At 41.6% G+C, this 144179-nt stretch overlaps 5 protein-coding genes across 7 annotated transcripts; all 5 read right to left on the reverse strand.

The window, feature by feature from the left end:
- Positions 1 to 2460: 2460 nt before the first annotated feature.
- Positions 2461 to 35030, reverse strand: sema3h (sema domain, immunoglobulin domain (Ig), short basic domain, secreted, (semaphorin) 3H). Of its 2 annotated transcripts, none has more exons than XM_028410756.1 (18): positions 34756 to 34855; positions 22309 to 22463; positions 21575 to 21637; positions 21084 to 21203; positions 19885 to 19978; positions 18364 to 18483; positions 16726 to 16871; positions 16300 to 16414; positions 12318 to 12387; positions 10181 to 10325; positions 9953 to 10042; positions 9682 to 9811; positions 9060 to 9148; positions 8491 to 8532; positions 8138 to 8295; positions 7843 to 7904; positions 4084 to 4226; positions 2461 to 3984 (listed from the first exon to the last, which is right to left on the reverse strand). In XM_028410756.1, exons 1-18 carry the CDS (start codon positions 34853 to 34855, stop codon positions 3547 to 3549), a joined length of 2280 nt encoding a protein of 759 aa, XP_028266557.1. In that variant the 3' UTR covers positions 2461 to 3546. The 2 variants fall into 2 exon arrangements, with proteins under 2 accessions (XP_028266557.1, XP_028266559.1); XM_028410758.1 differs by having other exon boundaries at positions 3547 to 3984; positions 8138 to 8292; positions 34756 to 35030.
- Positions 35031 to 44021: 8991 nt separating this feature from the next.
- On the reverse strand, positions 44022 to 51317 carry rhoab (ras homolog gene family, member Ab). Its single transcript, XM_028408909.1, has 5 exons — positions 51190 to 51317; positions 48738 to 48895; positions 48375 to 48495; positions 47717 to 47847; positions 44022 to 45900 (listed from the first exon to the last, which is right to left on the reverse strand). Exons 2-5 carry the CDS (start codon positions 48891 to 48893, stop codon positions 45727 to 45729), a joined length of 582 nt encoding a protein of 193 aa, XP_028264710.1. The 5' UTR covers positions 48894 to 48895; positions 51190 to 51317; the 3' UTR covers positions 44022 to 45726.
- Positions 51318 to 54532: 3215 nt separating this feature from the next.
- tmem115 (transmembrane protein 115) lies at positions 54533 to 61463 on the reverse strand. The gene is made up of 3 exons (XM_028410675.1): positions 60003 to 61463; positions 57815 to 58179; positions 54533 to 56983 (listed from the first exon to the last, which is right to left on the reverse strand). Exons 1-3 carry the CDS (start codon positions 60492 to 60494, stop codon positions 56692 to 56694), a joined length of 1149 nt encoding a protein of 382 aa, XP_028266476.1. The 5' UTR covers positions 60495 to 61463; the 3' UTR covers positions 54533 to 56691.
- Positions 61464 to 65076: 3613 nt separating this feature from the next.
- LOC114438292 (helicase ARIP4-like) lies at positions 65077 to 87892 on the reverse strand. 2 transcript variants are annotated; one of them, XM_028409514.1, is made up of 22 exons: positions 87646 to 87892; positions 80893 to 81136; positions 80089 to 80222; positions 79803 to 79955; positions 76919 to 77124; positions 76643 to 76825; positions 76292 to 76425; positions 75914 to 76110; positions 73781 to 73984; positions 73541 to 73679; positions 73260 to 73437; positions 72354 to 72572; positions 71326 to 71444; positions 71078 to 71202; positions 70204 to 70303; positions 69903 to 70108; positions 69481 to 69656; positions 69204 to 69400; positions 68916 to 69115; positions 68747 to 68836; positions 68565 to 68660; positions 65077 to 68448 (listed from the first exon to the last, which is right to left on the reverse strand). In XM_028409514.1, the coding sequence occupies exons 1-22, from the start codon at positions 87647 to 87649 to the stop codon at positions 67364 to 67366; spliced, it is 4389 nt and encodes a 1462-aa protein (XP_028265315.1). In that variant the 5' UTR covers positions 87650 to 87892; the 3' UTR covers positions 65077 to 67363. The 2 variants fall into 2 exon arrangements, with proteins under 2 accessions (XP_028265315.1, XP_028265314.1); XM_028409513.1 differs by lacking the exon at positions 87646 to 87892 and adding an exon at positions 86253 to 86516.
- A 4324-nt stretch (positions 87893 to 92216) lies between these two features.
- On the reverse strand, positions 92217 to 103680 carry dalrd3 (DALR anticodon binding domain containing 3). Its single transcript, XM_028410830.1, has 13 exons — positions 103243 to 103680; positions 100989 to 101296; positions 100577 to 100896; positions 100082 to 100140; positions 99883 to 99984; positions 99743 to 99807; positions 99475 to 99533; positions 99323 to 99405; positions 99044 to 99170; positions 98392 to 98450; positions 98164 to 98280; positions 98008 to 98076; positions 92217 to 94279 (listed from the first exon to the last, which is right to left on the reverse strand). Exons 1-13 carry the CDS (start codon positions 103468 to 103470, stop codon positions 94160 to 94162), a joined length of 1716 nt encoding a protein of 571 aa, XP_028266631.1. The 5' UTR covers positions 103471 to 103680; the 3' UTR covers positions 92217 to 94159.
- Between the last annotated feature and the right edge of the window lie 40499 nt (positions 103681 to 144179).

Below are 144179 nucleotides of genomic sequence, written 5' to 3' on the forward strand. Positions count from 1 at the left end.
ACCAGTGTGCAGGCAAATGGAGGAGGAGTTGTGAGGTGATTACTGCGCATGCGTGTAAAGGGCATTGAACTGAGCCAAAAGTTATCATGTCAGCCTGAACTTCAAGTGAACCCACTGACAGCATCTAGAAGAAAGGAGGAGGGGCTGCTTTGGGGTAGCAGGGCAGCAAACAGGTGGGTCCTGGTAAGAGAAAGGGGGGCTGCCCAGCTGTAGCAATGCTATACAACACCTACAGCAAGAAGGGCGGCTTGTGTAGAGGGGTTTGTGCAGGCAGCCAGTGGAGGATTGAAAAGCAGGATGACTGCCAGGTTGACCTGTAAACTTTTAAGGTGCATAAATAAATAAATAATGATATGTGGTAAGGATGCTGGACTAAAGGGAAAACAGCCAAAGTACGGGCATCTTTGGGCACCAGGTGTTTAGTAGACCACCCCAAGATAAGAGATGGGTTATGGTCAAGGAGGAGCTTAGAAAGCTTTATAAAAGGGGAGGTTTTCCTTTGTTCCTCAGTTTTGCGACCGGTCGCTGACTCTGGCCTTGTTTGCTGTGTCATTTCTGCAAATAAAGACTCTATGCATCAGAGTGCCTGTCTACAGTTGTCTTTTTGACTTAGTAATTTTGAGGATTTTTTTCAGGGAAGAACCAAAGTCAAGTTAAGAGCCATGCCTAAAACATTTACCACAACACAGATTTGACCTAACCTCAGTCCCACAGGACTGTACACTCCAGCTGTCAATGGACGAGGGTTGGGATACACCCTGGACAAACCAAAAACCTTCTTGCTTTGAGGTGACAGTTCTCACCACTTCACCACCATGGACAAAAAAGTTGTGTTTAGCTTTCTCCTCTCTCTGAATCTCATCTTCACCCTCTCAGTTTCTAATCTGGTAAATAAAAAATAGGTTTCTGCTTGTACATTTGGTGTTCAACCTACTCATTGGACTCAAAGGTGCTGACTTGTTGGCTGTGCTGTAGATGTCAGACAGAGTCAAGTTGTGCTCCTTCTGGACAAGCAGAAAAATGGCTCAGTGGCCTGTGCAACAAAAATGGCTGCAGGGTTCCCATGAGTCCTGGAAACTAGGACTAGTTATCTATTCCTCCACACAGTAGGAACTTTTAATATGTCCTGGACAAACAGTGTATTAAAAAATTAGAGCAGTTGGATAATCTGATATATATGACACTACCGGAACAGCTTTTTTTGCCTGTCAGGCAGAGTAACACCCAACTCACCTTACAGTACAAAACAACACAAATCACTGTTATGCATTGATATTATATAGTCTATGCTTTAAGTCTATGTGAGTGACCCTATAAGCACTATCTTGCAGCAAAACACACAGTATACAAATAATATTTTGCCTTAACACTTATGAAAGCATAATGACAAAAGTGAAATAGGTTAAGACTTAAGAAAAAAGATTATAATTGTCTGCAAAGAAGAAGAAGGATATAGTTCCAGAGTTATAGAGTCAAATAGAACAAGACTGGCAGAGAGAAACTTGAAAACACAGTTTCCACAGTCAAACATGGTGGTGGCAGTATGATGCTGTAGGGATGATTCAGTGTGTCTGAAACTGGGAATCTCATCATGGTGGAATACATCATGAAGAAAGAAGACTGTCTGAATATCTTGAAAGAAAACGCAGTCTGCAGAAAGATTGTACCCTGTACAGGGTAAGCAGGTTAAGAAAATGGAAGAATGGCTAAAAATCTGTGGAACACCAAGACCAAGGTCCATGCCAGACTCAAAATTACAATAATAGACACAATGTGTAATATTACACTTATCATTTTGACATCAACAACAGAACACACTTTATTGCATTTTGCAAAGTCACATAACTTCCACAGGCCAGAGTCCATTTGACACAGTCAACACATTATAACAAGTTGGGACCTGTTTCACAATTCACATTCAGAATCACCAACAGCCCAAAAACATGCATGTTCTGTACAGTTCTCTTTATGATCCAGTCTTTTTCTAGAGGACAATGCAATTCTTCCACAGCTCCTTGCAGCATGGCATAGATTTGCCTGTGAATCTTATTAGCATACACTGCAAAGCAAGTCAACAACATAATGGACTTGAAAGAAATAACACCTGCAGTGACTCTGTGTCCTAAATGTTTGGAAAGGCTCCTCTGTCACCTTACCAACACCGCTAACACAGCATTTTAACATCCATTTAGACACCAAAACACTATTGTGATGTGTAAATATGATGCAGAAGACTATTTTAGTTATTGCATACATAGTATATATATTTTCATGTTGTCAGAAAATTGCATCTTCCATTTTATTTGTGACACCAACAGAGTGGCAATGTAATACCACACTAACAGGTAAAATATCATATTTGATGTTACATTTTAATACAGGTTACATAAATGTATTTTAAATTGTCAAATGTATAAATAACACTTGAATACTACGTGCAGCAGAGCTTTTTCATTTTCATTTTGATATAAAAAGATTGTAAAAATAAAAACTAATTTATATTTTTCTCCAATTAGACAAATACGGAGGTTAGGATGTTATCATGAATTTTCAACTTTGTAATAGCAGTATAATCCCCTTTTGGCTTCCATTGTCACCGTAGTTGCAGTCATCTGTCTAAATAAACAACACAGTCTCACCATGTTATCTTATAGTCACATAGTTTGATCTACAGTTTTGTGCACCTCATCACAAATCATCCAATTTTTCATGGAATTGTGTTGTTGAGATACTTCATTTGTGCATTCATTTGAAAATGTGTGCTGCCTATTTAAGAAAAAAATAAATAAAAATTGATGACAGAAAATTGTCCTTTAGACAAACTATCTTTAGAGGGACTATATGTTACATACCAATCAGGTGGGCCAAATACTCCACTTCCACTGCTTAATATAAATAATTCTCTTATTCTATTATTGAGCTAATAACTTGCTGCACTCTTTAGTCAAACACAACTTCCTAATTTGTGGCATTTATTGTTTTTATTGGCCTCCTCGTTGCTATGCCAACCAAATCCTTTACAGCACATACACTTATGCATTTGTTCTCCACTCACTTTTCAGATGACTTAGGTTAGAATGCCCGAGATATAAACTAACTGGCCATTCATCCTTTGTTCATCATGATATGAAGCCTTCGCTTTGTTAATCACAAAGCCTCTTGTCCAGTTAGAGCAGTCTTGGCTGTCCAAAGTGTCCTATAAATACCTCTATATGTATAGCTAGGCTTGATGGTTGGTATTGTAATGAAGAATTCCTTTTTTTGTAAAATAAGCATAACCTTTACAAAGATGGGTGAGCCCTCCATGATGTCACCCTTGGCTTCCTGAATGACACTGTTGAGGCTCAGTGTGGTGTGTCTCCACTTAACCCCAGGCTCAAAAAGTTGGCAAAGAGGTGGAGTGTAAGTGGAGTCGGCCTCATGTAGCCATTCAAATAAGTGCAGCCCAGGATCTTTGTAGTAGTCTCTGGACATGCTGCATGTGTCTCATTGTATAAGTTAAGTGTGTGCATGTGTATAAACTAGCTTTCGCGATTTGCGACACAGTCAAGCACTTCTCGGTGCCCTTTGCTGCGGCTTACTCCTGCTCTTCCTCCCTGCTGCTCGCACTCTTCCTCCTCCACCACCACCTTCTCCTCCCCCATGCTTGTGCCTCTCCCTCTTCTCTTTCTCCTGTTTTGGCTCCATATTGAAGTTACCATGGCGGCGGTGATTACGTGGAGGTCGATATCCCAGAGCCTTGCATTGCTGGCCAAGGGTTCCTGGATGAATAAGTGTCATCACATCCTCATACCAGGGCTGGGTTCCTGCATTCTGATAAACAAGGTGGTGACTGGCTCTCCAAACAGCAAGGCGGATAGTGACGACCGTCCAGTGGTAGCCATGCTCCTTCACCTGGCAGTGGTAGACGCCACCATGAGACAGATCAGCTCGACGTATCAGGATACCTTGCTCTATCACAACAAGCTGATCACCTGTTACCACCTGGGGAGAGATGGGGAATAAGATGAATTTACAACTTGGATATTATCCATATATTGATGGTGGAAGGTTTTGAAATAGAAACATAAAACATGTGTGTACCTGACTGAGTTCAGGACTGTTCTCTCCAGCCTGTTTGTACCAGATAACTGCAGCGTGTCTGGATCGAGGCAGACACTCCAGGTATGTGCTGTTGCCCTCTGCAACCATCATCACCCTCTGCTCTGCCTCCACCGGCACCCCATCTAGAATACATAGGGACCAGATGGGTTAGGTTAAGCTTGGCATACACTGTATGAATTAAGGATTCTAAGAAATCGACAAATCAGAAGACGCTAGCTCTGTGGTACAACTCAAATAGGCTATCTGATCATTGAAACAGGCTGCAAGAAAAATGGAGAGGAAGTGGCATTCGTCTAAATCAGATGAATCCCAGAGGGCCTGGAGAGACGGTTTACTGACGTATAAGAAGGCCCTTCATAAAGCTAGGACAGCTTACTACTCATCATTAATAGAACAGAACAACCCACCCTTTCTCTTTAACACTGTAGCCAGGCTGACAAAGAGCCACAGCTCTGTTGAGCCTCGTATTCCTGCAGCTCTTAGTAGACTTCATGAACTTCTTCACCAATAAAATCACTAATATTATTATTATTAATCTATCTCTTCGGACACCACTACTTCTAGAAACAGATCCTAATCTAACTCTGGACTGCTTTGTGCCCATAGACCTCTCCGAGCTGACCACCAGCATCAGTAAATCTAAAGCATCTACATGTCTTTTAGACCCCATCCCCTTTCGGCTCCTCAAGGATGTTGATCTCTGATAGGAGACTCCAAATCAACATGTCTCTGGCAACAGGATATGTACCACAGGCTTTTTAAATTGCTGTGATCATTCCTATACCTAAAACACCTTCACTGGACCCAGACATTTAGGAAACTACAGACGAATCTCCAACCTCACCTTTATTTCTAAAATACTTGAAGGAGTGGTTGTAAGTCAGCTAAATGACCATCTGCATAGGAACAGTCTGTTTGATGTGTTCCGGTCTGGATTCAGAGCCCATCACAGCACAGAAACAGCACTGGTGCTAATGCCCTCTTCATGGCATCACACCATGGACTTGTCTCTGTACTCATTCTACTGGATCTCAGTGCTTCCTTTGACACTGTAGATCATAGCATCATACTTAACAGATTAGAACATGAGATTAGGATTACAGGGACGGCATTAGGCTGGTTTAAATCATATCTCTGACAGATTCCACTTCGTTCATGTTAATGATGTCTCCTCCTCACGTACATGGGTTAATCATGGTGTTCCACAGGGTTTGGTGCTCAGACCAATCCTATGCACCCTCTACATGCTCCCTCTAGGAAATACCATTCAGAAGCACGGCATAAGTGAGCTCAAGAATACACTTCAAGATCCTTCTCCTAACCTACAAGGCTCTACATGGACTAGCTCCATTATATCTGAAGGACATGATAGTACCGTGTGCAGGTTTAGTTATAGTTCCTATAGTTCCTAGGATTTATAAAAGCAGAATGGGAGGAAGAGCCTTTAGCTGGTTTATCAGGTTACAAGTTACCAATCTGGGTCCGAGAGGCAGACACTGCCTCCACCTTTAAGACCAGACTTAAACCCTTTCTGATAGGTAAATCATACAGTTAGCCATGGTATGAAGGGCTGATAGGTATAGATACAGTCACTTGTTGAGATGGCCTTGGCCACAGGTATAATAGGCATCATAGGGCCGATAAACTCTTTCAGCTTTTAAACTTTTAGCACAGCCATGCTGCTATAGGCCTACACTGTCGAGGGACACAAACATGATCCTCTGAGCAGTTCCTCAAATCCCCCTCTCACCCTCTGACCTTAGTCATTAGTCTACTAGTGATTTATATCATAAACTGTGTTTGCTGTCTTCCACGTAGTTTTGTGCCTCTCTCTTTCTCTCTCTCTCTCTGCAGGTCTCTCTGCCTCCAAACCTGCATGCTGTCCTGCAGTCCGGCCCCTGATCATTCCAATGCTTATTGACTACACCCATCTCTGTTGTTCATCCTTGTTTTAATTACTATTAAATTACTATTACTATTTATTAACTGATGCCATAAATACTATAATATAATCATTTGTAACCTGTCATGTTATGTCATGTTTCTCCTCAACACACAGGACGTAGTGAACCAAAAACTGAATGACCCTCGGCCCATAGGCCCTTATATTATTAGTGATAAAAGCCATGGAGAAGATCATTAATCATTAGAGCGACAGACTCCATGATTGACCCATTTCAGTTTGCATATCGTGCAGGGAGAGGCGTGGATGATGCAAAAACATTCATCATGGACAGCATCCACAAACACCTGGAGCATCCTGACTCCTCTGCCAGACTACTGTTTGCTGATTTCTCCTCAGCATTCAACACCCTGCATCCCCATATCCTGGCCACTAAACTCTCCTCCCGCTTCCACCTAGATGACCAGTTAATTCTGTGGATACTGGACTTTCTCACCAGAGAGTACTGGTTAACAACACCTTTCAGACCTCCATTCTACCTCAACCGGCTCCCCCCAGGGCTGTGTGCTATCACCCTTACTCTTCATCCTATACACAGATGACTGTAGATCCACACAGCCCAACTGTCATCTGGTCAAGTATGCTGATGACACTGTTTTCCTGTCTCTGCTGTCAGGACCCTCACAACACCATTGACCAGCTCTTCAGAAGGTCATTGAATGGTGCGACAGCTCACACTTGGAACTGAACGGAGAGCCAGTGGCACTGGAGGAGGTCAGATATCTGGGCACCATCTTTGATAACCTCCTGAAATTCTCCTCCAACACCGAAGAGACTCTCAGAAGTTGTCAGCAACGTCTCTACCTCCTGAGGAAACTCAGCTCCTTTGGAGTCAGTAAAGACATTCTACGGACTTTCTACTTCAGCTTTGAGAGCATCATCACCTTCTCAATAACCTGCTGGTTCCACTCCATCAGCCTCCACAACAGAAACCGACTGCAGAGCACTGTTTCAGCCTGCTCTAAGATCATTGGCCTGCCTGTAAGAACTCTTGCTCACACTCATAACCAACAGACACTCAAGCTGGCAGAAAAAATCATCTGAGACCTCTCACGTCCTCCACTCAGCATTTTAGTGGCTCCCCTCTAGACAACGGCTCCGCTGCCCCGCCTGCAGAACCCAAAGAAAGGCCACCTTCGTCCCCAAAGCCATCCTTCTGACTCCTCTCCAGTCAACACACAACCATAGTACAGTCAACCTTCCCCCTGCCCCCCACCCCCTAACTCACATACCTGTAGTTCTTAGTCGCTGCCATTACCTTTTTTACCTTAGCTTTAACCTGCACATAGGCCTACATATTCCCTGATACTACTGTTTACTGCTTACATTTGCACTTCAGCCACTTTATTTATACAATCTGTTTACATTGTTCAGGACACTTTAGATAGTCATAACATTCATGTACATAATTAATTTTTAGATTTTATTTTGTATCTATTTTTGTATTTTTATTGTATTTTATATGTCAAGCTGCTCACTTAAATTGCCCCTCATGGACAAATAAAATTTTCTGAATCTGAATGTTTGTTCTCTGTAATGTATGATGTCTGTGCATGTTTGTTCCTCTCTCTCTCTAAAAGGGAGTTTTTCCTTGGCACTGTTGTTCTTAAGGGGGTTCAGGCTCTGAGTCTCTATAAATAAAACTGAATTGAATTTAATTTTCTCAGTTGTTACGATGCATTTTCTGTTATTCAAGGCTCGAAGAGTTGTCAAATAAATAAATCTGACTTTGATGTTGCATAGGCAAATATTTGCATATAACCCATGGTGCCCACCTCCTTGTCTAATACACTCTGTGAGTGGATCTTCGTCCTCTCCTAAATGACGAGCATTCCTCCTGTGGGGAAACAGAATTTCACAAATTATTGCAAGTGAACTGTCCAAAGGGTGGCAGTAGAGGAAAGGACATAAACTAATCCAAATTAAAAGGGTTGAACCATATTGAAGGGCCTGATTATGCTCAGTAATATTTCAACAGAGGCCATATATATCTTTATCATCCTATTTAACACTAGTTAAAAAATATCTATATGCCACCGATTTTTTTATTTATTTATTTTTCGTCCCTACCTGCGCACGGTGGGCATGTAGGGACTGCATGCATGTCCATCCCAGGTACAGTAGGGATCTCTGGCCAGGCAGCACTCTGCACAGGCCTGACCATACAGCTCACACCTGTACAGTGCCAGCTGGGACACGCCCTCCCTGGAGCCCACAAACAACCACTGCTGGAAGAGGGAGGGTGAAGGTCAAACAGAGATGTTGAGAAGGAATGAGGTAAATGATGTTTGGGGAACAGGAGGGGAGGGATGATGAAAGAAAGTCAAGAGTGAAGAGAGGCATTAAATTGGTTCTTAGACAACAAAGACACAGAGAATTCATTCTGACACTGTAACAATGTCAGCAAGTGACTCTCATCTTACCTCTTTTTTAGAGAGTGTCATGGCTGTCACTGGAGAATTGTTCTGTTATGAGACGAAGAAAGCATAATAATTAATTTTGCACAGTTGAAAATGATGTGATTACATCTCCTGCCAATATCAGCACAGAACAAAGAGGACTCATGCCTGTGCATTCTTGATTATATTCTGACAATACATTTGTCAGAGTCTTTTTTCTTCAAGTTTATTGTTTTGGTTTTTTTTGCTTGACATCAAATAGTTGTATATGTATGTGCAGCTGTAGTTTATAAATGTGTACACACTACTACACATCTGAAAAGCACTAAAGACACACAAGGCTTTATCATCAGTGCATCATTCTGGATGGTTGTCAAGTATCCTGCATACTTGCTGCTTACAGTTTATGGTACATTTACTGAACAGAAATGGAACACATCACATCTTTGTACCAAGCTATATTTTCACAATCATTTACAGTAGAGATGGCAGGAAAGTGAATTGACAATAAAGGATCAGAAAAACAACGAAACCTTGAAAACACAACAGTTTGATTTGCAGAATGATGAGCAATACAACAAAGTTTGCTGTACCTGGAAGACCTGCAGCTGCTCCAAAGCAACCTCCTGACTCTGAACATGTTCTTTGGGCAGATGCACAGCCTTAAGCACAAGGCCAGAGTCTGGAGAAACAAATGGACCAAATAAATAAGTAATTATTTAATAAGTAATTAATAAGTAATTATAAAAAGTAGATTTAGGTTTAAAGGTAGGGTAGGAGATTTCATTCTGATGCACGTTTTGTTAAATTGGTGTAACTTCTCTTTACAATCCTATATTAACCAATTAGTTATGCAGTTAAGAATTAAAAATAAGAATATGAATCATCTGTGGAAGCTATAAAACGCTAAAAACATCAGCCAATCCTCCGGGATGACCCTGCGCGGATTATTGGCTGGTTGTCGCTCTCTTCCTGCTCTGCGTGCACCAGAGAGGTACGCGCACGATGGCCGAAGTCACAGACCGCAGCTTGTCTTCAGGTAATGCGCGTACATGTGATTGGGAGGCGTGGCTTCGGGTTGAGCTCCGAGAGAAAGGGGCATGTGTTTACTTTCGAAATCTGGCTGACTCTCACTGAGTTTTCAAAATCTCCTACCCTACCTTTAAAATTCCAATCTCTGAACTTCACATCCACAAACAGAGAGAAAATGCGCACCTGTTCCGATAAACAGGACATCGTAGGCTCCATCCACAGCCTCCACTCGGTCCACCAGCAGTTTGCTGAACTTGTACTTAACACCTACTCTGACCAGGAGGGGGCGATCTCCTAGTGGCAGCACATGTTCCTAAAACAATATAAATTATATTTAGAAGTGTGGAGTATCAGCTAATTTCATTTCCTAGTTTCACATAAGAATTTAGACAAAAATAGAAACAGGCTAGAATTTAATTTGATTAAATCTAAATCTAGGAAATACGAGCTAAACCTGCAGCAGTGGGTGCGTCCTGCTGAAGAAAATGACATCATCACGATACTCTCTGGTTGAGCTGTAGCTGCCATATGTGCTGCTGGGACACTGGGAGAAGACAGATTGCAAAAATCAGGAGATTTCCTATTTCAGGAGATTTCCTATTTCCATCACAGAACACCTTTTGATGTGTTCTGTGATGGATTAAGAAATTGCTTTTAAAGAGAATAAAAAGAGTTGACTTACAGTTCCTGGTCGTGGATAGGGCACTTTGCCTGTAAACTCTGTCCATTTATACTGAGGTCCCTCCTTGTGCAAAAAGTTCCCTTTAAAAGCTCGCATCACATCCTCCATTCGGTACACACACACTGCTGAACCATTCAGGATGTCACTAAGGAGGAACAATGGGGAGAGGATTCTCAGCAAGGATATGACAACATCAACAAATTGTCAGGTCCTGTCATGTATTCACTGAGCAGTTCCCTGACTTCTTCAACCCCTCTCACCCTCTTACCTCTCCTCTAATCTCATTAATCTGGTTCATACTAGTGATTCATGTCATAAACTGTGTTTGATGTCTTCCTCATAGTTTTCTCTCTCTCCCTCTCTCCCTCTCTTTGCAGGTTTCTCTGCATACTGACCTGCAGTCCAGCCCCTGATCATTCCAATGCTTATTGCCTACACCCATCTCTGTTTGTTCATCTTTGTTTGAATTATTTATTAACTGACGATAGGCAGGCAAACATAACATGAACTTGATACTTCAGTCAATGAAAACAGATCTTTTTTTTTTTCTCAGGCCAACCCTATAAAATATTTAAGGGCAAAACTAGGTAGAAGTCACATCACTATTGTGACTGTGTATTGAGCTCCACCAACAAATGTTACAGTTTTAAACACACTTTCTTTGAATGTAAGCATTCCCAAGCTTAGCTGCTTAGGCAGCATGAATTTGTGAGGACAAGGGGGATGTAAGATGTTAGACAGTTTTATGCTGTCAGTTCCAACACTTAACTGTGTGTGTATGCATTCGTTTGTCATTCGTGTTTCTAGGCCTGTTCATTTGTCACATGTGGAGATGTATCACATACAAACCAAACAATTTTTTTTTTTAAAAAGTTCAAATGTAACATGTTGAAATGTAACATACCCATAACCAGTTATGGGCAACTAGTTCAGTCTGTGTCTATTAAGTGAAGAGAGAGGCTGATTAATGGGTGATCAGAAATGGTGATAAAAAGTAGGCATTTCCCATGTTTACCATGTATTTTAACTAATAAAACTAGCTTACAGTAAGGAAGATTTTCCTTCTTTAGTTTAATGTTAATCAGCCCGTCATTGATGGGTGGACTTAGCAGCAGACAGAAGCCCGGCATCATTATTGAGGGACATGATAAAAACACAGCACGGAATGACATCATCACTCTTCATCCACATTCTGAGTCCAGCAGTACAGTCCTGTTTCTCTCGGCCCACAGCATTCAGCTGTCTATCCAGGTTGTTGTCATGGCCTGTTATTATGTGTGTTATTCAAAGATCTTAGTATTAATGGTATTAACGGTAAAAGTTCTCACTTTTTCGATCATTCACGCTACTACATACATACACAAACATGCAACGATGCAAGTGATCAGGAGAGAGTGGGACATTGTCTTATAAAATATCTTTGGAGCACCGTGAGGATAGATGGTAGACGAACATGAAAACATGTTCTAAATGGCAAGCGATCGACCCGCATCTGGGTAACAAGACTGTTTTCAAAATATAATTAGTAGAAAGTACAGATATTTGTGTGAAAATTTAAGGAATGGAAGTAAAAAGTAGGCAAAAAATCAATAGTGGAGTGAAGTAGAAATACCAAAAAATTCTACTTAGGTGAGGTAACAAAGTTTTTGTATTTCAACTCATTGTGATTGTAGCTGCAAATGGCGACTGCGCCAGGGAGGTGTTTTTCCTTGTAAAAATGTTATTAATTAGTGGGTTTAAGGACAAACTATGATCTTTCGCAGCTGTATTAGTCCCAGGCACAATACATTCATATAATGCCTTACCTTTACCAGCAGCTTTTAATGCCTAACCTCAACTACAAGTGAAAATTAAGCAGCTCACAGTGTCTAGGGGAGTTGAACCCTGGATTGCTTTGGTGCCTCTACCTCTATTATCCCTACCTCCTGACACTGACCTCTGTGGCTGTATCCATCTCTTATGATGTCAGGCAATATAAGCATGTTGCATTAGCATAAACATAAACATGTGTTGTATCTAGGGGATACATTATTATCCAAATGTGGTGTTTTTTTTCATGGGGACATGGTTTTAATACTAAGGATCATCTGAAAAGTGTGCAAGTTAGTAGAAAGAGCTCTTGTGCAGAGTCACATACCTTGAAGTGGTAAACAGGCCATAGATAAGTGGGTTCTTCTTGTCCTTGCCATGTAGAATGAAGATGTCCTCTAGACGCAGAAAAATGAGATAAAGAGGGATTAGAAGCATGAAAATGAAACACAGAAAGGGTGAATTAGTAAAACATTAATTAGAATACAGCCAAAAATTATACCAGCGTCAGAAGAGTTGCATTAATGTCATAGTTTTGTGTACATTTATGAATCTGTCTGTTCATTTGTTAGAGATTATGGTTTTGGGTTAGATGCTTAGTGTTCTTTAAATTATGTTTTTTGCATGTGCACCTATGAGTCGGAGTGTGTGACTAATAACATGAGGAGTACTGGCAGCATGGCTGACTGGCTGCTTGTAATGAATCTGTCGCCATTAATAACAAGTCGCAGTGGGAGAGCAGAGCGCTGACTCCACCACAGGCAAGCAACACCTGCTGTCACACACACACACACATGCACACACACATGCACACACACCTCAGCAGACAGCAACATTTGACACGTTTTTCTCACTTTGGTCCTGCTCCAACTGCGGCCGCTCATGCAGCGCAATCAGGTGGAGTGTGGATTTATGCTTGTTCCATCTGTCTGTCACCAAAATCACAAGATAGTTCATCACATTCAACAGACTACTCAAGCATCATTTACTGCTACCCGTTTTATCTTTTGAGAGTGGTTTGGGGCCAGAGCCTGTCCCAGCTCATACCAAACAAGTCATGCTTACATTCACACCTACAGGCATGCATACATATCTTCTAACTATGGAAGAAGGCAGGAACACCTCGAGAGAAACCCGGCAAGTAGGTGCTACCACAGCCGGCTGGCAGGTTCTAGTACTGTATGTGAATATGCAGTTCAGAAATGAGAGCAAAACCTGATGGACTGATTCTGCAGTTAAGGGTTTTCTAAAGTTGTTGTTAGAGTTTTATTTGCAAGTTATACTAGTAGTTTAACCAGTAACAAATTCAAGTTAATACTAACAGAAATAAATGTTAAAAATGTTATCTTGGATGTGTTTAATGCATTTTGTCCCTGCTGTTTCAAGTAGACCCCAGCGATCTACAGTGCTGCAGGAAGGCTAATCTCATTTCATTACAACTACACACAGACATATTAACACACACCATGACAGATTGTGCACATTGGAGTGCACACACAGGCATGCACACGTCAACGTGTTAAAGTACAAAGAAGCAAAGCACATCTAGACACTCATGTGCTGCACACACAGACACACACAATCAAAGTAAAGCACAGATGACTATGAGTATTCTGCAGCCTGCAGCTAACACATCGCTTGTCTTTGTAGTGTAAAGCTACATTTGTAGCAGAAACAGCTGTTAACCATGGACTCTTCGTGGTACACCTAGCACACTAGCGAAGTGGCACACTTTGAAGCTTCTTTTTGAAGCACAGGTGCCACCGTGGGGTGCACACATAGCATTTAATAGCTGAGACCCTTTCTTCAGTTGTGTTGTGTCACGTGCTGTTTGTCTGGTAAGATGGCTGCCTGCTTGTACCTGTTGTGTCAGCCTATCTTGGCAGTGTTCCCTGAAGCCCTCTGCCATACTCAATTTTACCATCCGTTCTTTCTGTCTTCAGACACTAATTTATTTTGTTTCTGTGTGAAATGCATATTGAGCTGAAGCGTGAACTTCCACAACACTGATGAGGGTGTCATCCACAGATTTTAGGAGCTTCACAGGCTGCTGAGCGGAGGTGCAGGTGTTGAGGTGTTGGTGAAAGAAAAGGGGGAAAGAGCACTGATAGTACAGATCAGTGTGCAGATCATCATATCAAGGAACAGATAAATAAACGTTATGAACTGATTATAAACATTTATAAGCAGTCGTGTAGTAACTACATCTGTAACTGCATTTGAATTTTTAGTTAATAATATAGAGCACTAACTCTCACTCAAAGTTAAGATGCTATTCCTTGTTTTTAAGGTATTAAGCGGGCTGTCCCCACTGTATTTATGTAAGCTTTTACATCATCAGACACCAGCTAGAGCAACTACATCAGCTATTCAGATGCTCTTAGAGGTACCTAAAACAAGATGTAAAAAGTGAGGCTCCCTCCAGCTTTGGAACCGGCTTCTGGTCCACATTAGAACAGCTCAAGCCCTTGATCCATTTAAAACTCTCCTAACGACTCATTTCTTCTCTTTAGCTCTCTTTCACACACCTCCCTTGTTTATAGTGTACAAATCCTGTGTATAGTTTTTGTAATAGTATATATGTTGTGTGTTTGTTTGGTACTTGTTTACCTTGATGATGTTTTGCATGTTGTTTTTGTATTTACATACAGCAGATTGATCAACTCCAGTTTACTGGAGATTTTGTTGGACCAATAAAATGCTTGCTTTTATTCCTGCAGCTGTTTATTCCTGCAATATTAAAGGCATGTCATTGTGTTTGTTTGTTCTTCTACTACAGACTGAAATAAGCACAAAAGCCTGCCATACATTCCAGTCAGAATAATTTTTCATGTCATAGTCATCACAGATAGTACATCAAAGCAAAGTCAGCAACGTTTTGACAGATGTCCTTCATAGATTTGACAGCTGCATCTGTGCAGCTTGAATAATGTGTTCTTTGTATTTGTCTGTTTTTAAAGTTTCTTCTGACAAAGTGAGGCAGTTGATGTGAGCATGTTTGTTTAATGACACAGATAAAGCAAAGATTTCCTGCGGAAGTTAAAATTGCTTCGTAGTACCAGCTTCTGACGAGTTAATCTCCTTTATCTGTCTGGAGGACTGTGGCTTTGTGAGTGTGTGTGTCTGTGTGTGTGTGCTCACAAACAAACATGCATGCACCCTTATCAGATGGATGTGTAAAAGTGGACCTGGGCATGCTGGGTAGAAATGTTTATGCTTCTGACAAGTTTAAACTGTTTTGTGTACACAGACAGGCAGAGGCCGGGAATGTGTGTATGCTTTCGAGTGTTTGTCATTGTAGCATGTGTGTCAGTGTTAATATAATGTATGTGTTCACACATACTTTGTATACTTGTGTATGTGTTAAGCCACAGCAGAGATAACAACAGTTAACACTTTTGCCTTGCACACTAACAGAAACTGCTTTAAAACCAGAACCGTGTGTTGTAAGACCTCAGGGTGAGAGCCCTGTCTGGTAAAAACATTCTGTGTTGTGTGTCAGATAAGCAACATATAACTCCTTTGTCATTACCATTATTTATTTACAAAAAATAAAGCTAAAACAAAAGGTATGTGTTCAATACTGCATCCCCTCTTATTGCTTCCATTGGATTTAATAGTGTGAGCTGCAGCAGGTGCTGCTGATCATCAGTCCTTGATGAATTGATCATCAGCAGGTGTACAGACCTCTATGAAAACAGATAGTTTGCTGCTCTGGAACATTCAGGTGTGTGTTAACACAATGCCAAGAGAGAAAGACATAAACAATGGTGTTGCCTTGTCATCCCTAAAGTCAGACCGTGCAATGCTCAGAGAAACACATGTATGTTTTGCAGCTAAAGGATCTGGACACCTTGCAGTCATTAAGTGGATCATAAACTCCTCTGTATACCAGAGTGTTCTAGGAACAAAAGTGTTTTTTTTTGATAAATACATATGACATGGTGAAAAAAATATATGTTACTGTCTGAAGATGTATTTGCCAAATAATAAGAACCACTATGATCTTAGGATTTTGTGTTATGTTACTACACATAAGACAGTGGTTGCTGACTTTTGAACATGACTGTATAAACCAAAAGCAAAAGTATGTAACTATGGTAACCACAGCATGAATACAAACTCAAGGTCACCGACATGGGCTGTTGGTCACCGTGGCAACAGAGGAGTGCTTACCACAGCCCGTGGACCCTTCTTCAACTATTAAGACTCAGAACACACACACACACACACTGTCTGTGTGTCACAACTCCATACAGTGCTCCAGCTGCGGATGTGTCAGTGATGTGTGGTGTGTGTACGGTACTCACGCAGTTGGTCAAAGTGCGTCTGTAGGCCGTCTGGTCCTGGGACTGAACACACCATACGAGCCTTCTGGAAAGTGCTCCACTTATTGACTAAACTTCTCTGGCCTCCTATGTCATTCTAAATAAATATTGAAAGAACACAATCAAGCATTATTTTCTGTTTTTGCAGTTCTACAAAGTTCTACAAAGTACTGGATTGGCCATGCATGTCTATGGTCATATAAAGCAGCAGAAAGTGTATTACTATAGAGCAGATGCTACCAAAAAACAGAAGCGGAATGTATACAGTTCAGTGACATTCAGTGTCTTACTGAGTAGCACACACTGCATGCATGCAGGCAAACAAACACACGTTTATATAAGCTTCAGTGTGCAGGTTTACACACCACGACATACCTACATTCCCATTGTATAACACACATCCCATACCTTGCACACACGTGCCACTCTGGAGTAGACAACCTTCCCAGCAGCCCCCTCTGCCTCCTGAGCACGCTCAGTGAAGAACACGTAGACCTTATCATCTTCTGGATTATCAGTTTCAGACAGCGGCGCAACCCGCACAAACTGAGCATCTGGGAAGGCAGATCACACACACATAACGCAGGTAAAATCAGCTGTAACGCAGGTCAACTATGCTCATAAGCACGTTTTATGACAGTAACAGAAATGGAGAAATGTAGAGCTCAGTTTACAAACAGCAGAGATCCATGTTTATCTTGCTATCAGCAGCAGACGCCAGCGTCCTGATAGAACACCAACTGGGCATGCAGGAGATGAGTTTAGAGATGCTGATTTGGAGTGAAAGATACTGAGTTTACCTCAGAATGTTCAGTTTACAAAGTAAGGCGGAAGAGTGAGATTAGAAATGGATGCAGACATTTGAGAAACATAGAAACAAATTAAAGCAAACGAGTTTTGCCGTGACATGGTAGAACCAGGGGTGGCCACATAATTATTAATGCAAAAAAAACAGTCATGCCTATTAGTGTTGTTCTTCTAAGGCCTACATTATTAGAATGTGAAAGGTCATTTTAAGTTTCGGAGGAGCAGCATTATTCTTCCTTGGACACATAGGGACAGTAGATGCTCTCCCTCTCTCATCCCCACATTTTCTTTCTTTTCCATTGCCAAAACTGCTTGTTGTTGAAAACAGATGTTATCATTTTTGTCCATCAGTGAAGAAACAGCAGCGTCAGCTATAAGTATTTTGCTGACACAGGGGTCCCCCCAGTTTGCATGCACATGCATTTCAACCCTGAAATCAAGCTGACTTTAGAGGCAGCACTATCAGTCTGCCAACATTCACATTAGTCTGCTCTGCTGCATTCTATTCTCTCTCTTGCCCCAGTGCATTCAAACACCTGCACAGTCATCAAAGATATGATATTAGCAAAAGGAGTATTTACTCCTCCTTCCCATCTACACACAGACATTAGCAATCTGGAGACAAGTAGAACATCTTGGCATTGTACAACATCTTTGTAGCACCAAGTATTAGATTCATTTACTGTATATGCACATGCTATTGAGGTCTGGACTCCAGGATGTTTTAAACAACACATCCTCATGAAATAAAACATCCCCCAGATACAGTACATGGTTGCATTGTTTCTGGACTGGCAGCTGAAAACGCCCAGATGCCTCGCTTCAAGCTCTTGACTCCTGACACCACAATCTGTTTTGTTTTCACTTGCTGTTAAGTTTCACCTATGGTTAAGTTTCTTTTTTACTCAGGGTTGTAGTTGCGCTTTCAAAACTACTGGTTAAGGTTAGGCATTAAAAAACAGGGTAAGGACTTCAGTAAAGATCAATTGTCAACAACAACAGACAGGAAAGGTAGCAGAGTCAGACAAGCAGAGGTTGAGACAGAAGGCTGGGAAAGGCCAGGAACGCTGGACCCATCATATAATGACATAGTCAAGCTCTACGAGCTTTTATTGATTTATATTTTCTGGTTCAGTTTTCTTTGAAGGCTGCAGTCTGCAGGCCGGGCAGAATAATACCCATGTGTGAGTTGGAGGAGTTTTTGTACTTTATATTGCTTCTGCAATGTTTTGTACTCACCCTGCAGCCAGGTGGAATCATATTGCTCAGTGCGGATGACATGCCGGTTGCCAAGACTACGGAAGAAGGCAGAGTCCTGACTCATAAAGTCTGAGGTGATGCCGGCATACAGCTCCCCATCTAGTCAGAATGACAATAGGATTCACATTTCTATATTCTCTCAGTGCTTCCTGTATACACATTTGATGCATACACACTACTATAAGTGATTTTCAACACCATCGACAAAGTAAACAGAACATTTCTTCAGTCAGTGAAAAAACTAAAATACTGTGAAGGAAAGAAAAACTGGTGGATAAACACATCAGCCTGCAATAAACAAAGTCACGCATGTTTCAACAACAAGCCAGATTCTGTTTGTTTGTCTGATTCAGTGGCTGATACACATTCAGAGGATTCTTTACCAGCTACACTTTCTCACTCATGAGAAACTGGAGGGCCCAAACCTCACACAGATATTCGGCAGCTCTGCTGCTGCGCACAGTTTTTTAGCCTATGTATATATTTTTCTGGCACAGGCTGAGATTGCACATCGATGTACGGTGATAATAAAGATTGTGTTCAGTATCTACTGCACGTTGTGTGTCAGCTATAGGGCCTTCATTACAGCTGATGAACTCTTCAGTACAATGGAACATTGAGTAACAGTTAAACATCCTGAGTATTATCCATAAAAGGTTCGATCTGTATTAAACTTGATTAAATAATCTCAGAACTGACTGTTGAGAACTGTCTGAATGGAAATGGTTGTAATATCCTATATGTAAGCATGATGATGTGACAATTGGTTTACTGAAAAGTGCTGATGATATTTGCACACAGCTGTGGCTCAATGTGCGGATAAGAAAGTTTAGAGACATTAGGCATATGGCAGTGTGTTAGGTACTTCATCATGGAGAGATGGTTAACAGTAAAACAGCATTGTGACCAGTTTCAAACAGCTGTCAGTGCAGTGTACTCTGCAGTGTACAATATTTTGCATGGACCACCTGACCTGCAGATTACTCACAGGGCTCGATATAACTACATTACTACTGTTAATGTTAATGAACCCACCATCAGGAGAACACTGAACAACCATGGTGTGCAATGATAAAGCTGCAACGAGAAAGTCACTGCTCTCCATAAAAGAACACTGCTGCCTGTCTGCAGGGCACTGAAGCGCATGTAGACAAACCAGAGGACTGCTGGGAAAATATTTGTGGACAGATGAGACCAGAATAAAATTATTTGTCTAAAATGAGAAGCCTGGGTGATGGAATGGCACTGCATTCCAGTATATGAACCTTTCCCATTAAACATGGTGGTGGCAGTATAATGGTTTACGAGTGTTTGCTGAAACTGAACCAGTCTGACTTACCAGCATTGGAACAGTGAATTCTAATTTATACAAGTTTATTTTACAAAAATACGTTAGACATCTGTGATACTTTGATACTCAAAGCAAAGGTTCAGATACTTTTGCAAGGGTTTACAAACTTTCACGCAGCACTGTATATGCAGTAAATTGAATTCACTTACCAACGATTGAAGAGGCTGTTTTTTGGAAAGGGTCATATGGGCATTTCCCCTTCCCACACTCAGTCTGGCTGTAGGAGAGAGTCTGTCCCCCTGACTGAACACACAGAGGTTAGAATGAGAGGGATGTTTGTTCATTCTAAATACATTAAATAAGTATAATTTGGTTAAGGAGGGCCCAGTCTAAATGCACTTAGCACCTTCACCTTCACTAAGAACTGTGTGGTCTCACTGATTTTTCAGAGGATGATGTCTGACTCACAGGAGACGCATTCATATAATGCTTTCTTTAACTACTAAAAGCCTGCCTCCGACACTAACCCAAGCTTAACTGTGAACCTCACACATGCACCATACTTAAGAGGGAAATTAGAACAGTAACCTATTTCTGACAAAATGATAACCCACATGTGTCCATGCTGAGAATTTATGGACTAATCAGAGTGAAAATAGGAGGCGCCCTTGTTCTCTAGGATAACATTTATATAGTCTTTGACATAAAAATGTCAGAGACTATGTAAATCTGTGCGGTCTGCTCTCCCTCACAGTGCAGCTTTATGACAAAAGGAAATTGTATAGAGATTGTATAGAGATACAAAGGGTGAACCCTGGTGGATACAGCATATGGGCATAGGGGCAGACAACACACATGAAATTTCAGCTGGACTGGGAGGTCTGAACACTCACACAGGGGTAGGTACAGCACTTCTTCACTGTCCTTTTGTCAAATTTGTATTTTTTGCACTAAAGACAACACATAATTATTGTATTTGTTAGTCACTATTACAGGTATACATTTAAATAAATACATTTATTATTAAAATGTCTTTCAGAAACCCAGAGTCTGACCCCTGAGCAAGCACTTAAGGCAATAGTGTCAAGGAAAAACTCCCCTCTAAGGAAGAAACCTTGAACAGGACCCGACTCAAGAAGGGATCCTCCTGCTGATGGCTGTGTGTGCAAGAGGTACAGTGGAGGACTTTGTTCTACCTGTATTGTACCTTTGAGAAAACAAACCAACCACCGTGTGAATAGGCACAAAGGAAACTTCAACATGGCACATTTAATGGCTCTGTTTATTTCACTGTTAAGACCACCTTGATGTGAAAGTCCAACAGTAACATTAGTTACAGCTTTGACCATGACTACCAAGCTAAAACAAAACAATTTGTCATTGTGCATTTGTGTGTATGTGGACTTACCAGATGGAAGCTGCTTGTACTTATGAAAGCACAGTGTGGGTTGAAGGCCCCAGTTCCACACACATAAAGGTGAGTCTGATTGAAGTGATGCAGAACTCGCAGGAAGTTTGCACATTCCAGCTGCACAAAGAGAGACAGCTGTGAGGAGCAATGGATACATCCATTGTTTTTATAATAATAACCACAAAGGAGGCCAAGCTGGATTTTATTGCAATTATGTGCAGCAACAAAACATAAATGTCTCTTACTGGGTTCTTTTGTTAAAAAGGTAGAATGAACTTTGCCTAAAGTGCCAGTGTTTTACAGCAACAACTACACTGACCATATAGTGTTACAGAAACGACATACTGCAAAATGTTGAAATAACATTCACTAAATCTTTGGTGATTTTGATCCTCTTTCAGTTTGTTTATAGTCAATCAGCATTTGTTCTGTTCAATATTTAGTTTAATGTTGCAGTTCTTATATTGTGTTAGTGTGTGTTGGATCACCTGTGGATCCTTCCCAGCCATGAGACATTGTTGGACCCGCTCTGGACTGGCTGGCCAGTACAGCTACAATAAAGAGGAACAAGGTTTTTAGTGCTCACTTGAAAAAAAAACACTAAATAAAAAATTAGAGATGCAGAGAAGAGATGAAAACATAAAAACCATCTGGCCACTGACACATGCTGTGTGGTGCATTATCATGCTCCTGTCCTGGAAGACGTGTGTCAAATCAAATTAGGAAACATCAGTAGTTATGTTCAGCGGCAAAAGTAAGAGCATATCCATAAATGCAATTTGAAAGCTTTGGTGAATTTAAAAAAAAAAACTTATCAGACAGTCTAATCAGAAAAAAAGGCATCAATTTGCTAGGGAGCATAAAGATCCCACTCTGGGTCATGTGGTCTGATAAGTCCAGATTTATACTGTTTCAAGAAAATGAGCAGCAGCATGTGTGAATTCTCTTTTGCAGTGTATGTGCATTATCGAGAATAAACAATAGGGTGACTTTTCTTCAAATTTCTTAATAAACCATCAGTGATTTATCCCTTTAAGCCATCATCATCCGAACCATTGACTATCTTCTGTATCTGTATCTGTATCTGTATCTTATGTGCATCTCCTTGCAGGCATCAATAATCAACATTTCAGATAAATGCTTGCACAGTATCTTTCCTCAGATGCTGTGTGTGTGTGTGTGCATACGTGCATGTGTGCATGTGCATGCTTTTCGTTCTAACCTTCTGTGGGTTCTGTGTTATGTCATCCAGACTGGTAGATAAAAGGTTATCTTTCATGGCCACGTACAGACGCCTCCTGTCCTCATCAGGCAGCAGGGAATGCAGGTCTCCAGCAGCCAGGGGCAGCGTCAGCAGCCGGCCGTTGTGGATAAGCTCTAAGAAGAAAAAACGAGCCAAAATGAAGATGACTCCAATCAGTCACTTTTGGTGGCACGTTTGGTTTCCCAGATTTGCAACCAACCAGCTTAATCCATCTGTGATAAATCATGTCCCTTGTTACTAATCCATTTATCAGTCTGGAGGAATCAGACCATTAAACATTAAATGACTAGTAAAGCATAGAAGATGTTAGCATTAACCATAGGCCCCTTAAATCTGGTGGTGCATATAGAGGAGGACATTTTCAACACTGTCTTCACTGCAATCAAAGCCTGGTGAAATTCATGTCTTGCTGTGAAGACTGAAGCATTCATTGCTCAACATTACAGTGTCTACACCATGATATCAGCATGACCCTGATTAATTCATTATCGGGGGAAAAACTCAGCTTAAACTCAGCCACAGTGAAAACACTTCATTCATCTGCTACTGTCACAAGATCCTGCTAGGTCACACAGGCTGAAATGCAGCTCACAATTTGGACTTCATTAAATCAGCATTAAACCAGGGAGGATGACATCCAGATCTGCAAGAGGGAACTGAGAGTGGCTTTGTGAACACCACCACTCCACATCTCCTTCACCTCACACATACACATAGATTTACATTTCCAGAGACAGACAGTGGATAATTGTTGAATCATCAGCTCATGTTCATGTTTAAAAAACAGACCCAGATTTTGTCTCCACACATGTTTCTACCAGTTTCTCTAATGTGGTTACAGCTCTGTCTGCTTTCTTTCTCCTGTACACACATCACATCTACATGCACACATGTGAGGAAATGTCTCCCATCTTGACCTCACAATGATGAATGACTTTTAATACAAAAACACATTATTTTTCTCCCCCAAGCACACACACACACACACACTCAGGAAACACCAGCTACACTACCCCACCCTTACTCTTGGGACAGTTGCCTTGGTAACGTTAAGAAGGGGGGCATCGAGGTGTGTCGCTCCTTGCCTACTAACCTTCCAATCCCTACCAATCATGTCTGAAACAAACATGTGCACACATGGTTAATTGGGTAACAATTCAGTCTGGTCAAACCTCTAGTGGTCTTTATGCACCACCAGTAGAGGGTTGGATACGTATAACTGAAAATACATTTTACCGAGTGACTGATGTGTATCTAACAGCTATGCACATGCACACACATACAAGTACACAAATGCTACAAGAAAGTAAGTCCCCTGCTGGGACTGAAAACTAAGTGTTCCTCTTATGGTGGCATCAACATTTAGAAGGAGCATGTTTACAGTGGAGTCTACACTCTATAGAAAGAGGGTGACTCCCAGTCTGGACACAGGATCCCCACCAGCTGGAAGCCCAAGTGCCTCTGGCTGACAGCCACAATTTCAAAATGGCCCTATATATAAGTAGTGCCAGGCATTGCCAAGATGGCAGACACCAGTGCCACCATACTGAGCTTGATAAGGGACAAAAGGGAAAAAATGGTTTTGATTGCTAATCTAGGACTGACTTTGGTAAAAGTGCCACAATAGCACTCCTATTTGAAGTGCTTATATAAAACCAGCCCAAGAATCATTATTAAAGGGGTTCGGTGCTCGGGGCCTAATGACTGCATCAGTGCAAGTATCTGCCTGTCCAAGCTCTATGAGCGTAGGGAAGTATAGTTTATTTACTGTTTGTGTGTGTGTGTGTGTGTGTGCATCCATGTGTGGGTAGATATTTTTATCATAGCAAACATTAGATTAAAGGCTGCTGGTCATGGGAGCTCCGGTGGGTCTCAATGTGATTAGAGCAAATGTGTGGCATATGATACAGCTAAGATTATTCCTGCATTGCTCCACATTCACACACACACACACACACCATAGTTGCAACCACACCTGCACCTTAGAGAAATACTCCTAGATATTATTCTTTTTTGTACACATCAGACTTCTATGATATGAACTTTGGGCTGATGTTTTAAAAACCTACATCACAGTAGTGGGCAAGTTATTAGTTATAAGTATAATTGTAAAATACATTTTTACTCTGTTAGATCTTGTTTAACAGTTTCATTTCACTACTTTTTGTTTTTAACATTGTGTGTTTACATATGCTTTAATTGTGTCTTCTTTCCTTCTATTGCATTGCATGCTTGATGATAAGCACTTTAAGTTGCACTGATGCTGAAATGTGCTTTATAAATAATTTTGCTACAGGCCTACACTGCTGGGGGACACAAACATGATCCACTGAGCAGTCCCCTGTCCCCTCAAATCCCCCTCTCACCCTCTTACCTCTCCTCTATTCTCATTAGTCTGATTCATAATAGTGATTTATGTCATAAACTGTGTTTGCTGTCCTCCTTGTTTTGTGCCTCTCTCTCTCTCTCCCTCTCTCTTTGCAGGTCTCTCTGCCTCCAGACCTGCATGCTGACCTGCAGTCAGGCCCCTGAATATTCCAATGCTTATTGACTACACCACTATCTGCTGCCCATCTTTGTCTTAATTACTATTAAATTACCATTACTATTTATTAACTGATATATCCACTATAATATAATCACTGTTTCATCTTGCTTGTCAACATCAACAACCTGTCATGTTTGTTCTCTGTAATGTTTGATGTTTGCTGCATGTTTGTCTCTGTCTCCTTCATCCTCTCTGTCCTGTCTCCCTCTTCTTCTGTCAGCAGGAAGGTTCTCCTTATGAGTCGGGTCCTGTTCAAGGTTTCTTCCTGTAAAAAGGGAGTTTTTCTTGCCACTTTTGCTCTTAAAGGTAGGGTAGGAGATTTTGAAAACTCAGTGAGAGTCAGCCAGATTTTGAAAGTAAACACACGTCCCTTTTCTCTCGGAGTTCACCCCGAAGCCACGCCTCCCAGCCAGCCTGTGACTTCGGCCATCATGCACGTACACCTCTGGTGCGCGCAGAGCAGGAAGAGAGTGACAACCAGCCAACTAAACGCGCAGGGCCGCCTCGGAAGATTGGCTGATGTTTTTAGCATTTTATAGCTTCCACAGATGATTAATATTGGATTGTAAAGAGAAGTTACACTAATTTAACAGAAAGTGCTCCTACCCTACCTTTAAGTGGGTTCAGGCTCTGGGTCTCTGTGAAGCAGTTTGAGACAATTCTGACTGTAAAATGCGCTATATAAATAAAACTGAATTGAATTGAACTGAATTTTTTCACAAGGGTGTGTTGAATTAAGCAGCAGCCTACTGTGCATAGATGTTGACAGACAGACAAATCACAGCAGGACATAGCAAGCACATGTTTTGTCTTCAAACAAACAGCCAGAGGGCATAAACAAAACAGTTTACAACAATTGCTGAAAAAGTAAATTATATTTAATGTTTTTTTAGGTTCTATCACCTCCTAATGTCATGATCCTGAGTTTTTCCTTGTTTTTGTCTGTGAATTAATCCTGTGTTTTCGGGTTTCTGGGTTTTTCATGGTGTTTTTTTTAATGCTTCTGGCTGTCTTTAGTAGTGTGTCATGGTTCCTGTGGTCTAGTTGTGTTTCCTGTTTTATTGTGATAGTCTCGTCTTCTTGTGTTTACCATGTGTTTTACATCCCCTTTGTTTCTCGCCTGTTTTGATTGACCTGCCCCGCCCTGTTTGTGTTCACCTGTGTGTTGTTATCTTGTCTATTTAAGTCCTGTGCTTCCCTTTGTTTGTGCCAAATTGTATTTGCCTGCTAGTTTAGTGAGTTCCTGTGTTCATTAGACAGTTTGTTAGTTGGTTAGTTTGTTTCTTTGTGCGCTTCTCTTTGTGTTTTTTTCATGCCACCATTTTTATTGGAAATAAAGCTTGTCTTTTGCACCTGCCGAGACGTCTGCATTTGGGTCCTTTCCTCCACACAAACCCCAACACTTGAGGGTTGTTGGCACCCAACTAATATATAATGAATATTACAATGATAGGTAATGATAATTTGATTTTAATACCTAATAATATATATATATAACTAGCATTGCTTCATGTCTTGTATTTGTCACAGAGGCATTCACTCTCTTTAATCGTCCATCAACCACTCACCTAACGAGCAATAATACCAGCGATCAGAAAAATGTGAGACATTGTAGTGTTATACAAACTCTGCAGCAGCAAGTAATTACATTGCATGATTTTTATTATAGGAACCTCAGAAAAAAATTCCAAGGTCCAGACCAATGGTAACTATGGCCTTGGACACAAAGTGTGTACTAATCTAATCTACATCATTCATTCATTTGGTAAAGTTCAGATCACATGGAAGCAAAGACACCCAGGCCTCCCTATCTCTATCAACTTCCCTTTAACTCCTCCTGGGGGTTATTCAGCCACTCCCAAGGCAGCTGGGAGATACAATCCCTCTAGTGAGACTTGACAAAATCTTGCCACTACACTGAACTGGTCTGACTCAATGTCAAGCATGTAAACACAGCTCTGACTCACTAACGCTAAACTAAAGCCAATGTGGCCCTGGTACCCTGTGAGCACCACCCCACAGATTGAACACAATGGTGCAGAGCTGGGCTGCTGAAGGGTCCCTACACAAGAACCAATCTGGTACTTATAGTTAAGCACCACCAATAACACACTGTAAATATTGTATATCTTGTATTTTCTTCCCCCCCATTTGGCATGCTACTCCTCCTACAGTTTTAAAGCTAAACATGCTTTCAAAACCAAAGTGTGTCTAAATGTGACGACACCCTTTTAGTGCTGATAACTGTAAAAAATGATTTTATATGATTTATATTGTAATTTTTTTTTTTGAATGGTCTATGGGACAATCTGATAACATAGTAATTAAAAATGTGCAACTCAAAAATGAGCCATGCTGAAACTTTGTAAAATGTGAAACTGTGAATATATTTTTCAGGTTTTTATACTTAAATATTATCAAAACTGTTGTCATAACGCCACCATGTGGTGAGATATAAAGACTGATAAAAACGTTTTTAGTAATAACTCAGCAACCCTGAGTGCTACAGCAATGTGCCTGGTGTCCATGGATTCACTAGATGATGAGGGAAAATGTGTTGTCCGCCATTTTGGATTTTATGCTGAACACACTTTTATTTTTCTATTCACATAATTCATTTAATCCTTACCAAACTTTGGAAAAACATTAGTGGACAACTGTAAATAGTATAGTTTTATTATTTTGAAATATCTAATAGCGTTTCATTGCAATTGGCTAAAACACTTTTGTGGGCGTGGCCATGTGTATTTTAATGTACTATAACTCATGCATACTGTAACATATTGCTGCCAAATTTGGGTCACCTATGTAGGCTAGTACTAGAATTTAGTGTACTAAGTTTCATGTGGTTTGGCCACTGGTGGGCGCTATAGTGAAAACGTATGTATTACTCAACATACATCCGTCCTGTTTTTCAAATGCTTTAGTGAAATACCTGATATGACTTTAACTGCACAGCTTCAGGTGTGAAATGGTTGTATTTAATAGGTCATATCTGTTACACTGTACAGGCTTCAGAGGTGAGACCTGGCAGCCAGTTCAGCCTTGGTGACATGCTTATCATAGAAAGTGACAATATTGTAAAGCTTTACAGCCTCTGTACTGCCTGGTGCTTCGTGATGTGCTCGTGCTTCTGGTTCTCAGTTACTTAGCATGCTGCAGCTCTATTAAAGCTTCATCTGCAGCATGTTGTATGTGCTGCTAGCTGCAGCAAACAGCTCTGCAATCACACTTGCAGTTTCTCCAGGAACTGCCATTCTAGTTTATCTATCAATTAACTTATATATAATTGTACTGCAGACCCATTCACTTATTTTCTCCTTGCCTAAACCATCTTGTTGTCGTGTGAAAGTTTTTTTTAAAACCACACATCTACTTTGTGTGTCTGTGCACGTCTGTCTCCGTCCATCTGTTCGTCTACTCATTGAGCCCCAGGAAAATAGCTGTCTGCTGCAATGTTCCCAGGGGGATGACTTTGTTGGCTGCACCACCAGAAGGGAGTAATGTTGGGGGGGTGAGGAAACTGGGGCACATTTCCTGTGAAATGGGGTTATCACTTTACCAATTACCGGTGCAATTACAGTAGGAGCCCTGCAGACGTCTGGGAACAAAGCCCACAGGCACACAGAAGGGTACACACAAAATCATTTCTTTACAGTCCACATGCAAATGTCAAATCTTACTGTCTTGGCAGTGCATGTTCTAAAGGTGTCGGAAATAGTTTCCTGAAAACTCATATTGGTTCCTTAACTGACAGAGGTAATTTACCCAGTAGAATGAACTTCAGCCAGCCTATACACTATATTTGTAAGAGGACTGCTGCAAAACCTTCAAAAAAGTTGCACTTCAGGCTGAACTATAGTTACATTAAAGTTACAGTTAAATTTCAGTGGGAAATCATCCAGGGCTGCCAGATGACCCAATATCACAACGAGATCATTATAATATAGATGAATACATTATGTTGCAGTTATTGTTGCATCATGGCAAATCTCTGGATATCAGGTTGTGCTATTGGGAGTAAATGGATCAAATATTCATGGAATTTACTTTGTGTTTGTGCATTTTCTTCTTTCTTGCTATATTTTGATTAATATATATGAGTCTGGGTTATATTGACTATCAACAATACATAACTTAATGTACATCAATGAATGAAAAAAATATCTGAGGGGGTCATCTGGCTGATGTGCCTGAAGCTGGATGTTTTCACACTGAATGCCCCTACACTACATGTAGCATCATGGTATAGGACTCAACTCTGCAACACTTTAATACACTTTGCAGCAAACGACTTGAAACAGAAAGCATAATCTCAGCAGTATTTAAATTGGCTGTGGATTCTCCTTCTTGGCCCAACTTCAAAACAGGTTAAAGTTAAGAAGATCCTGTCACTCTACACCCTTTTTTTAAACAGGAAAAGGAAGCCAATCTTTTTTTTCACATGTCTGATCTACTCATTACTGACATACAATACGTCCTCAAAAAAAATGCCACATTTCATCCCCCAGATATGGCACATGGTTACGTTCATGCTAATAGAATATATATACGGTGCATATTGCCAAATGTCATCCATTCATGGGATCTATACAGTCACAAAAGTCTGCATAGGGAGGCAGGGTAGCAAGGGAGACCTTCCCTTCAGAGAACTAGAGAACTGGGTTTGAGTCCCCTGACACTATGATGTTTAGTTTTTTTTTTTTTTTTTTTTTTTTTTTAACCTTACTGCTAATTTTCTTTTTTCACCAGCAATTTTGTTTCCATTTACACTCAGGGTTAGACATTTAAAACTACAAGTTAAGTTTAAACAGTAAAAACAGTGTTAGGCTTTACTTAAAGATTGTGGTTTGTCATGACATTAAACACATTTTACAAGGAAAACCATTCCTCCCTGCAGTAATTTTCCCAATGAGTCCCTGCCCCATGAACACATAATAGAAAGAAATATGCACATATTTCTATTTTATAGCACTGAAATACCCATTTTATTTGACATTTTCACACTGTCAATGTCTTCTGTTGTTTTATTTGATGTGCGGTATACATTAGATACATGTTGCAGACAAACAACACCCCCAGGGTCTAAAACCTGCAATTCCTTAAATGAGTGGCAGGTGAGGTGACAGGTGCTGACTCAAAACACAGGCTTTCTACATGTGTGAGCACCTGCCATGCTCTACCTCTTAGCCCATTTTGAGTAAAAATCTTTGCTGAAGCTGAAGGACATAAACTAACTTTTAGTGAAAAGAAGCCGCTCTTCCAATGAAGAACAATGATTCCCATGTAACGAGAACAATTAGCATATCTGACAAGCCTTGTAGCAAGACTGACACATGCCTGCATGCACATAAATGTCTCAGAGATCTTATATAAGAGGGAGAGAGATGACTTCTTCTATGGCACAAATAAGTCCAGTATCCACTATATTTACACACACTCATTATCCCTACCCCGAAAGTCCTAATCTAAAGCTAATGAGGTAAAGTAATGGTTAGATTTTGAAAAAAGTAAAAGTAAAAACCTAGTTAGGAGCAGTCCAAATATTGTGTCACTTAGTTACTAACTACAAATAAGTCAACAACATTGACAGTCCAGTCTGCGGAGGGACACAACTGTCAACTCAGCTCGGCTCCGTGGTGTGGAGTCAGTCAAGGCCCTCTTAGTTGCGTCTTGAAGTGTGGGATAAGTAGATCACAGCCAGTGATAGCACCGTTGTCAGAGACTGCATCCATTAAAATGAATAATAGAGAACATCCTGATTCTGTGCCACATTATGTCCCATGAAATCCACATTTCTCCTACACACCCAGCTCTGGCCTAGATAGAAACAGATCTGAAAGAATGAATGAATAATGAAATATCTCTTGATTTTTAATATGGCTCTGTAGCCATTTGCGCCTTGTTAGTATACATAGAGAAGAGGATGGTGACACTAGAGAAAGAAGAGGAAGATGTGTAGCCACAACAACCACTTACATTTACTATGTGTAAAGAGGTGATCCTGGATACTGACCAAACACTTTTCCAGACATTGTCCAGAGTTCAATATGACAATGAGCAATGATAAATATGAAATCCAAAGTAATATTATTGAGATCACATGCACACTATAGTCATGTTTAAAGGTCAGTGCGCTATATAAAAAGCATGTGATTGTGTAGCGAGTTGATGGTGAGTCTTACTATTAGGTAAGCACAACTTCAGATGAATAACAAGCTACATTTTTTCACCATGCCATTATTTATTTATACATTATATAATATTATAATACATTATATATTATTATAGCAGAACCTAGTTAAAACGTTATTAACATTATTTATTTGTCATTGTCATTGCTGGTTTGTTTCTTTTGTTTTGGGACTGGCTGGTTATTCTTTGTATTTTTGTGTCCTGGTTTTTTATTTATTTATTTATTTATTCTTTTTATGGCTTACAGGTCTTTTTTGAGTTTGTCTGTGTTTGGGTCCAACTTCTAATGAACTAACCCTAAAACTCATTACTCTAAGAAACCAAACCAGCACAAACATCTTAACAACGGTATTTTTGCAATGCATGCTTTATGCAAGAAGTTAATTTTAACAAGCAATAAGCAAATGAACTGCTGTGAACATGCATTAGCCAGCAATATGCATGTTAATGGCATCCAGTTATAAAAAGAAAAACAAATCCCACTTCCATTAACTCAATGGCTGGGATAATAGACTCATTGCACACTGATGTTCTGTTTTCAAAAACACAGTTACAAAATGCTTCACATGGAGGAAAAAAAACTCACAAAAACATGAATGGGTGAAAAATTAAATGAATGAACAATTATGGCAACAGTTTTAGAAGACTATAGAGGTGGGTTTTTAAAATTGGCCTTTGATTTGACAAATTTATGGAGGTTGTTCCAGTGTGTGTGTGTGTGTGTGTGTGTGTGTGTGTATACCTTTATGTGAGAACAATTTCTAGTGATCTTTGAAATGAGGACATTTTGTAAAGTGAGGATATTTTGGCCACTTTTTTTGATTTGTTTTGAGGGTAATGGTTTGGATTAAGTTTAGGTTAGTGTTAGTTAAAGGACTTGGTGGTCAGGGTTAGAGTAAGGGGAATGCATTATATCATCAATGGTCCTCACAAAGATACAAGCCTTTGTTTGTGTGTGTGTGTGTGTCTGAGTGAATAACCCAGATAATTTGGTCATTAAGAGATGTGGAGTTAAGGAGGTAATCAGGCATGTATTAATCACTTAAATCTGTTTGGAGACACATGAAGCTTTCTGGTCAGTCAGTCTGATTACACTTCATCCAATCAGAACAGTGAAAGGACCTCCCACTGTGTCCTGTTGGGTATTTTAGAAATGTAACTCATAGACCTCAGAATCATTACTACTAATAACCCCTGTTCAGATCAACAGTCTGCTAGTACAGTACTCATTTTGAAATGAGCAAATTAAAAATTATTAATGTTTGTCACGTCATTCTCTCGTGGTGTTTTCAGTGCTTTGCCATGCTAACTCCCTGCTGCTGTAGAAACTCTCATCTGGGACTGCATGTCCTGCAGCAGCCCTCTGATGACGTCTTTCAGCCTGGGCACCCCCATCCCCTTAGCAAATCTAATGTCTGGTCTCCTGGACCGTGCTTTTTTTTACTTAGTTTTACCACTTCAAGAAGTGAGGCAGCAGACTTGGCAATGAGGTATGGTGACATATGATTAAGGTGTGGCGAAATTGCTTTGATAGTAATTTCATGTGCGTCAGGAGCCTCTGTGGTTCTTTTTTTGTGGCAGTGTGGCACAGTTTGGTGGGTTCGCCTCTCCTCACATGTCAGTGGTTTTTGAGCTTTTTCATCTTTGTTCATTTGGTTTCCTTTTCAGTATTTTATTTTAGTTACTGTGACTGAGAAAGCATTTAGTGTATCAAAAAAGCAAAGCCACGTGAGTTAACTCGTCTTACCCAATTTTCCTCATAGTGTCCCTACACCAGCATTTCTTTTCCTTTTCATGAGGAAATTGTCTGCACATAGATTGCACTAGAGGGGGACAGAAACCTTGGGACCAACAAATACCATATTGTTTTGAATATGAAGAAAATCATCTAAAAAAAGGTGGGGTTGTCTTGAACAACTCTCTCATAGTTCAGAAAAACAGCGTGTCAGAGTGGGTGTTAAAACTGTCAAATGTTTTTGGCATCCTAAAAGGAGCCACGTCGAAAAAACTCATAAGTGTGTGAGTATGTAGCTGAAAAAAAGAAATAAGGGGCCTATAACCAGGACTGGAGAGTACCAGCTGGGTGTACACCTGGGTGTGACATTACGTCCAACTTAGTTACGGCATTATGACTGGTGCAGCACTCAGACTCAAGCCATGTATGCGATGTACCTGGGTGTAACTCTTACGCCTAGTATAGAGCAGGAGAGATGGAAAATCGTGCAGTATGCTTGGGAACTCCTCGGCCTCTGCTCTGCATACAGCTCTTAGTGCTTCTTTTCTCTCTTGGTAACATTTATTCTTCTGTTCTTTCGGTTTGTGTTATCCACATCTGAACAGATGCACTTTGGATTTAAGCTTGTTGCTTGGCAACAGTCCAAGCTTTGCATCTATCTATGTGGATGTGCATCATAAGACCAAGCCCAGCTATGACTGTTAGTCAGGCTTGGGGCGCATGGTATGAATTCTAATTTCAAAGTTGGACCTGGCTACGACCAGCGTAAGAGTGAAGACTCACCACCCACCCACTTTATTCTGCACTCCACTCCTGAGCCATCATCCAGCTAAAGGGCCATGAATATCACCAAAGAGTTAAAGATACTCACCAACTAATTCAAATCCAGTCTTGACTGGTGCAGAGAAATGATCTGGTATAATACATTAGCATTACCATTGTTTTTAAGCACATCACCCAGTGCCTGCAGGAAATATTACTTTTCTCTTATCATTTTTTTAATTCTAATGTCTAATCTGATTCACTTCACATTGTTAGGCTTGAGCCTAAGCACGTGTAATTCTGCCAGCATTATACCCCCCTGGACCTGTTCTCTACACCCAACAAAGGTCCACAATTTAAAACTGACTTAAGTATCAGATCAGCTTCAAAGTCTTTAAATTCACAGACAATGTTTTAAGACATTGAAGATGATGATTTTAGATTTGTCTTCTCCAAACATAATATTATGCAACTGCATTCTAATATTTTATGGTTACCTAGCAAGAAGTCAGTTTCATCTGACCATTGTTATTTGATTTACATGAATTTAATGACTATCATTTCAGGGTGCATGCCCTGATCATCACTGTTTGTAGCTTTTTACATCCAGCCTACTGCAGTTGCACTGACACATTAAAATTTAAATGCTAACCGATTTCATTGTTTATTAATGTTATTATGAATGTTCCTTTATTAGAATACATTACAATAATCATTTTTTAAGTTTACCAACTGTGGGAATAAAAAAGGATTATGTTGTCTTGCATTTACTGAGATAATCACAAAAACGTTCATTTCTAGCTGGTTCTACTGACCTGTTTGTTTTTCAGTAAGGGATTATTGGAAACATTTAACAGTTATACTACATAAATGAATTTCCCCATCTGTGAAGTAAAATATGAAATAAATAAAACATGAAATTCTTGAGGTGAGAGTGTCCTGTATCACAGTGTGCTTATTCATTCAGTACAGGTGTTAACAGAGATGGTGGTTGTGTGGGAAAGGAACAAAGACAAGGGAGACAGGTAGAGGGGTAGTGCATAACCATGTGGGAACATTTAAAGAAGACAGAAAAGTGAAAAACGAGGGGGAGTCCTGCCACCTGCATGTGTGCGGGCTGCGAGAACATTATGAGAAAGACAAGAAAAGACACGCCGCCTCTTACCAGAAAATGTAAACTGAAGTCTCGGTTGAGATTCTCTCCATGCCTCTGTGAAGTGGGCCCCAAGGTGGGCTAGGAGGACTGCTGTAAGTGGCCAGTGCATCCTGAGTCTGAATTCCAATCTGCTCACAGACGATTCGGGCAAAGCTTTCAGTTACAGTGTGTAAACTTCGTAGATCCAAGCCACACAGATGCTGAATCCAGACCAAACGTGTCCAGTCCGGATCACTAAAATAATTCAGCACCCTTCTCACATGCACACATCTGAGTTTATATGTGAGTGTGTGTATGATTCAAAAGGAAATGTCCTCCAAGAAATAAGTCTTCTCTCTGCTGCTTGCTGGCAGCTTGACAGCTCTGTTCTGTTCTGTCTCTCCTCCCAGCTCCTCTCTGCATGTGCTCTCTCTCTCTCTGTCTCTCCCTGTCTGAAAGGCGGAGCGAGTACGATCACAGATCTTTGTGGCCACACCGCAAACACCCAAATGGCAATGTGTCTAGTCACTCCTCTGGGAAAACCTAGTTAAAGTGGAAATGAGTCAGACACATCAGCTTTCATTAGTGTTCACATCTCCCTGTGACTTTTTTTTTACATCACTTTGTCTCATCTTTCCCTTTCTGCACTGTTGTGTTGTGTTTTTTTAACATTCGGTTTACTAAATATGTACAGTGTTTACAGTAAAGCAGTCGTATGCACTTACAAGCCCAACATTGAGAAAAGGAAATGTGATGCAGCATAGATGTTTCGTGTACTTAGCTCAGCAGTCATAAACATACACTTTTAAAAGTCAGTGTTTTGGACCTCCATAAGGCAGTCCAAGGATAACTTCATCAATGGCATACAATCATGTTCAACAGTAAGTACTTCCTCTTAAAAAAATCATCTGATCATAGTTGGTCTTGGTATTAGGTGAATAAAAATTTTATAACATTACAACAACATGTATGTTTTTCAGTTATTTATTTAGCAAAAATGAAAAAAACATGTATCCCCCCCCCCCCCCCCCAAGTCTTCCTGCTTCTGGGATGTAAGAGTGTGAGCTGCAGCAGGTGCTGCTGATCATCAGTCCTTGGTGAATTGATCATCAGCAGGTGTACAGACCTCTATAAAAAACATTCAGGTGTGTGTTAACACAATGACAAGAGAGAAAGACATGAACAATGGTGTTAGAGACGTCAATTTGAAAGACCTATAAAACAATTTCAAACTATTTGGAGTTCAGTGTTCTACAGTGAGGAAGATTATTCACAAGTAGAAACATTCAAGACAGCTGTCAGTCTTCACAGGAGTGGACGTCCCAGCAAGTTCAGCCCAAGATCAGAGAAATACAACAAAAAACAGGAGCGGTCAGTCCTGTGAGTTGCCCCTAGCTTCTCTTCTTCTTCTCTTCAGCAGTTACAGTTAGGGATTACTATTGTAGCTATATTAAAAAGATGTGTCAATATTTGTAAAATCCAGAGTACAGGCTAAATTATTCCCAGAGTCAGAGGATTTTAAAGTGTGAGGCAGGCTGCCACATGGAGGACAAACAGTTTCAGGTGAACAATAAAAAGTATTTTACTTTATTTTATTTGACTCGGTTTCTTAAATAGTTTAATGATGTGGTTTTCTACTGGGACCATAAATTGTACAAGAGCCAGCTAACAGCAGATCATGGCACGTGACCTCAATATGGTCATTCAGTCAGGAAACATGTAAGACATGAACTAGAGAAACACTCATACTAAAATTGTTTGTGACTAAAGGAGAAAGACTGATTAACGCCTGAATAAAAAGGGCATTGCTTTATTCTCTCCAGATGCCAATACAACAAGCTAAGAACAACATAATGACATGTGGACAGTATTAGAAAAACTCCACTTTTCCTGAAAAGTAAAAGGCCTTTATCCATGTGAGCAGCTGGCACCCACCCTGACAGGAGGAGGAAAAAACAGGATGAAGACCCTGAGAAAAGGCACCTGAAGGACGTGGAGAAGGCGTGAAAAGAAAAAATGTTGGAAGGAGTGAACCAGGCGTGCATGAGGAGCCTGCAGCATCGTCTGGTCTGGTCTACTAATTAAAAATAAAGAGATGATGAGGTCAGATTTAAATGATAAAGGAACCAAATGAAAATGAAACAGGATAATGAATTTATTATACATTTAATTGAAAGTTTGAGCCACAAAAGCTTTGGTTGACAATGACAGTCATGCATCAGCATAGTAAGCAGCCAGACAAATGAGTGAAAAACCAAGAGTGACGCTGCAGCTAAGGAGCCCGCGCAAATACCATGTTACAGGCTTCAGAGCTTTGGTAGAAACCTACAACAAACATCTAAAGTTTCAATCGCTAGGTCAAAGAAAGAGAGTGACACACATTTATGGATACAGCGAAATGTATCCATAATGATCATTTATCAGTATAAATGATATTAAAAGGTGTTTGCATTTTGCCCAAACGGTGTGTTTATTCGCCTGCATTTGCATTTACACATTCAGTCAATTTGATCTTATGCATGATGGTTAAAAAACGGAAGATTAAACTGGAGATAAAGAAAGTGAGTGAGAACATGCACAGTAACCACTGACAGCAGGGGGCGTGGTGGCTTTAGAAGAAGGATGGTGGAGCTGACTCTCCTGTGCTCTGCCATGTCTGTGGAGTGTTTGTGTTTCTCTCATTCCTCCCTGCACTGGATGGTGTACACAACATTGTTCTATTTTGTCCCGAGGCTGGGCTAGTTCGCCTCAGTGGTGGTTTTGAAATAACCCAGAATGTGATATTTACTGCATTGTTTTTTCTGACTATGTCGTATGACTCCATGTTCTCTTTCTGTGGGTTGCTATCTTCTCTTCTGTCCTTTGTGTCACTTCTTTTTGTGGCTTTGACCAACACAGAGCTGGGATACTTAGCCACATGTTTTGACCGACGTTCAGATGTGCTGTTGATGTCTCTTTTTGTTCTGTAGAGTTCGGATGACTCCTAGCTCATGTTCTGATGATGGGAATCAAGGAGTGAATACAGTTCTGTGTGAGGGGGGCACCTCCATAGTGAGGCATCTGTCCTCTTCAAGGCATCCTTCTTCACTCTGTGGACTATTCTCTGTGTAAAAATTCCCTGGCTTTATTTACATAATTTCCAAACATGTTATGCTGTAATAGCTGTAGCTTTCATGGCAGTAACCACATACTACAGTGTCATGGGGTGCTGGAGCATATACCAGCTGTCAATGGGCGAGAGGCAGGGTACGCTCACCCCAGTTAACCTAACATGCACCACTTTGCCATGTGGGAGGAAACTGGAGTAGCCGCAGAAAACCCACACAGGCATGGGGAGTATGTGCAAGCTCACAGAGAAAGGCCTCAGCCAAAATCAGTGTTTCAAAAGTAGGCATCATATGTATTTATATATTTCTTTAATTGTTTGCAAAAGTCAGCTTTGAACTTGGGCCCTGCATTGCTCCCGTTCTCTGCATGTCCCTACTTTCAGGTCAAAGTAATGAACCCTACAATTTTACAATCCAGAGCCTGAACCCCCTTAAGAGCCACAGTGGCAGGAAAAACTTGCACAGGACCCAGTTCATAGGTCGGCCAGGTAAAGGAGGAGAAGATGAGGTAGACATTTAAATTACAGTGGATGTATACATAATCAGTTATTTAGCCTTCACTGAAACCAGACAAGCATTTCAATCATGAGACATCTGATAACTTTAACACAATGTCCTTCAAATTCTGCTAATCACCCAAATTGTAGAATACTGTACTGACATGTGTATCAGCTGGTTTATGCTGTGGGCTACTGCCTTGAAAAAAGATATCTCAATCATTTATGTTCATGTTGTTCATGTTTAGAATAGATAGATAGATAGATAGATAGATAGATAGATAGATAGATAGATAGATAGATAGATAGATAGATAGATAGATAAACACATACAATACTCAAAACATACATTGTTATTTCACATGAATATAGTGAAATAACATTCCTTGTCATGTTATGCTTGTTTTGGCCAGAAGAGGGAGCTGGCTTCTTCTTATAAAAGCATGGCACCACTCTTCTTTCACCTTCTGCATACTAGTTCAGCTTGTGTACGTTTTTAAAGTGGAAATGTCAACAGTTGTAATCCAGTTGATGACAAAAAGTAACTGATCTGCATGGAAACCTATTCAAATAAAATATAACAAAATATAGGCTAGAATAAAAAATGAAAAATGAATAGCTATAATTTAGACAGCAAGATTGGATATTTTATTGCTGTATTGTGTGTTTTTATTTCAGAAATCTGATCAGAAACACCTGTTAGAGGACTCTATGTGTCTTTATGGAGGCTGAGGACTTCCCCTTTAACTCTGTCTCTCCTTCCCAGCACACTGCGTGGTTTCCCCGCCCCCCACTCGTTGCGCTCGCTCCCCCTTTCCATTCCTTGTTTCTGATTGGACAGCTGCTTTCTTCTTCCTTTAATCGCATTGGATAAGTCAGGCGGGCAATGAGCACATATTGGTTAAAAATAGTTGGGCTAGCGAGTGCTAAAAATAGAACAGGATATAAAGCCGGTGGTGGAGGCGCGCGGCGCGCTGGTCCTTCCGGTTTGATAGACAGGAGGAGCAGAGAGAGAACAGCAGCTCAGGCTGTAGGCGCTGCACCAGAGACTGTGTGTGTGTGTGAGAGAGAGAGAGAGAGAGAGAGAGAGAGAGAGAGAGAGGGAGAGAGAGAGAGAGAGAGAGAGAGAGAGAGAGAGAGAGAGAGAGAGAGAGAGAGAGAGAGAGAGAGAACAGCAGCTCAGACTGTAGGCGCTGCACCAGAGACTGTGTGTGTGTGTGTGTGTGTGTGAGAGAGAGAGAGAGAGAGAGAGGGAGAGAGAGAGAGAGAGAGAGAGAGAGAGAGAGAGGGAGAGAGAGAGAGAGAGAACAGCAGCTCAGACTGTAGGCGCTGCACCAGAGACTGTGTGTGTGTGTGTGTGTGTGTGTGTGTGTGTGTGTGTGTGTGTGTGAGAGAGAGAGAGAGAGAGAGAGAGAGAGAACAGCAGCTCAGACTGTAGGCGCTGCACCAGAGACTGTGTGTGTGTGTGTGAGAGAGAGAGAGAGAGAGAGAGAGAGAGAGGGAGAGAGAGAGAGAGAGAGAGAGAGAGAGAGAGAGAGGGAGAACAGCAGCTCAGACTGTAGGCGCTGCACCAGAGACTGTGTGTGTGTGTGTGAGAGAGAGAGAGAGAGAGAGAGAGAGAGAGAGAGAGAGAACAGCAGCTCAGACTGTAGGCGCTGCACCAGAGACTGTGTGTGTGTGTGTGTGAGAGAGAGAGAGAGAGAGAGAGAGAGAGAGAGGGGGGGGGGGGGGGTTGCATGATGGCCGCTGCAGTTTTGTTCTGAGTGTCTGTCATTTCCCCAGACACATCTAAATCTTTACCACTGCTTAGGTTCCTTACTGAGCCTGACGTTGTCATGTGTCAAACTCTTTCAGACTGAAATTGAATTCATTTTGATTTGTAGTGTCGTACAATAGAATGATCTGTAGGGTGCCTTACAGAAACTAGCACTTAGGTAAGAAACATGTGTTCCCTGTTCTCAGCTGAATATTATAGCACACACGGCTGTACACTAAACAATGTTGTCCCATTTTTTCAATTCCCTGGAGTGAAGTAGTGTTTTTTTCATTTGAGCCATGCATCCAAGGCTTTCTGTCTTTTAGGTTTACTAATTTTAGTGTCTTGATGTTGGATTGGTTTTTATTCAGTTGTCTTGTTTTACATATGTTATTTTTATTTTTCCACAGTGTTTACTTATTCTACAAAACTAGGTGACATACTGGATGTGAACCCTTGGTCTCTGAGTTTATCCCATGTTTTTAACATTCTCTTGAACTGGAAGAAACTTTGAGCAGGTCTTATAAGGGGGACCCTCCTGCTGTTGGCCAGGTAGAGGAGGAGAAGAAGAGGTAGACAGGACAGAGAGGATGAAGGAGACAGAGAGGAACAAACAGAGAACAAACATGACAGGTTGTTGATGTCAAGCAAGCTGAAAGACTAACTATTGTATTTATATCATGAGTTAATTCTGCTAGGAAAACAAAGATGAACCACAGAGATCGGTGTAGTCAATAAGCATTGGAATATTCAGGGGCCGGACTGCAGGTCAGCATGCAGGTCTGGAGGCAGAGAGACCTGCAGAGAGAGAGAGAGAGGTACTACGAGGAACACAGCAAATGATGGTGATTCAGGTTTATGACTGCTCTAGGCGTAGGCCTGTAGCAGCATAGCTGTGCTAAAAGTTAAGATTTTATCAGCCCTATGACACCTGTTCTACCTGTGGCTGAGGCCATGTCAACAAGTGACTGTAACTATACCTATCAGCCCTACACACTATGTTTAAGGCTAACTGTACGCCTTTCTGAACAGAAAGGTTTTAAGTCTGGTCTTAAAGATAGAGGCGGTGTCTGCCTCTCGGACCCTGATTGGTAACTGGTTCCATAGTAGCGGTGCCTGATAGCTAAAGGCTCGTCCTCCCATTCTACTTTTATGAATTCGAGGTACTACAAGTAAACCTGCACTCTGAGATCTGAGTGTTCTATTAGGAACATATGGTACTATCAGGTCCTGCAGATATAATGGAGCAAGTCCATGAAGAGCCTTGTAGGTTAGAAGAAGGATCTTGAAGTGTATTCTTGAGTCCACTGGGAGCCAGTGAAGAGACGCTAGAACAGGAGAGATATGATCCCTTTGGCTGCTTCCTGTCAGAACTCTAGCTGCTGCATAATAATGTGGACATGCGTAATGTGGACATCCTGACAATAAAGAGTTGCAGTAGTCCAGTCTAGAAGTAACAAAAGCATGGAGGAGTTTTTCAGCTCTAAGAGAGGATGCTCCTGATCTTAGCAATATTACAGAGGCGAAAGAAGAAGGTCTTAGAGACCAGTTTAATATGAGAGACAAACGACATGTCTTGGTCAAAGATAAGGTTCCTCACAGTCATCCTGGAGGCCAAAGTTATTCCATCCAGAGAGAGAATGTTATCAGATATTCTAGTTCTGAGATGTTTGGGGCCAAAAACAATGACCTTAGTTTTGTCTTAATTCATGTGCACACTGCACATGCCTGTGAAAAGTGCTATATAAATATATATAGCCTCCTCGAAACCTGTTTGCCCACCCTGCTTTTAGGGTAAAACCCATTTTGCTGAAAGGACTGTAGAATAGTGTGGAGAGGTATTTTGTGTGCAGTACCCAGTGATGACAGAAAATAGAGCAGAAGGACAGAAAATAGAGCAGAAGTTATATTATATGATATGAGTTTATATGCTGGTGTTGGTGAAGCCACGTTTAGCTGATAGACATGAAAACAGCCTGAAAAACAGAATGATGAGCTGTAACAAGATTTAAAGTGATAAGAGCATAGAGAAGGGTGGCAACAAGATCATTGGCTGAGAGAAGTGACATCAGTTTAAAATGAAGGTCCAACAGCGTGGGGAAACTATTAATTATTGAAGCATGATTTGCAGTACAGAAATGTGCAACTTCTGAAACATCTTTTTATTGAGACACTCAGATCGGGCTGCTTCCCCAGCAATGACCGCATCAATGGAGTTTGGCATGAGGGCCATCAGTCTGCAGCACTGCTGAGGTGTTAGTGAAGCCCTGGTTTTTCTGTGTGGAGCAGCTGTTTCTCATCTTCCTCTTGACAATACAACATAGATTATCAGCATTCTTTATGGGGTTCAGATCAACTGGCCAATCAGGCACTGACGTCTCCAGGACTCTGAGCCGTGCAGGTCGGATCACAGCCAAACCTTCTCACCCTGGACACAGACTCTTTGAACCACTCCCCTCAGGCAGGAGGTTACGGTCCATTCGGACCAGAACCTCACGCCACAAGAACAGCTTCTTCCCCTCTGCTGTTGGACTGTTAAACTGTAATTAATGCACTGCTCTGCACTGTCACTTCACAAGGTCACTTTAGTATAGTCACTGCACAATGATGACTTTTTGCACTGTTTACACCATCTTGCACTACTTGCACACGAGTACCACCTCACCGACCCATGTGGTACCTGTTACATTACTACATCATTACACTGTTCCATTTGTTCATATAAGAGTCTATGTTTACCATTTCATCCGCCATTCATTTTGTGTTCTGTTCATTGTATGTCTGTTATGTCATGTAAATTTAGCCTTACCTTGGTTTATTTACTTAATTTTATCTTAGTTTTATCTTATTTCATGTTAATTATTACCTATATGTTCTTTGTATGCACCAATCACTAAGGCAAATTCCTAGTAATGTGAACCCCCTTCACTTACATGGCAATAAACACGATTCTGATTCTGATATGTCACTGGCAGCAAAGCTTTATTAGATTTTTATTATTATTAGATATTAGATTAGAGTCTGTTTTCCAAATGAAATGCAAAATGTACTCTTTACTGCTTAAACTGCCTTATTCCATTCATATTATGTGTGATCCCAGCTCTTCCCAGCCCAAGAGCACAATGAACAGGAGATGTGTGTTACAGAAAGTAATTTATTACACAAACCAAAGCTAGTTTACAAATAGTTTCCAGTCATGTGCGTGTGTGTATAGTTTACACAGTCTGTTCCTTTATTTACATCACTGCTTCAGCATCGGGAACCAGAATCTAAAAAAAAACAATAAAACTACAACTAAAACTGATTTATACATAAGGGGATGGAAGTCTTTTTCCTGTTTTGTGTCAAAAGCCAGCGCTTGTGGTCCTTATAATGGTTGATAGGCCAGCCTTTCTCCTGACTGCAAGGATGACAAAATCACTAAACTGTAAATCGTCAGAAACAGTCAGAAAAAGCACAGAAGAAGAGAAAAGAAACAAAAGCAACAGCATGTATGCATTTTCCCTGGTCTTACACCGGTTTTTAAATACTGACAGACAACATGTTTGACTTGAGCTGTATAAAACGTAAATAAAATCAATATTGTGGTGGCCTATAATTAATTAAAATTATGAAAAATGATCAAAGGTTGAAAGTGAAATCATATGCTATTATCCAGGTGACCTTCTACATGAATTTTAACAGCATGGCTCCACACAGTCTGGGTGTTAAACTGGCCTGCCTGCAGCCCAGACCTGTCACCCACAGGGTCCACAGACCACAAAGGACATCATGAACTGTTGAGCTGCTCAGGACTGAGTTCAGAGTGAACTACAGTGTGTCCTTAAACACACAGTGATGCAGCGCACTGGTAAACATGACCCTGTTCTAACTCAGTGCTGGCATCAAATTCATATACTATTAGGAAAAAACACAAAAAAATCCCATTATTCAACATTTGATATGTTTTCATCTTTTTTAATTAAGTATAGTTAACTTAAATGCAAACCACTGCATTCTGTTTTTAAGACACTTTACTCTGTCTCCCAGCTAGCTGGACTCAGGACTGTGTAAAAACAGAAGACTTGACTCTGGCACAGACTCCTCCCTGTAGGCCAGGAAGAACAGGAGGAGGGCACAACACTGTCAAGACAACCCAAACCTGTCAGTAAACAAGAGTCAGCAGAGGCCTTGGAAAATAGAAAGTAAAAAAAGTACAAATTAACAGAAGATTTTTCAATCCTCACTCTGCAGGTCACCGACATGTTGCTAAACACTAGTCTATCCAGATCCAGAACCATTTTCTGTTTAAAAACATGTCATGTGTCTAACTGTTTAAGGAGATGACGGGTAACAACAGTGGCTGTAGACGTATGTCTCTGCACTTTTTGTTCTCAAAAATGAACCGGTTCTTGTCACTGACAAAATGATCATAGACGTTCATTCTAAATAAGGAGAAAGTGATGTGTATGCAAACACTCCTCTCCTTTGTCCTGACCTAAAAAAAACAAGGGGCACCAGCAGTCAGCTCTGTGAAGCTGAGCCAGAATTCTGCTCACTTAGGTTGTACTTTGCAGGATAGGAAGCTACCTTTGTCATTCAGTGGGACTGTTTCACGGCCACCTCCACTAAATCAGACCAAAGATCAAAGACCACCTGCATCTGTTAAGAATAACCACAGCAGGAGCCCACAGGAGCTGATCTGCAACTAATCTTTACATTACCCTCTATATAAGGTTTATGAACTGAAGAGGAAACAGATGCTAATGAGACCGTTTTCAATGAGGATTTAATTTAAAAACAGCAGCACGGTTCTCTTTAAATCCAAACTGCACACTGTCTACAAACAAAGCATTCTATATCAAGTGATTGTAATCACCATCTAATGTGATCACCTCAGCAGGCCACAGAAACACACTACATGGCAGTGAGATTGACATGTTGCTCTGCACCTCTAATAACACATGACTTTTAATACTGAACGATCTTTGTTGTTGAATTCAACTACAAACCGAATGTGTTAAACGCAGCATGCTGAGGGGGTTACTGGGTATGCCAAGTTCACTGGTTCATTGTCAAATTAACTACTGCATAAACAATCATAAAATTGCAGAAGTCTCGCCCTGCTACCATGTCTGATCCTGGTCACACACACTGGTAGTGTGATTCACTCTTTCCAGCTCCACACTACCATAGGACCACCTTCAGTCCTTTTGAATAATCCATCAATCACCCCAGCAGGAAAACTGTTTTTGTGCACAACATCAAATTGACCATTTAGGAGGTTTTATAAAAACAACCAGGATCTCTGGTCATGATCTTTGTCAGTTTAAGTGGCTTGTTCAAAACACAGATGTATCAACGTTTGCATGGTGGCAGGTGTACGTTTCCCACTCTGATTAAACTTGTATGAAAGACCCTAATGGTTTGCAGTGGTAGTCATTTACTGTGCTCCGTCTTCCCCACCCACCCGCCTGTTCCACCCATCAAAATGTCCCAAATCCAAGTTTGAGAATATATTCAGTCCAAACTGCCAGTTTACAGCGGTACTCGTATACTGCACTTATTCCTTCCCATCCCTCTCCAATCTAGTAATCCCTCCCAAGCCCCATCCCCAGGTACAGTAGTCCAGGGTGAAAACAGTCCAAATATGTCGGCCATTTTACAGCAGCACACATTTACTGCTTTTCTTCCCACGGCGGGCCTGCAGTGCCGCCCGGGTGGCCATCTCAAACACCTCCCGCACACCATCTTTGGTCTTAGCGGAGCACTCCATGTAACCAAAAGCTGCAATACGGCCAGCCATGTCCCGCCCCTCCTCTGACTTCACTGGCTCCTATTGGGCGAGGAGGAAAACACAAATTATGTAACATTTAAATGCTGTTGACAAGTTAGTTAATTGCAACATGGGCTCATTTACTGAACACCTAAGGCCGCATCCACATGGAGACAAAGCCATTTCCGTTTCCAAAATGTTTTTGACAGCATCGTTTCAATAAATGCGTGCGTGCCATTGACAGTAAAAACTATGGACAGAGCTTCCGTGACGTCACCCGTTTGTTTCTGAAGAGCCGTTTTAAGGCTCGGTGGGAGGTTCCGGGACGTGATGACCGCCGCCATGTTGGCAGCGCCACGTCCTGCAAAACTCTCAAATATGAACAAAGAGGGGGAGCACGAGCGGGGTTTAGGGGGGCGGGCGATCGTGGAAGCAGGAAACTCACGCTGTGATAGGTCAACTGTCTGTCACTCAAGCGGCAACGCCCATAATTAGGCGTAATTTTAAGTCTGAATACAATTGAAACAAGTGGGTTGTAGAAAAATTCACCCCCCGTACAATTGACACTAGAAGAGAACCTATCATCTGAGACCAGAGTGGGTTTTGTACCAGGCTGTGAACATTAGGGATGTCCCGATCAGGTTTTTTTGCCCTCGAGTCCGAGTCATTTGATTCTGAGTATCTGCTGATACCGAGTCCCGATCCGATACTTTCAAGATTCTCTATAAAGGCGGCAAATAGCAAGTCACTCGTTGCAGCAAAACCTGTGTGTGTGTGTCCAGAGCGCCACACTAGGTGATTTCAGACAAGCAGCTCATCGAGACCTCGAACCCTGGACCTCTCGCACCAAAAGAAAACTGTCAAACCCTACACTACAGGACACAGAGCCACCCTGCACAGAAGGCGTTAACTTTGAGAGCCCTCATAAATATATATCCGAGTCCTGATCGGGAGGCAAAATCCAATTCCAATCGAGTCTGAAATCACGTAATTAAACATGTTCATTTCTGCATGGGAGTCTATGGGAAATGACTCGCTTCTGGAGCCAGCCCCCAGCAGTTGCAGCGTGAATTACAAGTTTTGACACTTCCGCATGGGCTTCAACTTTGAGCCCCGAAGGTTGTCGCTTGGTGCATGCACACAATTGACAGTAAAAGCTATGGACAGAGCTTCTGTGATGTCACACTCCAAATACAGACAAAGAGGGGGAGCACAAGCGGAGTTTAGGGTGGGGGGTGGGGGCGATCGTATTAGCAACTTATCATATGAGACCAGACTGGTTTTTTGGATGTAAATATGTCCATTTCTGCTGTGAAGTCAGCCATTTTAACATGGGAGTCTATGGGAAATGACTTCTGGAGCTAGCCCCCAGTGGTTGCGGCATGAACTACAGCTTTTGACACTTCCGCATGGGCTTCAAGTCTGAGCCCCGAAGGTTGCTACTTGGTGCACATGTATCCACACATAACCACTGAAAGCGCTGTAGTACATGTGCCAGGCCAATAGGTGGCGCTGTAACATTACAACAGAAGCACGCAAAAAAGCAGAAAAGACGTGGGGCACACAGAAAACTCGTGCAATGTAAACAGAATAACATTGCTCGCTGTAGAAGTTATCAGAGGAGAGGAGCACAAGATTGTGCTGTAAATATAACAGCGCGTGCGGTTTAAGGGGGTGGTAGGGCTTTGCCGTCAGAAAAGTTGCGTATTGGGCATGCACACGGGAAAAATGGAAACAGCGCTTTCAAGCGGTGTTTTCGGAGCACGAAAACACCGCTTGAAAGCGCTGTTTCCATTTTTCCATACAATACAAAATTTTTACGGACTGGGCCCAAATCAGATCTAGGTAGACATAACAGTTAATATGATTTAGGTACCTGCTTCATCTTGGCCAGCTCTCGGCGTGTGTGCTCGTCGTTCCGTAGATCTTTCTTGTTACCTACAAGGATGATGGGGACGTTGGGACAGAAGTGCTTGACCTCTGGGGTCCACTTCTCTGGAATATTTTCTATAATCGAGAAACACCAAAGACAAAGGAACAAATAAAAACACTTCACCTGAGAAAACCTTTAGATGTGTATTTGCATAGGATGTGTTGTCAGGCTACTACATTTTGTATTTTTCTAGCTGTGGGATTACTCCACACCAGCAGGGAAAAAAGAGCAAATCTTTTATGTCATGTAGAATAGATCATCAGTTTACCACTAAACAATGGTAGTACAAATTAGGCATTGCCGGCTGCCAGTTTTTAGTGGAATATTCTGACTGGCCACGTTACGTTCATGTCTATGCAGTGTGATTCTGACATGTTTTCATTAGAGAGAACAGTGGGAGGCTCAGAGCAGCAAAAGCCTGCAGTATCAAAAATGCACTAGCAAATTAAAATTTGTGAGAAAATCCCAGCTGATGGTGGCAAGAATGAGACGCAGAATCCGGCCAGCCCCATTGGTGATGCAGTTAGGTCACACTTCAGACATGAAGGGAAGTATGTGTGGGCAAATGAGAGATGTGGGTTGAGATGTGAGTTGTACTAACCCAAGCTGTCAGGGCTGTCTATAGAGAAGCACATGAGAATGACATCAGTGTCAGGATAGGAGAGAGGTCTCAGCCTGTCATAGTCCTCCTGACCGGCTGTGTCCCAGAGAGCCAACTCCACCTGACATCCAAACACATTAGTATAACTGTAGAGCATTTTAAGTGTTTTACTGACATTATAGTGTCACAGCTCTCTCAAATGAGAAAGTGAAGACATTAAGGGTGTGTTAACACTTGGTCCAAACTAAGGCAGAACTTTGTTTCACTCTTCATGTGCATGTCAATGCTGCAAGTTATGTAGATTCAACTTACGATTATAAATCATGCTTAGCTGATAGTAGTCAAACAATGAAGTCATCTCACCTGTTTTCCATCCACCTCAATATCAGCAACATAGTTCTCGAACACAGTGGGGACATAAACCTCTGGAAACTGGTCTTTACTGAAGACAATCAAAAGGCATGTCTTCCCACAAGCTCCATCCCCCACTATCACCAGCTTCTTACGTATGGCTGCCATCCCTGTTGAAGATAAGAAGCAGGAAGGATGAAATGACAACTACCACATATACATGATCTCTAAAAAAACATTAATGACTGCTACCACTGGGAGAAATACACAAGACACTATACTAGGTGTAGGACCTGTTTAAATCAAATGAAAGTGATGTGACATTTGTGTGTGTGCAACACTTTGCCACAGAACAACCAACCTCTGGAGGTTTCACTACTATGCACAACTTAAACAATGGCAAAGAAAACTCTCATTTATCAGGAAAAAAACCTTGCCAATGTGTGTATAAAGTTAGAGTTCACGCCGCAGCCTCTAGGGGCTGGCTCCAAAAGCCAATCAATCCCTATATACATTTTTTAATAACTTGTGGCGTCCCATGCTCACCATAGCTACACTCACACTTCCCCTCTGTCTGTATCACAACAGATCTGAACCTGCTGTAAAGGTTTTGAAGAATCCAGAGACGTGTCTAATCTCCAAGGTTTTGTGATTAGGTGTTTTTGAGAGACACAATGTTCATTAACAGTACTGCGGCAGTGTGTAGACGACGATGGATGTAATACTGTAGAGACTACAGAGATATGCTTAGGTGCAGGCCTCCAACAGTGCATCACCTTTTGGCAAGTGTGTTGGAATGCTTGAAAAGCTGAAGAACCACAAACCACAGCACCACCCCCCCCCCCCCCCCCAAAAAAAAAGAAAAGAAAAAAACCAGAAGAAGCACAGACACAACAACATTCCAATGTGTGTCGTGACCCGGCCAAAGGAGAAGGCTCAACAATGCAACCATCGGTAGCTCTGTATGGCATCAAAAAAGCCAACACAGTATCATGTTGGAGCTTTGAGGATTATGCTTAGGAGACAGACTGTCCAAAGAAAAGCCTAGGTGAAGACCTTGTCTCGCAAAACACGTACACAAAGTTATTGGACCAGTCATCAATATTCAAACATTAACACAGCAAACTTTTGTTTTACAGTCACCTGCCATTTGTTTCATGATAAGTCAGCTAGACTCTACAAAAGGAAGGTCGATGTAAATCACCTAACGTTATGAAACCATCCGAGTCAAACATAAATATATCAAATCAAAATTAGATCGAATGTATCTTTGGTCTAGATATACTTTGACGCAAATATCACAACATCAATTGTATTTAACTGTATTAACTCTTCTCCTGCCAAACCGAGTGTACTCAGTAGTCAGAACACTCAACCAGATGTACTCACTGCTGGTAGAGTGTTTGGACATCCAGCCCCTCTACCTTACATAGTACAGGTTTGTATCATGTGCAGATAAACGGTTCTAGTGCTCCTGAATGACAGGGTATCAATTTAATCAAGGTGAATGTTGAACAGCTGGATTGGCCTAATCAATTAGTGTCTCCTGGATACAGCTATAGTATTTGGAATAAGTATAAAATAATAAAAATTCATTTTATCTTATAAATTAATTATCTTTTTGTGCCGGTCAATGTGACCTGCTTCTCTTTAAAGCAGCCAGCTACTGGGTGGGTCACCAGAAAGATGGCGTCATCACACAGGCAACAGATGGCTAGTGTGTCCGCAGTGGAAGAACGGGTGAGTGGCCCAGATCCAAACTATACGGTAAAGCGAGAGGCTACACGATAAACTACATATAAACACAACTTCTTAGTGGTCAGGCTGTTCACAACAAACGTCTTATTTGAGATCTTCTAATTTGAATAGCTTCTAAAGTTCAGTGTATTCCGTTATCACCGACATGTTCCAAAAATGAACAAAACATACAAAATAATAACGCCTAAAGCGCACTGGTGTATTTGTTTGTGAAGTATTGAACATTTTAACGGGAAACCGCTGTAAAAACTACGGCTTATTTTAGCACACACCCCGTACACTGAGTACGCGGCGAAGGCGTCTAATCAGCCGGAGCAAGTCAGGAAAAGAGCCTCATTGTTTGTGTACGGCTCGTCGATCTAGGCCAGCCTTTGCTGTTGTTTATCAGCCTGACTAAGTTTACCCAAGATACCACAAACCAGTAATATAGGTCGAGTCATGTGTTTATGTGACAAGAGTTTCTACATATAGTAGAAAACAGTTTCGTCCTCAGCCCAACTGTGTGACAACTGCGGAAGAGGCAATGTGGTCGGTTAGAGGAAAAGCTAACTTAGCTACTACAAGCTAACCTAGCTAGCTATTAGCCTGGCTATCACGGCCCCTCTCAGCTCCGCACAACTTTAACAATTATTCTATCCAGGCTCGGTTTCTACGATGGGAAAAAGAAGTACATCACGGTCATCGGGAATTTCAGAAAGTAGTTTACCTTAACTTTAGTGGCAGGAATCCGCTTGATAGCAGTACAGTGTTTCTGTTCGCCGGAGCAGAGTTGCTTCTCTAGCCAGCCCAGTCGTTCGCCGCTTCCTCCGGACTCAATCCGATACAATGAATTCTTCACGGGAGCGCGCCGCCAGGGTTTGTAGTTTGTAGCTGGGGGAGGGGTGGCGGGCACGAGTCTGACAGCCACACCTGCGCGGGCACGACGTGGTATTAGCACTTGTATGGAAATCTGTTATGTTGTTGGATTATAAAGAACCATAAACACAGACTATTTTCACATGTGTCGTTTTAAAAATGAATCATGAATAACACGCGTGCACATTTGGCACTGCAGGTCCACCCAAGACCGAATAGTGACTCCCGGCATGTGGATGCGCAAATATGTAGGTGGATAAACTGCGAAAAAATGTTTGCTCCTGGAATATTCAGTAACGTAAAACTGGACCCAAAGTAAACCAGCCAAACTTATTTTGAGGAGCAGCGACACCTGCTGTAGACACGAGGAAGATAGAAGTCGTCCGTTAAAATGCATAAAAACCTGCTGTTTTGCTTATTGCACAAATTTGTCACATTCTAAAATACAAATTAAAAAAAATGTCACTCATACACAATTATTTCATTCCACCAACCTTTCCTTACAGCATGCATTTAGCGTGACCTGTCTTGGCCACCATACAATGTCACATTTATTTTTTATCAAGTTGCTTAATTTTTCCAAGATATTGTATGTGGAGGAAAGTTGGACCACAGAGTAAAGTTTGCAGCAAAACACACCATAAATAGAAAGAACATGCTCCTTCAGTGTATCCAGGTGGTCAGCTGACCCCATTTTTTGGGCATATAATGTTAAACCCAGACCTGAGAGACTGTTAAGCCAAACATCTTGATTTATTATTGCATTTCACCCAAACATTCAAGTGAACTGATTGCAATTTTGCAAATATTGGATTGGGTTTAGGATTAACAGAAGAAAAAATGTGTTCACTGCCCCACCTAATGGTCATTCAAGGTAAAAAATATCAGAATCAGAAAACAAATTAGGAAGAAAATACAATCAAACTGTAACCTGTTGTTTATTTTTTTTAATTTGTCTGCGTGTGTGAACATAATAAACATCACCTATCATAATAACAATATATAACGTTTTCACTGTGCCATTATTTCTTTAGCAAAAATGGAAAAAAAAAGTGTTCAATACTGCTTTCCCTCTTACTGCTTCCATAGAATCATCTGCATCTGAACAAAGAACAACACTTGTGGAACAATGTCCTATGGACACATGAGACCAAAGAGGACTTGTTTGGTCTTAATGTTCACCACCATGTCTGCTGAAAACTAAACACAGCATTTCAGCAGAAACACACCATCAAGCACGGTGGTGGAGGTCTGATGACTTGAACTTGACTATGGTTTTGCAGCTACAGGACCTGGACACCTTGCAGTCATTGAGTTCTAGAGACAAATGTGAGGACATCTGTCTGCTTGGTGGAAATTGGGTCATGCAACAAGATCCAAAACAGCAGCAAAGAAGAATGAACCAAAAATCCTTGACAACAATGTGAGGGACTGATAAAAAATACAGGAAACCATTACTTCAAGTTATTGCTGATAAAAGCAGCTCTACAAGCTACTGAATCATGGGGGTATTAGCATTGAACATGTTGTGTTTTGTCTGTTGCTAATGCTATTTTATTTTTGCTAAATAAATAATTGCACAGTCAAACAGGTTATTTGTTCAGCTGATGTTGTATTTCCCTATAATAAAGCCCATAATGACTTTATTTGTATAATGTTTTTCAACAAAAATCACTGAATTAGAAGAGGGGTACTAACTATTGAACATGATTGTGTAAAATAAAAATGTAGACCCACACAGGTCAAAACAGCAATGCGTCCAATCACTGAAATTCTATGCAATTGTCCTTTATTTCATACAGTCAAAAAAATGCACTGAATTTTAAAATAAAACCAAAGTCTCAGCGGCAGCTCCAGTGGATAGAGAAAACAAAAATATTGTGACAGACAGCCTTTAATAACATAAAGAAGTAGTGTTCCTCCACAGTGCCTTTACTGTCCCAATCATTATTTAAAAAAAGAAAAAGAAAGAAAAGCTTTTTTGGCAGGGCGGCTAAAAGATTCAATAACCATAATATCTATCTATCATCATCTGAACCCGCTTTGTGGAATGTACACACAACCTTAGTATTTCAGTCTTAAAATCGATGATCCAGCCATTTTGACTGATTATATTCCATACATATTGTTACTCTTTGGTTCAAGTTTCACGTGAATGAATACTGTGCTACGAAATGAAGTGATCACTCTTCATGTGTTAACACAAAGCTTTAATAATCAGTGAATTCGTATCCTGACCACAAGATTAGCAAATGAACTACATAATATCAAGTTTAATTGTGAATCTCTTTTAATTGCCTGGTTAAAATAAAAGCCTTTAAAATGAGATTTTTAAACTTAATTTAGGGGATAATAACCAGCTAAAGGCAGACACATTTTATCAGCCACTTTCAAACACCAATAAAAACATCCTGTTTGAAAATCAAGCATGCTTATGGTTGGCCTTCAACAAAGATGTGTATGAGCTTAGTATGGATACGTTGCAATAATTGCTGTGAGTGAACAGAAGTGACATAATTCCACATCCTGGCCAGCACTTACTCCGGCTCTTCTCCTTGAGGTCGTTTACGGCCGGGACAGATGGGAATGCAGGTAAAAAGACAGGAAGAGAGAGGGCAGGGCTGGAGATGGTGGTGTGGCAGAACATCAGGCTCACAGGACTCAGTCAGAAACCTCAGACTGCTAACTGCAAATAATCCCTAATAAAATTCCACAACTACCAGATTACATCACATCACAGTGTTCTACAGGATGTTTTGGGAATCTAAGCTAAGTGCATTATCTGCTTCTAGAGCAACTAGCATTGCACATGTATGGTATGAAAAACAGTAGGCGACAGTAAGTGCAGTTTATGTAGACACTTTGAATGGCAAATGCAGTTTGAGATTTAAGATATGAGCCTGAAAGACACCTTCTCACACTCATTCATTCACAAAGAACATACTGCCAAAAAATATCAATACAGTCAAACCAACAGAGGGAAAAACAGGATCTAATACACAGAATTTTACTCAAATATGGCTTATCACTTCCCATTCATATCATATTCGACTCAGTAAAGTTACTATTAGCCTATAACATATAGGGCCAACTAAAAAACAAAAAAGCAAAGGAGAAGAATCCTTTTCTATGAGTGCACATTATGTTTATGCAAGGTGCTCACATTTTTCTTTTCTTTAAAAAGTCCATTTTGATGGTTATTTGTCTTGCTTTACAATATCCAATATGAAATTTGACCTTTTATTACAGATAGGAAGAGATTTTATGAATGTAAAAGCTGTTTTGGCTGATGATGGAGCACTTGAAAGGGATCAATAACCTGCTTTTTTATTTAGTGTTTATAAAATTGTGTGTATGCTCAGTCAGTGGCAGATATTATCACAAAATTAATAAATTATATTATCAAAAAGAAACACCAGACGTTTTAATGAAACGGCTAAAGGACATTCACTTTGTGAAGCTCCCAGAATTGAATCATCTTCTGTGGGTTTAATAGGCCTGTGTGAGGAGGAGCCGAACAGCAGCAACACCTCAAAAGTGTCATCCAGCAGGGTCAAGGAGGCTTTTACTGACTGATCCGACCACTAGAATTTCTCATTTGATTTGTAAACACTTCCAATCTCACATTGTTGTTTCACATTTTAAATAATTTATTGGTTACAAATGACTTTAATCAAAAAGACAGGTGAGAAATAGAACTATTTGATTGTTACCACCATAGAATGCAACACCCACAGTGCTGACTGTCCACAAAATAAAGGTGTTTTTTTATAGAGATGAATCAGTCTATCTCCCTCAAAAAATATTGGGCACTGCACATGCCTGGCACTGCGATTTTAGAAATGAACGTTGTTACAAGTGCAAAAGAATGAGAGAGGGAAACCTGTACCAGCATGAGGACCAATCAGTGCAGAGCAAAATCAAGCAGATACAAGCATTGTATCACATACACCGAGTTATTATTAGCAACTGCTTATATATTGCTTGCAATTTCAGAATGTGTAAATGGGTACAGAATTAGCATAGGCCTGAAACCTAAAGAAAACACAGTCCCATTTCCACTTGAGCCAAGACACCGTATAAACTGGAAATAAAAAACAGAACAGAATGCAATCATCATATTAAAGACAGATATAAATGCTGACACTCAGAAACCTTGTTTTTCTGAAAGCTACATAAGGTAATCCAGCTAGCATGTGTACTACTGTGCTGGATTACCTTCTTTTTTAACAATTGTTGTAACTGAAGAGACAAACTGCTGCTGTCTTGGGATGCAAACACAACATTGTAATACATTCCAAAGGTGACTTGGCTTTTAACATCAGCATTTTTGTCTTTCTATACCAATCAACCAATGATTATATCCCAAATGTTTTCAAATATGATGCTAACATAGTGGAACCGATATCTGTTATCTTTGAAACTATTTTCAAATAAAGAGTGTATACATGACCTGCTTATTGATCATTGCATTCTGTTCACATTTGAAAACAGGGTTTTAAGATCATAATGTATAAAACAAAATTATCATCCAGGCATCAGTTCTAAGGAAACAAAAGTATGTTTTTGTTGTTCAGACTGTTTTCACTGCAACACAAACTGGATTTTTTTTTTAAACGTTTTAAATGTTTAATGTCCATTTTTCTGCCTGTGGCTTCACAGATATCAGGTACAATAACCTGGTCTGGAAAGTTCTTCACACCTGGCACTTTCTGAACCCTTGAAGTCCGGTATCATTGTTCATCAGCAGGACACACCTGCAGCTTCTTTCCTCTGGTTCAAGCCTTTCATACTTTCTCTGTTACACACAGGGTTAAATATTAATGAACCAAGCTGACATTTACCAAATCGATAAGTCTTTCGTCAAAAATCCATCACGTGTCCCTGTTGTTGACAGCTTCCATGTGGCAGGCAATAAACAAACAAATATGGGTGCTCTAAAAAAGGCTTACAAAAAAGAATATTGTACACCCATTTTTAAATTTATTCAGAAAGCAAGAAACACGTGAAGCAGTGAACAGAGCTCTATCTGTCTGGATTAGGTCCGGACGGGACTTTCAGTTTGATACAGAAAGAAAGGAGGATGAAGTGTTCGGTTTTCTCAGCTACACTGAGCACTGACGACCAACATGTCTGAACTGAAAGCACTGTACAGTCTCTTAGGCTTCACAATGACAGTGACAGTGTGAGTGCATGTATGAACTGGTTAAAGATGTTTTGTGTAATATCAAGTGTAAGCCTAGTCACTGTCACCAGATATATTCATACACTAGTCAGAGACAGTGAAAACACTCGTGTCGTTTCCAGTATCACCAAACAGAGCGTGCGTATCTCTACACATGTGTATTATTTGCTATGATCTAGAAGTTGCATCCTCAAAGCTGATAATGCTGGGCTCCAGGTGTTGTGCTCCACCTGAGGATGGTGCTCCACTGCCCTGTAATGCTGAAGATGAGGAGGCACTGTTGGGTCCCCCAGCTGTTCTCACTGAGGAGGAGGAGTCACGGCCACCCAGAGGCAGGAGTGGCTGCATATCGGTTCTGACCTCATCCTCATCGTCGTCTTCCTCGTCATCCATGTTGGGCCAAGCGGACTGGTCCTCTACGTGCTTTAGACGCTCGTTCAGAGCTTTCAGGGCCAGTTGTCTAGGAGGAACAGGCAAAAGGATGTTCACTGATGTCTGATTGAAATAAGCAGAGCAGGTCTAAATGGCTCTTACCGCAGAGCCATGCTGTTTTAAGTAGTTTTACACCAGGGGCCTTAACTTGCGGCCCGCGGGCCAATATTCTGTGGCCCCCCACTTGACATCAAAGTTTAGTGTAAGTGCGGCCCGCACATTTTTCTCACACACACTTATTTGCTGAGGCTTGCCCTGTGCGTTTATTTGTTTTATCTCTTATGGGCTACCATAGCTCAGGCATGTGACAGATTCTGGTGCCAACTTGGTCACGTGGTTGGAACGTGATTAACTAAGAGGTTCTGAGGTTCTATGTTCTGAAGAACTGTTCATGTGCTGACCTGTCATTAATAAGAAATTGAGAAGATTGGACCAGTTGTACTTTTTTGGAAATATTTGAAACCCTTTTTTGTAGAATACTTGATGCCCAGCCTCACCCAGACTCTACCCCCGCAGCCCCCCAGGTAAGTTGAGTTAGAGACCCCTGTTTTACACTGTCTTGCTGAAATAAGCAAGAATACTTACTAATTACTAGTTTACAGCGGGTCTCTATTGATGAGTTGCCTTGTTATGACAACTGTACTGGGGGTGACTTTTTTAATATTTATTAGCTTTATTACTAATTTAGTTTTAAATATTTAAAATTGAAATCATGCATCATCATGGGCATGAGCACATTGATTGACAGGTCTGACAGTGCAAGCTTGCTGTTTCCACTGGTGATGGTCAGAGCCTCCCACAGAGCCTGCGATTGGCGTTTCTGCCTGAAGTTACCTTAATTTGCACTGTTCTGACTCACCTCCTCCTTTCTGCATCTTGTGGGTCTGTCCCTGGCAGGCTGATCGTAATGGATGAGGGTGCCCCCACATCATATCTCTTGACCATCTTCCTGCACACCTTCATCTTCACCAGGGCTGCATGAATAAGCCCTGCCAGCAGTCCCACAGCTGGCTGCAGTGCCTCAGGGAAGAAACTAGCGAAGGCAAAGTGGTCTGACATGTCTCCACGGCCCCGGCTGTGCCTCTGGTAGAAGCGCAGGTAGACCCAGCTGGACAAGGCCCCATAGCTGTATGCAGCCAGTGGTGCAGAGCTGTCAAGCAGCCCAGACAAGCGGAGAATGGCGAGGAGGAGGAGGACCAAAGCTGGAGCTGCTTTGAGTCTCACCTAAAATGGAAGTGAGAAAAGAGTTTAGTTGTTGTGAAGAAAAATCATTAGGGCAGCTACCATTGGGTCTGACAGTTCCCACAATTCAGTTAAGTCAGCAACACTCAGGAATGGGAACACCAAATAATAGCTGGTTACATGCCAGGGTGGCAGAAAAGAGTTACAGTTAAAATGCTTCAGTTCAATAGAGTTCACTTCCTAAACAGGTCAGCTGAGACAAGGGCGATTACAGTTACACAACAAGCACAAATTGCAGGAATACGGGCAGCTAAAGCAGCAGGTAACATCAGCAAGGTTAACAAAAATCAATTTAGAGAACTCATGGAGTAACACATGTAGAGGTAGGATCCTGAGCTTTACAATCGGTAATGTCTTCAAACTGTAACCAGTGAATGACAGCAAGGATTGGTGTAATATGATTCCTACAAAAAGCCAGACAACAATGTGTTGTATTTGTATGTTTCACCTGCTGAGACCAGCAATAATCCTGCTGAAAAGATAAAAGCACAGATGATATTTCCTAAGTCTACAAAAGAGAAGAACGACTTCATCTTAGTGTGAGCTGGATAAACAAGACTGCACCACTCTTAGCATCAAAGGGCAACTTTGAAGTCAAAAAATAACCCTGCTTGAAGATTGCTGACCCCATTAAGATGCTAGTGTTTTGGCCTAGGGGGAAATCCTAATCACATTTGGTGTTGGGTAACTGCAGGTACTGTAAATATAGGACATACAGTTTATAATTTCAGCAGGACATGATAGCAAATAAGGAACAGGAAGAAACCCAATTTAGCCCTCTGCTGGGTCCAACAACCAATCCAGGTCACAAAATGCAGGACATGGTCGACTGGGTCAAAGGCTGAGCTGATGTCAAGAAGAATTAAAATGGGGTGCAGACCAGCGTCAGTGTGAGCTGTAAGTAATTGGGGATGTAGTCACAATGCTGCACCAGTTTCTGAGATTACAACCAAAGATGTGGGACGTGAGAGTGGAGCTGAGGTAGGCAAGCAGGTATGAAAGCAGCCAGCTCTTGATGCTTGTACAGTTGTCATAAAAAAGTAACTTCCATCCGGGATATTAACATGTCTACTTCTGCACTCAAGCTGGACATTTCAACATGGGATTCTATGGAGGTTGACTTGCTTTTGGAGCTAATGCTCCCAGGCTGCAGGGGGAACTGAAGGCTTTTACACTCGGAGATTTCTTGCTTCTTGGGTTCATTTTCATTGGGGTTTTGTCTGACCTGTTTGAGTACACTCGCTTCACCTTCGCTGATTGAGTGGTGCAATCAAAAACCTGCAGCTTCATGAGACGTATTCGTATTTATCTACAAGCTTACTAAAGCTCATAAAGTGTTCATGTCAATGATGTGTCCATGACAAAAACCATTAGCTAAAACATTGTGAGTATAAAAAAGTTATTATACAGCACTGGTATAATGTATTGCATCACATGTTAAGATTCTATAAATCCCTGTGGGCACTGCTATAAAAGCCAAATCATGCAAGCTATTCTTCAGCCCGAAACGGTGTACAAAGTGTTTCTAGGACTGACACAGATACATGATTACATGTAACATGTATCTGTGTCATGTAACATGTAATGCAGACATCAATGAGATTCTGGCTTACCTAAACTAAATAGTAAGCATATGTACAGACTTCAAGGGCACATGGTTAGCCTTCCACTGCTGATAACATTGTTGTATTTTGTCAGTATATTAAAATATCAGATGAATAAGGAGTGTAGTTACTCCTTATTAAGCTGATACTATAGACAGGCAAAAATACACAGAACTGGTTTTTATTATTTGTTAGCCATACCTGTGGCACTCTGAGTACTGTCGTATCCCCCATGGTCTGCTTCAGCGCCACCAGGACCCCTCCCAGGAATCCTGCTGCTCCGTAGACACGCACAGCAAACAGGAAGTCCAGGTCAAAAGTGGCCACATAGGTGAGGAGGTAAGAGAGACCTGCCAGGATGCCTGCAGATATATTAACCACTGCAAAAAATATCAAGAGCTCCAGAGCACCCCACAATGGCTCCAATAGGCGTCCACAGGCCATAACTGTCCCCACATTTGCTGCCACACCCCATGCATGCTGCTCCACTAAGCCATGGGTTACCAACGTCCACACCCAAAAGTTGGGTGGAAAAAGGTAGCCAGGGGTTACCCCCAGCGCATACGTAGTGTCAACAGCCCATGACAGCAGGTACAGCAGAACCACCACTGCACTTATACTCTTCACTACAACGCTGGTACTGGCAAGGGCAGCCAGGAAGTGCTGCTGTGCCACTGGCAGGTAACGATTCATGGTTGTCTGTTTAGAAGGTCCTCCTTGAGCAAACAGACCCAAGAAAGTAAATCAGTTGTTTTTTTAATTGCAGTCGTGGGTGCTGTTGAAATTAATTGTACCAAGCAGAACAGGATACACCAGTAAGTCCTGACGGCATCAAAATCCACACAATCTCGTGAGCCTTCATCCGGGATACAGTCTGTCCACGGGTCAAAGGTAGCTTTGGTAATAAACTCAGTGAGGGTCTATTCCTTCGTGAAGAAATCCGACGGGTAAATTGAAACCTTTAGAGGTTATCTGAGAGTGAAGAACAACAACAAAACAAGAAACCACACTGTTTCTTTCAGTTCACCAAGCTAGCTAAACTTTATGAGAAGACAAACTGTAAGATGTGATGGTCTAGCTGCGACCTACATCCGCTGTGGACGTAAAAGTAGTACGAGTACTTGCAAATGACTGTTAACAAACGTTCGTGTAATGAACCAGGTATGCAAATCCTGACTAAAACAAATGCCCAACTTCTTCAGAGGATCCTGTCTGGATTAGGCTGTAAACACAGGGCAGCTGAGGTTAGCTTGCTGTCAAACAGAAAGGGTCTTCAGGTGTATGTCCAGCATCGACAGCAGCAGACGTTATGTCTTGAAATGTAATGATGGCAGCTAGCGTCAGAAAAACCTGTATAAAGAAACCAGTCCCTGGAGCTCCAGTCCTGGCCCCCTGCTCTCTCTTTGGCCGGTATCTACCGGGCCAGCCCGAGGATTTCCCGTAGCTAGCAACAGGCCTTCAAAACAATGTTAGAGGCGTTCACGAACCTGGTTTATTTTTCGTGTAGTTCAAAGGTTTTCCCTACAACCTCTGCGTGAGTTGCTTCTTTTATCATTCTTGTGTCTTTCGAGAGCAAGTTGCCAAAGAAATAGGTTTATCTCAGCTGGTACTTCTCCTCCCAGTAACAGCACTCAGCTAACTGCCCCGCGCCGTCTGCCACCGTCATCAACAATCGGTGGAAAACGTCCTAACGTATTGCTTAACAGCAGAGCACCATGGGAAAGCGAGTCCTTTGCGATTCAGAGATTCATACGCAAAGTACAGACACGTTTGCATATTGAGAAACGGAATAGGTTTAGTAGGTCACAATTCCAGCTCATCAGCTCATTATTACACTTACTTAATATTTCTTATTGTTTTGTATTTCACAGAGTTGTTTGCATGTTTTCATGTCTCCTGTCATTTAAAAAACAAAAACAACACAAATGTATCTATTTTCTTCTGAACCTAGAACACACACACATGCGCACACACACAGAAGAAGAAGAAACAGCGACACAGACTGGAACTTCACTCTCCACTCTCAGGAATGTGGTTTCTTTCCAAGAACAAACATACGGTAGGCTGACCTTATAGACCTTATAGAACCATGCACTTTAAAAAGAAGCTTCTGGCTGTGGCTGATACTACACTAACAAAACTAACTACACTAACAAATTTCTAATCCCAGTTATATGGTGACAATATGGTAAAAAACTAAATTATGCAGACAAGATATCACACAAAAATGGCAGTTCCTTGGTAAATATACACTCAACAAAAATATAAACGCAACACTTTTGTTTTTGCTCCCATGTTTCATGAGATGGACTTGAAGATCTAAACTTCATTCCAGATACACAATATTACCATTCCTCTCAAACATTGTTCACAAATCTGTCTAAATGTGTGATAGTGAGCACTTCTGCTTTGCTGAGATAATCCATCCCACCTCACAGGTGTGCCACATCAAGATGCTGATCTGACATCATGATTAGTGCACAGGTGTACCTCAAACTGCCCACAATAAAAGGCCACCCTGAAATGTGCATTTTGTTTCTGCTTTATTGGCGGTCTGGGGACTCAGAACCAGTCAGTATCTGGTGTGACCACCATTTGCCTCATGCAGTGCAACACATCTTCTTCGCATAGAGTTTATCAGATTGTCTATTGTGGCCTGTGGAATGTTGGTCCACTCCTCTTCAATGGCTGTGCGAAGTTGCTGGATATTAGTGGGAACTGGTGCACGCTGTCGTATACGCCGGTCAAGCACATCCCAAACATGTTCAATGGGTGACATGTCCGGTGAGTATGCTGGCCATGCAAGAACTGGGACATTTTCAGCTTCCAAGAATTGTGTACAGATCCTTGCAACATGGGGCCGTGCATTATCTTGCTGAAACATGAGGTGATGTTCATGGATGTATGGCACAACAATGGGCCTCAGGATCTCATCACGGTATCTCTGTGCATTCAAAATGCCATCAATAAAATGCACCTGTGTTCTTCGTCCATAACAGATGCCTGCCCATACCATGACCCCACCACCACCATGGGCCACTCGATCCACAACATTGACATCAGCAAAGCGCTCACCCACACGACGCCACACACGCTGTCTGCCATCTGCCCTGAACAATGTAAACCGAGATTCATCCGTGAAGAGAACACCTCTCCAACGTGCTAGACGCCATTGAATGTGAGCATTTGCCCACTCAAGTCTGTTACGGCGACGATCTGGAGTCAGGTTAAGACCCCGATGAGGACGACGAGCATGCAGTTGAGCTTCCCTGAGACGGTTTCTGACAGTTTGTGCAGAAATTGTTTGGTTATGCAAACCAATTGTTTCAGCAGCTGTCTGAGTGGCTGGTCTCAGACGATCTCGGAGGTGAACCTGCTGGATGTGGAGGTCCTGGGCCGGTGTGGTTACTCGTGGTCTGCGGTTGTGAGGCCGGTTGGATGTACTGCCATATTCTCTGAAACGCCTTTGGAGACGGCTTATGGTGGAGAAATGAACATTCAATGCACGAGCAACAGATCTGGTTGACATTCCTGCTGTCAGCATGCCAATTGCACGCTCCCTCAATGCTTGTGGCATCTGTGGCATTTTGCTGTGAGACAAAACTGCACATTTCAGGGTGGCCTTTTATTGTGGGCAGTTTGAGGTACACCTGTGCACTAATCATGATGTCAGATCAGCATCTTGATGTGGCACACCTGTGAGGTGGGATGGATTATCTCAGCAAAGCAGAAGTGCTCACTATCACACATTTAGACAGATTTGTGAACAATGTTTGAGAGGAATGGTAATATTGTGTATCTGGAATGAAGTTTAGATCTTCAAGTCCATCTCATGAAACATGGGAGCAAAAACAAAAGTGTTGCGTTTATATTTTTGTTGAGTGTATGATGTAGAGTAGGACTTTGTGAAAACCAGAAAAGGAGTTTTTTAAATAATATTTTATATAAAAACAAATGTAACCACACCAGTTCTATAAGTCCAAGTAATAGCAGATATAGTGAAACACAACGTTGTCACTGTTACAGAGGTAGCAATGACAACATTGTCCAATATTTTCATTTGCAAATTAAAACTGTGGATAACGTCTGGCGCAGAACTGGTAAAACCTGTCAACAGAATCGAATATGCCATTTGGAGTTCATTCCAGAAAATGCACAGTAGGTATAAAACCTCACTGTCTTTACTATGAGTGTTGGAGTATGTGAACAAGAAAGAGAAAAAGACACTGTAGTGGAAATCGGACTTGAATGCAATGTTCGAATCTTTGTTAGAATGTATAATTTAGCTGTGTTGAAGGCAGACGTGTGTGTGGTGAGGAGAGGCGCTGTCATCTGTTGTAAATAAATCAAGAAAAATATTATTTAGACCATGTTTGTTTTATTTACAAATCTTCAAAAAAAGGACCTAAAAGCAATTCAAGATCATACACATTATCCACCGATAGTCTACACAACAAGCTTTGACTAGAGCCAATCTTAAAAGACAGCAGACTTCATCTTCTTCTCCTTGGCTACAATGGAATTGTGAGAGAGTCGGCTCTACATGTCTGAGTACATTGATCTGTATTAAATAAATACGTAAATTCAAGTAGAAAGCTGTCAAACCAAAAGAGCAGTCGACATGTGCTGAGGGAAAACCTTGCTCCTTTGCCACAGAGATGACATGGGTGGATCATTCTGGTGATATGGTAACAAACTTACAAAGAAAGGGGAGAGAAGCGCTTGATATCATCATTTTGCTTTTAGCTGAGGGGTGTCAGACTCACATTGCCTGACCCAGTACTTGTGAGCTTACATGCACACAGTCGGCTATTTAGATCAACATCTGGATGCCAATTGTCATATGAATATATGTAAAGTATTATGTCTACAGGTCAGTATTTTTTTGGGTAGAGCTGCTCGGTTATTATATATACACTCAAAGCTTGTTAAAGATATCATTGTGCTCAGTAACACACTGGTTGGTCCACAGGCTCTGCACAAGTTCACATGTGTTGGGTCAGAATGGCCGACTGTCACTTCTTATACAAACAAAAACTCTGTATTAACAATACTAATATGAATCCATAAAAACAAGGTAATGAGAGAACAATTGAATACCAAATAAGACATTGTACAAAAATAAAAATACAAATGAATAAATATGCACCGTCATAAATAAATTAATTTGGTAAAATTCAAAAATTGTAAAAATAGGAGAGCAGAAATAAAACAAAGTAAACTAACAGTTTCAGTATGGAGAATAAAAACTGTCTTATTTTTTGAGATGAAGCAATTATTAATAATTATTTTATTATTAATTATTACATATATATGTGGGCCCTTTTAATACAATAATCATAAAATCACCCAAAATGATCCAAAGTTTACACACCCTTTGATGTCTGGACTGATGAGATGTTTCCACATCTATGACTTGTTACAGTGTGATTAGTGTTGATACACAAATTCAGTGTTATCCACACAGGATCAAGAGAGGGCTGGAACCTATACCAGCTGCCGAGAGGCGGGGTACCAGTCTTTGACAGGGCTAACATGGACCGACAATCAACCAGTCACACTCAGAGTCACCAAATAACCTAACATAGCATGTCTTTGGTAAGTGGGGGGAAGGCGACATACTGACAGTGCCCCTTACTGTCAAGATATTGGAGGATTCATCATCCTGGAGACTGTTTCCAAAATGACAGTAATTTTAGATCAATTAAGACAACCAAAGATTTTATAGTTGTTTTCTTTTTACTGGAAGGCCTCATCGACAACATCACAAAACACAGCAGTGATGAATGCTGGAAGAGGGAATATAGCAGAGAACCAAGGGTATGTAAACTTCTCAATTTGGACTATTCTCAGTGCTTTCCTTATTGCCAATGATCGACTCATTGATTCTACGATTCTTTGAAACACCTCAGGTTAATCTGAAACTCATCAGAATCAAATCAAATGTATTTTTTCTTCTGATACACATTTACACATTCTGTCAGGGTACGTAAACTTATGACGTGTACATGGACAAGAAAGAACTGGAAATGCTAGTGGTTTTGTTTAAAGCTCCTGCTGCAGCCACAGAGAAGGATCAGTTGGTGTTTAATTCATCTACGAGGGTCACATGATGAAGCTTTTCCAGGTGTCAGCAGGCTATACACATGTGTGTTTGTCTTCTACAGTGAAGTGGAGTCACTGTAGCTGTGAGGACGTTCGCTCTGCATTGTTGACAACATTATTTGGTCTCTGAAGACACAATCCTCTTTGATGGAGGCTTCTGATGTGCATGTGTTGTTTTTGGCAAACAGGTTTGGTTTTACATGGACAGGTCAAATCTATTTCAAGGGCAAGTTGCCAGAAAAAGTAACACGATTGTTTCTTTTAAAATGATTCATTTTGTAACCCTTAAAAACACAACACGCAGAAACACGATAACAAACACAAGCACAGCATAACCAGACCTCAGGAATGCGAGTGCACTTCTGCTGGGGTTGTACATATACATATATATATATACACCGTGTATATATATATATAGGCTTGAGTGAGTGTTTTGCATCATTTTTACTAGGCTACAGTAAGACTGTGCGTGAGTTTCGGAGAGCTGGGATGCCTCCTCACCTCTCCTCTCTCACAGTTAACATTCAAAAATAGTGGCGGCAAAAAGGCATTTTCTGTTGGTTGATTCCTCGCTACAGGAGGACACCTCAATAAAACACAGTTTATTTTTCCTCATTTCACCTGGCTGTTTTTAGGCAAGCATCTTCTTTAAAAAGTCGATTACATGAATATAAAATTACACAAAAAAGGAAAGCTGGATCTTCTCATTGTCTGATGCCTAAATAGAAGAAGTCTTAAAAAAAGACCTGATATAAAGGCATTTGATCAAGCATACATTCTTTCCTTAGGAGTTTTAAAGTTTTAAAGTTTCAGTACAACTGCAGCAAGCCTCAACTGTTCTTTCAATCATTTAAAAAAAATCCCATTTCCTTTGTTGGTACAATCTCCCTGTCCTGGCAGTGAATTCAATCCAAATGCTTTTTCTTTCTTCTTAGAAATATTCAGTAGCAATATTCTGCGACACACGAACAATATCATTTCACTTTGACTACCAGCTAACTCCCTCCTTTTAAAAAAAAGCATCTCATTTGATTTAGCTGAAAGCAAGAGTCTTGACATTTAGAAAAGCTGCAAGAACTACAATTTCTACAATCAACAGTACATCGAGAAGCCATCTGTGGTCAGTACAGCCCCACATTCAGCAGTACTCAGTCCAGTGATTAGCATTTTATTGCCAGTTAAGGACCAAAAATGTGGAAACCTAACGTCCCTTTCTACCTCCCTCTAGAGCTTTCTTCTGATATGCAGCAACATTTTTGTATCTGTATTTAGTCTGTGTTCCCCTATATGTTAGGGATCACCAGAGGAAACACAGCAGGGGCTCAGCTGTCATCATTTTGACAGGCTTTCATTTATTGTCCAATTTCCCTTAAGGCCTGACTGCACAAACCTGCATCCTGGCAAACTCACAGTCATCCTAGTTTCATCAGGCTAAACTACTGAAATCCATTTTTCTGTCATTTTCCGCTCACCTCAATTACATCATCATCATCATCATCATCATCATCAACATCTGAGCTGCTCACGCTGCTAACATCCCCACTGTTAACCAGAACTGGACCCCTGTGACCCTCAGAGCGCACTGAGGGAGAGAAGGATGAAGGGGATGATGAAGAGGAGCTGGAGGCAGTAGGTGGAGGGTACTGTGACAAGAAACTAGCTCCGGCCGGGCCTGGAGTGGCAGCTGGACTGGGCAGCCCACTCGGAAGCATGGAAGCTGTGTAGATGCTGGTCAGAGACGGACTGTAAGAGAAGCCTGGTGACAGCATCCCAGCCATGGATGGGCTCATCATGAATGGGGGCAGGGCTCCTGAAAGAGAACTGGCAGCTTTGACTGATGCAGAGGATGATGATGAAGATGTGATAGCAGGAGTAGTGGTTGTTGTTGATGAAGAGGAGGAAGAAGCAGCGGGAACAGTGGTGGCTCCACCTAAGCCAAAGAGATCTGCATACATATAACTGGGGTCACCCATCTGAGTGTGGGGGGGCTGGAAGTAATGTGAGCTTGCCCCCATGAATAGTGGATGCCCCAAAGAACCACTTAGCCTAGCAGAGTTTAGATCCAAAGGGGGGAGACCGTAGCTTCCACTGAAGGGGAAGCCTTGTGAGGCCGAAGGGGCAGTGGAGTGTTTGCCGCCTGGTTGTTTACTAGGCCGCTGATTCAAGGACAGGGTGGAGGCTTTGCGCTTGGAGCCTGTTCTCAAGTCTTGAGCAGCAGTGGTGTCCATGTTGGGATGGATTACATTAGAGGCATCGTGGTGGTTCATATTTCTACTAGTAAAACTGCCACCATTTGTCTGAGCCAGTTTAGAAGGCAAGATGTTCACACTGCTCTCTGCTGCCCTCTGTGGCTGAGTGGAAGAGCCTGCTGAGGAACCAGGTTCTGTGCTCCTTGTGTAGTGCTGCAACTCGTGGAGGATGTCTGGGCTGTCAGGTGAAATAGGGCGGGTCACAGACTTGAAGAGTACTGGCTGCTTCCTCTCAGGTGACAGGCAGCCATTGCTGCTATTGGTTGCAACCTCCTGAGGTGGAGTTTGTGAATCTGAGAGGAAACACAGGATTAGGTATGAAATTACTTTTTGATGATGCATCTCTGATAGTTCAGCCAGAATTCTGTGCTCTTAGTGAAGCTGAGCTCTGGTAAAGAAACCCTCTTACCTTTGGGTGGCGCTGGTGCACTCTCATCCAATGTCTTTGCTTTATTAGCTGCTCTGATTGCAAAGATTCTGCCATCAGATGTCCTGATGTAGGTCCCTAAAACAGAGATTTTGGCATGTGAGTATGGAAATACATGGCTACACTGCCAAGTATTTTGGTGATATAAGAAAGAGTTATTGTACCTTTAGTGCCCTTGATGATATGAATACTTTCTCCAGTGGGAATCCTTGCCTGACAATCTGTTGAGCTGTTGGTGCCTGGAATCACTATGTCTGAAAGAAGAAGTCAAAATAATATACCGAAGAAGAATTCATGCTAAACACTTGATTACATGCTACACACTTTGCTTACCAGTAGTAGTGACGATTTTCTGGAAAACCACACCGGCTTTTTGCAGGCTGTTAACAGGGAAGCCTCTGAGGCTGGACTTAGAGGAATCACTGCCTGGGGGAGAGCCTGCAGTTACTTGGCTGGGCATCAGAGGACCAGGAGATGACTGGGATGTTTGGACACTGCCCATTGGATTCTCCTCACTGTGAGTTGGAGGACGCCTGAACAGAGAATTAAAAGTTGGTGTATATAGGATCTTTCTGGGAATACTTCCCCTTTTACTTGTCAGTGCAGCTGTGAGTTACTGACCAGTTTCTCTGACTGAAGGCTGGGATTGTGGTGAGGCTCTGGTCACTGGCGGGATAGTAGTGAGCGTAGGAAGGGCGGGTGTATGGCACGGAGGCCCTCTTCTCTTCTTCATACCCCTTTTTAGCTGCTTCCTTCTCAGCACTGCTGAGCTTTAGCTCTCTGCGGTCAATCAACAGGGACTCATGGGGGAATGGTTGCTGGAACGGAGGTGGAAAAGAGATGATGAATGATTTGCTCTTTAACTTCTGTATACATAATCAGTCCTCCATTCATCTACCTTGGTAATCAGGTCAGGATAGAGGTGCAGTGCTTTCCTGAGGACACTCTCCATGCTGTCATGGGGCTGCAGTTGAATCTGGGAGGCATCAGGTTCCTCCTCTACAAAGTGAAGAAGGGATTCAACTTCCCTCCTGGTGAAGGTCAGCACAGGGTTCAGGTCATCCACCACTCGGTCTGATAAATGTAGAGTGGGAAAGTTAGGTAAAGTGAGCTGGAGATTATTCCAGCTGTCAATGTGTAAAGAGTGGGGGTAGACCCTGGATCGGTCACCTGGCAAGCTCAGAAAGTCAAACCACCACACAGGCATGGGAAAAACACAATAAGCCCAAAGGGCACCGATGTTAAAAATCCCCAAAAGAGATAATGCTAATCTTGCCATGCAGGGATTTTAGGGTTCATTAGGAGGAAGGTATTACACACCTGACATGCCCTGTTTGGAGATCTGGCGGTCGTAGATCTTCTTTTCCAGTGTGAAGTCACATACCAGTCGGTAGATGTGACACGGTTTCCTCTGTCCATAGCGGTAGACTCGGCACACGGCCTGGGCGTCATGGCAAGGGTTCCAAGAGGCATCAAACACCACCACACGGTTCGCCCCAATCAGGTTCACACCCAGACAACCAGCCCTGAGGACCATCAGGAAAAGAGTTATTTTCATTTGACATCCATTACATTTTTTTCCACACACCCTAATATCATTCGTGTTGTGCATGTGTGTTACCTGGTTGAGAGCAGAAAGAGCCATACTGAAGTGTTGGAGGGATCGTTGAACTGATTTATCAATCTTTCTCTCTCTGAGGCCGTTGTGCTTCCATCCAGTCCTACAATATATCACAAACACAACCAAAACTGAATTAGTACACAGTTAATACACAGCATGTAACACATGCAAAACTATTCGTTGTTCAGTTTATTTGGTTCTTTACTTTGCTAGTAGATTATTAGTGCCAGATGATTTGTAATCATTCAAAGTTATGAAATAATCATGTATCCAGTGATCTTGTGGTTACATTTCATTTTTTTCTCGCTTTTTTGTTCTTTGTTCTGTAAGTATTTTTTTTTTCCAATTAAATTTTGATGTAAAACTGTAATACACAGGTATAAGAATTACTCAAATTTAAAATTATTTACAACTACACAAACGACTACAACCTTTAGCGGGACGGCCACCTATATTAGGTACATTTGTGTATATTGTCTGGGGATCCATACTTGCACGGTCAACTATATTCTCCCAGACTGAGTTGTGTCAATAAATGTTTCTACAGAGGACTTCCATGATTCTTTGTCTTACTACATCTATGACCTAGGAATCCTCATCTTTTCCTTCAGTCATCACTTTGCACCAACTATGTTAAGTGTGGATTGATCGATTTGGGACATATGCGACAAACTATAGGAAAAGTTGTATAAAGATAAACAAAATCATATGGTGGAAGACAATGGCTGGGCATACAAAGAACATTCCACAGTTTCACAACAACAATGTAAAGAGGTTCACCTATTCAACATTTTAAGAAATGAAATTTGGACTGAACCAGATCCAGTCACTGAACAAGAAAAAAATCATAAAATCAAGATTAACACTGACTTACTGTAGTAGTTGAGATTGCGGACCCAGTTCTGGTTAGGTCTGTCTCTGCTGGGTGTGTTAGGTGATGGAGGCACTGGTGTTTTAGCCAAGAAGTCCTCAATCACCGTCAGTGTGGATAAACTCTGACTGCAGGAGGCATAGAGAAATGGGATAAGAGATCAACTCACATCCAGACTTGCTTCACTAATTTCATTCAATCTTCAATTATTTAAAACAAATTATAAAAACATGTTATGGTTGATCTTTCACCTGAAGACCAGAAGCTTATCTCCCTTCCTGACACTCTCCTCTATCAGGTTGAATAGCAGCACCATCTTCGCAGAATTCTCCAGGATGCCTGGCTTGTAGTCGTACATGATGTCCTTTGCCTTGGCAGGTGAAAACAGAGGCTGATTAGAGGACCAACCACCTCCATATGCATATTTTGATTTAATTGAGTGACTATGACACTTGTACACATGTGCTTTAGTCAACAACAAGAAACAGATTAAAAACAAACAATTGCCTTTACTCAAGGAAATGCTTTGATTACTGCCCCTTTGATGGAAATGCTTAAAGGTAGGGTAGGAGATCTTAAGTGAAAATCAGCCAGAATTCGAAAGGAAACACACGCTCCTTTCTCTCGGAGATCTCCCCGAAGCCACGCCTCCCAATCACATGGACGCGCATTACCTGAAGACAAGCTGCTGTGACTTCGGCCATCATGCACGTACCTCTCTGGTACATGCAGTTACACGAAGTTACACTAATTTAACAAACATGCATCAGAATAAAATCTAACCCTACCTTTAAGTCTGTGCTGAATGTGCTGCAAAAGGTTGAAGAAACAACCTAACAACCTGTATACATTAAAGTAAAATAGCATTTGGAGCTGAAAAAGTTTTGTCATGTTTTGTATTGTTTTGAATATAAGTATAAAGCATGAATTTCTCACTTTTGACTGAAATTGTTACTGAAAAGGATCCTGGAGTTGAATAAAGTTCATATTGAAAAAAAGATTGAATATTTGAGAAGTATGAAAAAATAACGTCTTGTGAATATTGTGGAATAGTGTCTCTACATGAAAAATGCTACAGGACTAGTTACAAGTTCAATAGGTTTGAAGGGGTTTAAAATGATTCCTTATTTCACCTGTGTTTAATGCATGTGAATGTTGATTATAGTATGAGACCAAAAAGGAATTACTGTAACTTATTTTAAACACAACTGAAAGACAGATAATGTTTTACACATTGCCGTTTTGGGATATTTATAAATTAAAGAAGTCTTCTGCGTACCCATTCATATGTGATGACCTGGTTGGCCTTCTCCTGCAGCTGGGTGAGACTCAGTCCACCAATGGGGTTAGGGTTGTCCAGGTTCTTGGACTTTTGATTGGCCGTGGTTGGACATCGGGCATGTCCCGTCGAGGTGATGTCATCAAGGTCCAAATCTTGGTCACTAGCCAGGTTTTCCTTCTGTAAGGCTTCATATAGCACATCTGGATGGTTCCAAATCTAAAGAATATTATTAATTCACACTTTGAGTGTCTGTAGCAGGTAACACTAGGCCTAACATGTAGTGTAGACATTTTATTGAATTTATTTTAGTGCTTTTGCACAATATCATAGTGTTTAGGTGAAGCTGGCCTTTGACCTTTGAGAAATGAATTTACATCACTAGATCAGTTAATTCTGTCCCTGTTCAGTTTTGGGATGTTTTTCCAGGTCACTGTGAGCTCAATGTTTTCTGCAATATAAAGTCCTGCACCTCTATGGAAACAGCACAATCACAGCTAACAATCAAGGAGAACTTATACATAGTTTTGTACCGAATAAAACAAGTGGAAATAACTGAAAGTTATATTTCTTTGTCTTGGATCAATGTCTTGTATATTTAACATTTTTACAGCTTCGACAAACGACTTTTTTCACATTAACTGTGAAAGCCTATGGAAGAGAGCCAATAACCATTTCTGGATCATAGGGGAGTAAATTCATTACTTCCTTCCAAAGGAAGCACTCATTAAACATGCTGGATTCAAATTTTGACCACCAGATTTTAATCTGTGTCATCCTATGTGTCATTAAAAAAAACATACAGTATGCATGCATACAGCAAATGTTATTCTTAGCTAAGGTGTCCATAAAAAAACATTGAAATCTTCCTTTTGTATAACAGTAGACTTCCAGACATGCGCTCACCTTGCAGCAGACGCAAAAAGCCTTCAGTGGGTTTAGGCTGAGCCACCCAGTGTTTCCTGCCTCTCTGAAGCGGTTCATGAACTCTGTGTAGAGTGCCCTCTGCAGGGGAGACAGACGCACTAGAATTACATGTTCCTCCTTAGAAGGCAACTGGTCCTTCAGCACATCATGGCCTCGCCTGGATTAAAGAAAAATTAGAGAATATTGACAAAGCTTTGTTCAAACTGAAGAACTGAGGCAGGGTTGATGAGATGATTCTGAACACTGTAACTGATTCTTACCTCTGTACAAAGCCCTCCAGCAGACTGTGCAAGACGTGGCTTCTGTACCTCATCAGCTGGATGTCCTGAGACGTGCTGTCCACACACTGCCCATTAAGAATGGGACGTTCAAACATGTTACTGAACTCCTGCCGTGTGCCTAAAGTTTGTCCAAAATAAAACATATTGTAGTTAGATTTACTAAACTAGCATTTCAAGCAACAGTGTTTTCAAACCTACAGAGTATCAATTGTTCCATACCTAAGAAGTTGGGTCGGACAAAGTCGACCATGCACCAGTACTCAATCAGGTTGTTTTGAAGTGGATATCCAGTCAGGACCACACGTCGGCGAGTTCGGATGTTCTTTAGTGCCTGGGATGTGCTGGCGTGACAGTTCTTGATCCGATGTCCTTCATCACAGATCACCACATCTGGACCAGGCCGAGCCAAGGCTTTCTCTATAACTGGAAGAGGACAAATGGATGCTTATATCTGACATTTTACACTACTTTATAGGTAAATGTAACCTCATCATTTTCTTTCCAATGTACCTACATACATGTAATTTCATGTTCATCTCATGTACCCTCACTTTTAATTCTCTGTGTAATAAATAAATATCAGATTTAGGCGAATACAACCTCAGATGAACAAAAATGTTATTTTTTTACCATGCCATTATTTATTTAGCAAAATATGAAGCCAAAAAGAAAATTGTGAGCATTATCCCCATAATTACATCCCTCACATCGTTGTGGAGAAATTTTGGGCCATTCTTTTTCATAACATTCCTGGTATAAAACATTTACTGCTGTGCTTTAGGTCATTGCCCTGTTTCAAGACCCATTTTCCACCATGCTTTACAGATGGGAGAGATGTCTTCACATTTTCTCTAGTCCCTCTGCCCAAGAAAACCGATCACCCGTCTCAACCGGCCAGTTGCACTCACCAGAGTGGTGATGAAGTGCTTTGAAAACTGGTACGGGGTCACATTATGTATTTCCTCCCACCCACTTTGGACCCACATCAATTTGCTTACAGGGCAAATACCATAGATCCACAGAGGATGCAGTAGCCACAGCCCTCCAGGTTGCGCTGTCCTACCTGGAGCAGCAGGGGAGCTATGTGCGGCTGCTATTTGTGGATTATAGCCCCGCCTTCAACACCATTGTCCCTCACAAACTGTTAGACAAGCTGGTTAACGTGGGACTTCCACACTCCACCTATACATGGATTAGGAGCTTCCTGTCTAGTCGCAGCCAGAGGGTGAGAGTGGGCCCACATATATCCACGGCCATCGGTCATAGCACTGGCTACCCTAAGGGCTGTGTGCGGAGCCCACTGCTCTATGCTCTGTACAATCAGGACTCTCTACTCTCTGATCACCTCTGCCCACTGCAGCAACACCATTGTCAAATTTGCTGACAACACCACAGTGGTGGAGCTGATCTTGGAGGGAAGTGAGACGGCCTACAAGGATGAGGTGGAGCCACTGGAAGGGTGGTTTGGGGAGAACAATCTGCTCCTCAACACCTCCGGAACTAAGGAGGTCATTATACAATTCAGGAGGAGGAAGTCGCACATTTTGCCACTATACATCAATGGGGACTGTGTGGAGAGGGTGCCTGATTTCCGCTTCCTGGGAGTCCACATCGAGGAGGATCTGTCTTGGGGCGTGAACACCTCTGAGCTACTAAAACAGGCACAGCAGAGACTGCATTTCCTGAGGGTGCAAAGGAAGAATAACATCTCACAGAGGCTGCTAACATACTGTATGTGTGTGTGGTTCAGCAGCTGCACAGTAGCTCAGAGGAAAGCTCTCCAGAATGAAGGCAGCTGAGAAGATAGTCGGGTACCCTCACCCCACTTTGGAAGAACTACACAGTTCCCGCTGCCTCAAAGAAGCCTGGAGTATCATAAAAGACACTCACGGTTTGAACTGCTGCCATCATGCAGGCGGTACTGAGCCATCAAGCAAGGACAAACGTAATGATATAACAGTTTTTTTCTGTAACAGCAGTTTTCACACTTAATGCTGCTGAAACTTAACTTCTTAAGAGGTTTGTGCCTGTCTGTTTTAATGTATTGTTTTACTTATTTAAGCTTTCTTTTTTTTTCTTTTAGAGGTCCTTGTGCATGTATGATGCACAATTGGACAACACTTTAATTTCTTGTACAAGCTTGATTGTTACAATGACAAAAAAAATTCCATTCCATACAGAGGAGTTCAAGGTCCATTCAATGACTGCAAGGTGTCCAGGTCCTGCAGCTGTAAAACAGTGTGTCTGAGGTGTTTCTGCTGAAATGCTGTGTTTGGCTTTCAGCAGACATGGTGGTGAACATTAAGCACACTTTCGAACATTACTGCATACATCTTTCCTAATCTCTCCAACCTTTAAGCAGTTCCTGCTGTCTGTCTTCTTCATCCATGTCAACAGCCATGGATCCTGCTGTTTTCTTGCTCTTCTTTTTCCTCCCAGCCACAAAGCTCTTCTTCAGTGACAGGAGGCGGTACATCTCATAGCCCATCAGCAAGACCCCACCGTCCCGAGCCCAGTCCTCCACCACCCTTGCCCGGGTTGTTGTATTCCTGGGTAGCATAAAAATATGAATTCAATATTAAATGTCATATAAATATCATGAATTCTATAGCAAACGTTTTGAACACCACATGTGCAGGTTCTGTTGCAGACTGTTGCCTGACAAACAATGACACAATTCCTACAAGTGTCCATCATGCATTGTGAAAACCTTGCTTTTCCGTTACTCACTTGTGTTCATCACTGAGGATGTGAACCTTAAATGGTCGTGGTGTCACCAGTACAGGGTCAGCATCTGGAGGTAACGCCTCTGCAGGAGGGACCCATGTGTTGAACTCTGACAGCCAGTTCTGCAGTGTGTTCACCTGGGGTAAAAGGAGTAGAGAAATATATGAAATTATATTGTTTTTAACAATAAACAAAAAATGAAAAAATACACATGCTGTCACATGAATTGCTCCTCCCAGTTTCTCATAAAACACTGGTTAGGTTCATTAGATAGAAAATATTCAGTTTATGCTCAGGTGACATATGTACACACATCTGTACTTATAGTCTAACAGTAAGTCCACAGGTGCTTACAGGTACAATGGCCAGCACAGTGTGAGCCTGCGTGTGTCTGAACAGGACGTCAATGAAGGAGATGACTTGCAGAGTTTTGCCCAGACCCATGCTGTGAGCGAGGATACAACCAAATCCACTGCTGCTGCTGAACCGCTCCACTGATTCCACCAAATTGTTGTACAGGAAACGGATTCCACCGATCTGAGGAGGAAGTGCAGACTGATGTGACAGGGAGCAGCACGGAGGAGAGAAAGGATAGAATAGCAACATTTTGAATTGCCTCAGGTATATTACCTGGTGAGGTTTGACTACCCGTGCCAGCTGAGGCAGCAGGAAAATGTCCTTCTCTGACGCTGGATGGTTCGGGTTGACCAGCACCCTGCCCTGAGCGTCTGGTTGGTTGAGGGCATCGTTTGTGTGCACGCCACATGTATCACTTTCTTCTTTTTCATCAGTGGACTTGCTGCTGACAGTTTTGTCCTCGCTCAGATCAATGACATCTGAGTAGAGGGAGAAAAACAAATTATACGCTTGTACTAAATAAAAAGAAAAGATTAAAAACTGAAACAATAAGAAACAAACACATGAAACTAAGACCTTTCAAAGCTCTGAGCTGGCCTTGATATGTTTATTTCAGTCACACTTTGTGCAATGTAACAACAAACATGTGTCAGTGTGTGTGTGAGAACAGAAATCCATATCTGATAAAAAAAAAAGAACTTCAACAGTAATGGTATGAAAGTTGCACAAGCTAGTAGCCTGTGACGGCGTGTGTGTGTGTGTGTGTGTGAGAGACAGACTGTGCTAATATATGAGTGTGAAAAAGAGAGTGATAGAGCTTATATAACTGCAGTGAATGGCTGGTTATACAAGCAGGATTAGAGTGGAGGGGGAAACGGGTTATGCAACCCCAACTAGAAATGTCACTGTGCCACTGTGGTGTGAGTGTGTTTGTTGTTTGTGTGTGTATGTGCGTATGTGTTCTGGCTCATAACCAGGATTAGCCGGCTTTATTGCTAAACAGACCCACTCTGATCTGCCCCACAGACACTTCAACTCTCCCTTTCTTTGTAGCTAATGCTACATTTTATCTCTCTCATCTGTTCTTTTGTTCATCCTCTCTCTCCCTCTCTCCCTCTCTTCATCTCATTCGAGCCGTCTCTGTGTTGCAGGTGTGAGTCTACAGTCTGCCCCTCTTGAACACAAAAATACGTGTTGATCCCATAATGAATTTGTGTTTACCTGAGTGTTTTGTGTGTGTGTGTGTGTGCACTCAGGCAATAAGAGAACGGTACATGATGTACTCTGTGAAGGTTTTAAATATTCAGGTACACATGGCTGCTAATCTATGAATCCCTGCTCCCACCCCTTACCCCTATTCTCACTGCCTGAAGTCAGACAGAAGAAGCAGCAGCACCTGTATGATATCTCTGACCCAGTTGTATAGATGTGAGGCCAAGCATCAGAACAAGACAGACATACTGAAATTAGTGTCACTTCTGTTTGGGACAACACGTGGGACTTTTCTAAAGGCAGGAATGAGGTCTAAACCCTAGATATGCGCTAGTTAACATTAGTTAACAAATCTCTAACCTACTATCTTTATTCTATTCAAAAAGCCTCTTAAAACCATAACCAAACCCCACAGGATGTCAGCTGTTCTGAATTTACTCTGATATAGTTAACCAGAGTCAAGACCTTTGGCCTTCCTTCCCTTTGCGTCAATCATAACCATTTATCTAAAATGGGGCGGACTTTATGTGATGACTTGCTGCTTGCCTTCTTAAATATAATAATAATAACACCTTGGATTTTCACATTTCAGATGTGATAGTTGTTGGCTATCAATATAGGACTATTAAAAATGTATACTGTAAATGGTCATTGCTGTCACATCACACTGTGACGTTGTTGCAGGGAAGAGAGCCTGCACAAAATGTCAGCCAAGAAAGAATACTTTTAACTTTGTTGGAAAACTTGCAACTAGCTAACCACAGTGGAACACACACGAAAGTCTTGGCAGTAACTGTCTTGTTTAACATCACTATAGCAGTAGTTTAAGTTTAATGTTCACACTATAAGAGCAAGTCAACTCAATAGTCTACAAATACAGTAAAGCAACCAGATTCAAAGCTGAAGGTTAGTGTTCTGTCTACAATGTTGCTTTTATTCGTGCTTCTCACACAGCTCTCTTAAACAACATCCTGAACCTGTAACTGAAAATCTCTCATTCTACAGATGAAGCTAGTTATATGATCTCTGTGTGTCATCGGTCTCCATAAAGGCACCTTTATATAGCATATATACATCTGCAACCAGGCTCCTCACAGTGTACCAAAGTGCGCACTGTCCTGTGTAGGCACCTTATTTTCACTCTGCCCTAATATACAGGCAGCTCATAATATATACACTCCACAGCTGTGTGTCCCCATTTCCATGACCTCAAACAACCCAATCTACAACATTCTTTGAATGATGTCAAAGTCAACACACACTTGGAGACTAAATTATCAGGCCCCTATAGAAATATCATTATTTTTTCATTTTTTATTATTTTACCTTTGGACATTCTTACACTGCCACCATCACGTTTGACTGTATGAACCCTGTTCTTTGGGTTATACACCTCTACTTTCATTTTTCCAAACAGCGCACCACCTCTGTGACCAAAGACTTCTAGTTTAATCTGATCCAATGAGACACTTCCAGTCTCTGTGGTCTTACTCCTGGGTGCCTCTAGCATACTTCAGTCTGTCTTTCTGCAGAAGTGAAGGTTCTTTTCTGGTCTGTAGTCTGGCAGTCCATTCCTGTGCAGGACTAAAGTCACTTCAGTTCCAGGCTTGGTTAAATCCTTCACGTGTCTCAGCAGTTCTTGGCTTTTTAGACTCACCTCTCATGCGTTTTTAGAACCCTAAAAATGTTTCACGTCACAGTGATTTGTGCTATGGCTAAACAAAGAGGACAGTTCTTCAGGGGCTAATAATAGTGACCCTGGTAGTTTTGTGTTTGTGTGGAACTGAATAAATTCCAGTCTTTCTCAAGGCTCCGCAGGCTTTCTCAAAGAAACTACAATGGTAAAAATTACTCTAGTAAAGAGAATCTGGGAAATATTTGAAAAATATTCACAGAGAGCTAATCATTTTGTCTCAAACTGTATTGTGCTGTGTGTGTCTCTTACCTGTATTGATTGCATGCTCTTTAGTAACAGAGTTGGCTATGTTTGTCTTGCTGTCGATCTCACTGATGCTCCTGCAGCTGGAACCAACATGGTCCACTTCCTGTCTGATTGACACCAGTTCCGTTGAAGACAGCACATGCTTCGCCACATCATCTGCAGAGGGACAGCAGTGATGACATGAGTGAGAGCATGAAGGAAAATAACAAAGCACTGTACAGGTTAGAGCTGATGGACCACCAGATGTAGCATTGTGGAAGAATTTCTATGTCTGAGTACACGATCTCACCAGTGGTGTATCCAGGTAGCAGTGGTACTGGGAAATCCTGCTTTCTTTGCTGCTCCAGGCGTCGCCTTCTCTCCAGCTCCTCCTGCTGGGCAGCTTTGGTCACACTTTCTAACTGATTCTCCTTTAGTAGCTTCCTATACAGACAGAGAGAAGGAATTTTGTTTTAGTAAACTGTCTTAATTTACACTTACATGACACTACAAAACATTAAAAACACAAACCGATCACCAACGTCAAAATCCCCAATAACAAAGCAGAAGAGACAGCAGGCAATGAAAGGCAATAAGGTTGTTGAATCAAATATCCAGACGTCAGTTTTAGGTTGTGTTTCTGTGTGTTAGCACATGCTGACACTTTGCAGCTTTGGTGGAATGTGAATAAATCACAAAACTATGTAGTGATGTCTGCAAATGCTTTAGCTAACACTCAGCTTACTAAAGCTAAGATTAAACAGAAAAAAGCTGTCAAAGTAAAATGTGAATTGTGTGTTGGACAAACAAATGTTTCCTTCTGTGTCATGCTGTGCTTCTGCCCCTAGTGGCCAACATCTGAATAAAGATGTTGATGAAGTAAATAGATTTACTACCATAAGATTTGAACGGGGGAGATGATTGGCAGGTGCTGCTAATCATCAGTCCTTGATGAATTGTTAAGGATTATAGCTGTGCAGTTCTCACCTGAGGCTTTAACATGAAAAGATAGTGGGCTCATCTTCTTGAAGGATATCTTTTGACTGAACCAGTCGTTTTGTTTTTGTAGACTGGGACCATGTTTAATGTAAAGTGAGGCCAGTGAATTCAGTACCTGATGTTGCGTCTCATATGTGCAGGTTTGGAGCTCCTCTTCTTAGTTCTGTTCAGGGTGGAGGGAGACAAAGGGCTTTGGCCTGCCAGACTGGAGTGAGGTCTGGACATGGACTGGGAGGTGGGAGGGTGGGCAGGTGTTTCCTCCGAAGGTGAACTAGATGGTGGAGGGGTGCATTGCCACACAGCTGGATCCCCGCCCTGAGCCTCATTCTCAGAGCTGAAAGGGGCGCTGTGGGACTGGTCTGTGAGAGAGACACAGGACGGTCAGTTCAAGCCGTGCATGATACTGCATGTCTGTTGTGCATATGTAAAGATTAACTTTGTCAAAATGACCTGTGTGACAGGTATCCCTGCTCTTCCAAACAATTAAATTAGATAAAAAGATTTTGCTCAACCTTATCTTTGTCTTAGGGGATGGGTATGACAACATGCCTCAAAAGCACCTCTTTAAATCTCCAAGGTTCCAAGGGAGAGAATTTCAGTGTTTCACCATGACTGAGGAAGGTACAGACATTTCTCAAGGACAGCCTAACCCTGAACATGATGTCAGCAACTGGTATCGGACAGTTAAGGAGTACAGCAGGCCAACCAGACAGATTTCAAAAGGACCAAGAAGAAACAACAACAGAAGCTGTTAACATGCACACAGTCAGGGCCAAAAACCAATAGTTTTGTAGTTTGTAGTTTGTAAAGATCCTGATGGTGTTTAAAGCTGCTGCCATGGCAATATACCATCCATCCATCCATCCCAACCCACTTTGTATACCATCAAAAAGAAAAGTACATAAATAATGCTAACAAAGTAAATAAAAAGTGTTTTTACTTTGACCAATGACTGCATACTCTGGTTAAGAACTCTGGAAGTCATCAGTGTGCATCAGAGCCACAGCATGTAGCTCCACATCTTAATACTGTTATAATTGCATGCTTTTACTTATTTTAATATCTTTGCAATCATTTCTTGAAAAGATGTTATTGTCAGCTGGAGCCTGATAAGATTTAAATTCACAACAGTGAGTGTAAACTGGCATTTAACTCAACTGTATTGGAAACACAAACAGATAAATGCGTGGCCATCATGCATTGCATAACACACATAGGTTATCTGTTTTCCTTGGTGTTCTACCTTAAAGCTTTCTTCCCTTCTTTTACTTCTCTCTCTCTCTCTTTCTTTCTCTCAGTCATTGTGCCAGAAATACACTGAATCAGATCTAAGACTTATGTAAGCACTGGATCATAAATATAGATGGCTTATGAAACACAAGGCGGGACACAAACGGACACACATTCTAGAAGACCAGCATTTATATACAAACGTTTCAAAGGTGTGACACCTTTGTGTATGACAGGGGCGTGCAGATGGCCTTTGGTCTGCCCTTTAAGTAGATGTAGCACTGTGCTCTGCTCCACATGTCTACATTGCTGTATTTATAATGATGTGTAGGTCTTCACAGCAAGGGGTTTAGTTTGATAATACCTCAATATGTTAAAGAAAAACGAAATTATTAATTAAAGTCATAAAACATCTAGCAATAGCTACAACACATAGGACAACTGGACCTGTTCGGCACATGCAAGCCATCACATAATGCAGCATGTATGCTGTTAGCTGCATGCAAACAATTTGACCCAGCTGTGACTGTTAATGTGTTAAACTGAAAACAAAACTGTATTGAAATTAGTATGACTGTGAAATCAAACTCAAATGAAGTGGCCAAGCAGATGCAAGCTAACAAGTTACCATAGCATAGGCTAATGTTAGCCCGGTAACAGATTAAAATTAGGTTTTAGTGCTGCACTAGAAAAATCAACCAAAAAGAATGATGAAGGCACAGAAAGGCAGAACGTAAACACACTAAGGAGCTGAGCACAGCAGCACTGGTATTAACAGAAATGCAGGAATCAACATTCAGAACGTTTTCAGGTCCTGTTATGATATATGTGTAGTTTACCTTAAGATTTCACTGCTACCGCAATTATAACATGATACTGATAACAGAGCAAAAAGAAGATGATGATGAGGAGGAGGAAGAGGAAGACAGAGAAAAAGAAGACAAGCAAGAAGAAGTAGCCATGTAAGAATAAGAAGGAGCAGCAGCACTGGGTGCTCAGGGCCCACATACATACAAAAAATATGGAACATAAATGTGTTTGCTGATCTGGCCAAGAATCTGCCTGGGATGACTGAACAAACAAGGACACTCTACCAACACACACAGGATTTTTAGTTTCAGGACACCTGGCATGAGAAAGCGCGCACACACACACACACACACACACACACACACTTGCATGGAGGCTGGTGATGAGCTCACAGCAAACTGAAAAACAACTTACATAAAACGCCCCTTCAGTCCATCAGTGTGGAACAACCTTCTTGATCTGGCTGCTAATGACACCTCTGCGCAGGGTGTCTGTGTGTTAGTCTGCTCTAACTTTAAAACAGCCACATCTATTTGGTTTTAACAGTAAACTAATGTGTGAACACAGAGGTGAGGAAACAGGAAGTCAGACTTTGCCTGACAGTAACCAGCAGTTTGTGTGTTAGTGTAAAAATGTCAGAAATGATGTGATACACACATGAGGCAGGTCAGGGAGGAATGTGTTAATAAGGTCAGTAGCATGTGTTAAGATTTGAGACACTAAACTTCGCTATTAATTGCTGTAAGGCGCACAAAATATTACAACTGTGAAATTTCCAATTAGCCTCCTCAGTGAGACACACACACACACACACACACACACACTCTCACTCAAGGAGAAAATCGAAAGTTGCTCCCTCATAGACAGATAGGCCACCACCACGAAGGCTGGTTGAACAAGAAGGGACGCTTATGTAACTGCTGCCTCTGGCTGTTACACAACCAGTATTCACAAGAACACACACACACATACACATGATGTGTGTTTACAAGATGTACCACGTCACAAACAGAACTCACAAGTGCTGGCAGAGGAGCACAGTTTAAAGAACATGGGGATTTTATAACCATCTGCACTGAATGAGTTATTAAGGCTGCTTTATTAGAGCGAGGCAGGTGAGTTATGAAACCTGCATGCTGTCCGTGTCACAGAAACCACGAGAGACACACATGAGGAAGAATGAAGAGAGAATGAGGGCACAAAAACAATGCCTAGAGAGAGACAGAGACAGACAGAAGAGTGAGACAAGGTAGAACAAGCTTTTTGTAGGCCAGTGTGTCACTACAGCTGAGGAAGAGGGAGAAACAGGGAGGAGGAGGAGGAGGAGTGAAAGCATGTGGCTGATCATATTATAGCCTGTTACATCAACGCTTGTCGTCAGTTATAATCTCTACAGCTTTCCCAGAATGTATATAATGCATGGCATCTTTGTGTTTGCACCATCAGAATCAGATACTTCATTGCCATATATTGCATTATGGTATCAAATAGTCATAAAGTGGTGTTTACCTTCTCTGTGTGTACCTTTTTATAAATCATAGTCAGTTGTTTAGGAATAAATTATACAGAGATAACCTTTGAAAAAAGCATTATAGCTAGTTTCTGGTTATCACCAAAACAAGCCCCGCCCCCTTCCACAATATAGTTTTCTATTCTACCCTAAACTGATGTCAGACAGATACCATCAGTTTCATGTATGTGACTATCCATAGTCACTGACAACAATTCCACATAGAACAACCTGCTTTCTAAGAGTTGCAGTTTCTTAACATGAACAGACCTCTTGCTTGTTCTCTCAGTCTGTGACCTGTGCTGGTGATGTATGTGGTACAAGCTGAGAGATGTATCAAACACTATACACTATATTGCCAAACGTATTCGCTCATCTGCCTTTACATGCATACTGTATATCAAACAATGATATAGAATGGAATATTCCACCTTTTGAAATGTGACATTGTACAGCACAGTGCTCAAAGGAAACATGGGAACGTGGGAATGAGAGCCACATGGCCAGCCCGGCACAGCCGTGTGGCTCTCAACAATCTTCTTCTGCACTGTACTGTTATGAAAGCAGCTTGACTACACATGCTCCGGCTGTTTGGCATGGACCCCAGTGCTGGCCTAACAGGACGGGTTGTTCCTGCCTGGCCAGCTGAGGCTACTGAACAGTGCGTGAAGTGCTGCACATTAAAAAAAGAAAAAAAATACCAGCTACATCCGGTTTTAGTGTACCACTGAGGTGTTTCTGCTGTTATAATTAGAGGGACAGGCTGTACTGACAGGAACAGGACACACCACACACAGTGTATCTTTACCACTACTGGACACTCATAATGACGAGTCTTCTCACACCCAAACAAAGCCCATGACTTACAAGCATGTAGATGTTAATTCCCCAAAAAAGATCTTTGTGAATGAGTCTGACACTGAGACAACCTGTGATGTGACTGAAAAACTTTTCTACATCAAAGAAATATTTCACCATCTTGAGAGAAGCTTCATCTGCTGCCTCCCTCCCCGGAAAATGTTTGTTATGTCACTTTCTGCTTGCCACAAAGCAAGTGATGGATAATTACCCGGCTAGATGTAAACACTGCTGAACAGCATTAATCTGCTGTATTGTCATTTTATCCTACTAACAATAAACAGCATACACATTGCTGTATCTGTCACAGGGTATCCAAACTGTACACATGCAAGCGCCATACATTATAGTCTGACTGCAGACTCCTGTCCTGGTCTCACGCATTTACCCTCCTAACCCACTGTTCCTCTGAACCATATGTTTTACTGGCTCCACATGCTCACACTGCATGGCTCAATTCTGCCCCGGATCCACCAATCACATACTAGCATTGGTTTAGGTAACCGTAGAAACAGCCAATGGGAGGGTTGGCACAGGCCAACAACACGGGAGAGAAGCGGTGCAGAGACCGGCTAAAAAAATGGAAGGAGGATTAGAAAAATAATTTAAGAAGAGAGACTGAGGGGATGGGAGAGAATGTTCAGAGGAATACGAAGGAGAGAAAATGATGAGAACACAGGGATCCATCAAAACAATTAACACTGTAGACCGTGCATGCATAAGGAGGTATGGGTCCACTGTTACACAACACTGTTAAGTAACTTAACAAGTATCAGTGAACTACTGCTGCACCTTCTAAAAAAGGTTCCAGTGTTAAAGATCCCTTCCTTTAAATCTTTTTTATGGTTTTTTCTCCATTTATCTCCTCTCTGGCTTCCATTCATGCTGCTTTTCAGGAACAGGATGCAGCAGTGAAGCTCCGGCCAGCAAACAGTGTTCAGTGTTATCTCATCAGCTGTGCCTTTCTTCCGGTTCTCAAAGCAGCTGAGCACCTCTTCTGGGCTCTAAACTTTATCCCCATTTTCTTGAGGTCAGAGATTCCCCTTCTTTACTATGATGTCACCTACCTCCAAATGATTCTGATTCATCCAGGAGCAGCATTGTTACGGAGTAAAGAGAAGAGCTGCTCTCCTCTGCCTCCCTGTTTTTTTTAAAAAAAGCTTCTTTCAGGGCAAAAAAAATGTCAAGTAAGAAGTTAGAAGGAGGTGTATGTGCCCTCCTCTCAGCCTGGGTTTGGACTCGGCTGGTCTGATCCACTGCCTCACTGACTGACTGGCTCACTGACTACTGGCTGACCACTGTGTGTGCTCCTTTCTGAGTCAATAACAATGTGAGGCAGAGGCAGGCAGCAGGGCTGGCAGCTGAAAACTTACATAACCCTTCATGCTGGAGTGGGGCCCTGCCGAGGGGGGATCGGTACAGCCAATCATGGCTTTTTTACGTCCCCCTACTTCCCACAAAAAAAAAAAAAAAACACTCCCCCATAACACAGAGCATGAACGGAAGCAGGCGCCCACACACTCATGCTGTTTATGTGTTTGTTTGTCAGTAAAGATGTTCAGGTTCAAACATCACTATAAGGCTCATCCTTTGAAAGATCAGATCATTCAAACAAACTAAATTCTATCAGACATGTCAAAACCACACCAATATGACACGCTGTTTCCAGTAGTTCACTTTGAAAATACATCGTATTACATGCTACGCACACGTAAGTGACCCTTCCTGACCCTGCTGTGTATGAATGAGCAATACAAAGGAATGCAGAAACCTATACCAAGCTGTGAGACACTCACAATGTTCCAGAGACAAAACCATTATTTTGTCCTTTAAAGGTCAAATAAAGGCTATTAAAGATATTAAACAATAGTAGAAAACCCGCTGAGGGGTTCCTTCTCTTAAGACCACAGGACAGTTTGAGCCAAAGACCAAAGTATGATGGAAACACTGTCATCAAATACACAAATCAGACTGTTGCTGTATCTTTAGATTATAAAACTGCTTTAGTTATAACTGGAGCCTAGCTACACCCATAAATGATGCAACAAGAGTGGACATTAGTTTAGTTTTTGGCTGCTTTGTGTGCACTTTATTGCTAGACAATGCATCATGTAGTACCAGACAACAATACGAAAGAATACACAAATCAGACACACCGAAGAAGTCCTCATGTACTGGGAAAGGCACATAGGCTGCTTTTTGGGAACAATGACAACTCCTATGTCTATTTCATAACATGCCTTATGAAACCTCTGAGATTTGCTCTGCCTGAGTGGCTCAGGCTAAACAGCCTTGGCACTGCAACACATGTAGGTCAGTGTGGTAGAACCCCCCACACTGATAAAAAGCAGAAAGCCCATCTGAATTAAGAGCTTAGAAGAAAGAGAAAACAACGCTCCACAAGCAAACAGGGCAGCCACACACTTAGCCAGTCATTCAAAAGAAAATTCAGCTACTCACCCATGTCATGTGGCTTAAAGTTTTTTTTGTCTACTCTGGAGAGAGATCCATGCCTCCTGCTTACACTTTCACTCTTTAAGGAACTCCAGGTGCTGCTGTTCTTTTTTCACACACACACACACATTTCCTCACAGTCCTGTGTGACCCGAGTGTGTGTCAGCATGTGTGAGCGTGTGAGGCTCTCAACATCTAGCCTCGTCTTGCAGCTTTGCCGGCGCTTCAGTGAGGACAGAAGGCCATTGGGACAATTACAAAACAATGAGGCATTGAAAACTACCCCAGACTGCCGTGTGTAGGAACTCCCCCACTGCCAACAGTGCACTGTTTCCTGTCTGCCTCCTCCTCCCCCTTTCTCCTTATCCCCTCCCCCCTCCCTGACTGACTGACACAGGAACAAGTGTGATGTCAGCTAGCCACGCCCACTCGAGAGAAGCTGCCTTAGGTAACAGGGTTCAACCAGGAAAGGGTGAAAAGAAAGATGAGGGTAAAAGGTTGAGAGAATACAGGCTAGTGCCCTCACCACAAACTTATTTCAGCAACTATTAATCATTACTATTACAAAACATTATACAATTAGCAGAAAACTGAACGAACGAGAAGGAATAAATACAGACAAATGTTTAGGCAGAAGGTAGTATTATAAAGAACAAAGAGGTGGATAAAGAAATGAATAGAATAGAATAGAATAGAATAGAATAGAATAGAATAGAATAGAATAGAATAACTTTATTTATCCCAAGCTGGGAAATTTCACTATTCCAGCAGCAAAAAAAAAAAGAACAGAAAAATAATAAAAATCATGTGAGCACATGTAATAGGCTAAATTATGCATGTGAGAGCAACAATAGCAAACGACAGGTTCTACAAGGCTGTTTTTACAACTTGTTTATATGAATGGAATAAAGGAGCATTGTTGTACACTCGGGCAGCTTTGTTGGTGAGTGGGGTAAATTGCTTCAAAATCAACCCTGTGAACCCGCTGACTGCTGTAAACCTATGTTGGTGGTGTGGGATTATCCTTCCCAGATCACTTTACATACACAGAGCCCAGTCTCACATGGCTGCACACACTAACCTACATTGGTAGTAGACTGTGGGGGAAGGGGCAGCACAGGCAGAGCTACCAAGGGTGGCGGTGGGGAGGGGGTTAGAGCGGAGGCAGCATGACACGTGACGTGAGGAGCTAGCTCCTAAACCTACGCACACACACACACAGTCACCTTTGCCATACTACCACAGTTCTGATAATAAACCACACCTGTGAGAGAGAAGACTCCATTTCACTGTTTACATAACCTAGATTGACCAATAGGCATGAGAATAATAAGAGAGGAAGAAGGGGAGAGAGCATGTGAGCCACCTTAGTAAGTTCTCATGTGTGAGAAAAATGAGACACATCAAGGCACCAACACACATCATATTAAACTGCAACATCAACACAAGTGTTATATGCTGGATTTCAACCACAGATTCTTCACATGTACCAGAGCCCGTTTGCTTGATCATAGCTGCATGTAATGTTCACCTGGGATGAAAACAAAATGTTTTTACATGATGTGCTACTGAACACATTCAGACTTTATATACAACACTTTAATCTAGCCTACATTTAGTGCAATGTTATAGTAAAATGTAGTATATATATATATATAATGGGGAAATTGCATTTACTATATATATATATATATATATATATATATATATATATATATATATATATATATATGTATATATATATATATATATATATATATAGTAAATGCAATTTCCCCATTGTGGGACTAATAAAGGTTTCTTAATCTTAATCTTAAAAGTAGTCTGGTATGTACAGTCACCCACATGATACAGTATGTGACTATGGTGGGAATGTTCCATCAGTGTAAACAAACAATTTATGAGATCAATAATAAAACAGCATAACTTTTTTTCCCTGTACCATTATTTATTAAGCAAAATGAAGTAAAAATCATGTGTTCAATGCTGTGCCCCCTCTTACTGCTTCCATCCATTCATCCATTCATCTACAAACTGCTTATCTGAAGGAAGACTGAACAAGTACAGTGTGTTTGGCAGCAGTCTATAAGCAAAGACACCCAGACTGCCCGCTCACCAGACACTTCTTCTAGCTCTTCTGAGGGAATCCCAAGGCGTTCCCAGGCCAACCGAGAGACAAGATATTTCTTGATGAACTGATCATCAGCCGGTGTACAGACCTCTGTAAAAACAGATGTTTTGGCAGTTTGCTGCTTTGGAACATTCAGGTGTGTGTTAACACAATGGCAAGAGAGAAAGACATAAACAATGGTGTTAGAGAAGCAGCTGCTGCTGCACCAATCTAGAGATTGAGAAATATAAGAGAAAAACAGGGCTACATGTTTAGAGTAGTAGAGTCTACAGACCTCACTGAGCATGCTCAGTGTTAATGTGACAGCACAATTAGAAGAAGACTGAACAAGTACAGTTTGTTTGAAGGGTTACCAGGAGAAAGACTCTTCTGTCTAAAAAACACATGGAAGCAGGACTGAGGTTCACTAGACTGCATCTGAACAAAGAACAACACTTGTGGAACAATGTCCTATGGACACATGAGACCAAAGTGGACTTGTTTGGTCTTAATGATCACCACCATGTCTGCTGAAAACCAAACACAGCATTTCAGCAGAAACACCTCATACACACTGTCAAGCATGGTGGTGGAGGTCTGATGACTTAGACTTGTTTGCAGCTACAGGATCTGTACACCTTGCAGTCATTGAGCCACTTACGTTATATTACATGTAGACGAAACAAAATTATTTCCCAAAACTTAGAAATAACAAGGCCAAAAAATATGAGCCCCTGATACATACAATCAATTGTGTAGCCTTTTAGTTTGATAAGATAAGATAAAACTTTATTGATCCTGAAGGAAATTCTTGACCGCCTGAACATGCTTGGTTGTTTTTCAACAAGTCTGAGTCACGTCTCCTGAGGAAACCTAGTCCATTCTGCTTTGGTGAATCTCTCAAGACCAGATTTGATGGTCTCCTGGAAGAGAGCCTAAAGGATGGAGCTTGATGTGAAACATTGAGATCAGGTTATAGCTAACAGCTAGCATATGACTCGCTAGCACAGCAGAACCAGCAGGTGGTTTTTCTCATGAGTTATTGTATCTCAATCCTTTTGACATCGAGCCAGTCTTATGCACACACACACACACATTAGTGTGATGTCACTCTGTCTGTGTGTCATCATGTAGACCAGCTGGTCGTACTGTATCACCTCCTACTCCTCACTCTGTCCACACCGTAATCAGGTCACCACACACAAATGCACACAAACATGTTATGAAAGGTTTGTTTTTTTTGTCAACCCTAATAAATGTCAGTAAATGGTCTGTACATATATATACTGTCTGCCTACTTAAAGGTACTCAAAGAGCTTTATACAACTTTACATTTACCCTTTCACAAGCACACACACATACACACTAACGGTGACACCACTGGGAGCATCTTGGGGTTAGGCCTGTTATCAAGAACACATGCGGAGGTCTAACTCACTGTGATTGGTTTTAAAAGGAGTGGGCTCATATATAGAACTCAATGTGAAACCAAAAAACTAAGGAGTGCTTTATTTATTACAGCTGGTTCCAGAAAATAAAAGTCTACTCTCCGAAACAAATGCTCCACAAGACAAGATTGCATGACAACTCGACACGGTAATGCATGTTGTTTTCAACCACCAAGTGTGAAACATTTCTAGGAAGAGACATGTTCACTACTTTTCTTGAGCTGAAGTGAGTGTATGCTCTGCTTACAGACACCTACATACAGGCAGGGAGAACGGGCTAATTACACAGACTACTCTCCTGCTCTTTGGAGTCAGGATGTGTGCGCATGTGAGAGAGTTATAAAAGACGTGACTAAACACCATGACAGCCTCATCTGAATTACACAGAGCCTGCACACTCACCTCGGCCTGCCCACACACACTGAAATAACACAAGCAAATCTGATAGAGTAAATTAACTGTCATGATTTCTGTGTGACAACTTTCACAGAGTGGGCGACTTCAGGACACCTGCCAGGCAACCTGTCTGGCATGACTGTCCACTTGGCAAAGCCATGAACTGGGCATACAGTAATAACCAGAGTTACTCGATAAATGACACTTAGAGAAGGCCTTAACTGCTGCCCTTGAGTTTTATACAGTCCATGGATACAGTCTAAGAGACTGTAGTCTTGTATTTCTCTGGTCCACACACATGACATTGTGCATAGGACAAGCAGAGCAGTTAGATGACAGAAACTGATGCTGGATTTAGTTTTGCTGCCGACTGCTTTAGAGTCCTCCTTCATGATTACTTCCATCCTGAAAAGATTCTTAGTTCCAGACACACTAAAGCCTTTGGACAGCATTATACTGCCACCACCACGTTTGTGGGAAGTGTGTTCTTTCGATTATACACCTCTATTTTTTTTTTAAATGTCATTTTTTATTGCAGGGGCTAATAATTTTGTCTCCAACTGTAAATTTTCCAACTTTGGTCCCTAACTACACAGCCAACATGTAGATAAACGACAACAACAAACAGTGTAATCAGTGATTTTTTATTCCACATGGGTAGAAGCAGGACTCTGAAGGTACAGAACTGATTTAAAAGTGGCAGATTAGAAGGATTACAATGTGAGACATCAATGTGGATGAGGTGTATGCACTTTTACGATAAATCTACATTGAATATCTGGTTTATAATTGGTCCACGGCTCTTTTTCTTCCACTCTAGTAAAGAAACAAAAGAGGAAATTTTTAAAAAAAGGACTTCTTCATTAATAGACCTGTACACAGGCTGCACCAGGATTTCTATCTCTACAGACGGATCACAGGTAAGCATGCAAGGTATGAGGGGCTTTCTCTATAGAGTAGAGGTTTGAATATATGCAGCTTCATTCTGCAGAATACATATAGGGGAGATCAAACAGTTTATGGCACATTTTCAAAATGCTAAGTCACATTTCATACCTTTTCAAGGATTTAAGGACTTTACAACATGTGATTGATAAGTCTGTGGCCTAGGTTAGACTTTTAAAAATAAATGATTCTGCTTTTTCTAAAACTGACTCCTCCTACCATAGGCCACAAAATGGATAATTCTTGTCCCCCATCCCGAAATGTATAAAGAGTATTTTGGCATAAAACTCCTATTCTATTCTTTCCATGCAATGTCATGTATTTTCTTACATTGTGGCACAAGCAGGTTGGCTGGGACTAAGTGATGGGCTGAATAATCATATAAACACAGATGCAGAATTCAACATTCTGTACAAATAAATATTACAATAAATATTGCATGGCATTGACAATACATGGTGGTAAACTTTCATGAAATGGGATCTTCTTCTTTCTTGCAGTGCCTAAGACGTTTTAGTATGACATTTCATTTATATGTGAGATAATGAGATCATTACAAGGCAAAAATGTACAGGTCTGACTACAGTAAAACTGGGACTAATGGATTCTTTGGAAACACTGCTATCTCTTCATGTTTGTGGGTTGTTGTGTTAAGAGGACAAACAGAATAAATTATTAAAGCAGAGAAGAATATCTTTTTTTAAAATCACGATGCCCAGCACGCAGTTATACTCTAAGCCTGAAGAAACACCTCTTCTGATTGATACCACACTCTTCTACATACTGTAAATATGAGCAGCCACATAGCTTAGCAAAAAGACAGCTAGTTTTCAATCTTTATGCAAAAGATACCTAGCAGCTTGTGCTCCATCTTTACCATACATAATGTATGTATTTTATGATTTGTCAGCAATAAAATGTTAAACTGTCATACTTCTTTAGACATGTAGCAACAGGAAAATCCTTCTGCTTTAATCAAAGTGAAGAAACACTACAGTGTTCATAGATTACACTACATTATTAGTGGGTAATGGCAATATTAAAAGGAGCAATTTGCAAAACTTAAAAAAAAAAAATTAAGAAAAAGACCTTAATCTATGAACAGACCAGCAATTCATTTGAACAGACATGCCAGAGAGAGTGGGGTTTTGCCTGTACATGGATGAGCTACATCATTTCTGCTAGCTGCATGGACCAGGGCTTCATGTCAAATGCCATGAGGCCCAGAGGAGTGGTACACAAGGAAGAAAGCTCTGTAATAATCCATGATGTTCTTTACAATCAAACCAAAGCAACATGCACTCTGTTTCCCCCAGTCATAAATCTTGATGGCAAGTTTGAAGTTTGGAGACCACTGCATGTTTGTTTCCCTGGGCAGAAAGAGACCACTGGACATCTATGCTCGGTCGCTCTCCTCACTTTAGGTACCATAAATTAAACTACAAGTTGACCCTTTAAAAATACCTAATATAGCTTAATGAAATGCAGAAGCAAGACGACAGGTCAAATCCCATAATCAGCTGCCAGTGAGAATGTGATGGATACACAATGGGAGGGCAGGTATGTGTGAACATTTGTAGGTCGGGGGGTCGGGGGTGGATCTGAGTGAATAACTTGGAGGCTATAGTTGCTGGATGGGGGGAAGGTTAAGGCTGTCAAGAGCACTGTGGAAGAGCTCCCTCAATGCTCTCAGCAGGTAAAGACGACAGAACATCTGGTTAAAAAGATGAGGCAAAGGCTCCTAAAAAGAAAGAAATAATATGAGAAGGGTGACAGAAAAGAAAAGGAGTATAAAGATCTACATTTATAATGGAACATTTTTGACAGCTATCACATCAAAAAAATCCCCAGCCAGTGCAATAATAGATTATTAACACATTAATGTTGCCGTTAGTGGACAACAAGGGACATATGACAGCACAAAGTGCACAACTTTATGTCATATTCAATACACTTCCAAAGTCACATTTAAAAGTTATTATTTTGTAAACATAAAAATCACTTCATCAGTCTTAGACAAACACAGCATCAGACAAACAACAACATATAACTTTGTTTCACTGTGTTGTAAAAACACTGCGTCCCTTGTTACTGCTTCCATATTTAGTTGTGTGAGCTGCAGCAGGTCCTGCTGATCATCAGTGCTTGCTCAATTAGACTGAACAAGCACAGTTTGTTTGAAGGGTTACCAGGAGGAGCACGACTTCTTTTGCAGCTACAGCACCTGGGGTACGTTTCATTAAGGAGGTTCACCAAACTCTGAGTTTTACTCTGAGATGTTAAAGTTTTTGGTTTCAGTACAGTTGATCTGTGTTCAGTCAACTCTGAGGGTGAAACAGGTGAAATAATAAACTTTAAATTCTTATAAATAAAAAATTCTTATAAATAAATAAAGAAGACCAAATCAATGTGAATAATTTGTGTTGTTTTGTCTGTTGTCTCCCACCATACTACCTCCTGTATAATAACTGCATCTTGTCATACAGCGCAATAACTTTTTTTCAGCTCCTATGTATATAATGTCAATTTTTCAGTTTTTCATTTTTCACCACACCGGATCATAGCGTGCAATAACATTCAGTACTGAGGTCTTAGGTGTGCTTCCAAGGTACGTGCTGTAACACTGTGAATTATCCCTGTGGGGGACTAATAAAGCATAGAGAAGATTGAAGCAAGGCGTCTGGACTTGTAGAGTTTTCTAGAAGACGTTTCGCTGCTCATCCAAGCAGCTTCATCAGTTCTAACTGTTTGGTGGGGAAACATGGTTTATATGTGGTTACAGACCTCAGTGGGTGGGTCTGGGTAAAACTTTAAAACAATAGCACTAAATGTTTCCATACTTACCTGAGATGTTCTGGCTGACTAGGCCAGGTGTGGCTAATGACTATGAAACTGCCGGAGGGGGACTGGTTGACAGCCCTTTGTTCTAACTGTGAGTATGTGCAAACTTCCTGGGAATGGATGGAATCACTGCATTGTATGTGGTAGAAAGATGATGTCTGAGGCCACCACCTCTGTTAAGGGAAGGTTTTTCCAGCTTAACATAGATGGCTTCCTTGACTCCTCTTTCATACCACCTTTCCTCCCTGTCTAAAGTGTGAACATTGTTGTCCTCAAAGTCTTTGAGGTGGAGGTGAACAGCTGAGTCTTGTCCTGAGGAGGTGGCTCTCCAGTTTCATAGTCGTTAGCCAGTCGTTAGACACACCTGGCCCAGGCAGCCAGAATATCACAGGTAAGTATGGAAACATTTAGTGCTATTGTTTATTTAAGTTTTTTCCCAGACCCACCCACATAGGTCTGTAACCACATATAAACCATGTTTCCCCACCAAACAGTTAGAACTGATGAAGCTGCTTGGATGAGCAGCGAAACGTCTTCAAGAAAACTCTACAAGTCCAGGCGCCTTGCTTCAATCTTCTCTACGTATGATGACCTGGATGACTGAGAATCTTCATCAACATGACTAATAAAGCATTGTCTTATCGATCTTATCTTTACTGCTTCTGGTGGTAATCAGAAAAAACACTAATCTGGTTGTGGCCTCAAATCCTGCCCAACCTAAATGTAACTCCATGTAAACTAATTCAGCCTCCTCATCTGCATGATCCTTGATAAAAGAACAGTCAGCTGATCATCATTCACTCAGACAGGGAAATGTGCCTGAATGAAAGTTGAAGTGAAACAGGGTGTCTGTAAAAGGGGAGGTGTCAGAGACACCCTCAGGGTTTCTTCGAGACAACCTGCACCAGGCCAGGTTATGTTCACAGACAAAGTTACAGTGGTTACAGACTCCGAGTATGAGTTACCTTGCATTATGAATTGGGCTTAACTTACTCCTCGATCTCAGGTTTAACCTACCGCCCCCCCCTTACTTAAACTGTCAACTCAAGGTTTCCTTTATTTCAGGCTGAACATACGCAGAGTTTCCTCCTAACCTGCTTTGTAAAAAAGGCCTCTGCACCGCTTGCAGTCATTGAGTTGACCATAAAGTCTTCTGTATACCAATTAAAATGCTGTGGTGGGACCTTAACAGGCCTCTACATAAGTGAATGTCCAAAATCCAATGAAGTGAAAAAATGTTGTGAAGAAGAATGGACCAAAATTCATCCACAATGATGTCATAGCTCTCTGTCGTAGCTCTGATGTCTCACATATCTTGCCCTGTTTGACAGAAATTAAGAACTTGTTGTCCAGCAATTTCTTACAGCTAAATGATGCTAAATCAGAAATGATCATCATTACACCTTCCACCCCCAACTCCAGTTATGTTGCCCACCTCTCCACCTGTCTTGGCACCTGGTCTAACAATATATGCACTGAGGCCCGCAACCTGGGCATCATCGTTGACTCTAAACTTTCCTATGACACTCAAGTAACCAAGGTTGTTCAATCCTGTTCCGCACAGCTAAGGCAAATAAGACAAATTCGACCATTCCTCCCCCACCTCTGTTTGAAACGGTTATACATGCATTAATTTCCTCCAGGCTAGACTGCTGCAACGCCCTCTACTCTGGTATCAGTAAACATAACATTCACAGACTACAACTAATACAGAATGCCGCAGCAAGGCTTCTCACTCATACCAGGAGAAGTGACCACATAACACCAGTTCTAGCTGCCCTTCACTGGCTCCCTGTGAGTTTTAGAATTGATTTTAAGATTTTACTGATGGTTTGTAAAGCAATAAATGGCCTCGCCCCCTCTTATGCAGGACCTTTTAACCCCTCACCAGCCTGAACTCTGCCTGAGATCCCCTGGAAAGTTCCTCCTATCAGTCCCCAACTCCCAGCTAATCACAAAGGGTGACTGCGCATTTGCTGCATATGCGCCCAAAATCTGGAACTCCCTGCCAGAGAACATCAGGCGGGCAAACTCAGTGTCTTCTTTTAAATCTCTTCTTAAAACTAACTTTTATCGCTTAGCCTTTTCCTAAACCGGTTTATTTATCTATTCATTCCTTGATTTACATTATTGCATTTTATTATTGTTTTATTGCTTTATGCTATTACCCTGGTTTTATCTTACGGGCCTATTTTTATTTTATTCTACTTTAAAAATTGTTTTTATGTCTTATTGACTTACCTTGCAATTCCTGTCTTATTTTGTGAATTTCACTGGATGGTAGTTTAACCACTCACTGTTGTTCCTGTTTTGATTTTATTGTACAGCACTTTGAAACTGCGTGTTTAAAAAAGTGCTATATAAATAAAGTTATTATTATTATTATCCAGGAAACCATGACTCCAAGTTTTTGCTGCTAAAGGTGAATGTACGAGCTGTTGAATCATGGAGTTACTTAGTGTTGTGCACATGTTTATATTATATGTTGTTGTTGGTCTGAGGTTGTATTTACCTAATAGGACACAACAATCACATGAATATGTATTATGATTAAAAGGGGGGTACTAACTTGTAAACATGACTGTATATGTAACAGACAAACATTTAGACACAATCAAACATCCTCACCCCCAGCACGTGGACTCTGTTGTAGTATGAACTGAAGTCTTTGCTGAGAGAAACCAGAAACTTGCAGCTCTGAGGAACACAGACAAACACGTTTGGGTTAACAAACATCTGCTTAAAACTACAGTGTCAGCTTATGTATTTACACAGTACTATCACCTGCTCAGTTTTAATGTTGACTCTGGCTCCTCCCCCTTCACAGTCTAGTGCTTGTCCTGATTGGTTCAGCAGCTCAGAGAATGGAATGAGGTAATTGAACAAGAGAAGCCACTCACCCTATCAGTGAAAACACAAAGACAGTGTAATAAGATTAACAGGGCATTCAGACAGTTGACAAAAATGATTCTTCAACAATGTAACAGCACAAGACAGGGGACAATACAGTACCTCTTCTTTCAGAGCACTGAAGTCTAGCTGGGTGGCTTCAGGGATTTTGGGGTACAGACCTGCGGGTACCAAAATAAGGTTATTTTTTTATATATATAAAAATACAGTAATAATGTATAAGACAGAAAAAAATGCTGTTTTGAATCTAAGAGGACACATTCACACAGGAAGACCTGAGAAAAGTGAAGGCTGAAGAGGACAGTCTTGTGAAATACTGTATATGGTTACTGAATATATATGTAGCTTAAAAGGATTCAGACTATAAATTACATTGTGTAAGAATATAATGTTGTGAATGGATAGATGGATTAAGTAGATAAATATATTTGATTTAGTGGCACAGGTTTAAGTGCGTACTCTGCAAGTTACATTCACATACACTGTCAATTTTCGTTTAGGCTGGATCAAACTTGATATTTACATCATTGTCCACTTACTGTCCATGCCGTCAGGCTGTTTGATGTAAGGCCCTGTCTTACCACTAATGTGCAGTTACTCCTGAGTAATAACATACTGCATACAGGCTCTGTACCAATGTCCCCTTCTGTGTCTATGTGTCTACCACAGTGGCGTGAAACTGTGTTGTATAATACATGGGTGCTCTCTATTGAAGGACTGCACACAACTGTGTCTGCATGTCTTCTGCTCTCACCCCTCTCCACTCCTCTCTCATAGCTGTCGAACAGCGTGTGCAGTCTGGCACAGTTGTACATCACAAAGACTCCTCCTTTGGGCCCCTTTGTTGACACTCCACCTTCTCTCTGGACATCCAGTGTCACCTAAACACATGACTGTCAATTATTTAAACTCAACTACGAGGAGAGTCACATAAACATGTGACCAGGACGTGTTCAGACCTGACGAGCTAGTCAAACACATGCTAAATCATTTAATATGTGCACAAAAACAATACTTTACAATCAGGACGCACAGGACTAGTGTGGACTGTGGACAGCAGCTCAAATCTGACTGTGGCAGAAGTCATGACCTTGATGATGTCATCCCACGTCTGACCTACAAGAAGAGGCATTCAGTTCTCGTGCAGCTGTATAAGATCACTGATCACTGAGAAAACACACACACCTTCTACTTGATCGCCATACTTCATCTCTGAGGCCTCCTTCACCTGAGTTCGTCTCATCCTAGAAGTGAGGAGAAAAAACAGAAAGCTTTATACATTGTTTTTGTTATTTGGGTTTAACATATATATATATATATATATATATATATATATATATATATATATATATATATATATATATATATATATATATATAGACAATGAATGTCTGTGAAAAAAACATAAAACAAGAAAGAGAGAGAGCAGTGCAAACAAAGAAAGTGGTCTTACTGCAGATACTGTGCAGCAGTGAGATGAGAACCAGGAGTCTTCACAGGTCCACATACAAGATGTCTCTGTGACACAGAAAGCCCCACAGGTAAAAATCAAAACATAATGCACACTGCGGGTCTATATGTTTGTGGGTTTACCTGTTTGTGTGTCGCTCCACTGGCTCTCCACAGCATTGCTATCTGCTGCTGCCGGAACTCATCCTGGTAAGAAGTCACGTGTATCATTGTAACTGTGGCTGGCTGTGAAAGAAGCAGCGAGGGCGTACAAATTAGCGTTATTTTTTACGATAACAAAAACATTTTGTTTGTGTACTGCATGTGTGTGTGGTCGTCTCACTGTGCAGTTCGATGTAGATAGGTCCAGCTGTGCCAGGTGAGAAACACAGTGTCTTTGAACTGAAAGAGATACACATGCAATCTCTCACCAGCCAATTCACAGTATGATCTTTTATATCAGTTCTTTATCAGGACCAGGAGACGGTTAGCTTTGTTCAACATGTTAAAGCTGTTTGACGATTACTGTTGTTCTGTTACTATACTGTATGCTTTCTCATTAGCAGAGACTTTCTGCTCAGAGAGTCTCAATCTCTTGTTTCTTGGCAACCTCCTTGAAGAAGTCGATGACAAAATCAAGTAGGTGAACGTCTTGTTTTCTATAAAAAAGTAATTAATGTTATTACTCAAAAAGAATCAAAAGAGAGGTTACGGACCTTTAAACATGACTCTATGTGTCTAATATGTTGTAATCTGATAATGTCCATGGAAATCCTGCCTACTTTAACTTGGGTGATCACCTGATTCTCAAGAGTAGCACCAGTCACTCCATCCTTACCTGTACAGGTACCAAGACTGGGGTCATATCCTTGCAGCCCCTCCTCCTGGAAAACTCGTTTTAGGTTGACCCTCAGCACCCCCTCGTTCTCCCCCTCCTCTACTTTCCTCCCTCCGCCTTCTCCTCCTCCACTGGTCCTTCTGCCTCTCTCTGTTTCCCTCTCTCTGTACAGCGAGTTCTCGAGCAGCTCCTGGATCTTTTCCTCCCGCCCCTCATTGGTCCAATTAGCTGGAGCTGTGGGCCAATCAATTCCAAGAGCTTTGAGAAAGGTGATGACATCGCTGTCTTCAGGGAGAGCTGGGCAATAGAACACTGTAAATCTACGACACATCATCAAACAATGATCAATTATTTTCATCACAAATGATTCAATTTATCCTTTGGTCACGTTGCGATCAGCACACAGACTCACCCTTGTCTTCTCAGCAGGGCTCCCATGTGATCAGCCAACAGAACTGTCCTCAGCTGGCCCAAACTCATCGTATCAGGAGTCAGCATGTTGGGTTTTGGGTGCAGTGCAGGACAGTTGAGTACTACAGTACCGTGCCTCTGACTTGAGGGCTTTAGGTATTCTGCCGCTTCACCCGCCAGCACTGCTCTGAAGGCTGCAGTTCGGTCCACCCGCACCCTGAGACCCTCATCCATCACTTCCCCACCAGCCACAGGAAGAACCCCTCTGCCCCGAAGAGACAGGACTCTGGACATCACTGCTGGAGGGACCTAGGTGGATACAATTTTATGCTCATATTAGAAAAAGTTTTATAGAAATATATAAGAAAATACAAGAGTGTAACTATTTGAAGTTGTAAAACTATCAAAACTGTCATGTCACTGAGCAGATCCTTCAGTGACAGGCTGCTCCATCGCTATCGCAGGTCCTTCCTACCTGCTGCCGTCAGCCATACTACCTCCTGTAACTTGGCTCTTGTCATACAGTACAATAACTCTCTTTTTAGCTCTTTTGTAAGTAATGTAAATTGTCACATATCGGATCATAGTGTGCAATAACAATTCAGTACTGAAGTCACTTTATTCTGTTATTTAATCAAGCATTCATTCACCTTGTATTCATTTTTATTTATCTATTTTTATACTTTTTTTTTTACGTGTGCTTCTACTGCTGTAACACTGTAAATTTCCCCTGTGGGGGTCTAATAAAGGATTTTCTTATCTCATCTCTTGCATATTAGGACTGATTGCATAACAGACAACATGGTTCCACCCCTGCCTTGGAGGGCACTACCATTTTGAAAAAAGATGCCATCTTAGAATCAGTCTAACTGAAAGGTCAGCAGCTCAGCTCAGGGTGACGTCTGACTGCACACACCTCTAACAAGTTACAGCCACTAGTTGACCAGACAACTGACAGCACTGAGTACTCACAGCTGTAGCAGAAAAAAAGAACTTCTTATTGCCAGGTGAGGTCTGAGATTCAGCTGCAAGCACACAGCGCAGCGGACATTATGGCATATAGGGCAGGCCAGGAGTGACAGACAGGAAGCGAGTTTCCTTCTCTATTGATCCCTGCCTTTGTGTTTCAGTCACTTCCTTTGAACTGCTTGTGATCAACACAAGCAGACACATCAGCACAGATTCATGGTGAACTAAGTTACCTGTTGTGCAGCTTTTTTGAAGGCTTTGAGTAATCTGTTTCTAATCTGTTTAATCTGATCTGTTCTGTGAAGTCTCTAAAATCTGACAGCCCAGCTGATGGTCTCATTGGGAATACAGTGAAACAGAAATGTGGTTTTTGTGGTGAGGCCTAGAGTCATGGTGACACAGAGGTAGAATGTAACAGATGTAAACCTGTGTTGCTACAATAATCTTAGTTGACAGAACTGTTTTCTTTTCAGTTTGTTTTGTATTTGTCATCATTGCTTAAAATAAATAAGGAGTTATTATTGAATCTCTCAATAATAATACTCATACTCCATTTTATTGACTCCATCCCGTTGTTGGCCGTATGTATCGTCAGGGAACTAGCAGCTGTAAATATATTTAGCTGTCAGTAAAATAGGTGTTGAAATCCAGCAGAATGCAGCAAATGAAGCAGCTTCTACTTCATTAAAAATCTACCCCCCTCCCCCAGAGGTGTCCCCCTCCCAATATTTTTACAGCTTCTAAATTCAACTTAACACATTATCTTTATACGTCCTAAACTTGCCTACAGTTTATTTAGTATCACTTGAGTTTTCAAGGTGATGCTCGCCTTCTTTAAACTCGACTGACGTTAGAATTAACAATCAGGTTTTAGCTTTCGCTTCAGAATTAGTGCTCAACCTGCTTCTTCACTGATCCAATGACTTTTGGTCTGAGGAGCAACAGCGACCCCGCTCCACCACAGAAAGGTACTACATGTTATTTACAAACTTTCCACAAAATGCTTCTTTAATTATTTTTTTAGTTGTGCATATTTATTTCATGCAGCTCGTGTTAACAATTCGCATTTTGCACGATTTCTATATCTCTATATAGGTTCTTTTTTTGGTAAAAGTCTAACCAGCATACATCGATCGATCGATCGATTCTGCAGGCCTGGCTCATCTTAAATGAGCCTAGTTTCAACAAAGTCAGTAATTCTGAGTATAACATGTTACAACAGTGCTAGAGAATAACGTTCAAATGTAGCGAATAAACATTAGTCAACAAGTATCAGCCAAACCAACCTGTCCGTCCGCGTACAGCGTGTGAAGCATCGTGGTCGGCGACAAGAAGTCCCTGTTTCGCAGGTTTTTAGCACTGCTCTCCTTAAACCACAGCTTCTCTGGTTCTGATAATACTCTGTCGTCGTTTGTCCGGCTGGAATCGTGGACATTTTCACGATTGCCGCGCAGCGCGGAGCTCAGAGCCCGGACAGTAGGAGTGATTCGAAGAGGCTCCTCGATATTCTCCATCACCAATACTATATTTTAGCTTTTGCTTGCTAACAGGCTAAGAACATTCACGCCTTACTCATATCTCTTGTTACATTGTTCGTGGTGATGCGGGCTGTGTTAAGCTTGTTGTCTAACAGCGATAGTCCAGCCGTGCGATTGATTACTGGTCGATGTTAGCTGTAATGGAATCAATTCGCCGCTTTCCTGTGCGGAACTTGTGTGGCGGAATCTTTGTTTCGTTACGGATGCATGTTCCTGCGGGGACATGTACACGTGATGCCGTATCCGGGGTGTCTTCAGATTAGGGGTGGGAAGTTCGACTCAATTCAGTTACTCTCGAACCCAAACGTGAACGAATCTTATTGTGAGTCATTTCGTTCATTTCGTTCTTTTTTACAGCCGGTGGCGCCGTGTCCCTGTAGTATCGTATATCATGTATACTGTATATCATTGATATAGGTCAAGCGGCGACGTGCATTATAGGTGTGAAGCTGAGCGTTGTGTGTTGCTATGGTGACTGGAAGTCACCTTTGAATCACTGCTTAAATGTTGTGTCATTAAGCATTATCAGGAAATCACAAGTCACTTGTCAGGACTTGGGACGTGAATAAAAAGAACTGAAGAAGAAACACTACTACTGAAGACATGGTTTGCTTCAGCTGACAAAGTATAATACACAACTACCACAAGCAATTCAAAGCATGTGAAAACATAAGAGGGCAAATACACACCACAATAAAGTGACTTCTGTCCTGCAGCCTCCCTGCCAGTGTTGTTTAACAGCGCCACAGTGACTGGGTAGCTGTCACGTGACACATGAACGAGAGCGTACTGCTTCCCACACGAGCTGTGAACGAGAACGAATCTGTGCAGCCTTTGGAGCCTATCACGTGAGAAATGAACGACGAACGAGAACAAGAATGAGAACTGCTTCTTAAACAGCCTGGACTGCCTGTCACGTGACAGCTGGTAGCAGAAAAGTGAATGCAAAACTCATTTTGACAATTAGTGAGACAATTAAAACAACAAGTAACAATGAATAAGTTCTTTAAAATGTTTACATTATGCATTTATTGTGTCCAAAACGTTACATTATATTGTCCTTATTATTTGTTGTTGTTGTTGTTATTGCTGTTGAATTTTATTATAATATGGCAGAGCATCACACAAAATGAACATGTTGACATAATTTTATTTATTTACAAACACACTTTACATTACATACACAATAACACTACACATCATCAAGAACCAAAGACCACTAATTAATTATAATTTCATAAATACATAACGTATGCGCGTTGTCACATGACAAATGAAGGAGCGTCAGATGTCAGACATTCATTTCCTTGTTTGTTTCTCAGTCCACAGCCGCAGCTGAGCTTCAGCTCTCACGTGACAAATGAGCAATCCGCGAACGATCCGTTCGTTTGCTGATCGTTTGCTGCTGGTCAGTTGCCTCACAGCCTGAGTGGCTTGGCCGTCACGTGACAAAAGAATGAAGAGCCGGGGGCGTGAACAAAATCTTTCCTGTCCTGCCAACTGAGCTTATACGGCTGCCTGCCATGTGGCGAGAGAACGAATCACTCACTGAGGGGACTCGTTACTCCTGATTCATATAAAAGATTCGTTCATATCGAACAAATCGTTCGCGAGCAACACATTACTACATCAGATGCGTCAACGCGGAGGCCATGTTGGGACGGGCTCTGGCCCAATAGTGCTGTCTGAATGTGTAGTGACACATTTTATACCCCATATGGCCCTTTCATTAAACACACAGAATTTGCATCCAACAGTTAGAATAAAATAGAATATACTTTAATAATCCCTTTGGCAAGGTCCCTCAGGGAAATTCGGGTACCAGCAGCAATACAACACCGACAGTCAGAGCAAGAGTTAAATAGAATAAAATAGAACATAGTACAGTAAAAAATAAAAGATAAGAGGAATTATTTACAAACATTGCACACCAGCCTAGATGGTAATAGAATATAGTACAGTAAAAATTATTCAACAAAGATTTTAATCAAACATTTATTTTCAGAATTAAATACATGTCCCTCATATTATAAATGATATACATTCATAATAAAAACATTAACTTAAAAAAAATGTTTTTTTGTGTGTCCCCCAGTTTGTCGTACCACCCATCACTCATTCCCTGTCTGTCTATATAAAAATGTAGGCTACTGTTCTTGTTACGTTCCCTGGTTAGTCCAGGGGGTGAGGGGAAGCAACAATAATGTTACCCAGGCCTGAGGAGGAGACAGCAAATAACAAAATAGTGAGCTGCAGCCACTGTAGGTTGAAATTTACCACCCTGCCCCATATTTTACTGTGACAGGCTGGTGTTACATGCAATCTAAACTAGAAAACTGGTTGAATTAGAATTAATTAATTAGCCCACAACCTGTAGGCTAAAATACCTGCCCTGAAAAGGAAAGATCAATGGCAAATATTATTAGTGTTTTTTTTTAATAATAATAATAATAATAATCACTTTTCTTAACTCTGTTTGGTGCAGAGAGACAACGGCGATGGCATGCACCTCGGAATGCTGATCCTGAGAGATAGAGACGGGATGTAGGCCCTTCTTGTACAGGTGTACAGCATGTCCAGTCCAGCTTGTTGTCCAGCCACAACCCGAGGTACTTGTAGTTGCCTACAATCTCCACCTCGCCTGATGATCACTGGGCGTGGTTGTGGGCTGGACTTCCTGAAGTCGATGACCAGCTCCTTAGTCTTTGAGGTGTTAAGCTGGAGATGGTTCATCTGACTCCAGGTGACAAAGTCACTGACTAGATTCCTGTACTCATCCTCTCCATCATCCCTGATACACCCCACGATGGCTGTGTCATCTGCAAACTTCTGGATGTGACACAGTTCTGAGTTGTAGCAGAAGTCTGAGGTGTAAAGGGTGAAGAGGAGGGGGGCCAGCACTGTCCCCTGCTAATGACAGTGTCCGATGTGGTGTCCTTTAGCCTGACGTACTGCTGTCTCTCTGTGAGGTAGTTAGCAACCCATGGTACCAAGTAGTGGTCGACTAGCATCTCCCTCAGTTTGTCCAGTAGCAGCAGGGGCTGGATGGTGTTGAAGGCACTTGAGAAGACCAAGAATAGGATCCTCACTGTGCCCCTCCCTTTGTCCAGGTGTACTTGAACATGGTGTAGGAGGTAGAGAATGGCGTCCTCCACACCCACACCTGCCCGATAGGCAAACTGTAGGGGGTCCTGAGCCTGATGCACTTAGGGCTTGAGGAGGTCGAGGATGAGCCGCTCCATTGTCTTCATCAGCTGTGATGTGAGTGCCACAGTGTCTGTAATCGTTTAGCTCACGAGGGCAGTTTCTCTTTGGAACTGGAACCACACAGGATGTTTTCCACAGGGTAGGCACTCTCCCCAGCTGTAGACTGAGGTTGAAGACATGCTGGTCAAAGCTGTTCTGTATAGAGGTGGTGAAAGGCTGTTTGTCTGTTTCATCCTCCAAACACAAAACATCTCCAGTTATATGGGAATACATGAACCCGCTTCTGGATCATCTGCAAGCTACTCACCCTCAAGTGTCTATTCTGCATTTTCTCAGTGATAGACCATGCACACAATATAAACAGAAAGGGAATTTATTTCTGCACATACAAACAATAGCACTAATTTTTTGCTGCTGTTTGTTGTTTGATTGTTGCTTTTGATTAAAAAAAGTTTGGAAAGCCGCCAAATGTAGCGAGAGAGACGCCAAGTTGCCAACACCCGTCTCCATGCTGTGGTAAAAATGCCTCTCTATGTTACTTAATGCGCATGTCCAGAACCGAACAGATCACGCGCTCCGAACCGAAACATGTGTACCAAACGGTTCGGATTTTTTTCCTGAACCGTCCCACCCCTACTATTAATAGGTTTTGCAATATATTTGTAAATTTTAAATGTCCCACATTTCTCTTTTTTAAAAATGTTTCATGCCAATGAATATCTATCTACCCTGTCACATGAGAAGGTTTAACATGTCTTTTATAAAGTGGATTACTTAAAAAAAGTCTTAGCCTTGATGAAAATTTTACAAATTCACAGCCACACTTTTTCCAAACAGATCTACAGCTTTCACTGAAACATCTCTGCACAGCAGAAAGTCTCCATGCTGCCCAGTGTCCGGAGCTAAACATCTCATAGCCATCCTGAATAAAAGTGAGTGTTTTTACTAAAGTAATGTTTTTACTTTCTTCCAAAATAATAACATTAACGTCATGATAACAGACCCAGTCGTACCTTGAGTTTGTCTGGAGCAGCGGCATTTACCAACATGGGACACATTAAGCTGAGCTGACAGTCAGTTTCCCTGGTGCAGTGAGTAAGTGAGCCGCACCAAAGATTTAAAGTACCCATATTAGTTTATAAATATTACTGCCTAAAATCTAAATTAGCATACCGGTAAGTTAAGAAGCAGTTTCAGACTTTTGTTATGATAAAGCATTTTGGTATCATAAACTACCATATTTAATTTGACAGAGTATTCTATATCATACACACGTCTGCCATTTGTAACAAACCAAACAGTTTGAAAAATGTCTGTTGTCCGTTGTTAGGGCCCGAGCACTGAGCGAGAGCCCTATTAAAACCTTTGGTGTTTTTTTTTTTTTCTCCGTCAATGATAGCATTTTTGGAGGCCTTAACATGCCCAAAAACCCACCAAACTTAGTAGAAAAAATAGTTTTCCCAAAAAAATTTGTAATTTGCAGACTGAATCGCACATGGAAAAATGGCTCTATAGCGCCCCCTACCGCATAGCCCCTCTTGTCTGTTTGACACAGGATCATAAAAATTAGTACACACGTGTCACCCCAAGACGCATAACAAAAGTCTCTTAGACCCCTCTTCATGCCCAACATACTTCATTCAATTGAGCTGAAATTCACTGTGTCCACTCAGGACACCATAGGGAATAGACACATTCCAAAACTCTTTTAAAAGTATTATGGCCGGGGCGTGGCCTCAAAGTGGACCATTCGCCATTACAAAGGAACTTGCTGTATTTTTTTCAGTACCACCCACATACTTAATGCAATGGATCTGAGTATATGATGATATGGTCATAGCGCCACCTACTGGCAGCAGGAAATTTCTCATGTTTTTTTTTGTACGTTTTTGGAAAAGAGAGGAGACTGTGATGGCCCCCACAGACAGCAAGGATTTGATGTATTTATTTATTTATTTATTTATATTGAATCTTAAATGATTTGTATGGTATTTGTTGAGTAAAAAGCAATACCATACAAAGAAATGGTGTTCAGCATGTCTCATGTCATGTTATGCTTATGTTATACCAGTAGGTGGCGGTAAGGCACCGAGTGAATGGCTAAAAGTGTTATCACACAGTTCACAGTTCTGTCCTCTCTGGGCTGACCTCAACCATCAATAAGTCTAAACCATCCACATGCTTTCCTCTGATTGGCAGTTCCATATTTAATCCAAGCAGTCTTTAAAAATGATAGACCTTTTATCCCCCAATCTTCCATTTATTTCTGAAATTATTAAAAAAAAAAGCTGCTCATTGTAGGAAGGACTTTTTTATTCTGGATTCAGAGTCTATCACAGCAACAAACCAGCACAGGTTAAAGTAGCAGGTGACCTCCTCATGGCTCATCACTGTATTTGGGCTGAATCTGTTCACTTTACACATGGTTACCCTGGGACATATTCTTCAGCACTGCTGAACTGCACAAGTTTTCATTGTATGGTGTTGACACCTAGCTTTATTTATCTAAGCCAGGAGAAACCGATCAGTTAGTCCAACTTCAGGCGTGTCTTTAAGACAAAAAGGCCTAGAAGTTTTATTTCCTCTGTCCTGCCTCCTCTTCTCTTCCTTTGCCCAGCTGACCATTAGCAGGAGGGCCCCTCCTTCCTCTCCCTTTATGAATGAAAATGAAGAATGCACTGAGGATGTATGTATATATATATATATATATATATATATATATATATATATATATACACACACACATTTGAACAGGCACTGTAATGATAAAACAGTTACATAGAATTTGATCCCATAGAAATGTTTAAGCTGTTCAGGCTCATGTAAGGTCACTGCTGTTTTTAATATTTGCACTATTTGCAAAGAAGCATTTAGTATAAAAGGGGAAAAACAAACTTACCACCAGACTTTGTATACATTTTAGATGATTTACAAACAGTGTATATTTCCTGCTTCTGTTCCAAAGCCTGCCATGAACTCAGTCTTTACCTGCATCTGAATGGATCATTGCTGCCACAATTTGAAATCATTCTGTGTTTTCATACATGACTTAAAGAAAATAAGCATTATTATTAATTAATAGGCTGCCCTTAATGCGGTACGAATATGGCATTATTGAAAAGGTTGAGGCAAGGCAACTAGACTTACGTAGAGTTTTCTTGAAGACGTTTCGCTGCTCCTCCAAGCAGCTTCATCAGTTCTAAGCAAGGCATTTTATTCAACTGGCTGTTCTGATATACCTTTAATATGGTCTTTTATAATGTAATGTAAATATTATTGTATGAAAGCAGCTTTACTTATATTCTCTTTGATGTATATTTTACCGTGAGTCAGTATGTGTGAAGAATTGTTGCGATGAATACACACAAAAAGCCGACAGTCGTAGATTATACCTTAGCTGATGCGTATTGGTCAGCTGTCTGTCAGTGTTATCTGCTATGAATGCCAGAGAAACAGATTTTAGCTCATCGGAAGGATGGGTTCTAAGCTCCCTGAGGGCTGAATGTACAGAAGGTCATTCATAGAATTATATAACTGCAATGTACGTTCTGATTGATTACGTTCTGCCTTTGTCCAAAACATATCTTCAATTGTATTATGAAGGTACATAATAAATCATGTTGCTTCTTTTTGAAAGTGGATTTCTCAGCTCTACCTGATAACAAGTCAGTCTTCTTTCCACTAAGTGGTAGAATGCAGAAACTGATTTAATGGCCCCAGGGGAAGGACCACAAACAATTCAGATTTAATTATGGTGAAGCCGAGTTCAGCTGCCATTGTTTGAACATGTATGTGGGTGAAGGGAAAGAGTCCATGGTCATGGCTGTGTGCTTCTCTGCTCTGAAAGCATTTTAGATGAGATTTTCTCTGTGAATCATGTTGGGATGCTGTGGCAGATGTGTTTCACTTCAGAGAGCCGTCTGTCAGCTGATACAGACAGCTTCAACCTGACTCGCTGCAGTAGGGACTTTAAGGAAGCAGGGCATTGGTCTGTTTGTAGCCTATGGGATGCATCCATCATAAACACATGGGCTGCTTGAATTCATGTCAGGTGTTTTTCTTCTCCTGGGCATGTGTATGCATCGTTGCTTACTTTTTACAACTTCTAGAGAGTGTGCTCATACATTTAACAGTGAGTGTGTGTGTGTGACATGACATAAAATAAGTTTAGTCCACTGTGTTGTGCTTCCAATGCAGTGCATGGCTTCCATCCCTATATGAACCATCAGTACAGTCAGATAGGAATAAAAAGCCATACAGCGCACTGGGCATGGGAAAGACTGGATTTTCATATTTTCAGACACACACACAGGATATACAAACACAGACAACAGAGGGAAAGGTATTTAACAAAAACCTGCAAAACTAAAAAGAAAAAAAATCAACATGGACACCCACAGAGGAAGATCATCCTGTCGGGAACCATAGCATCATTCTGAGAGGAAGACAGAGCTGCGGAGCCTCTTCAAGATTGACAGATGCTTGCAACAGATTTCACATCCACAAAGCACAGCAGTGTTTCTGTTTTATCCCCACAGTGTTGTCCCAGAGGCAGCTGGACCACCTCTGCAGCTCTTGGCTGATTTCTCTTATTTTCTGAAGAGTCCTGACCTGCAAACCTCTGATCTCATCTTTAAATAAAAATAAAAAATCTATATATCTATATTGTTATAATGCCACTGTATCAACCTAAAAAAAACACATACTTCGTAAACAGCACAAAGATTTATCTATATGCTAACAGATGCCACAGGTGTTACAATACTTCCCCTTACTATGCAATGCTACCTCTCTCTCACACAAATATTGCTATAACAAATAACAGTTAGGAGGGATTAGGACACTCACATATTTTGTATTTAAAGCTGTTGGGTGTATGATGTAAAATATCTATATTTCTGATATACTAAATTCTAGCCTTTTTCATAAAAGATGGAGATTTTGGCAAGTAACTGCATTAAATTTAGAATAATCTTCCTCCTAATCCATAATCTCTTGTAGGTATGGATTTTTTTTTGTTCCTTCACAACCTCAGGAACGAATATGAAATAAATCCCATTACTGAGCTGTCAATCAGGCTGCTAATTAGTGCGAGTCTGGCAGACTAAGTGGCATCAAAGCAGAAAACTCAAAATATAGGCAATAAAACACATACACAAAATTACACAAAGCAAAGTCATTGCGGGAAACATAACAGCCGCAGATATCTCATGTCACATGCATCCTCACACAACCTCCAGACGACCTATTGCTATTTCTGGAACACAGATGAGCAACAGCGGCTCGAGGGAAAGAGGGAATCAAGCGCCATCCATGCTTCCAAGGTGGGACGCCGTGTGTCCTCCCCTGACTCTGTACCCAATCTCACTGCATCTTCTGTCAGGGCTGCTGGGGATTCTGTGGGTGATCCAAGAAAAAAAGCTCCAGCATCAAACAGGTAGGCACCAGGATTAGGGCTTCTGCACAAGGCCTGAGTAGTTGTTCAAAATTGTCCACTGCTCAGTCATCTTGTCCAAAGAGAGGAGGGTCAGTGATGCTGCCGCTGCCACCGGCAGATATGTGGAGTTTGACCGTGCCTTTACTCATCTGTGCGTATTTCCATTCAGTGGCAGGGGCAAACACCCAGAGAGGGGGGAGAGAGAAAGTGGGAGGAGGGAAGGAGGTGTGCTGGAAAAGGACAGGGGGAGGAGGGGTGAGGTAAAAAAAAAGCCCATGAGTGAAGAGGAGCCAACAAAAAAGAGGGATGAGAGGAGAAAAAAAGAAGGAGGGGGCATCATCATACCTGAACGGGGAGACCTCCCTCTGGTTGTGTATATATGTGTGTGTGGGGACAGAGGGTGTGAGGGAGGGGAAGGCTTATGTCGCCCTAGTGACACGCAGCGCTAATAAAAGCTGGGCAGAGGGGTTGAATAGGGTTCTTTTCTGCCTCATTCAAATACCGCCAGAAAGCACTTTCATTCTGCTGATAAAGTAGAGAGACAGTGTACAGTGGCACGCTGGAGCGAGGGAATGTGTAAATGTGTGTGTCTGTCTGCATCTCCATGTGTTTGCTCTCTTTCTCTCCCTCTGTCTCTTTCACTGGCATTTACACTGCAAACAGCCGAAGGGTGTACAGCCTGACTGACGGCTGATCAACAGGAGCCCATGCAGAGACTAAATATAAAGAAAAAACATCAGTAAGATGAAGATGAGGTAATAGACAGGTAACAATGGAGAGACAGACAGAGCAGCAGAGGAGGAGAATAGCAACACCTGCTTTTTTAAAATGGGAAACAAAAGGGCATAGATGAGATAAGGATAACAACCAAATGAACAAAAAAATCACAAAAAACAGAGACCACTTCATGGGGATAAAGTAAAAATACTTGCTCTCTAACCCCCCTTCCTCCTCCTCCTCCTCCTCCACCTCCTTCTCTCCTTCCTCCTTTTCCTGTTCTCAGAGGCTCGGCTGGAGTTGCATTCCAATGCGTCGCTCTCAATCCCAGTTACTCCTGGCAACACAGTTCCTTGATCTGGTCCCACGTCATGCCGGGCAGAAGAGGAGGAGTAAGAAGAGGGAGAGGGAGGAGGTGAAGGTGGGGGCCTCAGGGGGTGGTGGAAAACAGGATGGATGAGAAAATGGGTAAGAAGAAGGGGGGTGAGGAAAGATGAGAGGGAGAAGGACATGAGAGAAGTGAAAAGAGAAGGAGGTGGCAAAGGAAGGGGGAAATAAGGATCCAAAATGAAGGAAAGGTAAATGGTGGAGGAAGAGTTTTTAAAGAATTGGCCAACAATTATAAGAAGTGTGTGGGGTGGTGACAGAGAGCTCACCCACCCAGAGAATGACATTTCAAGGACATAACTCACTGGCTAGCACCATCCACCAGCTTGTAATTTACAACAGATGATGGCACATCCTCTTGAAAAAACTGACGTAACACACTTCACATGTATGTGATTGTATTGGCCAATGTCATCCATGGGATCAATACCCCTGCAAATGTCCGGATTGGGAACTAGGTAAGGAACATATTAAACAGGTCTCCAAGATCACCTTCTTTCATCTCTGTAATACTGCTAAGATCAGGAGCATCCTCTCACAGAGGGATGCTAAAAAGCTCATCCATGCTGACTGGACTACTGCAGCTCACTTTTGTCTGGATGTCCACATTACTCCAGGAATCAGCAAAAGGGATCATATCTCTGCTGTTCTAGCGTCTCTTCACTGGCTCCCAGTGGGCTCAAGAATAAACTTCAAAATCCTTCTCCTAACCTACAAGGCTCTACATGGACTAGCTCCATTATATCTGCAGGACCAATTGCACCATATGTTCCTAACAGAACACTCAGATCTTAGAGTGCAGGTTCACTTACCTCGGATTCATAAAAGTAAAATGGGAGGACGAATCTTTAGCGCTAGCATCTTGTTCAGCAGGATCAGCAAACTGTCATGTTTGTTATAACCCTAAGCCTAACCTGTATGATGTTTGTGCATGTTTGTTTGTTCCTCTCTCTCTCTCTCCTTCATCCTCTCTGTCTCTCTCTCCTCCTCTACCCGGCCGACTGTCAGAAGGAAGGTTCTCCTTATGAGTCCGGTCCTGTTTTTTTCCTGTTAAGGTTTATTCCTGTTAAAAGGGAGTTTTTTTCTTGCCCCTATTGCTCTAAAGGGGGTTCAGGCTCTGGGTCTCAGTGAAGTGCTTTGAAGCAATTCTGATTGTAAAATGTGCTATATAAATAAATCTGAATTGACGATTGTATAAAATACTCAACTAGGCAATCACCAAAGTTAGCATTGTTCCTAGTGACATGGCTGCCAATGTCTGGTCGTTGGACCTGTGCTTAGTTGGTCCAGGTCATTGAAGCAGCCAATGTTTGTGTGCAACAATCTGTTTTAGCCTGTGTCTTGTTCTGCCTTGTGTATTTCAGACCCCATTGACACAGCAGGGTATTTTGAAAAACAAATATTTCCTTCCGTACGTTTTCCAAAATAACATCATCCACACGTTTTCAAAACAGTTTCCGTTTACATTAACCTGCATAAACCAGCCATTATAACTATGCCAGGCTCGTAGGTGGCAGTGTAGGAAGAAGGAGAAACCCATGCAAGCCAATCAGAAGCCTCATCAACGCAGTCTGGCTCTTTGTGTAAGCAGTTGTTAGAGGAGAACAGGCCATACTTTCTAATAAGGCAGTGGTGGACTCCAACCTAAGACGGACACTACAGGTTATTTTGTTCTATTAAGTGAGAACTTTTTGATATGCTGGGAGAAGTGGAGGAGGGCAGGCGGGTTCTGCTGGCCTTCATAGACAATTACTAGAGATTCAGCATGGAGACGGGCTCCACCCATCCCTGGAGGTTTCTTGCTCTGACCCAGGTGGGACCTACACTCAGCCTCCGTACCTGTCTTGCCCAGATCATGGGGGGTTGCCGTCTCCTGTTCCTACCCTAGAGGGTCCACGTCTCTGGTTTTCTGCACGGATTTGGGAGGGTCCCTGTCTCTGAGTTCCTGTTCAGTTTCTTTGCCTGATTGTGGCATGCTCTATGATTACACACAAAACGGTAAGAGAAGTGGGATTAGGAGGACAATAAGGTAGAGGGAGTGAAATAAGTGGCAGACAATGAGACACAACAGAGGAGAATAAATTGCAGCATAGCAAGCATGAAATAGGCCCTTGATGATGTTCCCATGGTCTGCCTGGCAGTGGGACTTTGGGACATTGATATTCAGAGCGCTCCCCGTCTAGCAGTGCATATCAAAAGTCACAGTCATGATCAATAAACATGCCATGGGAATCAAAGCCTTTTTCTTTGATAGCACTGGTCATTTGCCCAGAATCTGTTTGGAAGTGAGAGACAGCTTTGAGGTAGTCTGGTATGAGTCACCGGTTACATTACCAAAGAAATTCAGTAAATTAGATTTATTTTTTATTTTTGTAATCTTTTGAGCATTGGCTGGGCCACTGATCCGACTGAATGAAAGTTTCTTATTTCAGCCCCGACAGTCTTGAAAAGAACAGCAGTAAAAAGGAAAGTTGGGATTGATTGTAAAAGAAGTCTATAAAAATGCTGTACCCTTTAAAAATCTCGATTGTTAATACTGCATAACAAGTAAAAACAACCTGCATGACATTTCTGTCTCAATATCTGGCTGTAGGATGACACGGATGCTAAGGACTGCATGAAATTACTGTAATAACCACTCAGACTGAGAGGTAAGAATATGAATGCAGTGCTGTGCCATTTCCCACACAGATATATGTCTAACATGTCCTCATGAAAAATTTATTTTACCTTATGGTGATGTTATGCATTAAAATAGGGTTTGGGTAACGATTGTGGTTTCACATCACCCAACACTCTTCTAAACACTGTGAGCTACTGTTTTAACTTGTGGTACGAGTTATGTGTCAGGTTATCAGGTGCTTAGGACTCAAATGTTACGACCCAGCTCTGCTAGGGAAGGGGAAAGTAACATTAACCAGATGGTAGTGGTTAAGCAAGATATTTTATGGCTAAAATAAAGCAAAACAATGAACAAAAACAGACGGTTACCAGAAACGAAAACAGGGTGCATGAGGTTAACAGAAACTAAACAAGAACAAACACAAACGAGAGGCAAAAAAACAAAGCCTCAGCATAGCGCTAGCCACACTCAAAGGAGCGCTGGCATCATCTTTAAAACCTCCCGGTTCTCCCGCTGATTGGTCCAGTAATTTTCATGACAGGTGTGTTGTTTGTTGTCACACAAAACAGAAAACTAAACCAAAACCTCAAAATAACTAAAAGGCCTTAAAAAAAAGGTAAAAAAAATTTCAGTTCTTTAATTTAGGCTTGGTCTCGTAACATGAAAGCAGGCCAGACAATGGTACCAATGGATTAAACAAACTTGTGAACCACAGTCCAGGCCAGAGATCAGTAAACAGGAAGATATTCCAACCTGGCAACAGTACCAAGGGGAAAGGCAATTTCAGTAGGCTTCAGGCAAAACGTACTGGCAACACTGGCAACAAAAGGAGCACGCAAAAGTCAGTAATCCAAAAATGCGAACAGAGTCAAACCCAAGGAATTCGCTGGAGTGCTCTGAACAAAGACACAAGACAATCTGGCAAAGGAGTGAGGGAAGACACAGACAATAAACACACCAGGGCTGGGAAGACAAAGGGACACAGGTGATACACATCAGGAAGGGGCAGGTAATCAACAAGGAGGACACAGATACATGGGGAAGACAGAACTTACAAAATAAAACAGGCAACAATCCAACAAACCATGGGAAGACAAAAACAACAAACTAACCAGGAACTCAGGATATCAGGGGTAACAATCAAAACAAACCATGAAAACACAATCACACCAAAACAACTACAACAACAACAATCATGACATTAAGTGTTAAAAACTGCTGGTTAAAATGAGCTGTTAAAAACATGGTAAAGGACTAGGTAATGTTCACAGATGCCTTAAACAAACCATTTCATAACATTAAACTTGTTTTATAAGAATATATAAGTTTGCTTAGGAATATTTGTCTACAAAGAAACAGGAGACACCCCTGTGCAGTCAGTCAGCTACTGTTTACTACTGTTTTTTTTTTTAAGCAAAACATTCCTGTTGAAATATTACCAGAGGAGGGCTTTCATCTGTTACCATCAACAACCAACAAAAAGAAGAAAATGTGGGAATTGTTTAAACATGACAGTGTGTCCTATATGGGGGATGTGTTCTCATTCAAATGTTTTTTTTTTGTGAGGAAATGTTGCTTAAAACACCAGTTCCATTATTATTGATTCATTTTAATTTTATTTATTTATTTTCATTTAAGACCCTCACCCTTTATTGAAAATGGCTGCTCTGTCCTTCTCCACCCTCCACTGACAGGTGAAATTTTGTCTCTATCAAGAAAAAAAAACATAACTTTTTGTTATTTAACTTGCAGCTTAGTGTTGTTAAAGACCTGCTGAAGTCAATTTCTAACGAGGCGATCAGTTCCAGTGGCCATGCGGCTGCTCATCACACTTCTATTAACACTGCAGCCAGAGTGCCAAGAGGCACAGTGCTGGTAATTAGAATCAGGTTTTGATACACTCTCATGGAAATGCAAACACGGATGCTCTATCACTGTGCGCCCTCACACCACCTGCTCCATACCTTTGTTTCAGGAACATATCAGTGCCCAAGACATCAGACGTTACTCATTAATTGAGCTAAATCTTCCTGTGGTTTAATTGTCTGAGACCAACCAAATGATTGTGCCAAACACAAGAGCACTAAACACCTGGCTGCAATAAACCTGCAGCCAAGAGTTTCTAGCTAGGCACAGGGACTTCGAATGGGACACAGACTCTTCTCTGCTGGCACCATTTGTGAGGTTTAATGAGCCTGCATGGGACAAGGCTGACCTTAAATCTACAGTTGGATATTCGTAGCTAATGCAAAGTCAGAGACCGTGGGTGTATCCATGTCTACACTGTGCATATGCAGAATTCCTGGAGTACAACTTCTTAAATTGCAGGACATTGAAACTGTGGCAAGTGTGCACACATACATTAGCACATAAATTCATTGTGTCAGGTGGCGATCCAGGAGAGTCATGCGGATCGAGTGTGGGGTGATGAAAGGAGGGATGTATGTGACTGGTTGGTGGGGGTTAGAAGGGTTATTGGGTGGACGACTGCCTGCCCTTTGTGCTCCAAATCCGGGGGTATCTGCTGGCCATTGTGGCTGTGTGCTTGTTCACCAGTCAGTTGGCTGAGAGAGGGGATTTCAGAGCCGATGACTAGCAGGCTTTTTTTAATCGTCCCCTCGGAGTTTCTCTCTTGCTCTTTTATCCTCTTTGTATTTCTCGCTGTCTCTCTGCTTTGTTCTGGATGCAGTGCACAGTCAGCCCCGGCCAGCTATAGTATAATAATCTGTCAGTGACCTAGGTTAGCGATCTAGGTCTGCAGTCTGATCACTATAGACACACTATATTATATTTTGGACCTGGTGTCCAAAATATAATATAGTGTGTCTATTTTAATTGAAAGTTTTAAATATTCAAATGAAAAAAAACACACACACTCCTATTAAAAACAATGGTAAGTGCATGGCAACACTGAGATGTTGGCACTCCAGCCTATGTTGGTGGGGAGAAACCAGATTTCTAAGCTTTATTTGTGAGATGAGAGCAAACAACAAAATGTCTCATTCCAAACAAAAAGGAAAGTGGACTGTGAACATGGATGGTTTTAAGAAAGATGGACATAGTAGAACAAGAACTGCATGTGAGTGTGGAGGGGGTGAGGTTTGTCTGGGGTGTGGGGATCTGAGCAAGACTGAAGCCAAATGCAACTAAATGTGTTTTTACATACCTCCCTTATTTATTACATGTACCGACCTCTAAATAGAGTTTATGCACCAAATTCAACCAGGACATTCAATATTCAGCTGGTTATCATTATCAGTGCAGTCTTAGTGAATCACACTGCATTATCTACATTTCCAATATGTCCGACCCTGATAAACACTGTAAGTGCCATTTATGTCACATAATTTACAATTTACCACCTTTTTTCCAGTACACCTCAATTCTTAAGAAATACATTCTCTGTATTAAGCTATTCTGAAGAAAAGGTTTAGCTAAATTAGATAGAAAAATAAAAAATTGAAATGCTTGTGTAATATGATTTTAAATATTTTTATTAGAACAATAAACTGATGAAGTTTAATGCTTAAAGCATTGTTTACAGTTATGTCTGGATTTTTCTTCATCATTTTTGTCTTCTTCACCTTCGTCCTAATCAAAACACTTCAAAGGAAATTGTGGAATTTTATCAAACACACAGTTTGCCTCTATTCCTTAAATAAAACTGTAACTTCAGAAAAACAGTATTAGGTATTCATTGCTCACCTGTGAACATCCCTGTGCCTCTGAAACACCTGAAGTCTCTGGTAACTGTCTCCTACAAAAGCAGGGTGCAATGATAAATAACACTTAATATCAACAACAGATTTCTTGAAAAAGCAGTCAATCCTTTGCTGCTTTTTTGCATCTTAATACTATGTGGTAAAAAAAGACAGTGGTGTGTGATAGCTAGGTCACACATGACTGTGAGACTGCTAAGAAAAAATAGCCTACTTCCGCTAGCATCATACAGCTCTGTATATGTATACAGCTATGTCACTTTTCTTAACAATGTAATATAGCTGCTAAGATAAGATAAGATAAGATAAGATAAGATAAGATAAGATAAGATAAGATAAGATAAGATAAGATAAGATAAGATAAGATAAGACTTTATTAATCCCGAATGAAATTCTGGCAGTGGTCTAACCTTCAGACTGCTCCTTTTTGGAAAAACGTCTCCTTGGCTGTTAGTTGATGTTAGTTGTCCTCTTAACCTGCTAACTGGCGGGCTTGCTGCAATAGGCTGTACAATCTGTCACTCAAACTAGCTTGATCTATGTATGTTGCCTCCTGTAGGTGTGTGGGGTCAAAACCGTAGAGAGTTTTTTGAACCACTCTGTGTGGTATGCAGACTGCATGATTGTCAACACTTTTGTTTATTTATGGTTTTGTTTTCCTTGTTTTGGGTTTTTAGTTTAATCTGTGTTTAGTTATAGCTATTTTTCCTGTAGTTCTGGGTCTTTGTTTAGTTCTTGTGTCTTGTCTTGTGCTTCCTGTTTTACTTTGATAGTCCTGTCCCCCCTGTGCATTGCCTGGAGTTTTGCTTCCTGTGTTTTCCCTCCTTGTGTGATCACCTGCCCTGCCCTAATGTGTGCCACCTGTGCCTCGTTGTCTTCCCTGGTCCCATTGTATATAGTCTGTGTCTTCCCCTTTGTCTTTGCTAGTTCGTCTCGTCTGGTGTAGGGTGTTTTGTTCCATGTTTTGTCCATGCCATGCCATGCCATGCCATGCCTAGATCCTTGCCTACCCCATGTACTTCTGCCTGACCTCACCGTGCTCCAGGTAGAAGCCTCGTTCACGCCTTGTCTTTTGCTCTTGCCTTTTGTGCCATGTGCCTGTTTTTCTGGATCTGGTTTTGCCACGCTAAGTGTGATTTTTTTTAGTTAGTTATTTTGGACTCTCCTTTTGACCACGACGAGTGTGATTTTTAGTTTTGTATTGTTTTGCCCTACTGGCTGAAATAAAAGACTGTTTTTTGAGCATCTAAACCGCTCTGCGTTCTGCAACTGTGTCCGCTCCTCACAAAACCCCGACATATATAACAACAAAGTGAGCAGAGTAAGAATAATAACAACAGCAAGAGGAGTGTGATGAGGAATACACAATGCCATACACATAAAAAGGAAAGAACAATACAAGAGCAGTGTACTGCATATATACATACACTCAACAAAAATATAAACGCAACACTTTTGTTTTTGCTCCCATGTTTCATGAGATGGACTTGAAGATCTAAACTTCATTCCAGATACACAATATTACCATTCCTCTCAAACATTGTTCACAAATCTGTCTAAATGTGTGATAGTGAGCACTTCTGCTTTGCTGAGATAATCCATCCCACCTCACAGGTGTGCCACATCAAGATGCTGATCTGACATCATGATTAGTGCACAGGTGTACCTCAAACTGCCCACAATAAAAGGCCACCCTGAAATGTGCATTTTGTTTCTGCTTTATTGGCGGTCTGGGGACTCAGAACCAGTCAGTATCTGGTGTGACCACCATTTGCCTCATGCAGTGCAACACATCTTCTTCGCATAGAGTTTATCAGATTGTCTATTGTGGCCTGTGGAATGTTGGTCCACTCCTCTTCAATGGCTGTGCGAAGTTGCTGGATATTAGTGGGAACTGGTGCACGCTGTCGTATACGCCGGTCAAGCACATCCCGAACATGTTCAATGGGTGACATGTCCGGTGAGTATGCTGGCCACGCAAGAACTGGGACATTTTCAGCTTCCAAGAATTGTGTACAGATCCTTGCAACATGGGGCCGTGCATTATCTTGCTGAAACATGAGGTGATGTTCATGGATGTATGGCACAACAATGGGCCTCAGGATCTCATCACGGTATCTCTGTGCATTCAAAATGCCATCAATAAAATGCACCTGTGTTCTTCGCTCACCCAGACGACGCCACACACGCTGTCTGCCATCTGCCCTGAACAATGTAAACCGAGATTCATCCGTGAAGAGAACACCTCTCCAACGTGCTAGACGCCATCGAATGTGAGCATTTGCCCACTCAAGTCTGTTACGGCGACGATCTGGAGTCAGGTTAAGACCCCGATGAGGACGACGAGCATGCAGTTGAGCTTCCCTGAGACGGTTTCTGACAGTTTGTGCAGAAATTGTTTGGTTATGCAAACCAATTGTTTCAGCAGCTGTCTGAGTGGCTGGTCTCAGACGATCTCGGAGGTGAACCTGCTGGATGTGGAGGTCCTGGGCTGGTGTGGTTACTCGTGGTCTGCGGTTGTGAGGCCGGTTGGATGTACTGCCATATTCTCTGAAACGCCTTTGGAGATGGCTTATGGTGGAGAAATGAACATTCAATGCACGAGCAACAGATCTGGTTGACATTCCTGCTGTCAGCATGCCAATTGCACGCTCCCTCAATGCTTGTGGCATCTGTGGCATTTTGCTGTGAGACAAAACTGCACATTTCAGGGTGGCCTTTTATTGTGGGCAGTTTGAGGTACACCTGTGCACTAATCGTGATGTCAGATCAGCATCTTGATGTGGCACACCTGTGAGGTGGGATGGATTATCTCAGCAAAGCAGAAGTGCTCACTATCACACATTTAGACAGATTTGTGAACAATGTTTGAGAGGAATGGTAATATTGTGTATCTGGAATGAAGTTTAGATCTTCAAGTCCATCTCATGAAACATGGGAGCAAAAACAAAAGTGTTGCGTTTATATTTTTGTTGAGTGTATATATATATATGTGTGTGTGTGTGTGTGAGAGAGAGAGAGAGAGAGATCCTGTATGAGGCGTGTGGAGTGCAGGCTGCATGGCTGAGCAATTTCTGTTCAGTTGACTGGCTGTGAGAGTGTGTACGGTAGGGGGTCCTAGGGAGGGCTTTGATCATTACAGAGTGTGACAGAAGAGTTCTGACAGAGGTAACCCCCAACCCATCGCACACACACAAACGTACCAGTAACAACATCACCATGACCAATGTGTCACTCCTATATATGGGCAGAGGCAGGGTTGTTGCAGTTGTGGGAACATAAAGCCAGCTTTTAACTGAATTTGCTATTTTTCTGAACTGAAGAAGTGTATTTTGTCATGAAGACTTGCACCACTTTCAGGGTGGTTTTTGAGGACAAAAAAGTGCTAACCTCAGTTTTACACACCGGCCGTGTAATGTATGCATAGCGACAGCTGCTGTGAAACAACACCAGACACATAGCAATGTGTTTCTGAAGCTTTCCAGAAGTGTGGCTACGTGCTGGTTCTCAACAGATACGCACCAGTTCAGTTTTAGAGGTTTCAATAACATGATCTGTATCCCAGCCTGATACATGTAGAGAGGACATTAACCATCAGGTAAACAGGCAGATTACTAGACAGTGAATCTTGTAACATATGCATGCAAACAGGTCTGGTGGGAATTGATGAACAAAACAAAAACACGCAGCTTATGTTACATGGCCATTATGCATTAGATTCAAGATTCAAGATCTGTATTTGCTATATACATGTTGTGTTGGCACAGCTATTGTGGCTGAGAAGGACCATGCACATGCAAAACCCACAACACGAATACAAAATCCACAACATAAATTTAAGGAGAAGTTACAATGGAGGTTAGCCCCACAACTGTCATGATCCCTGGACTTGCTTTGTATTTTTTCTGGTTTTGGTTTATTTAGGTCTAATTTGGTTTTATTTCCTGTCTTATTGTGAAATTCAGTCATTAGGTTTAGGCGCAATCATTTTTTTCACAGAGGTCCATATAAGTTGAGTTTTTTTCCCTTAATAATAAACACCTTTCTGGATTTTGTGTTTATTTTGTGTTATTTTTGTCTAATATTTAAATTTGTTTGATGATCTGAAACATTTAAGTGTGACAAATATACAAAAAAAGAAAGAAAGAAATCAGCAAAGGGCAAACACTTTTTCACACCACTGTTGTCAGGATCCGTCTTCGAGCCAGGTCTTATTTTGAAAATTCTGCCACTTCCTGTTTTGTATGCACTGACGCTCCTCGTTTCAGGTGTCTTGTCTTCCTCTCCCTCGTGTGCTCCCTCCTTCCGACGATCACCTGCCTCCTTCCTAATGTGTCTCACCTGTGTCTCATTGTCTTCCCTGCTCCCTGTGTATTTAGTCTCTGTCTCTCCCTGCACTCCGCCAGATTGTCTTGTTGCTTCGCAAGAGATCACGTCACCTCTTAGCCTTGGTATACTCACTTGTATGTTACCTTGTGTTCTGGAGTTCCTCTCCGTAGTCGTGCCTTGCCTTGCACTTACCGGTGGTTGATTTGTCCAGTGACCTTCAGTTTTATCCTTGAGTTTTGCCTAGTGTTATTTTGTGCTTATGGACTTTTCCTAGCGTTTTGTTCCTGAGGAGATTCCCAGCGATCCTTTGTTCAGTCCTTGTGTTACCGCAGCTGTGCGTGCCTTAGTTTCCTGTCAAATAAAAGACTGTATTTTTGTATTCTGGCTCCCGCCTCCCATCTGTGTCCACTTCACCACCGAGTCCTGACAACTGTAAGCTGATCAGATGATGCATTAAAACTGATGTCAATGACATATGTATGATCAGTGTAGAGAATTTAAAACTGACAGAAACTGCTAGCATATTGCTGATAGCAAGATAAATTACAAATTGTTACAGTTTCACTATAGGAAAGGATTGAAATATGACCAGATATGATCAGAATCAGTATTGGCATTCGGCTAAAAGAAGTTTAATCAGCAAAAAGTTTGTCATACATCCCATCTGTTAGGGTTATAGATTACTTTGTCATAAAAACGCATTCACATCAAGTCTCAACTCATCTGTCTTAATATTTTTGTCTCAGCATCACAGAGGAGAGGTGGGATTGTATTCTAATGACACTCATGGGCAGACATGGTGCACCATAGCTGCTGAAATGGTGTAATGATTCCAGGTTTCAAGTGGCAAGAGGCCAGACTCAGGGCAGTCTGACTATTAAAATAACCATCAAAATTTGTAGGATTCAAACACAGTCAAATAGTATTAGGCATCAATCTCTTTTGACCATAGTGTGCACAGGACCTATTGTAGTAATTATATACTGCAGTTTCTTGTGTAAAATTGTTGCAATAAAGATGACAGGGTTGTCAGAAAGGATGGAAAGAAGATGCTGGCTGCTATAGTTTACCTATTTTAAGCTTAAAGTTAAAACTTTAAGGTTCTAAGGACCTTAAGCAGAAGTTGAATGGACTTGCTGCCACGAACAGACAGAGTCTCCCAGACTGTGCTTCTTCATCCATCTTTATACTCAAAGTAATCCCAAACTCTGCTCTGACACCGGAACCCACACAAATAATGAAGAAACTGACTGAAACAGACTAAAAAACTTATATACACATATATAAAAAGTATCCTACAAAGCATAAAGAAGTGGAAAATCATGTCTTTATTGCAATTATATATACTGCAGAAATTTCAAGCTGACCAGTACATCAGCTGTCCTTATTGAGCTCCAGGTTTCTCAGACTCTCTTGTAATTAGTTTCTCCTGTCTGGCTGTGTGTGTGTATCGGCTTGTCTGAAGTACAGTGAGGACTCGGTCATGAGTGTGTGTGTGTGTGAGGCCTAGGCGGATGTTTTTTGTGCTCAGCAGACGTGCTGGTGGGGGTTAAGGACAGACAGACAGAGGGGTATGTGTAAAAAGAAAAAAAATGTGGGTGGAAAAAAGTGTGTCCCAGGAATTTACAAATGAAAAGAGAAGGTTTTTCTCTTAATGCGATTAAATTTTTCCATTTCACTGCTCTCCCAGCCGACAGTTTCAGCTCTTAAGGGGAAACAGTTAGAGACAGAGGGAAAGGAAATGCAAGCAGTAATGTTACTTTTTAAAACAAAATCCCATATGAAAAACTGCCAACTGACACACACTTCTCAAAAACATACAAAACAGTCAGCTTGTACAAGAGGGGAAATGCATCTTCTATAACCAGGCCAGCCATCCTGATTCATTTTCCATTCTATGCAAAGAATGAGTCTGGTCTCTGTGTTTGAGACGGGAGCAGTAGCAACTCCCTTTTAACACATTTGAATTAGCCAATCAGAGATATGAAGCATGTAGAGCGACAACAAGACTAGTATCAATAAGACATTCAAAACAGCCTACAGTCATAGATATGGTGGTGAGGGACTGTTCTTGGTGTTCCTATAAAAACTTGAAAATCCAAGGTGTTTTTAACAATACAATAAAATATTTTTTAATGAGACAAACAACAAGTCATCACATAAAGCCCACCCTATTATAGATACAATTGGTACAATAGGGTTTGTACCTGTCAGGATCCTGTGTTTTGTTGTTCTTGCGTTCTGTTTAAATCCTTAGTTTCTTCGTAGAGAAGGTTGAAGCAAGGCGTCTGGACTTGTAGAGTTTTCTAGAAGACGTTTCGCTGCTCATCCAAGCAGCTTCATCAGTTCTAACTGTTTGGTGGGGAAACATGGTTTATATGTGGTTACAGACCTCAGTGGGTGGGTCTGGGTAAAACTTTAAAAAACTTACAAACAATAGCACTAAATGTTTCCATACTTACCTGTGATGTTCTGGCTGACTGGGCCAGGTGTGTCTAACGACTGGCTAACGACTATGAAACTGCCGGAGGGGGACTGATTGACAGCCCTTTGTTCTTACTGTGAGTATGTGTAAACTTCCTGGGAATGGATGGAATCACTGCATTGTATGTGGTAGAAAGATGATGTCTGAGGCCACCACCTCTGTTAAGGGAAGGTTTTTTCAGCTTAACATAGATGGCTTCCTTGACTCCTCTTTCATACCACCTTTCCTCCCTGTCTAAAATGTGAACGTTGTTGTCCTCAAAGGAGTGTCCTTTGTCTTTGAGGTGGAGGTGAACAGCTGAGTCTTGTCCTGAAGAGGTGGCTCTCCTGTGCTGAGCCATTCTTCTGTGGAGTGGTTGTTTAGTTTCTCCAATGTACAGATCAGAGCATTCCTCACTGCACTGGACTGCATATATCACCTTAGTTTCTTGGTTATTTTAGTTTAATTGTATTTGGTTATTTTTGCTGTTTGTTATTATTTGTATTTTCATGGATTGTGTTGTTTATTTCTTGGGTCTACATGTGTCTGTGTGTGTTTCACTTCCTCCTGTCTTTCCCTCCTTGTTGATTACCTGCCCCGCCCTAATGTGTTTCACCTGTGTCTTATTGTCTCTCCCTCCCTAGTGTTCCTAGACCCCGTTTACACATAGCAGGGTCTTTTTAAAAATGAATGTTTTCCAAAATAACATCATGCAGACATAGTTTTCAAAAAAGTTCTGTTACATTAACCCGCATAAATATGCTCCCAAGACCGTATTTAAACCATGCCTGTGGGTGGCAGTGTAGAAAGAAGGAGAAAGCCGTGCAAGCTAATTAGAAGCCTCATCGACGCAGTCTGGCTCTTTGTGTCAGAAGTTATTCCAAAATTGCTGAACCTCGAGACCTAACATATAACCTTTGCAAATGCAAGAATGTAAAAACGGCTTACACCAACAGAAATGCAAATGCTACCCAGAATGCTTCCATTACTAGACTACAGCTGCTCTGGCAGCCGTACTACACAAAAAAGTTTGCACGAATTGACACGCAGACTGCCGCAAACTTTTCTCCGTTTTTGTCAATTCACATTCAAACACGAATACAGAGTTTTTGAAAATCCCCACTTTTCCCGGAGTTTTTAGAAAGAATTGTTTTCAGAGGTGAAAACTCAGTTTATTGAACCGAAAATTAGTCTAACTCGGATCTGTTGCTATTTCAAAGAAAATGTCAAAATCAATCAGAGTTTGTGTTATTTATTTATATATATATATATATATATATATATATATATATATATATATATATATATATGCAACAATAGATTAAAGGTGAATAGTTGTGCACATCTCTTTTTTTCTTATTTTTAAAAAAAATCATGTTTTCACTAAGGCGTATGCATAAATGATAACAGCAATGTCAAAGTATATAGCACTGCTTTGCATTTTGAGACATTAGCTTCTGAAGACACATAAGCAGTACATTTTACATCAGACTTCTTGATCGTCTGTCATTCTTAGGCCCCCGGAGGCATCTCTTTGCCCACTTTGTTGGCTTCTCTGTCTACCGTACACAGCCAGCCATTCAGCTAATGAACCAAGCCAACTATACTCCTGCCTGCCTGCCAGCTCTCCTCTCGACAGACAGGGGGGAACAGGCAGGCTTTTGGAAGCTAATGTTTCATGCCATCCTTCCAGGGCTGGAAATAGACTGGAATGTTGTTTACCTCCAAAACAGCAAGTCACCACAAAAAAGTTCAAAATACTGAATCTATAGTCTGACCCTCAGGTCATTTTCTTGAGAGGTGAAAAATGCTAGAGATCAAACAAGACTGAAATGAACTGCAGTCAGCAGGCTGCTGTTGTTCCTTTTGTGCTCAGACTGCACTTGTGTGCACTGTGTGCATCAGTTCAATTAATGTATCTCTCTGCTCTTCTTCACACAAAGAAACATGACAACTTTAATAAATACAGACAAAGAACATCTCTGCTCAAAAGTGTTGGGAACTATTGTTGGTGGTATCTTCTTGGTTTCATATTAGTTTTTCTTTTTTTCTTTCAAAAATGAAGGTAATATGCAGACAAAGTGTTCACCTAATGTAGCAAAATACTAATGAATTAATAATAATAATAATAATAATTGAAACCTTTATTACTCCCACAATGGGGAAATTGCTCAAGGCAGCCCAGCAAAGAGCGCCATACACCAGTGAGTACACTGGAGGCTATGCAGGTAAAGTGTCTTGCCCAAGGACACACACCAGTGACCAACCTTCCGGTTACGGGACAACCCTGCTATACCGCTGCGCCACTGCTGCCCACCCCATTAAAATTCATTAAAATTCTGAAACTGACCAAGTCACTATAATAACAAGTTTGCTACTTTCTACATTAGCTAACTGACTGTATAACTCATCTGTGACTGTCAGAGCTGTGCTCACTAACTCGGACTAAAGCATCATCACAGGTGCATTTCAAACTGCTCAGTTACATTAACTGTGTTTTTATGCTTCTTATCTTCTTTGATCTGCTTTCTGTGTGTGTACGTACATTTTCTTCTTCTTTTGTTGCTGCCATGTACGTGTATGTGTATATAAGAGCTTTTGCTTGTGTTTATTGTTAATGAAGATTCTCAGTCATTAAGGTCATCATACGTAGAGAAGATATAAGCAAGGCGTCTGGACTTGTAGAGTTTTCTTGAAGACGTTTCACTGCTCATCCAAGCAGCTTCATCAGTTCTAACTGTTTGGTGGGGAAACATGGTTTATATGTGGTTACAGACCTATGTGGGTGGGTCTGGGTAAAACTTAAATAAACAATAGCACTAAATGTTTCCATACTTACCTGTGATATTCTGGCTGCCTGGGCCAGGTGTGTCTAACGACTGGCTAACGACTATGAAACTGCCAGAGGGGGACTGGTTGACAGCCCTTTGTTCTTACTGTGAGTATGTGTAAACTTCCTGGGAATGGATGGAATCACTGCATTGTATGTGGTAGAAAGATGATGTCTGAGGCCACCACCTCTGTTAAGGGAAGGTTTTTCCAGCTTAACATAGATGGCTTCCTTGACTCCTCTTTCATACCACCTTTCCTCCCTGTCTAAAATGTGAACATTGTTGTCCTCAAAGGAGTGTCCTTTGTCTTTGAGGTGGAGGTGAACAGCTGAGTCTTGTCCTGAGGAGGTGGCTCTCCTGTGCTGAGCCATTCTTCTGTGGAGTGGGTGTTTAGTTTCTCCAATGTACAGATCAGAGCATTCCTCACTGCACTGGACTGCATATATCACATTGCTGTGTTTCTCCCTGGGAATCTTGTCCTTCGGGTGAACCAGTCTCTGTCTCAGTGTTGTCATAGGTTTGAAATGGACCGGGATGTCATGGTTGTTGAAGATCCTGCGGAGTTTCTCTGATACTCCTGATACATATGGAATGGAGATGTTCTTTCTCCACCGGTTGTTGTCCTTCTTCTTTTTGTTGGGGGGTCTTGTTTTTGTGGCTTTGATGAGTGCCCACTTTGGGTAGCCACAGGTTTGCAGGGCCTTCCTGATGTGGTGTTGCTCCTTCTTCTTCCCCTCTGAGCCACAGAGTCAGCCATCAAGAACAACAACCTGACAGACACAGAAGCTGAGCAACTCTGCTTGAAGGTCACAGCCACACTCTCCACTGCTAAAGCACCGCCATCCAACCTCTCCAGTGATGAAAGGAAGGCCCTGATTGCACTACAAAAGGACCGGGACATCACCATCTTATCAGCAGACAAAGGAAGATGCACAGTGGTGCTCAACACACAGGACTACCACTCCAAAGTGACAGATCTCCTCAGTGACACAGCCACATATGAGACACTGAAGAGGGACCCCACCGGAAACTACAAGAAGAAACTAGTCAGCTACCTACAAAAACTGGAGAAGGACCAAATCATCAACCGCAAGCTCTACTTCCGACTGAATCCTGGGGAAGCCACTCCACGCCTGTATGGACTCCCCAAGATACACAAGGAAGGAGTCCCCCTCAGACCCATCGTCAGCAGCACAAACTCAGTCACATACAATGTGGCTAAGCACTTGGCTGAAATCCTGACACCACTGGTAGGTAACACACCACATCACATCCACAACTCTCAGGACTTTGTAAACAAGGTGGAGAAGATCCTAATGGACCCAGATGACACCATGGTCTCATTTGATGTCACCTCCTTGTTTACTTGCATCCCTACATCAGAAGCCACAGAGATGGTAAGGACGTGCCTCACACATGACAGCACACTCAAGGAGAGAACCAACCTAACACCAGACCACATCTGTGACCTGCTGGACCTCTGCCTGACCACCACTTATTTCCAGTACAATGGGAACTTTTACAGACAGAAGCACGGCTGTGCGATGGGATCACCCATCTCTCCCATTGTGGCCAACCTCTACATGGAAGAAGTGGAGAGAAGAGCCCTGAGTTCCTTTCCTGGAACCACCCCCACCCACTGGTTTAGATATGTGGATGACACCTGGGTCAAAATCAAGACCAACGAAGTGGAACGGTTCACAGAACACATCAGCGCAGTAGATAACAACATCAAGTTCACTCGGGAGGACACCAAGGATAACTATCTGGCCTTCTTGGACTGCACAGTACATATTGAGGAGGACAGGAGCCTCAATGTGGAAGTGTACAGGAAACCCACACACACGGACCAGTACCTGTTGTTTGATTCACACCACCCACTGGAACACAAACTGGGAGTCATCAGGACCCTGCAGCACAGAGCACAAACTGTACCAACCAGCTCAGACGGGAAGAAGAAGGAGCAACACCACATCAGGAAGGCCCTGCAAACCTGTGGCTACCCAAAGTGGGCACTCATCAAAGCCACAAAAACAAGACCCCCCAACAAAAAGAAGAAGGACAACAACCGGTGGAGAAAGAACATCTCCATTCCATATGTATCAGGAGTATCAGAGAAACTCTGCAGGATCTTCAACAACCATGACATCCTGGTCCATTTCAAACCTATGACAACACTGAGAGAGAGACTGGTTCACCCGAAGGACAAGATTCCCAGGGAGAAACACAGCAATGTGATATATGCAGTCCAGTGCAGTGAGGAATGCTCTGATCTGTACATTGGAGAAACTAAACAACCACTCCACAGAAGAATGGCTCAGCACAGGAGAGCCACCTCCCCAGGACAAGACTCAGCTGTCCACCTCCACCTGAAAGACAAAGGACACTCCTTTGAGGACAACAATGTTCACATTTTAGACAGGGAGGAAAGGTGGTATGAAAGAGGAGTCAAGGAAGCCATCTATGTTAAGCTGGAAAAACCTTCCCTTAACAGAGGTGGCGGCCTCAGACATCATCTTTCTACCACATACAATGCAGTGATTCCATCCATTCCCAGGAAGTTTACACATACTCACAGTTAAGAAACAAAGGGCTGTCAACCTGTCCCCCTCCGGCAGTTTCATAGTCGTTAGCCAGTCGTTAGACACACCTGGCCCTGTCAGCCAGAACATCACAGGTAAGTATGGAAACATTTAGTGCTATTGTTTATTTAAGTTTTACCCAGACCCACCCACTGAGGTCTGTAACCACATATAAACCATGTTTCCCCACCAAACAGTTAGAACTGATGAAGCTGCTTGGATGAGCAGTGAAACGTCTTCAAGAAAACTCTACAAGTCCAGATGCCTTGCTTATATCTTCTCTACCTTGTGTTTATTGTATTTATTGTTTTTTGATATGGTGCTGCTACAACTCTATCTAAATCTATCAATCTAAAATAACTAGAATTATGCATGATAGTTACAGTCTTGTTCAAAAGTCAGTACCCCCTCTTGTTTCAACAGAGTAAACACTAGCAGCTGAAAGCTTGGTAGAACAACCCCAGTGAGGGCAGAGGCCAAGACACATAAGCAGGTGTCAATAGGGAGATGAAAGACAGGTGCACATGGTACCAGCCAGAGAGCCACACCCAGCCACTCTGCTAGAAACACCTCCTTAGCACGGAACACATAACTGTTCAATTTAACAGACTTTTGCTTCATTTTCTTGTTTTGTTTTTGAGGGAAAGCCCAGGGCTATAAGGAGCCAGCTTGCTACCACAAGTGACAGATGACTTCCCTTTTGTTTCAAAGACTGCAGCCAGTTATCTATTGAAATGTTGAATACTTAATATCTGTCGGGGAAGACAGGCCCCTACAATGACAGATATGTTGGCATAGGGCATCTCGGCGCCACTAGAAACATTATATTAAGTGTCTTGTCTGAAATTGAAGTGAGGGAGCCTCAAGTGATTTTCAAAAAGACTGTTGTTGTTTCTGCTGATGTGCCTTTCAGAGTCTATAATGCATGTGTGTGAACTACTGTATTCACAGATGGGGCCAAGCATACCATTGAGAGGCCTGATTGAGAATATAGTAACAATAAAGGTGAAGTAGGAGGTCCTTTCAGTTCCATTCAAAAGCCTTTCATAACATTCACAAGGGGTAGGAGTATGGTAATGAAGTGATTTTAAAGAGGGAGGTCCAAGGTTATTTTTGGAGCCACACAGTCACGTGTCAGGGACAAGATCAAGAAAGAAGAGAATGGTAGAATTAATGGATGACTAAAGCCTTGTGATGTTAATATGATTATATGTACCTGTATTTGTGTCAGTTAGTAACTCTTATTTAAATTCATACTTATAACTAAAGTTGGACATACTCATACACAAATATATCTATAACTAAATTTGAAGAGATAACTTGGTGTTCTCTGGTCCCCTCCCGAATCTGATCAGTGATGACATGTTTAGCCGCATGTCCTCGCTCCGTTGCTGGCTGTCACGGTGGTGTCCAGAAAACAATGTGGCCTTTAAAGATAACTAGGGAACTTTCTGGGGGAAACCTGGTCTTATTAGGAGAGACGGCACTCATCCCACCCGGGGTGGTGCAGCTCTGATTTCTAGCAACATAGCCAAGTTTATTAGACCAACCTGACAAACCAGGGTCGAGGCCAGGAGGCAGAGGTGCTGTCCTACACACCTCTCTGCTGCTTCTGGAGGACTGCTGCCCTTTGTTAAAAACACATTAAATACAAATGCAAATACACATAGAAACACTAAGCTTAATAATCTTATAGAAATAGTGTCAGTCTCATGTCCTCCCACAGTTCATCAAGCACAAACATTAAGAAGTGTTAATCAAAATAACCATATAAAAATAAACACTAGCAAATACTCAGAACCAGGAAAAAATACTCAGGTGTGGATTGTTAAATATACAATCCCTGCACTAAGTTCTTAGTTAATGACTTAATCATAGGTCATGACACAGGACTTTGTGAACAAAGTGGAGGTGATCCGAATGGACCCAGACCACACCATGGTCTCATTTGACGGCAACTCCCTGTTTACCAGGCAGAGGGTTAAATTAAAGTTATTTATTGTGCCCGAATTCTCAGGGAATACAGTTCACAAGCACAAAGACGTCAGGGCAAAAACACAAGCGTGGTGCTCGCCGGCAGGAGGGGAAAAAAAAACACACAGCAGACTTGTTACTCCTATTTTATTTCGGCTTTTCAATCAAAAAAGAAACAAAAAACATCTGGATAAATTGCACCATCCGGATGGAGCAAATTTAATTTGTGGTTGGATAAGAAGTATAAACATACCATTCCGACACCCTATTGGTTGGTACGCGATCCATCGCACGTGCACATGACGCCACGTCACACGCCCCAGCAAGGACATTTGAAAAAATTAGCATTTTCAGTTGTGATAAGTAGACGAAGATGTCCATGATAGAGACTCAAGAGTCGAGCAAAATGTCACAACCAAGCACCAGCGAGGAATTTTTCAAAATGGTTGGATGCAAAAACAGCTCCTTTGTTTGTGCACCCAAGTACCACGAGCTAATGGCTTTCAAATCTCCCCATCTAATTTGAAAAAGCATATTGAGGTAGGTTGGAATTTTGTTATTATCAGTCGATTATTGACGGATTTGAAATGTTTTATTGTTATATGCAATATTTATAAGTTATTTGTGCAACAGGGCTTCATTGATCTTGTGCAACATCTTCAGCCAAATACAAATGTCATGACATGCAATACTGTTACAAACAAAGTCACAAAGGCTAAGAAAAGAAAACTAAAAGCTGCACTTAGTGAAATTGAGTACATAGCAAGAACAACAGACTGCTGGATGGCACACCGTCACTGTTTCATTGGTGTCACTGCACACTGGTTTAACCCCCAGACCATGCAGAGATCCTGTGCTGCCCTGGCATGCAAGCAACGTAAAGGGTCCCATACATTTTCTGCCCTGGCTGGTGCCCTAAATGATATTCAGACCGAATTCAATATCAGAGAGAAGATCATAAGCACTACAACTGACAATGGATCAAACTTCCTGAAAGCCTTCAGAGTTTATGTGCAGACTGATGAGAACAACAATCCTGAACCTGTAGGAGAGGGGGCTGGAGAAGAGAATGATAGTGGCCAAAATGATGATTGTAATGAAGAAGAGGAAAGCATTGAGGGTGTTGATGCCGGAGCCCTGTTGGACGAAGATGACTACTTTGAATACCAGCTCCCTTGCTCTTACGGGGGTTCAGGCTCTGTGAAGCAATTTGAGACAATTCTGATTGTAAAATGCACCATATAAAATAAATTGAATTGAACTTACACAGTTTTTTTTTACAAATTGTACATATGTGCACTACTTTATTGTGCATTGCTTTGTTTATAAAGTTATCATTGTTGTTACTAACTTTTCAACATGACACAAACACATTGGTTGAACAGTACTGCATATTACTGTAGAACACAGTATACTGCCTAGTATGTAGTATTTGGCTACTAATACGATCAGAAATACTGACAAATCTTAACACTTATCATTCATAGATATGTAGCAGTTTGTTGTTTCCTTGTGGTTTGCTCTTATATGTCATATGATTCCTTCCTCTGATTAGATAAATGATAGGTAGTTACTTTCAGCCACTCACCTTTGAAAGTGCCTTCCCTTTACAAATACGGTAGCTTGTTTGGTAGCCCTCCCAGGTGGTTGTGTGTAACAAGCCATCTGATGAGACAGGTTAGTATCACCCGTGCACATTGGTTGCTTGAACCTTACACACAAGCAGAAACACAAACAACCAGGTGTCTGCATGTGACAGCATCAGTTGAGTCACTCCTTTCTCTTCACCCCTGTTTGACCCTGCAAGCAATTGAATACACATACAAACAGCAACACTCACCACATGCAAACTGACCTGCATCACCAACAGGGAAAGCAAACATGACAAAATGATCACACACTCAGTGCCCTTTTCTCATTCTGATGCACGACGAACATACCTTTTTTTTTTACCCTGTGAGGTGCAGATATTCAAACCCTTAAGTGACTGACAACTGAAATCATGTCTTATCACGCACACATGTGGGGAGAAAATAATGACCAGTGTGTGTATGTGTGCAAACAGCATGCACATTCCTGGAACCGCTGACCCGGGCTGTGAGTAACCATGGCAACCACTCCTTCACCATGGAGATGACCGTTACTCCCTTTACTCACCCTCCTCTGCAACTCCTCCTCTCTTGCTCCCCACCCCCACAGCACCTTTCTGAGTAATCCTCTCTGTGGTACCATTCGACCTGACCAGAAAACATGCCAGATGTGTGCTTCATTTGTTGTTCACACTTCCAGTCTCTGCTTGATCAACGTACTTAGTATTTCATTCTAATTTCTTTGTTTATGCCCATGATGACTAGTTTGATGAAAGGATAAGATTAAGTGCATTCTGTTTATTTATTATATCCTTTCAATAAGCAAATCCAACTAAACCTCAATGCTTATGTCCTGAAACTGTCATGATGTGTTAGGTTAGTTTTGTTTTCATTTCATTAGAGATTCGAAGAGTGTTGACCATTAAAAGGGAAAACCAACATTCACAAAACTGCTGCACGGCAAATCCCTGCAAACCAGCAGGCCTGTCAAGTGAAGTGCTCATCTATCAAGACCCAATGGCTAATGCTAAGTAAAAGTAATACAAAATCTGACCATTTCCAGCTTAATACTACTGTTACTGTTACTGTACTACTGTCACTACTTCTTGGCTTATAGAGTTCTGAGTTCTGTGAGTGGTATGTTAATGCCTGGCTCTCAGTAGATTAAAAATGTCTTTGAGCAAGTGTTAAATAAAAGAGAAGAGAAGTCTTTCCTCAGCTGTCTTCTAAATTGAATTGTAAGAAAAGTGATGAACTGTGTGTTGGCAGAGGTGAAAACGTTTCTCTTCACCTTCTTTTTACTGTACTCTCCAAAAAGTCAATATAGAATCGTGGGCTAATTTTAAGATTGATGACCATGGATATATGAAATCTTATTAAGGATAGCTTTTGCAGGACTCAGGGTCACAGAACTTACTCCCTATATGCACACACATTTAAAAACATCAGCTACAGCCTTTTTGTGAAATCAGCAAACAATGTTGCTGCTATTCACATACATACAATACTATACAATAAAAGAGATCAAAGAATGTAGATGTTTGTTTCATTTTGCTTCTGATCTGTACATGTATATAATGCATAACACTGAGGCTGTATGAGGTAAACGTTTCTATTAATAAGTAGGCTTTAAAAAAGTAACTAAACACCATTTGGATTTCTTAAAGACTCTACATGTAAAAGTAGGAAAATTATGTAAATAGTGACATATACTGAACTGCAGTCAATGGAAAAAAAAAATCACGTCGGCTTTACTTTTAAACTGAGAAATAGCCAAATAACAAGGTTAGATGTATGTTACCAAGCAACTAATAGAGACCCACATTTGGAGACCCTGTTTGTAGAAATAATTATATATAGTTGTCACAACCTGGTGTTTAGTTCTGGTTTTGTTTCCTTGTTTTGGGTTTTCTGTTAATCCTGTGTCCTGTTATCTTCGCTAGGTTGTTCTGTTCTCTGGGTTTCTGTTTTTGTGATGTTATCTTCCTGTTTTATTTTGATAGTCTTGTCCTCCTTGTGTTTTGTCTCGTGTGATTGACTTCCTGTGGTTTCCCTCTTTGTTTGATTACCTGCCCTGCCCTGTGTGTCACCTGTGTCTCGTTGTCTTCCCTGGCCCTTGTGTATTTGGTCTTTGTCTTCCCTGCACTCTTTGCCAGTTTGTCTTGTTGTCCGTGGAGTTGAGCGCTAACCCTTGGCTCCACCTCCATTATGCCAGGGCATTCAAGGACATGGAGGAGTTCCCAGCGCCTGTGGCCCCCATGCTGTCCAGTCCTCCACTCTGCTGGGGGTCTTCTGAAACCGGCTGGATCGGCTCCATCTCCAGCCACTGTCCCCGAGACCTCCCAGCTGCCGACGTCGTGCCGCCTGGGGGTGGGCTCCAGATGCCGTCATCACTTCCGGTGCTGCCCGGGGGCGGGCTCCAGATGTTGTCATCCTCTCCGGTGCCGCCCGGGGGCGGGCTCTAGATGTTGTCATCCTCTCCGGTGCCGCCAGGGGACGGGCTTCAGATGTCGACATCCCTTCCGGTGCTGCCCGGGGGCGGGCTCCAGATGTTGTCATCCTCTCCGGTGCCGCCCGGGGGCGGGCTCTAGATGTTGTCATCCTCTCCGGTGCCACCAGGGGGCGGGCTTCAGATGTCGACATCCCTTCCGGTGCCACCCAAGGGTGGGCTCCAGATGTCCTCATGCCCGGGGGCGGGCTCCAGACATCGCCACCGGCCCCGGAGACCTCCAGTGTCCCCCGCAGAGGACTTCCTGCCAAGACAGGGATGGCAGACTGAGACACTGGAGGCCACCTGTCTGGATGCTGGGGGAGCATCCAGCCTTGACCCAGAGAGACCTTCAGCCCCAACCATGGCTCCCTGTAAGGGCCCTGGAGGGTCCGCAACCTGGTCTTTGCTGGTTCCCTGGCCGGACCACGGAGGGTCCGCAACCTGGGCTTCGCTGATCCCTGGCCAGACACCAAAGGGGCCGCAACCTCGTCTTTGCTGGTTTCCTGTCCGGACCCCAGAGGGTCCTCAGTTCTGGTTTCCTGTCTGGACCCCAGAGGGTCCGATGCCTCGTCCTCGGTTCTGGTTTCCTGTCCGGACCCTGGAAGGCCGGGGCCTTCATGAACTCTCGGACTTTCAAATCTTTGGCTTTATGGACTCATGTTGGACGGAACATGCCTCACCCCTAGGGGAAGAGAGTGTAGGATTAGGGAGGGTAGGTGTCTTTTTTGTGGCAGTGAGAGACGCATTTCTGTTTGTCCGCTTCAGCCAAAAGACGGGGATCACTTGTAGTTTTGAGGTTACAGGTGAGCTCAACCTGTTTCTTTAGCCTTAAAACCTCAAATGACTCTTCCAGCAACAATTAACTTTAATCTCTTTTTCTGTTTTAGTTCCTGCTTTGATCGACTCTTCCAGTAATCACAGTGAACAAATGTGCTTGCTAGTTATCTCTTCTCCTGTCTCACCTGTGATCTTCGGTCTTCCTTGGCTGTGCCAACACAACCCCCAACTTGATTGGATTACCAGGAGGGTGCTGAGTTAGGGGGCCGGCGACCCTCTTCCTCTCATTCGGTGCATGATTTTTCTTTGTAAAAAAAAGATAGGACACTGCGTCCGTGCATAGGTTATCAGGGTTTATATCGCATCACGGTTCGTAACAAGTATCCACTTCCCTTACTAAATTTTTCCTTTAAATTGCTGCAAGGGGCTAAGGTTTTCACTAATCTCGATCTGCGTAACGCCTACCACCTAGTTTGCATCCGTAAGGAAGACAAGTGGAAAAAGGAAATGAACACTGATGGTGTTCATTGGTCACTACGAGTAACAGGTCATGCCATTTGGCCTTACCATCACACCAGCAGTTTTTCAATGCTTGATTTACCCATGAAATGGAACAATTCACAGAACACATCAACGCAGTGGACAACAACATCAAGTTCACCCAGGAGGACACCAGGGACAAGAATCTGGCCTTCTTGGGCTGCACAGTACACACTGAGGAGCCTCAATGTGGAAGTGCACAGGAAACCCCCACACACAGATCAGTACCTGTTGTTTGATTCACACCACCCACTGGAACACAAACTGGGAGTCACCAGAACCCTGCAGCACAGAGCACAAACTGTACCCACCAGCTCAGAGGGGTAGAAGAAAGAGCAACATCACATCAGGAAAGCCCTGCAAACCTGTGGCTACCCAAAGTGGGCACTCATCAAAGCCACAAAAACAAGACACCCTAACAACAAGAAGAAGGACAACAACTGACGAAGAAAGAACATCTCCATTCCATATGTGTCAGGAGTATCAGAGAAACTCCGCAGGATCTTTAACAACCATGACATCCCGGTCCACTTCAAACTGATGACAACACTGAGAGAGAGACTGGTTCTGGTTGGAGAAACTAAATAACCACTCCACAGAAGAATGGCTCCGCACAGGAGAGCCACCTCCTCAGGACAAGACTCAGCTGTTCACCTTCACCTCAAAGAGAAAGGACACTCTTTTGAGGACAACAATGTTCACATTTTAGACAGAGAGGACAGATGGTTTGAAAGAGGAGTCGAGGAAGCCATCTATGTTAAGCTTGAAAAAGCTTCTCTTAACAGAGGTGGTGGCCTCAGACATCATCTTTCTACCACATACAATGCAGCTTCCATCCATTCCAGGAAGTTTGCACATACTCACAGCAAGAACAAAGGGCTGTCAACCAGTCCCCCTCCGGCAGTCTCAAATACCCCGTTCACACTGGGGAAAAAAATCTGGCTAAAGCGGGATTCTGGCCTATCCAGAGGTGTTTTTCTGTGTGAACACCTCGAATCCGGCAGCATCCAGTTTGATTTCAATCGGATTGGCTCAAATGTGCCTCAAGTGTGAACGCAAATGTGGCTAGAGAATCGGGCTAGTGACATGCTACTTCCGGTTCAAGGGGCGCCACACGGGACAAACAAACGCACAATGCATGCGCACACGCTGTCCTACCACGGCCTGAACGGACTCTGTATATTACAAGGCGCCACCTAGTGGTTTGGAGGACAGCAAACACGCTGGATAAAGCCGGATTGAGTGCGGACACAAGTGTGTGCTAGCCAGATTTGAAAATAGGTCTGAACGCATCCAGCTTAAAGGCTGTCTGGGCTCAATCCTACTCTAGCTGGAATGACTTTCTCCAGTGTGAACGGGGCCATAGTCGTTAGCCAGTCATTAGACACACCTGGCACAGTCAGCCAGATCATCACAGGTAAGTATGGAAACATTTAGTGCTATTGTTTGTAAGTAGGTCTGCAACCACATATAAACCATGTTTCCCCACCAAACAGTTAGAACTGATGAAGCTGCTTGGATGAGCAACGAAACATCTTCAAGAAAAAACTCTACAAGTCCAGACACCTTGCTTCTTCTTCTCTACGTTTACAAGGATTAAAATATCAACCTCATGTTATTTTTTCCTGGTGAGGAAGAACTGCCTTCACACAAACACTAGCTTTGTATTAATATTTTTAAGGTGGAATAAAGAGTGGGCCTTCAACATGGCATTGTGCAAAAAAAGTGGCTATTCTGACTTCAAGTCCCTGTCATATGACTTTTATGTTATGACCTTCCCACCACTTTTGTTCATATTTAGAATTCTCCCCCTCTCCCTCTCTTCACCTCTTATCTACCATATCCTTTTGTCTCTCTCTTATTGTCTTCTGCCTCAAGCTTACCAGTCTCTCCCACGTTCTATCACTTTTTGATTGAGGCTTCAACCCTGTTCCCTTTCCTCTCACTTGCTCCCTTATTGATCTCTCTCTGGTTGTCTTTACAACCACTCTACCACACACACAGGTATATTTTTACACTTTCCTCATTCATATTCCAGCTGTGTCGTTCTCCTTGGAGTTGTCTGGGGGAATCAAATCCACCTTCAAATGAATCTTTTTATTCTTCTTATTCCAAGGTCTTGCCCGTTTCCAATCTTCTCTGCACAAATAAAATACAGAAAATAAAAAGACTGTTAAAAGCCCAAACAGTAGGTCTGCATTCCTTATGACACTAACTTGCATTATGTGTCCTTAAAGCAGAATATTTACCAGGCAAGGCTGTGGGGGAAACAAATAAAAATATCTAGTCCCTGCGGAGGAGCATCAATGATGATTGTTATATTGTTATTCTTTTCTTTTCATTAGGCTAAATATAGTTACATTGCCACACTATTTACCCTTCAAGGTCTATGGGTGTTTTTGGGGACTTTCCTTGCCTGGCATTCTTTGTGTTTTACTGCTCATTAATATGCAAAGCATAGCATATCAATAAGTTCACCTTCTCCAGAACCAGCTAATAGTCACATTAACACCACCACTAATAGGATAACACTGTCATGTTTAATGATACTTAGTCTTGTGGTGTATTTGAATATTAGAAATTGTGCTTGTGTTAGCTTCATGTTTTGTGTCAGTCAGTTTCCTTGTGTGTCTTGGTTCCTTCTATGTTTTATTTTGGTAATCAAGTTTCTGTGTCTCAGTCTGTTTCACTTTCGTTTTCTCTCCATTGTGACCCCTTGCCCTGCCCTGTTTCCCATTAGCTTCCTGCTGTAGTACATGTGCTTCCTTACTGTCTGTTTATTTATTAAATCAGATTTATTTAAAATAAAGACTTTGGTTAGTTACATTTGTCTGCATTTGGGAAATCTATATGTGCCATTACTTTTTATGTTGTATTTTACATACCCTGACTTTTGTTTTGTTTTTTTTCTCATATGGTCAGATTTCATCATTTACAGCATTTGTTTAGCTTCAGATATTAAAGCCATTTGATTAGCTTTATGTAAAACTACTTGTCAAGCCAGCACATCAAAGCTACTTGGTTGGGTTTAAGCTGGTATTAAACATATTTGGTTAGGTGTATCTCCAGGGACTGGGTGGACACTATTGCACTTTTGATCATGTTAATAAAAAACTTACTCTGAAAGCCTGGCCAAAATACTTTACATAACATTGCCACACTCACTGCAATCTAACTAACAATAATAATGTAAAAAGCATATTTTTTAAAGGTTATTCATGAGACTCAATCCTAGAACTCTCACTGATAAGCATGTGTGATCAGGAGCACTAACTGACTTGTTCACAAATAGCCACGGTGAATGCTATCAAGGGCACAGTGTTGCACCAGCTTGCCCTCTCACACAGCTTTTGACTTGGCTTTGCAGCTACTTCCAGAGTGGGCTTAAAGAACCAACAACATTGACCTGCTTGGGTACCCTTCACACAGAACAGAAGGCATGCATTTAAAAGGCTATCATAAAACTCGGAGTTAACTGCTGAACTGAAAGGTGGACATATATGCTTAAAGGTTACTGTGTGGTAATGTTTTTAAAACGTGGTTAGAAATGACAGTCAAAAAGAAGGGGTAGGGGTGTGGAATGATGCATGTGCATCATCATTGTGTGTGTGTGTGTCAATTGATGGGAAATAGAAATATTTTTGCAGCATCAGTCTTCTGCTACATTCTCTTGCCTACATTCTCACACTTGGCTCTCTGTCACCCTCTGCTGTCTTTGTATGCTGCTCCTGGCTCACTGCAACCATACAAAAACAACAGTTAAGCCTAATTTGTAATTCATTAAAATTCATGATGTCGACTTTCAGTCACCCAGGTTAATCAAATGATTTTCCATAATGTTTTTATTAAACAGGTAGTTTTAGGTACTTTTTTATTTAGGTTTTTTTTTCATTTATAGTAAAATCTTTGTTTTTTCTTTTTGTTCTGATGCGCTACATCTTGATCTTGATGTGCACGGAACAGATGGTAATAGCCACAAGCTTTGTTTAAATCAATGGTCTGGCTAAAAAATCTGAGCAGATCATAATCACAGAGACCCCTACTTGGGTCGACTTGTGTATCACAACACATTAACTTCCTCCTTCCTTGTGTGTCTCCGCCATTACCTGACTGCCCTCATATGTCTCACCTATGTTCAATTGTCTCCTCCCTTCTGTGTTCTTAAGGTGTATGTCTCCCTCTCTTGCCTGCCAGATCGTCTTGCGTTCTACTGTTTCCAAGTGTTCTAGCCTTCTATAGATTATGACTAATTCTTCTGCATTACTGTTGTAGTTTTCTAGATTTTTACCTTTGCCCCTTTGTACCTTTGCTTGTATTTTGGACTGCCGTTGTGTTTTTGATCAGGCCTGGTATTTTTTTTGACCACTCTCAATGCCTGATCCTTGAAGTACTTTTCTGGACTGACCTTTTGTGTACCAAACTCCTGCCTTTAAGTAAACCTTGTGAACTGAACTGTCTGTGAGTTGTGGATTTGGGTCTCTCCATTTGTCAGTCATAAAAACATCCAGTCTTAGCAATAGGCCATTATTGGTTATTATTATTATTTATTTAACAAAAATTAACCCATAAAAGTGTTAAACACTATATGTCCCTTATACTGCTTCCATTGGATGTAATAGTGTGATCTGCGGCAGGTGCTGCTGATCATCAGTTCTTGATGAATTGATCATCTCTATAAAAACAGATATTTTGACAGTTTGCTGCTCTGGAACATTCAGGTGTGTGTGACAAGAGAGAAAGACATAAACAATGGTGTTAGAGAAGCAAATGGTAAATGGTCTGTATAAGTAAATATATATTACTGACATAGTAAAAAAAGTTATATGCTGTTCATCTGAGGTTGTATTTTTTCAAAACTACAACCTTTTATATTATGATTTTAAAAGAAAGGTACTTTTGAACTGGGGGAACGGGCAGGGCAGGCCAGTCCATGGTCATGCATCAGAGGGAACCCAGGGCCCACTGCACCAGAGCAACTTGTGTGGGTTGTAGACACTGCCTCATGCTACCTCAAGGGG

The sequence above is a fragment of the Parambassis ranga genome, chromosome 7, assembly GCF_900634625.1.
Source record: "Parambassis ranga chromosome 7, fParRan2.1, whole genome shotgun sequence".
Lineage (NCBI taxonomy): Eukaryota > Metazoa > Chordata > Actinopteri > Ambassidae > Parambassis > Parambassis ranga.

What these genes read in the sequence shown, in the direction of transcription:
- dalrd3 (XM_028410830.1), bottom strand. Translation starts at nt 103,470, where the DNA reads ATGGAGAATATCGAGGAGCCTCTTCGAATCACTCCTACTGTCCGGGCT. An exon ending in GCCCTGCTGAGAAGACAAGG is followed by an intron (nt 100,897 to 100,988) that starts GTGAGTCTGTGT and finishes GATGTGTCGTAG; the next exon opens with ATTTACAGTGTTCTATTGCC. An exon ending in GTGGAGCGACACACAAACAG is followed by an intron (nt 99,808 to 99,882) that starts GTAAACCCACAA and finishes TCTGTGTCACAG; the next exon opens with AGACATCTTGTATGTGGACC.
- sema3h (XM_028410756.1), bottom strand. Translation starts at nt 34,855, where the DNA reads ATGCACTGGCCACTTACAGCAGTCCTCCTAGCCCACCTTGGGGCCCAC. An exon ending in ACTTCAGTTTACATTTTCTG is followed by an intron (nt 22,464 to 34,755) that starts GTAAGAGGCGGC and finishes TTTTCTTCTTAG; the next exon opens with AGCTTATCCACAACGGCCGG. An exon ending in TGGCTGGGAAGGATCCACAG is followed by an intron (nt 21,204 to 21,574) that starts GTGATCCAACAC and finishes CTCTTTGTGCAG; the next exon opens with CTGGAATGTGCAAACTTCCT.
- rhoab (XM_028408909.1), bottom strand. Translation starts at nt 48,893, where the DNA reads ATGGCAGCCATACGTAAGAAGCTGGTGATAGTGGGGGATGGAGCTTGT. An exon ending in AGACAGCCCTGACAGCTTGG is followed by an intron (nt 47,848 to 48,374) that starts GTTAGTACAACT and finishes TCTCGATTATAG; the next exon opens with AAAATATTCCAGAGAAGTGG. An exon ending in AGCTGGCCAAGATGAAGCAG is followed by an intron (nt 45,901 to 47,716) that starts GTACCTAAATCA and finishes CTCGCCCAATAG; the next exon opens with GAGCCAGTGAAGTCAGAGGA.
- LOC114438292 (XM_028409513.1), bottom strand. Translation starts at nt 86,286, where the DNA reads ATGCTGCTCCTGGATGAATCAGAATCATTTGGAG. An exon ending in CTTTTTGCGTCTGCTGCAAG is followed by an intron (nt 72,573 to 73,259) that starts GTGAGCGCATGT and finishes AATATTCTTTAG; the next exon opens with ATTTGGAACCATCCAGATGT. An exon ending in AGGTCATCACATATGAATGG is followed by an intron (nt 71,445 to 72,353) that starts GTACGCAGAAGA and finishes TCACCTGCCAAG; the next exon opens with GCAAAGGACATCATGTACGA.
- tmem115 (XM_028410675.1), bottom strand. Translation starts at nt 60,494, where the DNA reads ATGAATCGTTACCTGCCAGTGGCACAGCAGCACTTCCTGGCTGCCCTT. An exon ending in CAGTACTCAGAGTGCCACAG is followed by an intron (nt 58,180 to 60,002) that starts GTATGGCTAACA and finishes CTTCCATTTTAG; the next exon opens with GTGAGACTCAAAGCAGCTCC. An exon ending in CAAGATGCAGAAAGGAGGAG is followed by an intron (nt 56,984 to 57,814) that starts GTGAGTCAGAAC and finishes TGTTCCTCCTAG; the next exon opens with ACAACTGGCCCTGAAAGCTC.